Consider the following 142667-nt stretch of genomic DNA (forward strand, 5'->3'; position numbering starts at 1 on the left):
CCCAGCAATGCAGGAATCTTTCACACAATGTGGGGTTCGAACCCATAACCCCCCCTGTGAACCTGTTGAGGAAAATCGTTATTCGGCATAAGCTGGGCAGTCATGTTTTTTAAGGTGCAGCTGTAAGTGCTTTTGCTCTGTTTGCAACCGGGAATCTTGAGGTTGCAACCTGGCTACCCTAATTTATTTATTGTATGCAAGAGATGGCATGAGCATTATTTTATTTTTTTACTGTGCTGCTGTTAATAACAGGCAAAAGACAAGATCTGCCAGGTTTAAATTACAACTCTTGTGATCAAGAATGAATAATAAATCTGATTTAAAAAGAAGTACAAATTGTCTGGGGAAATTGTGGTTTTAGGAAAAATCTAGAGCTGTGTGTGTCTGGGAGGCATGATTTTCAAAGACAGGCCTACCAGAATAGAAAGCAAAATTAATGTTTTGTTCTGCAAGTGTTCAAATACATTGGGACTGTGAGTTGAGTCTTCTTGGAAATGTTTACACTTCTAGAGTTATACTTAAAATGAGTACTCTTTAAATGCACATTTATGCACACACACAGGGTGGCTGGAGGTCTGGCTTCTTTTCATCCTTCTAGTGCATTATTGTGCTTAAGAAGGACATTTTAAGAAGAATGGAGCTTAATAACTGTCTCCTATGGATTTATGTAACATTCAAGTTGTCTTAATAAACTGCTGTTGTGAAATGGCAGATTGTAGATCACCTGCCCTCACACAGGCTTCTCTGGAGCAATTAAACTTTCTAAAGAGCTCTAGGAGCCTGTTCTAGAATGATAACCAAATGAACCAATCAAGAAAATCTGTGTTTCTGACCATGCATAGGGGAAGGATGTTTATAGAGAAAGGTGCAAAAAGTCACAGGCCATCCACATAATGGCAATAAGCATTATGTACAACCCCCTCCAAAAAAGAAAAAAACATGTTCATGGAACCACGGTCCATGTGTTGGCCTTTTAATGTTGAACAGAGAACAAGCAGTCACTTAATGTGGGACATTGCACACCTACTCCTTTGTTGAATGCCTTGCAGTAAACCTTTGCTTGCGATCATTTAAAAAGAGAAGTCTGCTGAATGGTTCTGTCAGTTCCAGGAAGAATGACGTGTATACATCATGGGTAAGCAAACTAAGGCCTGGGGGGCCGGATCCCGCCCAATCACCTTCTAAATCCGGCCCGTGGACAGTCCAGGAATCAGCGTGTTTTTACATGAGTAGAATGTCTCCTTTTATTTAAAATGCATCTCTGGGTTATTTGTGGGGCATAGGAATTCGTTCATTTTTCTTTCTTTCAAAATATAGTCTGCTCTGCACAAGGTCTAAGGGACAGTGGACCGCCCCCCTGCTGAAAAAGTTTGCTGACCCCTGGTGTACATACTTCTGTATCAAGAAACAATTTTCTGCAGGACTGGGTAAGGGTGCCTGCACCTATTGAATTGAGCTCATTTATGGTTGAAACAATTCAACCCCCATCCCCAAATAGTTTGGCTTAAAGATTATTTTATCAACCAGAATTTAAATAATCCAGCATTTCCCTACTACAGCACATAAATACAAGTCATTGTTAATGCAATGGACGCCTTTTTGTAGCAAACATTTGGTTTATTAAATGGAGTGAGCAGCAATAGAGCTCTTATACATTGGTGAAAACTGACCATGGGCTCATCCATAGTAGGATTCCAAGTCTACTGCTCTGTTAGCACAATGAATTGGAACACCACTGCTAATGACATCACTTTAGCCAATGCATTGTGTAAGCACAATGCATTGTGTATGCAGACCATGAGTATTGCTTACTCATTAACGATGTGTAGAAGAAGTGTGAGGTTTGTTGTCTTCACATCAGATTCACAGCTCAATCACTCAGTTCAAATGTCATATTAAACACAATCATAATTTAGTGCAATGAAAATCAGGTACACATTTTTTTTGCATGCATGTTCAAAAATACCAATTAATATCTATGTTTTCATCCAACAGAAATAAAAGTTCTTTCATAAGGGCAAAAGGGGGGTAGGCTAAAGGCAACTTAGGTCACACCTAAGTGTGTGCTTTTTAACTGAATTGCTTTTAAGGCAGCTACCTGAAACTATTTCCTTGACTAAGCACTGACATAACTTAGGGCCATGTTCACACTCATTTAACTGTGTACTTATAGTTTCCAGTGCTGGGCTTCTAATGTGTTCACATGTTACCCAAAATATGTATCCTGTACTTCTTTATAAAATGCTTATAAAAAACTACTGTTTGATGCATCGTCTCTGAAATCAGCTTCACACCCATCAGTGTACTTCAGCTGTTGCTAATTCATTTCTTGCCAAAGTGTGAACATCACTGCACAGAGTAAAATACCTGAGAGAAGGAGGATTAGTTCATTGCCTCTGATCCAGCGGCCTGTGACACTACACATCTAGTTCTGGCTATTGAATCCAATTGCTTTTTCTACCCCTTTCTTTGAATGCGATTGAATCACTAACTTGCATTTTATATGGGGGAAATGTATAGTTAGTTGTAGGGAGGGTGGGTGTTTCCTTCAGCTTCTGAAGCAGTAATTATTCCTAATATTGTGCAATTACACTTTCAGTTAGGATCTCCTTTAGTACAGTGGTACCTCGCAAGACGAATGCCTCGCAAGACGAAAAACGCGCAAGACGAAAGAGTTTTCCATTTTTTGAGTCGTTCCGCAAGACGAATTTCCCTATGGGCTTGCTTCACAAGACGAAACGTCTTGCGAGTTCTTGCGAGTTTTTTTCCTTTTTCTTAAAGCCGCTAAGTCGTTAATAGCCGCTAAGCCATTAATAGCTGCTAAGCCGCTAATAGCCGCTAAGCCGCTAATAGCCGTGCTTCGCAAGACGAAAAAACCGCAAGACGAAGAGACTCGTGGAACGGATTAATTTCGTCTTGCGAGGCACCACTGTATTTTTTGTGGTGTTTGTTTTTTTTGCTCAGTGCAAGGAAAGCAAGACCTAAAAATCCAGTACTTTGTTCTTCAGTATTTTTTTAAAAAAAATTGGTTGGGCAAGAAGATAGGATGCACTGTCTGCCATTGATGCTGCTGCATTAACCCAGTCTTCGTTCTCGTTTAAGAGTGGCAGCCACTTTCCAGGCAGCGATACACTGGGAGAGCGGGATCTCTTCTGGAAACGTAGCCTGTAGTTCTTCTAATATGTTGCTCCCTTTCATTTCGAGGTATGAAATAAGTGTTTCCTTAAGGCTGGGAAATAGAGAGTGAAAAAGAGGGAGTGAGCACATGTATAATCAGCTATTCTGCAGTACATCGCACTGTTCACGAGCACAAAAAGAGCTACATTCAGGTGATGAAGAAAATATGCAAAGATTGGGCTTGACAGGCTCTTACCTCCACTTGGGATCGAACACCTCCTGAGCTTTGGGATGTTTGAGCTTCAGGATGATCATTTCGTGCAACTCTTGGAGGAAGGACCCCAGCCCAGCCTGCATAAGGAAGGCATTGAAGAGTTCTGTGTTCTCTGCAGTGAGCAACTCTTTATAGGCTGCACCAACCTCTGCGAAGGGATCCTGAAAGGTAGATGGTAAGGAAGAGAGACACAACAGCACTGTTAGGAGCAGAGGGGGAAACAGAGAAATGAATCATCAAGTTATCACACACTTTACCCCACTTTGTCCTTCCTACCCTTTTCAGATGCAGCAGCCGTTCGGATTTATTGCACGAAAGGAGCTGCCACAGTGCAATGGTGTGCTCGAGGTGACACTGGCTCAGTGCCTGAAAGAAACACACAAACATCTGCTTTTTGAAAGAGAGTTACAAGTCAGAACTAGTTTTACAAAAGCTATGAAAGACAAATTTAGAACTGGCATGGGGAAGCTTAAAAGAACCCATATATAAGAACTTGAGCAAAAACAAGTTTTGTGGCACCTGATTTACAAATTCAGTACATTAGGCTGTCATAGGGCACTTGATTTTATGCATTTTTCCACTGTAGCAGGCTAACACAACTAACCCGTCGTAACTATAAGCAGGGAGACTGGCAAGAACCAGGTAACTGAAGCAATCTTGATGAGGAAAAAAAATCAACTAAATAACAAGAACAATTCAATAAAATAAGTCCCATCACTTGCAGTGCGCTCTCTTGCATCACTGAAAGTTAACCATTGCTCATCACCATCCCCACCACACATCCTTCTAAGAATGGCAAAAAGGGCTGGGCATATTCCCAACTCTTGCCATACTATAAGCCTCTTTTAATTAAATGTGTCTGCATTAAGCTGTTCTAGGGGACTGCAAAGGGCTACCTAAGAACATGTGCCTGCAGTCACGCCTACCTGAGGAGCAAAGATAAATTATGAAGAATATGGGACAGGGAGAAAGGTAGCTGCCTTCCTTGAACTGGGGGCAAGTGATGTATTTATTATTTTAGTCTAGCCTGGTTTACCCTCACCCCATAGAGACAAGTTAAGGCCCTGATCCCCTGCACTCACCTTCAGCACGTGTTCATTTGTCTGACTCCTCATTTGCAGGATATCTTCAACATATTCAGTCAAAGTCATCTTTGAGTCTCCTCCAGCCTTAGCCAGGAATCCTAAGGTTATTTCGGTGACAGACAGCGCTTCACAGATGTCACTGTAGGATAGCAACTTTCCACTGATCATGCCAGTTGTGGAATTTGGAAGAGAAATCTGTAATTCAAGGGAACAAAAATCCACCATAATACTGGAATGAAGTTATGTGGTTTTAGCAGAAATGTTATAAAGGACTAAGTAAAAATGGATTGTTAATTAGCGAAAGAAGAGAATGTAAAATTATAGAATAAGATAAATTATTAGGATAAAAACAAAGATGGAAAGGATTTGCTGAAATATCTAATTGAACTAGAATACAAAAAAGGGAGGTGTGAGGAGGTCAAGGAAATAAGCAAAGGAAAGAAAGTAAAGGTTTGATTTGTTTTTTAATTGTCTGTATTTTTTGTGGGTTTTTTGTTTTTTTCTTTTGTTTTTTAATGTTGTTTGTTTTTATGCACTTTTTTATTTATTTAATTCGGTGTTTCTTCTATTTTTCGTTCTGTAACCTTTAAAACCTTAATAAAAATCTATTTAAAAAAACCCACCATAATACATTCATCACTGCTTCCTTTTGCTCTAAAGAAAAGATGAGCAGGCAATCCTACAGGATATGAAACAATTATAAAACATTGCCAAATGCAGCATAGGCCATCATAACTTCATGTTCAGTCTCCAGAGAGCAAATATAGTATAGTATAGTGTTGGACTAGGATCAGGAAGACTCAGGTTCAAATCCAGAGTCTCTCTTATCTCTTTACCATGAAGCTCTTCTCAGAAGCTTACCTGGCTCAGCTTACTGTTGATATCATTGAAGAGATGCTCATAATTTTGCTCATGTCTGTACACCAGGGTTGGTATGCCCTGTTAGGGAAGAAAGCAGAAAATATGCCAGTGAGCAGAGCTTTGCAATAAATAACGTTCTCTGGGATGAGAGATGGATCTTACAGGCACCAAGAAAGCTAAGTGGCAGCATCACGATCCTTTTATACATACTTTCAATGTGATTAAGGGCTTCCCCTGTAGGAATCTACTAGCAAGTTGCTGCTCAATTTTTTCCAGACCAAATTCCTGGAGGGCCTCCCCTCCTTTCTTCATGCTATATTGGCAGTTGGACAGGATCAATGGGATCAAGTCCCTCTCCACATTGTAAGCGATCACATGTAGATCTGTCACTTCAGCAGGGCTGACAGAGTATCTGTTTAGAAGGGGAGGGAGAGCACAAGAATGAGAAATCTTGCTCTGCTGCTGATTTAGCAACAGATAAGGGTATCTGTCACATTGCAAGAAGAAGTGTGGATTCTAGCAGATGCATACACAGGCATACCTCATGGCATCTGTTGTATCTCCTTCTACGGCATAGACAAAGTCATTGTGTAGGCCAATCAGATAACGAGCCAAGGCAGTGGAACAAAGGCCTAGGCCATGTCGGCGAGGCAAAAGGATCTCAAACTCACTCTCCAGGGTTAAGTCAGTATCACAATAACCTTTGGGAAGTTTAATTTCACCTGCAATGGAGGAAGGAAACATCAGTGAGCAACAAGCTCAGACCACTGGTGGGTGCTCCCCTTTTCTTTTTGATCATTTCTGGCTTTTTAAAAAAATCATCATTTGTTGACTCCAATACTTTCTGAAAGCCAGAAGCAAGTCTTGGGCATTCTGGATGAACAAATGGATCATGTTACATCCTACCAATTAATCTCTCTATGTTAAAGGGAAACGAGTATTGCAAAGTGAGAGAATACTAGAAGGAATAGCTTATTTAGACCTCAACAGATAAGGCTAGAGAGTTTCTTTCAAAGTTAAAAAATAAAAGGGAAAGTTTGGCCTGCCATGAATAAATAAGACCAGATCTTCATTTGGGTGATAGGGGTGGATGAAAGTTCAGTGTGCCCTGTTTCTATTTACATTTTTGAAGTTTTATAAGCAAAAGTCTGCATAAAAATTATGCACATTTTCCTAAGATATTTCCCAGTCTAACAGAATGCATTTAGTACATTAAATTTAACAATGTAAACTGGCAATTTACCTTGGGTTTCCAAGGATAATCTCAGCTTGTTCCATACATCCAAAAATGTATTCACTCTGTTTTTCATAAGATTCTTGAATTCTGCAGAAAGCATAAGGAAACAAACTGCAAGTCAAGACTGTGACGTTCTGTAGCTCTTTCTAAGAGTGCCTCAAGTGCACTTAGATGTGTTACAAAGAATTAGAATCTGCAAGCAGCCCTGCTGGAGGGGGTCATCTAGTTCAGCATCCTTAAATGTACTTCTATTGTGTCCTTTACGCCTATATCATGTACTTTGACTGTACACAATATGTCCAAAATCAGAAAAGTGATGGTTTCCCCCAGGAATCCATCTGACTTTCTCCTTTAGGCATGCAATGGGTATAGAGTGATAGATATACTGTACACAAGTTAACAAACTCTCCTGTCATTGGGGCTGTTTTGTAAGTTTAAAACTTGGTGTGAATCACTTGCCTTAATGCTATTTATGCTTTGTTAACTTGATCTATGGCATGGCAGTCTCACCTGGTGAAGTCTTGTTGAGGAAATCTCTAATTGTTTGGTATTCCAGCTCAGAAATGTTCTGGAACCTCTTCACCAAGTCTTTCTGCAGGGCCAGAATTTCTGGCAAAAACTTCACCAGCTTCAATTCAGCTTCCTAGAAATGAAGCAAAGTAAGGCAAGTCAGACGGAAAAGGTTGAAGATACCTGAATTAAACCTCCTCTGCACTTATTGAATTACCTTTTCTACTTTCTGCTAGTTTTTAAATAGGATTACATTTCCACTTGATAAGTATGAAGTTTGCTGAATTTGAAAAGGCATTTCCAAGATATGTTATGCAACAGGCCATACATTTTCTTGATGTAATAAGTATTGAAGAACATATATAGAACATTTTACACAAACTTTAGTTAGTAGTAGTATTAAGTGAAATAGAAGCTTTTATACTGAGCAAAAAGAATGCTCAAGGGTTGTCAAATTAATCAATTTCCCCATTGTGATTTATATTTTAATGGTGAAATTGGGATTGATCAAAATCACATTAATTTTTGAAAGGAGACATTTTTATCTGAGGGCTGTGTATTAAAATTTGGCAACCTTTCTCCCCCTCATATTATTTTTTTCTACTCATTAGTTGTAAATAATGAGAAGTTTTGATTAGGTAATAGTGCAGTACCATACAAGTCCTTTCCTAACTCCCCAGAATCCTATTTTTATGTATCATTTAGCTAGTTAAACCTTTGGAGAATGTGCTCATTAAGGAGCCTCCAGACTAAGAATGATGATTAATCTTCAAGTGAACAGGTAAAAATAGTATTTGAGTGAGAATAATAGTACAGATTGGTCTATGACTTTAAAAAGGTCGAACCACCTGCATTGTTTGAAGTTTATCAGCTTTTGACAAGTAGTTGACAGGAGAGCATCTGTTCTTAAGATCAAAGTGAAAGGAAGATGCAATACTGTGTATTGTATTATTCCCTTTATTTATGAAGATTAGCTCATCATATTCATTATGAAAAGCAGCCTGCACTTCAGTGCTTGCACTATGGTTTCTGACTCATATATCCCATGCCAGGGCCACTGATAAAGAACTGGACATGCTCACCTTTTGCAAAAACTTCCACAAGATGGGCACCGTTTCTTTGCCATCTTTCTGCTGGACAACATGCTCCAGGTGCTCAACTGAAATCCGCTTCCTGCAGCTCCACATCCTGGAACAGTGTACAGTGCTGTTGCTGGGTAATTCAGACAGGAAGGTTGCAGGGTCACCATATATAATTTTTGCTATTGAGTTGGAAGCCATTGTCTTATCTTCACTGATCTGTTGATTCACATCCACAAGTGTTTTATCCAGAAACTACATGGGTGTAAAAGAAAGCGAGTCAATATAAGAAGTGGCCTCTTTCTTAAAAAGAAAACAAAAGCCTCCCACCATGTCAGGCATTCTGATAAATAGGGCATTGTGTTTTACAAATATTCTTAAGTAAAAAAAAAATGGTAGTTCACTGATTTTTTTGTTCAATAAGCAAGTAGTAAAATGAAACATTGTTAATGTGCCCCCTGCCAGGGATACCAGGAAAAAGAACAGAATAGCACAAGTAAAATTTGGTGTTACAATAATAATAGTCTTCTTTATGTGATAGTGGAATTTCTGAAGGACAAAGAGCTTCCAGCTTATGGGTGTCCACTTGGAAGAACATTAACTATGAATATATTCCAAAATCAACAGTTAAGCAATACCTTTCTTGGGACCCATCAAAATGTCACAGTTTTCCAGAACTCTTCATCATTTTTGTGAAGAACACAAAAGCTTGCCACACTTTTGTGACATTTTGGTTGGTTCCAACAAAGTTATCGCTCAATTGTTAAAAATGCCTGATTTCTCCAAGGAGATAACACTGGAGATTTTGTTTCACTTTATTTAGAAATATACAAGCAGAACCTAATTGAACCAATCGGGCAGGTGCCTTCCTAAGATGAAGTGGTATCACCTCTGATTCTACTGGAGCAATTAAAAGTTCTGACCTTCTTTTCCTTATTTTTGGAAGGATTTGAGAAACCCTTTCCATGTCAGTCTCCAACAATACTCTCCAACTCTCTAAATACTCTCCAACTCTCTAAAAGTCACCAAAAATATGTTTGCCAGTAAACAGAATACTGGCTAGGTTGGAGCAGATTTAGCATCAATGCCTCAGTTCCATAACCTGCAATTATGTTTGGCAACTGTGTTAGCATTCACTAATCTAGCTTCCATTTGAAAGGCATTTAAGAAGGCAAGGAAGAATGCAGAGAGATTTTATTGGAAGTGTAGCTGAAGTCCTTATGCATGTTCTCATGTTAAAGTAATTTATTGCACTAAGTGAAGAGAGCTCCAGTGATGGCAGAGCCAATGGATGAGTGCCATGAAAGAGGTATCAAAATCACCTTGAAAGTAGATTATGTTCTCCAACACATAGCTTGGTCTCCGAGGGCAGAAGAGCCCTGAAAATCAAAACCACAACTGGGGCATCTATCTTGGGAGATGTATATATGACAATATTTGGAGAAATATTTCTCCCTAAAAGTACACATATGTGGAACAGATTTTAAAAGGGGGAGAAAATTATTGTTAGTGGCTGCTCATTATTAGATCTTTTTTGGGGGGGTTCTTTACAGCTCCTTGATCCCTGTTTTGAAATTTAAGGGGAACATGGCAGGAGAGGTTTTACATGCCAAGGACAATATTGCCATGGATTTTTACATGTGCAACTAATAGTAGGGGCATACTGTTTCACTTACATTTGTCCTGCATATTTTCATTAAATCAGATTTTTAAAAAATGAGGTTCTCATGTTGCTAACATGCATGGTAATTTCTTCCGAAAGATTATGCCTATTTGCACTTCATTGGCTGAATGTTATTGTCTCCCTTGAGATGTAGGTCCAAATCATATCACACTCAGCACTCACAATATTTCTTGTCTACATATTCAGATATGCTTCTGCATAAACAGGTAAAATACATGTTCAGTGTTTCACTGTAGTCATAGGCATACATCATTGTACTGTATACCTGTTACATGGCTTAGCAATGGAATACATATGATCCATTGATCAATAATTAATGATGCACTTAATTTTATTTACCTTTAGTTCTGGAAGAACAACATTTTGAGCAACAACTACTTCCCAATCATTTCTGTACTGCTTTGTAGAGAGTAGACTGTCAGATCTCCCTGCAAAAGAACATTTATTGTGTGTCATTCCCCTCTCTCTCCTAGCATGAAGTTACAGTACAATCGTAAAGGTAAAGGTAAAGGGACTCCTGACCATTAGAACCAGTCGTGCCCGACTCTGGGGTTGCGCCGCTCATCTCGCTTTATTGGCCGAGGGAGCCGGCGTACAGCTTCCGGGTCATGTGGCCAGCATGACTAAGCCGCTTCTGGCGAAACCAGAGCAGCACATGGAAACACCATTTACCTTCCCGCCAGAGAAGGTATCTATCTACTTGCACTTGAAGTGCTTTCAAACTGCTAGGTTGGCAGGAGCAGGGACCAAGCAACGGAAGCTCACCCCGTCGCGGTGATTCGAACCGCCAACCTTCTGATCGGCAAGCCCTAGGCTCTGTGGTTTAACCCACAGCGCCACCCGCATCCCTTACAGTACAATCGTACCTTCATGCAAAACTTGTGTGATTTCAACCTTGTGCAGCTGAAAGCCAGCCAGCTGAATTTGTGCAAATTAAGTGCACACAAGGCGGAGAACTTAAAAGCTCCTTTTGCGCTTGGTTTTCCTGGACCTGAAAGAGCCTTTAAGCTCTCTGCCTTGCTGACCAGGCTCTGGGATGCTCTTGTGCAAGCTTTTAAGATGCTCTCATGACATCTGACAGGAAGTTGGATGGCCTCTGAGATCTCATGAGGGGAGGGAAGTAGAGCCTTCAATGTGGAGTTCCTCAGGGTTCAATTTTGTCCTTTTTGGTGTTTAACATCTACATGAAACCACTGAGTGGGGTTATTCAGAGGTTTGGGGTATATTGTCAGCAAGATGCTGATGCCACACAGCTCTACTCCTTTATATGTGCAAGTGTGGCAGTGGATGAGCTGGACCATTGAGATGCCTTGGTAACAGACTGAATGAGAGCCAACAAACTGAAGCTCAATCCAGATTAAGACTGAGGCACTGTTAGTGGGCTGTTCCCTAGACCAGATGGATGGGAAGTTGCCTGCTCTTGTTGGGGTTACACTCCCTCTGAAGGTGTGGGTATGTAGCTTGGGGGTACTTCTGGATCCTTTGCTGTCGCTTGAGGCTCAGGTGGCCTCAGTGGTATGGAGTGCCTCCCTTCAACTTTGGCTGGTGGCCCAGCTGTGCCCCTATCTGGACAGGGACAGCTTAAATTCTGTACTCTATGCTCTGGCAACCTCAAGGTTGATTACTGCAACATATTATACGTAGGGCTGCCTCTGAAGATGGTTTGGAAACTTCAGCTGCTGCAGAATTCGGCAGCCAGGTTGCTCACCAGGGCAAGACAGTTTGAGCATTTTACACTGATCCTGGTCCAACTGCACTGGCTGTCAGTTAGTTTCCGGGTTCAATTCAAAGTGCTGGTTTTGACCTATAAAGCCTTAAAGGACTGCAATACCTCAGTGACTGCCTCTCGCGATACAAACTGACCTGTACCCTGCTATCATTATCTGAGGCCCTTCTTCATGTGCCTCCTCCACAAGAGGTCTGGATGGCAGCAACATAATGATGATGATGATGATGATGATGATGATGATAATCCCAGAGCCCAGAGAGCAAGACGGAGAGCTTAAAAGGGGTAAGGTCCATTCAACATGCTTGCTCCAGAAGGTAAGGATGGTCACATGGGGGTGGTTCAAGTACACACTTTTTGCATATACACACCATCCCCAGAACGTAACCCCTGCACAAGATGTGATCATACTGAATTTAGGATGGGGCAACTATGTAAAGTGGGCAGTCATTTAAGATTATTTGCAGCACTTCCTACAATATAGTCTTAAAAACAAGGTGCTTTTAAAAGCAATGTATCTATATGACCATTCATTACTACTACATCCTATAATTATTTGCTTTATCATAATCAATATTGCAGTTCAACCCTACATAGCTCTGAAAGGGACTTTTGCAGCAAAATACAGAACAATAAATAACGCAAACTGGGCCATTTTAGAAAGCTGTGTGCTGTTGCCACTACCACCTTTGAAATACAATGCCGATGTCTATGCTGTGGGTTTTATCACTGATTTATGTAAGCAGCCCGATGATGCAAGCTGCTCTCCTTACATTGGCCTGTCTGTTGGTGAGGCTCCTTGAGAAGGCTACAAAGAATGAGATGGACAACGTTGGTGGTTTCATCAGCACTCTTCCCAAGAGTTTTCTTCAGTTGCTCCAAGTCCTTAAGAATATGCTGCATGAGAAAGTTCACTGGATCTTCAACTGGTGGTTTTATGATCTGTAGCAGGGACTTCAACAACAGAATGCAATATTCAGAGCAATCAATGTGCAGTGCTATTGCAAGGCATGCAGAGTAACAGTCATTTATTTATTTCATAAAATTTATATGCTGCTTGACTAGTGAAAAATCTCAAAGTGCTTACAAAAAGAATAAAACAGAAAGATTATTAGTAAAAACAATCAAAACATTTCTAAAAATTAAAAACCAGCAATACGTTTTGGGGTTTTTTAAACTCATCATTCTAAATACCTGAGAAGGCTTGTCTAAACAAAAATGTTTTTAGGAGGTGCTGGAAAGCGTATAGTGAAGGCATCTGTGTGGTGTCAATGCCACCTGATGCCAAATTGTTGGACAACTGTGATAAATGATTTCATCCCTGAGGAAGCCAGAGGTCTATTGTAATGAACTGTCTACCACAAGTCTCCACTATAGTATGAGAAACCGAGTATAGTGGTACCTCGGTTTAAGAACAGCCCTGTTTACGAACTATTTGATTTACGAACTCCGCAAAACCGGAAGTAGTGTCCTGGTTTGCAAACTTTACCTTGGTCTAAGAATGGAAGCCGAATGGTGGAAAGGTACCGGCGGCAGGAGGCCTTATTAGGGAAAGTGTGCCTCGGTTTAAGAACAGTTTCGGTTTAAGAATGGACTTCTGGAATGGATTAAGTTTGTACACCGATGTACTACTGTACCTTTTCAGCTTCTAGGAAGCATTTATCCATATATGAAGCTTGTTAACAGTCTTACTTTCCCTCCATGTATTACTGAAATGTAACAAATGCATTTCTGCATGAATCATTAACAACCACATTAAAAAAAAATACTTAAAAAAAAAACCCAGTGAGGCACTTTGCCTCAAGTGGAAACACATCCCAGGCCAGTCCTGCTGGCATCCGATCATCTCCTTCACATGATACTGAGAGTAAACCTTTTTAAAAAAATTGAGCTCCATTTCAGATATGCTTTCTTTAGTTTCCACGCAGCAATGCTTTTCAGACAGAACTGTGTGGTTCCTAGTTTTATTTGAAAATACCTGGTGATCTTTTGTGGCTCCCAAAAGCAGCGACAAATGAGTGAGCAAGCGAATCAGAATCAGGACAGCTGGAGACATCTCCCTCTCAGATGCAACCTCAGCCTCTCTTTTTTCAGGTGGTCCAAGCACATGGCCCGTTTGCGACCTGTCTTGAATATTCCTGTACAGAATAATATATACAGTGTGTGAACACTTGCTACAAAACAGAACTTTCCGCGCTTAAAAATTCTATGATTCCCAGACAACCAGACAATAATTATCATCACACTAAAACAATAGATACAAACATATTACATACGTAGTATATAAAACATTAAAATACCATTATTTGCTGTTATATATGTTTCCACTTAAAACACCCCCTTGACTTGTATACACTGCTTTATTTATTTGTTTTTAATGCCATTGTTGTATTTTTAGTGAACTGTTTATCCAGTAAATTGCCTTGACATGCCTTATATAAAGAGATGTAGAAATACTTCTAATAAATAAATAAATAAAAACGAGGGGTGGTGGCTCAAAGCTAATAAATTAGGAAAGCCATAGTACAATCCTGGCTTCTTTCTTGTTTGTTAATGCCTGTTCTATACATGCCTACTCAGAAGTAAGTCCAACTGAGAATTACTCTCAGATAATTGTGAGCAGCGGAAGCCACAGTTCTCCACTTTGGACATAAAATAGGGAGTGCTAGCTCAATACAAGCCCGGGTCTTTGGGTCAAAAGTGGAACATGATAGGAAGAGGGGAAAGGATGGGGGAGGGGACAGCCACAACTTCCTAAATAGAAGGTTTTGAAGCCTTGGTTGTTCTTCTGAACATGGCCATTGAAATAGGTGAACTGGAAATCACTGCAGTATTCTAGGAAGGTAAATTAGTTTTTTCTACCTCTAAAGTTGTTATACCTTGATGGGGCAGAGCCCTGTTCTAGAATAGATTCACCTTAAATAGCTGCAAATATCCCACCTCCCAATCTTTAGGGAACACTCTAAAAAAATGCCACTCCACATTCCAAAAAGCTAACATAAAAACATACCGTGCTTCTTTAAAGTCTTTCACTGGTATGTGGTTGTCGCCTCCTATTACCTCACCACACTCATTACACAAACCACGCTGCATGGGACGGCCACACTGAAAGGAGAGAGGGAGGGAATATTAGAAGCAGAAAACTGAAGTAATTTTGCTTGGTAAAGCTTAGGCTAAGGCTCAACTATTTTCCAAAACGTTATGCAATTGCAAAACTAAACTAAACTAAACAAACAAACAAGCAAAAGCCACACACACAACAAAGTTCTGATTTAGTTCGCTTTACAAAGCAGCCCTTGAAAACATGACAGAATGTTGAAGGAGAATGAAGTGCTACACAAACTGTAGCACAGACTGCTTTTAAAGAAATAAACCAGAATATACATACAATCTGTGAAAGTTCTTACCTCTCCAACAGCGCAGGGATGGCCATTTGGACATACTGATTTGGAAAAAAAAGAAAGGGTTTATTTACTTATTCATTCATTTGTCCTTTACCTGCAGGTCACAGGGAAGTTCACAATATAAACTCACAATATAAAATCACAAAATACATATCAAAATAAAAACAAAAACAACCCAATAACCCCCCCCCCCCATTTTTAAAGGGCATCGGATGTCAACCAACCAAAGGCCTGTTTAAAGTGGAAAGTTTTTGGCAGGTGCCTAAAGGTGTATAATGATGGTGCCAGGCAAACCTCGCTGGGGAGAGAATTCTACAATCGGGGAGCCACGGCAAAAAAGGCCCATGCTTGTGTTGCCACCCTCTGGACCTCTTATGGAGGCGGCACATGAAGCAGGGCCTCAGTACAATGGTACTATCAATGGAACACAGGAAATTCTAACCTATCGAGAACTCATCCCCTGCCCTATACCTGATGGAGTTAAATATAAAATAACCAAACATATAGAACAGGGATGTCCAACAGGTCGACAGCGATCGACAGGTTGACCCTTGGTTGTTAGAAGTTGATCGCGGGTTCATTTTCGTCCGTGGGTGAAAAGGATCATTCGATCATTCGGCCCCTCCCCCTCCCTCTTTCCTCTATCTGCAAATGATTTTAAGAGCAGAAGACGGGAGTTTCCGCTGGCGGGATGACTTATCGCTTATCTATTTATGTCACCGCCCTCCTTAAAAAAAAGCTCAACAACTTTGAGATCACTGCCAGTTTTAGATCACAGTTTCTTGGGAGTTGGATGTCCCTGGTATAGAAGAACAAGCCAGCATGGAATCAAGAGTCAGCATGGCTTCTGCAAGAGCAAGTCCTATGTCACAAACCTATTAATGCTATTTGAGAGTGTGAACAAGCATATAGAGATTTTATGGTTGACACGGGGGACCTGGACTTTCAAAAAGCTTTTGACAAGGTACCTCACAAAAGACTCCTGAGTAAGCTTAGCACTCAAGGAATTAGAGGAAAGCTCCTCTTGTGGATCAGGAATTGGCTACGTAGCCAGAAGTAGAGTAGGAATAAATGGACAGTTCTCTGAATGAAGATAAGTAGGAGAGTCCTTCAAATATTGGTACTGGAACCTGTGCTTGTTTGTAAGTTAACTAGTTACGGCTGAGCAGTGAGGTTGCTACTTTTGCTACTAAATTGTTCAGGGTTGTTAAAAAGAGATTGCAGAGAGTTCAAAAAGAAAGAAGTGTGCATGCACATGAAACTCATACCAATAACAAACTTAGTAGGTCTCTAAGGTGCTACTGGAAGGAATTTTTTTATTCTCTTCAAGCTAAGTTACTGGGCAGTAAAATGGCAAATGCAATAAAATGTAAACTAGTGCAAAGTGATGTATTATTGGGCAAATATGAACAAATTTCTGCTAATTCTGACAACAGAATCTGATCTCAAAAGACCTCTGGATGCTTTCAGAAACAAATAGGATATTTCTATGTATCTGCTACTTGTTCCCATGGTACACATCAAAATATCTTGGAATGTTTCAGGTCTGCTTATTTCACTTGCACAAAGTACATTTAAAGGTTTTTTTTTATTACTACTTCACATTTCTGAGAAGTTAACACTACTATCAAGATTCTTTTTAAAAAGTCCACACTGGGTGGTATTCAACAAGCTCATTCTGTCAGCACAATGACTGTGGGCTGTTCTGGGGTTCCCTCAGCCTCCTGAAGCTGTTCTGAAGAGATCACAGGGGTGCATGGGGAGGAAAGACGGGGGGGGGGGGGGAATCTGCTGCGGAAGTGGAAATCCTTGCACTAAAAGAATGAGTGAATTGGGTACCACCCACTGACACTTAACCATATGTCTTTGTGCCTAAATGGATAGATACAACACAGTAATTTGACAGGAGAGTAATATATGGAAGCAATCCCCATCATTCCCTGGATTATTTCCACTGTTTTGGGGGGACAAGACACCACTGAGAAAAAATAGCTCTCTAGACTGCTCCCAAGCTTGAGCATGGTACTTACGATAAAATTTAAGTCCTGCTGCTCCTTGCCAACTCACAGCCTGAGCCAGTAAGTCTTCTGGCATTGTTGGCAGAAAAGCACCCTGGAAGGGGAGAAGGAGAATATCAAAGTGGAACTAGAATAATATGCAGTGTCCTCCTACTCATGCATTAAGATCTTCAATTGAAATCTTTTGCCAAGTGCTAAAGTGTGTTATGCTTGCATGCAGGAGAGGACTGTTTCTGTGTGATGGCAGACAAGTAAAACAGTAATGAGTGCAGGAACTACTTTACCTGCATGGTATGAGGTGAGAATGCCAGATTCCTTAGAGGTTCAAGGATTCGATTCTGGCCAGACAGCAAGACAGCAGCAGTGTGAATTGCCATTTCAATCACTACCCTCTTGTGGCTGGAATCTTGGGGGCTCAGTGCCAGTGAGGGGGGATGGTTATCCATCAGAGATTCTGCAAATCTCTCCAGCTCTGGAGAAGGAAGAACGTTGGAGCTCTGGATGAACTCCTTGATAACATCACGTTGCTGAAATAAGAAGGAAATTATTTTACAAAAAGGTGAGATTTGTCAACTAGACTCACTTCAATGGATTTTCAAATGAAAGTTGGGGAAAACGACAGCCTTTGCTTAGTTCTAGAATTGATATCCTAAATCTTCCTCTCTCCTAAGGAAGCAGCACATGTGCACAAGGCAATATGCAAACTGGCACCAAGGCAAAGACATTTACCTTCTGCTTTGGATGAAGACTTGGCTCCTTGCATCCATACAGAGATGTGAACTCTCTGAAGACAGCCAAGAGAAAATGAACAGCCTGGACAGACTTGGAGACATTGCATGCCTGAAATCAGAATGTGGAGAGGAGAAGAGGGCAAGAAAGAGAGATTGCCAAGAGTAAAACTTACATCTTTAGCTAGCAGCAGTCATGGATATTACTGCTGGGCATTGCATAAAACAAAAAAGTACCAGATCACAAATATTTTTAAAAGTGCATTGGTCCAAATATATCTATAGAATATATATGTGTGGCCAAAAAGGAAACAAAAGGCACACCTTTTGTAAAAGGTTTCCTGAAACTTCCAATTTGGTAGTCAATAAGGTCCTATCAGCTATAGCAAACATATTTCAGTTTGCCAAATTTCTCCCTATAGGTAGCCCCACTCCAATATGGAACACAATATATAAAAGCACACTATGAAATGGCAGTGTGAAGAAAATCAGCCACTAATGATTTTATAGTAGAGTCAATGTTTCTAATATGACATGCAGTACACTGAAGCTCAGATCCTATTTGCTAGCCTTAACATTCCAGTCAATGCAATAAAGGTTTGCAATCTGATAAACCCTGGGAGAGAGTATGAGAATACAGCTTGGGACAATTTAAAGATAAGTACGAAAACCACTTTAATACAGCCCAGATCTAGAAGGAAGGAAGGAATGGAAAATCACCAGAAGCACATGAAATCCTAAATGCTACAAAATCAGAGACAGTCCTCGTTAGGTCAATATGGAAGAGCTGTTTTGGCCAGAATTAAATAGCTGTACCTTCAAGGCTGCTGCAATGCCATCCGCCTGGCATTTTATCACTGCTTTTCCCAAAGCATCACGCACCACTTTATAGTTCTTGCCATGTACCAGGAACTGATCAATCTGACTGGAGTGAGATTTCTGAGGCACAGAGCACAAAAAGTCAGTTGTTTAAAGCCTAAACACTGTATAGCATGTGATACAACTGAATATCAGACATGAAAACACTGTTGCTTAAAAAAAATAAAAGAGGGCATGAGGTTGGGGGGTGGAAGAAAGCATCTCTGAAAGATGCCCTTGTCATACCTTGATTCCATTTAATCACTACCCTCTCTGGGCAAGTCATCACATTCTCAGTGTAAGGGAACTGCCATCGGAGGAACAGGTGGTGGAAAGGCTCCAGGAGAATAGGAGAGATTCTGCAGCAGAAGAAGGAACCAGTAGGGGGAGAGCAGGAGCTCCGGCGGAGGGGGAGTCGGAGGGGAGGCTCTGGGATACTTCCAGTGAGAATAGTGAAGAGGTAACAGGACCCCCCTTGGGAACTCCCACCCTTCGCCGGAAGCTGTCACACAGAGAGTCCCGGAGGCGCATGTCCGTCAAACAGCTTTTATGCTGGAATAAGTTCCGTAGACGCCCACTGTCAGATTCTACCAGCGACTGACGGAGTCATGCTTTGGGGGCTCCGTTAGTGACTCGGTTTGGTTGTCCAGCCAAATCCCAGAGGGATCAAGCTTTTATGCACAAGCAGCTCATTATCCCATCACAGCAATCTGACAGTCTTTGAAAGCAGCTTGTGCAAGCAGAGGGCATCATGAGCAAACCAGCCGGAACCGGAGGAGCAGGAGCTGGAGCTGGAGCAGGTCCAAGCCTGGAAGAAAGGTACAGGGCGTTGGAGGTCCAGCTCGCGCTGCAAACGGCGAGGCTCGAAGAGAGGAGGGCTCAGGATGCGGATAAGGGGAAAACCACCCCACTTGCCAGAAAGGTGCCTGGATTGGTGCAGAAATTTGGGGGGGATCCCAGGAACTATCAAGCCTTTAACAGAGATGCAATATGCTCTCAATCTACTGTTTGATGACTTCCCCGATGAGAACTCTAGAGTGGCGTACGTGATTAGCCATCTAGAGGGAGGGGCAAAGGACTGGGTTAGACCCCTGATGGGAGCCAATAATGAAATCTTAAAGGACACAATGAAGTTTTTTCGCGCCATGGACTTGATGTTTTCCAGCGAGATTGAGCAGGGGGTGGTGCGCAGGCAGTTAATGGCGTGTAAACAGGGGAGCCGATCTGTACGTGAGTACTGGACTGAGTTCACCATGCTGATTCATAGACTGGGGTGGGACCTTGCGAGTGAACCAATTCAAATGCTGTTTGAAGAAGGGCTCTCTCCGGCAGTGAAAGATGAACTTTCCCGGGCGCCTAGGGCGGAGTCTATGGATCAGCTGACTAAATCTGCGCTGTCCATAGGGGCGCGCCAGGAGGCAAGAGCTTTGGAAAAGCGGGAAGGAAAGGGGGAACGTTGGAAGGACTTCCGCATTCCAGAGATTCCGGAGCAGCCTTTCCCGCCAGCAGAGCCGATGGAACTTGGAACAGCGCGCGCGCGCGCAGTTTCAAACACCAGTGAAGGGCGGAAGAAGGAGGGAAAGAGCGCCAAGAGATGTTATCTCTGCCAACAGCCAGGTCACTTTGCCAGAGTCTGTCCGCAAAGGAAGGAATGGCAAGGGATGGCGGGAACTGTTGGGGGGAAGGAGGAAGGAGAAATCAAGGAGCAAGTAAAAGCCAGCGCCTGGCTGCCAACATCAGGGCACAGCAGCCAGGCCAAGGAGTAGTGAATGTGCCCACGCCGGAACCTCCAAGACCAGCGCTGGTGATAGAGGTGTTGCTGGAACTGGCAAACGGACACCCACTAAAGATAAAAGCGCTATTGGATTCAGGCAGCTCCTGTAATTTCATGAGTAAGGAGTTTGCAGCTGAACACCAGATACAGACTATCCCATTAAGTAAGCCTTTGCAGGTTACCACGATTGATGGGAGGGAACTGTTGGGAGGAGAAGTGAGCCAACAGACTGTACCAATGATAATGAGGGTGGCAAGACACACAGAACTGATAGTGTTTAACGTAGCCACCTTGGGAGGAGCTCCTATTATTTTGGGAATGAGCTGGCTGGCACTACACGATCCGCTAGTAGGCTGGCATCAGAGAGTGGTTTCCTTTGGATCAGCACATTGCCTAGAACACTGCAAGGAGGGAGCGGCTCAGGCAGGGGCCAGGGCCACTCTAGCAGGGATGGAAGTGATGGACAAGGGGGAGGTGCCACCACAATACGCTGACTTGATGGATGTCTTTAGCGAAAAGGAAGCAGATAAACTGCCCCCGCACAGACCCTTTGACTGTCAAATTACCTTACTCCCAGGAGCACAATTGCCAGTGGGCAAGCTGTATGCAATGTCAGACAGTGAGATGCAGGAATTAAGGGAGTTTATTGACAAGAACCTCAAGCGAGGTTTCATCAGAGAGTCACGAGCGGTGGGGGGCAGCCCAGTGTTCTTTGTGGACAAAAAAAACACAGGTAAACCCAGGCTTGTATGTGATTTCAGGGCCCTAAATGCAGTGTCAGAACCAGTGACTTTCCCTATGCCTAGAATTGATGACATTCTGACACGGGTGAGAAAAGGGAAAATTTTTACCAAGCTGGACCTTAGAGGGGCATATAACTTGATACGTGTGAGAAAGGGGGATGAGTGGAAGACCACTATGTTCACCCCTTGGGGGCCTTTGAGTACCTCGTTATGCCCTTCGGATTACAGAGGGGCTCGGCCTGTTTTCAATCATTCATGAATCACGTCCTGGGGCCATTGCTCTACAAGAACTGCGTAGCATTCTTAGATGACGTCCTGGTGTACTCAGAGAATGAGGAGCAGCATGTGCGAGATGTAAGAGAAGTACTTAGCAAACTGCGAGAAAATCGGCTGTGGGCGAAACTGGAGAAGTGTCAGTTTCATACCAGGGAGGTGGAATTCCTGGGGTACCGGTTGTCTGACAAGGGATTGGCCATGGATCCCAGCAAGGTTCAAGCGGTACTGGAATGGAAAACACCAAAGACCAAGAAGGACGTGCAAAGATTCTTGGGCTTCGGAAACTTCTATAGGAAGTTCATCAAAAACTTTGCCCATTTAACAGCGCCCATCACGGATTGTCTTAGCAGCAAGAAAAAATTTGTTTGGACGGAAGAAGCGCAGCGGGCGTTCGAACACTTAAAGCAGGCGTTTGCGTCGGAAGAGCAACTTTTGCACGTAGATCTACAACAACCAATGAGAGTGGAGACTGACGCGTCAGACAGAGCGGTGGGGGCCGTGCTTCTCCAGCCGGGAAAAGATACGTCTGAATGGAGACCGTGTGCATTCTTCTCGCGGAAGTTGAACAAATCCGAGAGGAACTACACAGTATACGACCGAGAACTGCTCGCCATTCATGAAGCATTCCGGAGATGGCGGCACTTGCTGATTGGGGCGCAGCACAAGGTTCAAGTCCGAACTGACCACAAAAATCTGGAATACTGGAGAACAGCCCGAGTGCTGAACCAGAGACAAGTGAGATGGGCCCAGGAGTTCTCCAAATTCCACTTTGAGATTAGTTACGTGCCAGGCTCCGAGAACGTGAGGGCGGACGCTCTTTCCAGGAAACCTGAGTACTTAGAGGGGGAGGGAGCGCCTGAGGCAAGGCATGTAATCCCTGAAGACCGCTGGGTGTGTGGGGCGGCATTGGTGGGACAGAGGGAACTGATAGAGGGTACTGAGAACGATGAATACGCCCAAGAGAAACTCAGAGAACTCAGGAGGACAGAGGAGAACACAGGGGGGTTTGAAGAAAAGAACGGGGCGTTGTATTACAAAGGGGCACTGTACATACCCGATGGGGAACTGAGGGGCAGAGTACTCAAGCAGTTGCATGACAGCCCCACAGCGGGGCATTTTGGACAGCACAAAACCATGTGGTTGGTTACCAGGGAGTTTTGGTGGCCCAAGGTGAGGGAGGATGTACGGGAATATGTCAGGGGTTGCGACAGGTGCCAGCGAGCGAAAGGGGAGAGGGTGGCGCCAGCGGGGCTATTACAACCCTTACCCACACCAGAAAGGCCATGGGAGGCAGTATCCATAGATTTTATGACGGACCTGCCAAAATCCAAGGGCAAAACAGCTGTCATGGTGGTGGTAGATCAATTAACCAAGATGTGTCATTTTATAGCCTGTTCACATGCGGTCACAGCGGAGGAAACCGCCAAGTTGTTTGTAGAGCATATTTTCAGGTTGCATGGCGCCCCCTTGAGGGTGGTCAGCGACAGAGGGAAACAGTTTACTTCCAGGTTCTGGAGGAAACTTATGAGCTTACTGCACGTGGAACTCAATTTTTCAACTGCCCGGCACCCAGAAACAAATGGGCAAGCGGAAAGGGCAAACGGGATTTTACAACAATACCTGAGGTGTTATGTAGAAGACAGAGAAAATGATTGGGTAGATAAGTTACCTCTGGCAGAATTTGCCTACAACAATGCGGAGAACGTGTCCACAGGGATGAGTCCCTTTCTGGCAAATTATGGGTGTCATCCCCGGGCATTTCCAGGAGAAGGAGGGGAGAGGTGGAGCGTGCCGGCGGCGGAACATTTTGTTGAAGAGATGGAAGCGATCCACCGTCAGCTTCAACTTAACTTAGAGAAAGCCAAGGAAGAATATAAGAAGCAAGCAGACAGAAATAGGAGGGAAGGTGAAACTATAAGGGTGGGAAACCGGGTGTGGCTATCCACCCAAGGACTACCGTTCAAGGGAGGGAGTAAAAAATTGAGACCCAAAAGATTGGGACCCTTTGAGGTCATACAGCAGGTCAACCCAGTAGCATTCAAACTCAGACTGCCCAGTCACATGAAATTGCACCCAGTATTTCACAAGTCATTACTGTCGCCGTACCGAGAGGGACGTGAGTGGGGGGAGCGTGAGAGAGAGGTCACCCAAACGCCCGTGATCGAAGAGAGAGAAAGCGACATGAGCGTGGCAGGAATCATTGATTCCAGGTGGAAGGGGAATCAGGTGGAATATCTGGTAGAATGGGAGGGGGAAGTAGAGTCGGAAAACACTTGGGTACCAGCAGAGGTAGTCAACGACGAGGTTTTAATAGAAACATTTCATCAGCGTTTCCCAAAAAAACCGCAACCCGTGGCACGATTTAGAAGGGAACACTTGGGGACCACCGATGAGGAAGGGGAGTTTGAAGGGTTCCCAGAGTCAGGGGTGGGTGAGGAAGCCGACTCCGACGAAGAAGAGGAAGACGGGGAGAGAGACGGTACGCCGTGGCTAGAAGTGTTTGAATCCTCGGACGATGAGGAGAGTTCCTTCAGGGGCTTTCCGCCCTCACCGCCAGTGGGAGAGGAGGCGGGGGGGTGAAGGGGGCCCTGGGGGGGAGGTGGATGTCAGGGAACTGCCATCGGAGGAACAGGTGGTGGAAAGGCTCCAGGAGAATAGGAGAGATTCTGCAGCAGAAGAAGGAACCAGTAGGGGGAGAGCAGGAGCTCCGGCGGAGGGGGAGTCGGAGGGGAGGCTCTGGGATACTTCCAGTGAGAATAGTGAAGAGGTAACAGGACCCCCCTTGGGAACTCCCACCCTTCGCCGGAAGCTGTCACGCAGAGAGTCCCGGAGGCGCATGTCCGTCAAACAGCTTTTATGCTGGAATAAGTTCCGTAGACGCCCACTGTCAGATTCTACCAGCGACTGACGGAGTCATGCTTTGGGGGCTCCGTTAGTGACTTGGTTTGGTTGTCCAGCCAAATCCCAGAGGGATCAAGCTTTTATGCACAAGCAGCTCATTATCCCATCACACTCAGCCTAAGCAAAACACATTCGTTTAAAAAAAATAAATCCCCCTTAACATACACACCATTTCTACTTCATCCAAACTACTGTCTAAGAATTAATAAGATGGTGTGTGCTCAAGATAGAGCTGTACTACCTGCTGAATTATTTCTGCTGGAAATATCCAGTTAAACTCGGATTCATTAGAAAGTCTCTGTGTGAACTCCATCCCATGTTGTTTAGTAAGTGTGCGGATAAGGTAAACTCGGTACCAGTCATTTTGAATCTGACTGCAGAACTGCTTCACTTTTTGCAGGTAGTGTTGCTTCTCTGTTTCTTGACTACAAGCTGGAGAGAGAAAGGAAAAAGGAAAATGCTTCCAAATTATGTTTCTGTGTGCTCTGGCTTCCATCATGGTGCTCTGTTGCGCCAGAAGCGGTTTAGTCATGCTGGCTACATGACCCGGAAAGCTGTCTGCAGCCAAACGGTGGCTCCCTTGGCCTGAAAGCGAAGAATGCCGCACCCCATAGTCGTCTTTAACTGGACTCAACCGTCCAGGGGTCCTTTACCTTGACCCAACACTTTCAGAAGCACTGAGAATAACAAATATCATACAAAGCTTTGCATTCAAAAGAGAGCACAAATCTACTGGTAGGAAAAAGACAACTACAGAAGCACAGAACCAGTATCCCCCCCCCCCCCGTTAAATATGGACACAAAGGATAAACCCATCCTGTAATTCATCTAGTGGCAGGAACTCTTTCATACACCAGTTATTTGGTACATATTTTATTCCGGTTTAACAGAATCCCACTTGCCTGAAGTTCCATAAAGTTCAAAGAGCAGCTGTGCAGCCCTATCCATACACAGACGGGTGTGGGCCACTCCCTGCAAGTACTCAATGGTGACTTCTTGAGAGGTTTCATGGCTGCTCCTGCTTTGCTTTATGTAGTTTGTTAGGAAGCGTCCATCTTCTCTCAGGCAGTTTGCCTTGCTTTTCTCTGAGGAGGCTCCCAATTTCTCATACATAGAATCCTGAAAAATGAAACATAATGTTTTCCAGTTATTGCTCACCATACCAATCTTTGTTAAATCTATTGAACAAAGCATTTCTTATTACTGTGTGCATTGACACTGCTAGAAAATAAAGTGCTCAGGGCTTTTCCACATTTCCTCTTGTCCCATGCCTAGAAAGTACAGGTCCAAACAGTTTTCTGTTTGTCCCATGCTTTGTAGGCACAAATCCAAGAGGTTCTGCCTTTGCCTTGCCATGGAAAACCAGCTCTTTAGCGCTAAATCTGAACAAACTGCAATCTGCAGAAAACTCAGTTGCTGTTGGTTCTGATTCAACGCTAAACTGTGGGTTTTCCCAGGGGAAAGTGACAAATGGAGGTGTGGATAAGCCCTTAGTATTGTAGGGAGAATCTTAAGAGACCCTAGTCATCCACTTCAGAAGGCAGAATTTGCAGAGGCATTTGAAACCTTGGCTGGGTGGACATAATTGTGATTCGAGGACCCGATCCCCGCTTGGGGAATAAAGACATGTGGACACAGAATGTAAGGTTAATGGGTAAGGTAAAGGCCACAACTTTATTGATTACAGCATGTGAGAAGGTATTGGCTTAGGCATTGGACCACGGAACATTAGACTCCACCCACTCGTAGAGGGGTGAGCCTGAGGAGGGGTTAACCACCAGTAGAGGAATCCTGTTGATGCTAATCCAACTATAGGCTCTCTTCCTGATGTCACCGATGGTTGTGCCATGGCCCCCCGCCACACGGGCATCGGACAGGGTCCACGACCGCCGGATTCCTTTAGCGGAATACCCAAAATTGTCAAGGAAGGCGATGGCCACACCTTGCCCCTCGAAACACCAACAACACATTCCAGTGCCTAACCGCCAAATACCATGAAAGTTGTGATGGTTGCTACGAGGTAGGCGAAAAAAACCAAGAGGCTGGGCCAATTTAGCCAATTGGAAAAAACTCCTACCAGGCCGCCTGGTTAAACAGGGTGACCAACCAGAGGTCCATAGCAAAGTCTCAGGAACAGCTAATCTAAAGGGAGTGGAGGGTGGGTAACTCAAAGAAAATGTGTGTGCAATGGTGGGGATGGCTGGCGCGGCTGCGTTTGAGCATCATGCCACGCCCCCGCCGAGCTTCCCTATTGGGTGCCCAACCGGGGAGGGGCGTGGAACGCCAGCCCTGGAGTTGAAGCAGGGGGCGGAGCGCCCCCTGCATGACGCAGGAATCGTCTCCCGATCACAACCCTTTCCCTTCCTGAGAGGAGGAAAGGCTTTATTTGACTTTGTCATGCCTATATTGAAGGCTCTAAGGAATGGCTTCACTTTCAGAGGCTTTGCATTTACCCTTCTTTAACCAGTTTGGTTAATTAGGAAGGGAAGGTTTTCCTAATTGTTCTTTATTCAAGTTTCACTTAAGTGGGGGAAAGGGCCACATGAGCCTTAAGTACTAAGAAGCATGCCACATTTTTCCAAATACTCCTCAAGCAGAACTCACTTAGTCACAATGAGGCACAGCAGCCTGTTCATTCATTTTTCTTCCTGTAGCTGCTTCTCATTTTTCCACAGAAGACAATGGACCACTGCAATTTATTAGACCAGATAGCCAAAAAAATCTAGTCTAATCAGTTAAAGGTAAAAGGTAAAGGTACCCCTGCCCGTACGGGCCAGTCTTGACAGACTCTGGGGTTGTGCGCCCATCTCACTTAAGAGGCCAGGGGCCAGCGCTGTCCGGAGACACTTCCGGGTCACGTGGCCAGCGTGACATCGCTGCTCTGGCGAGCCAGAGCCGCACACGGAAACGCCGTTTACCTTCCCGCTGGTAAGCGGTCCCTATTTATCTACTTGCACCCGGAGGTGCTTTCGAACTGCTAGGTTGGCAGGCGCTGGGACCGAGCAGCGGGAGCGCACCCCGCCACAGGGATTCGAACCGCCGACCTTTCGATCGGCAAGTCCTAGGCGCTGAGGCTTTAACCCACAGCGCCACCTGCGTCCCCCAGTCTAATCAGTTGCTCTCCTGTAAATGTATACAGGCAGAGCTGGCCTTACAGATACTGCATCTCTGTTTCTGAAAAGCCACACAACCTGAGACTTTGGCAAAGCAAAAAGAAACTGAAAGTATACAGGGAGCACAGCACAGGTCTGGAAGTTCAAAACATCTAGAGGTACCTTGAAAAGTTATGGGGCAAATATACTTACCTCAAGGCAGCTGGCAAACAGCATGTACAGTACTGTCTTGTCTTCTTTGTCTTGGTTGCATATTGATTCTGCTTCTGATAAATATTTTTGAACATGGACTTTCACATCATTGAAACTATAGAAAAAGAGAAACCTCCCCTTATTAATGAACAAGGCACATGCTTCTCTATTCTAAAAATGAAAGGAGACCTCCACTGTCAGAAGTATGCATTCAGATGATGTTGTACAACAGGGCTAAGGGAGAGAGCCTTCAGAGTTTCAGAAAAGCAATAGCTGAACTCATATGAGAACCACTAAGACATCAAGGAAATCAGAGCAGGTATCAGAGGGGTGAACACTGAAGGAGAAGCAGGGTATATTGCCCCCAAATTGCATGTCCCAGATAAATGTTCCTTACCTATATTTTAGAAGCAACTTTAGCACCACAGAACGGATTACAGGAGTTTTATCCACCACATCGTTAAAGGGGGATAGAGTTTTTGTGTACACACTGTCGTTATTTGAACCTAAAGAAATAATGAAACATGGTACAGAGACATGAAGAAGTCAGTATGTTCAGGGAAGGGCAAATTGCTGGGAGTGCATGAACATACCTTTCAAAAGCGGCTTGTGAACAAAGAGGAGGTTCAGCAGCTCTTGGATCACAGCTTCTTCTGGGGGCTCATTGTCTTTGAAGCACATAGTAGAAACCAGCTCTATGAAAAAACGATTGCAACACTTGCGGAACCGGGTCATTTTTTCAATGGCAACACTGTGGTGGTGGAAGAGAATTGGGGAGAATTACTTATCTAATTGACTGCAGAACTTGCATCACATAGTTTGTGAGCAATGCTAAAAAATGCATGGCCAACAGTGTTATAAGCAGGACCTACAAATAAGGTCAAGTTTAGGGGTCAATCCAACTAGCCATGCCTTCTTGCAGGATACACCATTTCATTACACATTGCTATGTTTTGAAGGGTTGCTTCTTAAGGCATTTTTCTAAAGGTTTTATGTACTTTTGCAAAACTTGGGGTACCCCTGAACCTGTAAATTTCACCTTGTTGTGTGTGAATTATGCCATTTTAGCTTCCCAAAGATCGTCCCCTCTCCATCAAACATTGATAATAGAGGGAATGATTAAATCCTCAGAAATTAAGGGCCAGAAGCTGAAATTATCACCAGAACTACCAACTGCTGTGGGATATAAATGCAATCAATCCAATCAATCAATCAATCAATCAATCAATAAGGCATTACCGGATCTCCTCAGATACTTTGGGAGAAAAGTCATCTGGTAGTTCAACTTTGCAAAATGGACAGCACATCTCTCCTGGTACCAGCCGTTGTTTTATGCAATGACGACAATAAACATGATCACAAGGAAGGTGGACTGGCTCCCTAGGATCTTCCAAACAAATTGGACATGGCCTCAAACCGTAACTGTGAATATAACACAAACATGTATGTGGGTTTAATGTATATTTAATTATAGCTCACTGCCCAGGTCAGCAACAAGGAAACAGGCTTAGGAGCTACATGAAATTCTTTGACTGTTCCATTGCTGTTCTTGAGTCATCATAAGTGCCTATATATTTTGCAGTTACTAGCGTCCTACCCAAGATGCCTGCACACCAAGTGCTCCTTTGACTATGAGTTGGCAGGTCTCAAGGCACACAAGAGAGATGGGTGCTGCTGCTGACATGTCTGAGGCAGTTACAGCAGGGTGGGAAGGAAGGAATTGAGGAATGGGAGGTCTGCAGGAATGCTACTAGGCAGATGTTAGTAGCCAAGGGGAAGAAAGAGCCAAAAGGGTGGGTTGGTCCATGCAGTCTATACAACATGTTCCAAAACATACAAACAATCATGGGGTTGTACTCTTAAATATAAAATGTATGGTGTTCCATCTGTCTAAAGCTCCTCCCAGCAGCAGAGCTTCAAGCTCTGACAGGGGGTGGGGTGGAGAGAAGGCGGGGGCATGGCTGGCACGCATCCCAGGGGGGTGGCGTGTGTCCCGGGGGCGTGATGCACCGCCTGTGGGGGAGTGGCACCCAGTGCAGGGGGGAGGAGCAGCCGCGATGGCACACCACCGGGATCGTGCCGCTGGGGGCAGTGCGCTCCGCCCGCACCCCTGATCCTCCGCCAGTGGCTCCTCCTGCAGTCCCTGCCCTTTTGGCATCCATGTGTGGGCACTGAAGCTGGGGGTGGGAGCAAAAGGCAAATGCCTCACAACATACCCAACACCTGTCTGTTGCTGTGGCTGAGCGATTAAGAAACTACTCCTGCTCTTTTACCTCTGTCATGACTGGTTTTTTTGCTAAGCATGCAAAAGGTGCGTGGGGCCATATTACCCCTTCTCCCATGTACTCTGCCCTGTTTGGTGAGCCACTCCCTCACAGCAGGTCTGTAAGCCTGAGGGAACTATGTGAGTACTGTGTTAAGAGGACTCTCATTTCTTCCCTTTGTGCACTATGTTCCAAGAATGACGTGAGCATGAAGGGACTTGAACCACTGCTTGCAGGGATGCCTGAGAATTTGCACTAGTGAGGTCATTTGGGCTTGGTAGTGGCATTTCTCTCCCCTTCCTAATCATAATGAGTGCAGGATTACATAGCTGCCACCAATTCCAGGATCCAAGGGGAACCAAAAAGGCACTCTCATAAAATGGAATAAGCTCATCCCAAAGGCATTACCTGCAAAACACTGAACTGGCATCCTCCTTGCACAGACATAGGATATTCATGACTTTACAGAATGTGTTATGGGTTTTAATGTCTGAATCCCCTTGAAAACACTAAAAAGAACAAAAGCAATAGTATCACATTCCAAAAGTGAAGTTTAAAAGTATAGGAACATACAGATAAAACTATCCTGTTCCACTTGGTTCTAAACACTTATCACCACAGTAACTACAATAACACTGTTCTGTTATGGTCTTATGCTTTTAATACTGGTTTCGATAGAACAATTCTCATGTTTTATGTTATTTGCCTTCTTGAATTTTCGATGATGTTGATGCTCTGTGTTAAAAAAATAAAATAAAAAGGATGTTGCTTACTTCCTTAGTACAATAAATAGATGCTTTGCACCAAGTGAGAATAGAATTCTTACTTCTCCAAGGCGTGAGGTGAACTTTTTTACCAGGTTCTTCACCTCTGGAATTTCTACTCCAAGGAGCACATGTTCCACAAAGAGGGACAGTGAGAAAATCCTATTCCATTGGTTCCTGTGTTGAGGAGGAAATCCAGAATTAGACAACCTGCCCAGCTCTTCAAAAGAATGTTTGCGCAAAAACAGCAACTTGAGAAAACGTGTGACCATTTTTGAGGAAGATGGAGCCTGGATAGAAATTAAATAGTCCCGAGATGGTATGTGTGATGTTGTTGGGGCCAGTAATGGTGTTGTCCGGGTGTATGTGGCAGCAAAGTTGGCATCTGGGTTTATTGCAGGCTCTGGTGCCAGTGTCCGTGTTAAGTCTGGTTATAGTATTATTGTGGGTTAGGAGTTGTTTAAGATTGGGTGACTCTCCCAAGGGAGGAAGACCTTTCATTGCCTACAGACAGCCACCCAATCTTAAACAACTCCTAATAAACCCAGATGCCAACTTTGCTGCCACATACACCCGGACAACACCATTACTGGCCCCAACAACATCACACATACCATCTCGGGACTATTTAATTGCTCATCATCTAACATTGTGTATGCCATCAAATGCCAACAGTGTCCTTCAGCTCTCTATATTGGACAAACAGGCCAAACCTTACGCCAAAGAATAAACGGACATAAATCCAACATCAGGAACCACAAGACAGAGAAACCAGTAGGAGAACACTTCAATCTCCCAGGACATTCTATACAAGATCTCAAAGTAGCTGTTCTATTACAAAGGAATTTCAGAAATAGACTGGAAAGAGAAGCTGCTGAATTGCAGCTTATCACCAAACTTAAAACCATGGAGAGACCTGATCTGAACAGAGACATTGGATTCTTATCTCATTATACATGACAAAGCCATTTTTCACCTTCTCACCCCTTGCTTTTTCCTGTAAGACCTATTGCAGTCGTTAAGAGTCGTCAACAGGCTCATCACAGCTATCTGCCAATCACCCATTCCCACCACCCTTCTGAGTAATACCCCTCCCCACCTTCTCACTATATAGAAAGGTCTGGTGACTTCTGTTTCAGTGTATCTGAAGAAGTGTGCATGCACACGAAAGCTCATACCTAGAACAACTTAGTTGGTCTTTAAGGTGCTACTGGAAGGAATTTTTTTATTTTCCTTAAATAAGATCTTGTATCAAGAGTTTATAAGGAAAGAAAGCAAAAGGCTTTGGCCAGTAATCTCCCAAATTGTTGGTTTAATACTGGGAATTAATGGTCTATACAGTGGTACCTTGGTTTTCGAACAGCTTAGTTCTTGAACTACTTGGAACCTGAATACTTCAAACCCAGAAATGAATTTTCCAGTTTTCAAACTTTTTTTTTAAGCCAAACATGATCCGTTCTGAGTATAACTTCCATTTTGAGTGCCACACTCAAGTGGCACTGCAAGTGAGTAGGCAGCTGCCACCATAACAACCACCCACTCCTCCAGCAGTCCCAGCGCTGAGTGAGGGAAGGCTGGGCCGGGTGGCAAGTGAGCAGGTAAGGGATGTCGCCGCCGCCACCACCACCCAGCCTGCTCTTGCTTGCAGCAAGTAGGAGCAGGAGCAGGGCTGCTCTGATAGGCAGCGCGAAGCCTATCTTCCCAGCTGAGAGATCCCATCCCGCTCTTGCTTGCACACAAGAGTGGGATCGGGCAGCTCAGCTGGGGAGCACCTGGCTGCCTTCAGGTGGTGCAGGGGCTCTCAGATGCAGCTTCCAGGCTGTCTCCACTTTCTCTGACCCCAGCAACTATTCAGCCCCGCTGCCTTCAGGTGGTGCAGGGGCTCTGATACTGAGGTGGGGGCTCCTTTAAACTTCTCCCTTGAGGGGAATAAAGCCATGAACCCCTCAATGGAAAGTGTGATGGAGCCTGCACCGATCCAGCTGAGCAGCCCCGATCCAGCTCCTGCTCTTGTGCAAGTAGCAACAGGTTGGGGGGCCCTGCACCACTCGAAGGCAGCCAGGCTGAATAGTTGCTGGGGTTGGGGAAGGTGGAGGCAGCACGGAAGCTGCATTTGAGAGCCCCTGCACCACCTGAAGGCAGCCAGGCGTTCCCCAGCAAACCAACCAGAAATGAATCAAAATCACAAGAAAACATAAAACAACACTGACCCTGACCCTAATTCTAATCCTTACCCTAACCCAGAAATGGTATTGTTAGATAGTAAAATTCACGTTAAATTGCTGTTTTAGGGGTTTTTTTAAAAAGTCTGGAACGGATTAATCCATTTTGCATTACTTTCCATGGGAAAGTGCGCCTTGGTTTTGGAACGCTTTGGTTTTGGAACAGACTTCCAGAACAGATCAAGTTTGAGAACCAAGGTACCACTGTACTTGGCTTAAAAGAAAACAAAGATCTCTTTCCAGTCGCCTGTAACATATCTAGCATCTCATATTTAGCCAAGAAAACCAGAGTAGAAAGATGACACAGAATGTTGAATTTCCTATAAGGAAATTCTAGCTTCAGCAATTGTAAATTAATGAAATGAAAACTAAGGTACAAGAAGTTAGAGGTGAAACAACGAAATAACTTTATTGTGTTCAAGATAAAACATATAAGATTTGGGTTATATCATCTTTGAAACTAGGTAACATGATAAAATGAAAGATACAATAAGATTTGAAACAAGTTTAACAAATTGCTGATGTTTTTGTATCACAGAGAACGCAGGGTTTGGAGGTTGTGGGGAAGTCCATTAGATTTGTTGGAAAAAAGAATACGGAAATATGTAACTTTTTTGCTTTATATCTGTCTTTTATTTTTCTTTTCTGTATTTCATAAACTTAATAAAAATATTATAAAAAAAACCAGAATGTTGAATAAAATATTTCTCTGCATGTCCTGTCCTCTAACATTCCCAAACATCTTCCTGGCTCAGAAATCCATGTTGACTTAATTTAAGGTCCTCTAGTAAAATCCAAATAAACTCCTTGTTTTGCGGGGAGTTTATTTATTATTATTTATTTATTAACTTTTTATGCCGCCCTTCATCTGAAGATCTCAGGGTGGTTCACAGCATAAAAATACAGGATAAAAACATGAAATACATAGTAAAAACAAGAACATTCACATGTTGCTCATTCCAAGCAAGAAGATTGTGTTTGCAAGTACAGTCATACCTCGGGTTAAATATGCTTTAGGTTGAACGCTTTCGGGTTGCACTCTGTGGCGACCCAGAAGTAACAGAATGCGTTACTTCCAGGTTTCGCCGCTTGTGTATGCACAGACGGTCAAAATGACGTCACGTGCATGTGCCAAATTGCAACCCGCGCAGGTGCGGGTTACGTTCACTTCAGGATGCAAACGGGGATCCAGAACGGATCCCATTCATATCCAGAGGTAGCACTGTATACACAACTACAGGGGATGGGATGGCTGAGTCTGTTTGCCTCAACACAGATGGCAGCCTGTCTTTGGTGATGGCACCTGAGTCCAACTCTCTAGTGCTTCTTCTACCTCCAGTTTGGTCCATGTGACCTACCTGAGTTCCTGGAGCAGCTGGTCACATCGGCTCCCATTGCTTTGAATGTAGTTTGCTGTACACACAAGTTCAATTGGCATTTGAAGCTTCTTCACCTGATGCAGCCACGTTTGAGGTCTGCAGTTCAACAGTTTTTCTTCCAACATCTCAGTGCAAGCAATTGCAGCAAGCACATCCAGAACCTAAGCAATCAGGCATGAACAGGGCTTTAATACAGACATGGACAATAAATAATAGTAACATTTATTTCATTTTTAAAAAATGGGTGTGAGAAATCAAGTTATGACTCTTCTCCTTTCATTAAGCAGAATAAATAATTCAACTGCCAATCTGGAAAATGTGAGAACCTGCTCTCAAGCCAAACTATGACTATCCACATTCCTAACTCAATAAGCAGATCATGACTCTTCTGTATTAGCCACAATGTTCATAGCTGACTTCCCTTCTGATTATATCAATAGAAAAGGTGAAAAACATTTCCACTTTGTTTTCTGTTATGGGGTGTGTGTTTTTTGGTTTTTGGCAAAATGGAACAGACACATTCCTTTAGTCTTTCTTTTTAAGATGTGCATTTTATTCCTCACTTGCTAAATTTACATAAAAACTTTTACACCTTGTTTAGTAAGGAATTTTCATTGGAATCCTACTTCATTTGTAAGCTTTCCTTATCATAGATCAATCTAATTCCTGCACTTGTAAGGAGACTGTGGTTTGTGCTGATTGTATATATTTACCCAAGAGACTAATTATCAGAGCATCAAAGAACAAATAAGACACATAAATGTTAAAGCCTTGTGTGACTTTTAGCAATCGCCTTTAAAAGATATTATCCTTTTCCCTAACATTTTAAAAACACACTTTTTCTAGTAGGACTAAAATATTACCACCCACCCAATATGATTCCTACCATTTGGCGATGTAAGAAGCTGTCTCCTTTCTCAACATGTTCAGTGAGAGCATTGGACACATCAGGGTACACGGTGAGAATCCTGGAAAGGTTTTGCAGACGACTCGAAAAATGACGGTAACAAAGATGGATAAAGGGGAGGGGCAGAACCCTCTCTTCTGCATTGGAAGAGGCTGCCTTCATTTCCTCCATACATGATAAGAGAGCTGTCTGCAGCAACTAGAAATTGAAAAACAATGTCACTGGAAGCAAATCTTGTGCGGTAATATCTACAGATTCTTATGTGGGTGAGACTTTTATCTTTAAAATTATAACACATTTAGGAAAACTGTTCCAATCACAAATGCTGTATTACTGGGGTAAAATGTATCTCACTCCACAGGTACCTGCAGGACTTTTTCTCACTTTTGTTTACAGCAGTTGGGCGTGTACACTTTGGAGCTAGTTTACCTGAAAACACATTTCAAAGTTTAATTTTTGGTGAACTCATCTGAACACAGAAGACAGACATTAAACCTGTTTAGATGCAAATGCCTTGCTTAGGCTGCTGTCATTCCAAGAACCACCTGACTGGGGAAACAACTTGTCAGAAACTTCTACCATAGGGAATTTTCCAGTAGATTGAAGGTAGAGTCAAAATAAAGTAGGAGGGGATATTTTGTGCAGTGATCTACTTGCCATGCTACTGTATAATGAAAGTGAAGGAGAAGAAACCCCTCTAGTGTTGTAATGATTTCAACCCAAAGAAACACCCCCAAGGGTTGGAAGTCGAAATCACGTTTTTAAGTCATCCTAAGGGATAAATCCAGGACAGGAGGTTATATGTGCAGGCGTATTTAAGTAGCTACACCTCAAGATCCCCGAGCTAATGCAGTGAGAGAATACTGAACATGAAACAGCTAGGACAGGGAAGTGGGATCAAAATCCTACTTGTTGAGATCTAATAACATGAGCTTTCAAGCAGTCTGGAATTTTCTTCATTCAGATAAAACGATGTGTGCAATCACCATCACATTCCATATCTGTGTGATATTCATCTACTTTCGTGATAATCAAATGCCAGCCATATGCTGCTGAAGTATGTGTTTCAGTCAAACACTACAGCACACAACTCCTGGGCATTACAACTGGCACACACACTGTTCTAAGCATCTTGATGTCTCATGTTGCGGGACTTACCTTTAGCTCCTTATGAGAAGAAACGCCCATTGTCAGGAGGATGAAGTCTCTGACGTAACAGTGAAAAAGGTGCTCCCTCTCTTCCTCAGGGAGATCAGCAATATATTGCCCCAGTGATTTCTTCTGAAAGACGCTTACAAATCTGTCTGTAGGACAACAGTAGAATGGGAATATTTAAGTTATATGAGAATTTTAATTACTATAGCATCTCACCAGTGCTACTTTATTAAAGCATGTTGCTGTATAATTTTCTTATCAATATCCCATAATACTGGAGACTGCTTTGTTGTTTACAGTGGCTGGTCAAGATTCCCTACTAAATCTCTCAGAATTTTTAAACATTCTATTTTAATATAAAACCTGGCATGCCAAGTTTGGACAAAGATTTGAGCAGGAGGCAGAACTGTGTCTCATTTTAGCAATGTTTTTAGTAGTCATCAGTAACCCAAATTATTTTTAGCAAGACCCCTCAAGCCATAACAAGCTGCTTCTGGCTATTTCCATATGGGAGGGGACAAATAACCCCTCAAGGAATGAAAGTGTTGAGGGGGTCCACAGAGCTGTAGAGGCTAGCCTCACATACTGCCATTCTCTCATACCATCCCCATACTCCCCTCACAAATGTTTGTCAGAGAGAGTTTTCCCAGGTTATAGATGGATGTGTAGAAAGCTCATCTACACATGAGAGACACAAGCCAATCCAGGATCCCTCCTACTGGTAATTCTCTGTGTGTTCCCTCTGGATTCTCACCTTCATTACCAGGGATGTATTGAGCTTGAACCCAAAGATCTTCCAAATAATCTTTTATCTTCCAGCTGAAGGGCATTTCGTTGCCAGCCCCTGTTGATTTCTTAAAGTAGTTCTGCACCAGAATAGACTCAGTTTGGGAACTGGGCAAGACACAGGTAAATTAAGTTAGCAAGCTAGAGATATCCCATTACTAAGCAGGAAGCTCAATGTTTTGTTTCAGCACTTAGAAAGAAGCAGGGAAAGAGTTATGTTTACCAATCCTTGAGTTTTGAGCGCTCAAAAAAGTATTTGATAACCACAACATTATTCCTTTAAGGAGAGGAAAACAGCAGCTAGATCTGGCTTGTAAGTCATGGCCACTGAGAAATGTGCTGCCAAAACATCATGGCATACAACTGACACGTGGGGTTTTGTTTTTGGCTAACTGAATAAACAGCTTTCAAGATAAGTCCCTCACACGGAATCAAAATCACATTCACCATTCACATTTTTGCAAGCCATCAATTCATTGGCAACCATTCAGGCTTTCTTTATGCCACTTACTTGTTCTGGCCCATAATGTAAGGGATGTCCAGCAGCTTGAGATCGTTGAAGATGAATAGCCACAGAGCTTTCACACACTTTTCTGTTGTTGGTCTAATCAATAGGTCCAGGTTGCAGTCACTGTCTAATACAGACACAATATAGGCCATAAATGGAGTCACCACACTCTGGACCCGCTTCCACAGGGTGTCTCTGCAAGTGTCAAGAGAGGTAAAGGAAACAAAAAGGCAATATACCCAATATTAAGAAAGGCATGCACTCCTTCAGGAACATTCTGATTGAACATTTCAAGGGAGAATGTTATGGAGAAAAGTGCTTGTGGAATGCTCTCCCTAGGGACGTTCATCTGGCATTTTCATTATATGTTTTCAGGCACCTAGCAAAAATGTTTCTCTTCAATCAGGTCTTTGGCTGATTAACATTCTACAGCCTTTCAAATGTGTTTGGTTGGGGGAGGTATTTTTGTTGTTGTTTATGTTTATTTGTGCTTTTATCTTGTATTTTTATCTTGTGAACTGCCTTGAGATCTGTTGATGAAGGGCAGCATATAAAATAAATTATATATATAATTCTGCATTTCAACTATTCCTAGAACCTGCCAAATTGTGTCTTTAAAGCAAAGTAAATACATATTTTACTTCCAGGATTAATGGTACCAGCAAAAATGGAATCAAATTTTTTGAAAGACAGCCAAATATTAACATAATTTCCAGTGAACGCTTTTGATTTCAGTATTGTACCCAGTTACACTCACTGCAATGTACTGAACAGCTGAGATCTAAAGAAGAACACAGCTTTTTAGGCTCCTGCAAACACACTCAGAGATCAGGGGACCCCCCTGAAGCAGCACTTGCAAGTAAGTAAAATCAGCACCCCCTAAACAACACCCCCATATCCTAAACATGTATGTACAAAGAGCTTCCTCGATAATGACTTATCTTTTTTAGAGCTGTAAAAAGTGTAGTGATTTAACTTCTGTGTATACCTGAACGTTCCTGCTTCTTGGAGGGCATTGAGGTTTGATGCCTCTCGGCGTACCCACTCTTTCATGGTGTAAACATTTTCTTCTTGCTTCCCCAAAAGGCTCAACAGGCGAGTCTTTGTTATCTTCAGGAAGGAGGCTGAGGGGAAAGACAGCATAAAATTTGCCAACTGGCACTACTTATGGTTAAATTTCAAGTTTAACCATAAGTTAAACAGCAACAGCTCTGCACAGTGCAAATTAATTCTAGCTTCCCCCTTCTTCTGTTATAAATGTTCCCTATGAAATTATAATTTATAGAGCTGCAGGAACGGCTGTATAGTTAAGCAGTTACATTTATCAATATTCTATTATAAAATATGAAAAATCTATTTAGGACATAAATATATTTATTTATTGCATTTATATCCCATCATTCTGTGAAGGCACACAAGGTAATTTACAGTTTTAAAATACTTTTTAAAAAACCCACAAATGAACAAATATTACAAAATATACAGACAATTCCCTATTTACATGGGGGTTATGTTCCAGGCCTCTGTGCATGTAACTGAAATCACATATATTGGGAACACCCTGGAGAGTAGGCCTGGGCGATATATCGATATATCTCCAGCCAGAGATTATTATACAGCTGGAAATTATTATACTCACAGAAGCCAAAGGTGGAGAAGGAGACTTCTTTAAACTACTCCGCAATGAGGGTCAGGTGGTTGCACGAAGCCCACCCCCATCTTGCGTGAACCTGAGAGGCACCAGAGCTTACTCAGTTGGGGGGCAGGAGGCTTCCCTCTCCCCCCCAGCTGAGTGGTTCAACGAAGCCCTACTGGAGAGTCCTCCTGGCTCACAAGGAGACCCTCCCCCGAGCCCGAAGAAGATATCCTCTTTGGGCTCTGGTGTCTCCTCACAAGCCTGAGGCGCAGAGGGGCTTTGCTGAGGCCTCCTGTCTAACAGCTGGTGTGTGGGCTAGAGCAGCAGCTAAAGTCGCTTCCCCACACTTCAGCTCTGCAAGTCCCTCCAGTGGGACAGGGAGATCCAAAATTACAAATTGTGATCCGGATCTGTGGAACAGATCAATCTGGCCCAAACTGGGACCCAACCCAAATCGGACTGAGGAGGGGGCCTGCACATTCCTATAAAATACCTTCCACTTCCAAGTGCTTCTAGTCCTTCCTACCTTTTACGTCATCTTCCTGAGACAGAAGGCTAAGGAGGATTTCAATTCTCTTAGTACTGCGGCTGCCATCCTCGTTTTGATCCCTTAGCATGCCCACAGCTCTTTGCACACAGCTCCGTAGAAGAATGGTGGTGTCCAAGACTTGGGTCACCCCATCTAACCCCAAAGAAACAAGGGATAGAATTAAACACATTGGATCTAAACTTACGGTCAGTTTTTGGGTTTCAGATGTTGCTGACCTCTCCACCCCCATCTCATCTTCCTTTCCTTCCATTCCCTCCATTATCACAGCTGCAACAACAAAGAAGGTGTCATACAGGGATGAAAGTTGCCTGCTGATAAACTTAGGGCAAGAATAGTCAATATAACACTGTCCAGTTATTGCTGGACTACAACTCCACCATCCCTGATCATTGGTAGGGTTGGTGGGGGCTGATGTAGTCCTTCGTTCAACAGTGAAAGCTCAAATTATTCTGTCAAAATTTGATGCTGCATACATATATAAAACAGAAGACATAAAGACGTGCCTAGATGTTTTCTCACTTGTGTACTGTCTCTCAACATGCATTTATTCACATTCTTACTTTCAGAAGGCTCTGCAGAAAAGAGCTGGCTGATAGTGACATTTCTCAGGGCAGTTACATCAGAGATAATATCCTTGGATTTCCTCAGGTCATCAATATGCACAGACTGCCACAACCCTAGCAACAGAAAACAAGAGCATTTCTTGGTTGTCGGACCTCTTTACATTGTCAAGCTGCAGTAACTGAAACTGATCCCACAAATCTCAATCTGATGTTTCTCTGTGCACCTCTACAGGACCTGCCCTATCTGTGGTACCTTTTATTCACAACGTGCTTTGTAAATCCATTACAGCACTCCTAAGAGTGGTTAGCTGTTCATCATCTGCTGGGTGGTTTAACAAGGCAATGGTGGCAAAGAAGTAAGGTTTGTTTGCAGTTGCCACCGCCACATGGCAAGTGTGATTATGCACTCTCAGCAGAGCTCAGTCACTTTTGGACTGAGACTTACACCACCTGACTAGCAGTCATCCAGCCTGTTCCAAAGCCCTGAGCTCCTTGGGAAATTAAGGCTAGATGTCCATCAAAACTCAGCACAAGTCCACTGTTAGCATATTATATGATGGTGATTAATAATAATAAATGCACTCCAGTAATTATTCTAAATCTCTGAACACAGATAGTTCTACCTCCTTGAAATCCTACGTAGGAACTTCCTTCTTCACCTCGTGACAGTTTAGTGATGAAGAACACAAACACAGAGGTTTCACCCTGATCTGTTTTGTTGATTTCATTAACAACTGAGTATCTGCAAGGGGAAGGAAATAGCTTCCATCAGTTTCACGCAGCAGGATTAAATACCCATCATAAAGCACCCACCAATCAATTGACATCTCCCATCATGATTTCAGTATTCATAAACCTTACATTTTCACTCCATCCAACATAAAGTATTAGGATGCCTACTAAGTATTACATACACCATAAGAACACAAGAAGAGCCTACTGGATCAGGACTATGGCTATCTAGTACAACATCCTTTTCTTGCTGTAGCCCAGCAAATGCCTATAGGTAACATGCCTCGGAATGGCTTCCAAGGAGTGTTTCTCATTTTTTTCCCAATTAGATTTGCCAGCTGCCCTTTGATCCTCAGTTTTCGAAAGTTTCGGAAGTCGAACAGACTTCCGGAACAGATTACGTTAAAAAATCGAGGTTCCACTGTATTGCTTTTCGATCAACAGGGCCAGAACTGTGCACAGTATTCCAAATATAGTTGCACCTTAGATTTGTATAATGACATTATAATATTGGCAGTTTTACTTTCAGTTCCTTTCCTAATGATCCCTAGCATGGAATTGGCCTTTTTCATAGCTGCCACACATTGGGTTGACAACTACATATGGCCCATGGTTAGTCACGTCTGCCCAATCTTCACTCCCCTATATTTCTTAGAGCTTATGCTAGACCTTGGGGGGGGGGGGACCCAACCCTTTATTTACACTATATGTCATCTATGACTATTAGCCCTGTGCTCAATATTGCTCTAATTAAAACACTGAAAAATGCATCATGCATGCCACTTAACATGCAACATACCTGGCTGAAGCAACGAGCTGGGCACTGAGAGATCCATTTTCAAAGTGTGTCTGAATAATCAGGATTTTACTTCCAGGTGTAGCATCTAGAAAATTGCTGGAAGAAAAACTCAAAGATTGCACAAAACTGGTTGGATGTTGTTTAAAAACTTTTTATTTAGCAAGAAAGCAGAAAAAATAATTCAAGTAAAATCCAGTGCCATTAAATACACATAAAAGAAGTCATCTTGTAATCATAGTCCAATGTAATGAAGACAGGTTAACAATAAAACTGAATAAACATCTGCGTGACAAAATCATTCATATTGTTTGTTCCTAATTGACTGGGCATACTTGCCTCAATTGCTAGTGTTTATGGAAGAGAATATTCTTAGTGTGGCCCTTTGTGTAAGCCAATGGAAAGGCTACTGGCTGCAGATGTCCCCTGGCACTGCAGGCAATTTAAGGTTGTAGCCTACCAAGTTCTACTCTGAAGTTAATGAAACCACTGAAGTTAATGAATATAAATTAGTCATGTCTGTTAACTTGAATGTGTCTATTTTGAGTAGGATTAGGATTGGATGCAACTCATCATGTAGAATTCAACTAAGTTTTTCTCAGGGTATACCAACTGAAATTAATAAACAGGACTAAGTTAAGTCCATTAGATTCAGGTATACTCTGAATAAAAGTCAGCTGAACACCATGCTATGTCTATAAGGGCATTGGACACTTACCGAATCTCTTTCAAAAATGAGTATTCTGTGTCAAACTGTTGCAAGAACAGAACTTTGAGGCTGCCCAACTCGCCTTGTATTTCTGCCTTCAAAGTCTCTGTATCTGCTGCTGTCAGGAGCCTGGAGAAAGTAGAAATCTAACAGGAAAGAAGAAACTGAGTTTCAGGGGTTGGGGAAGAATATGGTTCAGAACACATTTAAAGGTGGACTTACATGATTTGCAATTTCCAAGACAGTATATGAACTGAAACACTTGTGTGAAAGTCACATTTGTCTGAATTTTGCAATGCAGTTCTCAAGCAAAGAAATGTGTACACAAATGCATATTTCAGGGTTAAGTGTGCATTTAAGTACATATATTAGTGAAAATAATACACAAAAATCAATTATATTATGGAAAATGCTTGCAAAACTCTGTATATTTTTGTCAAAACTCCATGCAAAAATGTCTTCATTAGGAGAAATTACATTAAAATGCTGATGAATTTTCATAAATTCATTCAAGAATGGAAAAATGAGCAACTAAGTAACTAAAGAGGACGGAATGTGGTTTGCTGTGCAAATATTTAGTTCCTGATCTAGGTACTTTATTATTGTTGTTGTTGTTGTTGTTACTACTACTACTGCTAATAATAATAATAATATAGCACTGTGTGTACTTTGCAAAGTACAAAAAGGTAAGTGCCTGTCATGAGAGCCATGCAATTAATGAAAGGAAATAAAAAGGATAGATGGGGAAAACGTGTTCCATTCAAACACACACATTTAGACTTAGCAGGTTCTGCATTTAGTATAAAGGAAAACATGGCATTGATGAAGAGATTTGATGTGGGAAATATTTCCATATGCCAAAATTCTCATGCATTTCTCAAAATGCAGCCTCATGGCATCCTCAAGGAGTACAGATTCTTAATGTGCTTTAAAAAAAAATACAAAGAAATATTATTGAACAACTCACCTCAGTAAAGGTTGTGTGACCCCTAGACTTTGTCCCAAGGCAAGCACGAAGGAACTCTGCAAGCGAAGTGTGATGTTGCTGCTGAAAGTATACCCTGGCCAAGTCATCTGCCAGAAAGGAACCCAGCCGTGAATCACCAAGGCGGACTACAGAATCAGGCGTTGCACAGTTTAACAGGACCAACTTGGCTTCTTCTTGTACTTTTCGCATCAGTTCCTGAGGGGAAGCATCCATTTTCAGCTTCTCCGTCACCTGCAAGACAACTGAGGCACAGGTGTCAGGATGGTAGCCAACAAAGACATCAGAAGGGGTATATTTCTGCTGGCCCAAAAAGTATTTTTCTGTTTCAACTGTTGTGAAGCTGTCCACCCATTTCTTCAATTCTTCCACAGTGTCTCTTTGCCTCTTGCCCAACACAGTATTGATGTCTAGGTAGTGCTTTTCAAGCCTGTTGATCAACGGGATGGGGAAATGTTTGTAGACCACCTCTTTCTCCTCAATGACAATCAAACGGAACTTAGGGTGCACTCTGCATTTCACTCGATGGGTCCCCAAGCCCAAGTCAACATACTTTTGACCAGCAAGTTGAACGTAATACTGGTTGAGGGCATCGTAGAGGCTTTCATACAGATTCTGCAGGTTGAGAAGAATGACCATCTGCCCTGTCTCCATACAGATCTTCACTCGGTTGATGTTTCTGCAGATCTGGGTGTATTCCTGGTCTTTGGGAAAACTGGAACCAAAAATAATTTCTGGCTGCTGTGTACCTTTGAAAAAAGCCTGCTGCAGGATCTGGAGGGCTGCATAATTTTCCGTCAACACCAGCAGGTAACGGCATTCACCATCCTCATAGTCACTGTAAATATTCTGCTGAACTAGATCAATTGTACCAATGTCCTCACGGATGACATCTCCTTTTTCTGAGAACCTAGACATAAAAATGTTCAAGGCCTCAACACCTTCTTTGCCACTGAAATTACGGAGAACTATCTCTGCTAGTTCACGGGGAGCTGGCTCTCTTTTCAGTTTTTTGGTTAAAGCAAACACCATTTTTATGAGACTGTAATAATCACGCAACCCAAAGAACTCCTTGCCTTGGGTCTTGCAAATTTCCTCATAAGCACTTGCAAAGATGGGAAAGAAACAGTCAACTTTGTGCAGGACGGCACGTTCTGAAGAGCAGATACCCTTTGCGCTTTCTATGAGTTCCTTCTTGTTTGGTTCTCCACGGGATACAAAGATGCCTCGATTCATCTTAGCTGGATCCAGCGCCCAGTTAGAGATCCCAATGAAGCCAACTTTTTTATGAGGGAGTGGATTATCATCAACACAGCCATCTTCCAAGAGCGGGTGAAGGGTCTTCAGAGGCATTTTGGGGGAGTCTTCAGCCAAGCCAATTTCATCTAACACCACCACAGAGACATACCCCTTTAGGTTCTTTCCTTCTTGGAAGCGAGCACAATGCTTGAAAGTGTTGATGATTCCCTCAGGGGTAGAGTGTGGGCTGCACTGAAAGGACACCAAATGGATTTGCTTCAGTTCTTTATAAAGCTCAGTATATGCAGCTTGGCCTTGCATGGCATCAGCCACAATCGTTTTGGCAAGAGATTTGGAACTGCCAGGCTTGCCGATGAGAAACAAGGGGATTTTAAGTTCAATGCAGATAACCATCATAAAAACATTTTCCTTCAGTGCTAAGTTCTTGGCAATCGTTTCCCTCAGAGGTAGGTCACTCAAGAAGAGATCCTGAACTAAGCCAATTTCTTCAAGGATTCCCTTTTCATCATCATATGGCTCTGGAAGGATGGTGCTGATGACTTTACGATACTCCTTTTTCCTTTCCAGGGAAGCATGGTAGCAAACACCCACTGAAAGAACCAAGGACCAAAGGACTGGGTCTCGCTGGACAAAACCTTTAGCTGCCTTCCTCTCTGCAACTTGCTTCTCCAGATGTTTCATTAGTAGTTCACTGTGGCTGTGGAACCACTTGAAGACTTCCACGCAGCGTTCCACATCTCTGAGGCTGATAAAGCTGCATTCATCATTCCTTTGCCTCATATATGTCTGAGACTCAAAAAGCACATCTGTTATTAACTGGAGCTCAACGTCAGACATTGGTATTGACCTAGTAAGTCTTTGCACAATCTGCTGCATATAGAGTTTTTCAGTAATGTTGTTCAACTGTCCAAAATCCCACACTAGAGGGATCATGCTAGGAGGGAGCGCATGGACACGGTATACCAGCTGCCTAAGAGGAATGGAGCCAAGCTTTTCCTTGGTCTCCTCTGCTTTGACACGGTAGCCTAAGCCAGCCGATTCCAAGCGCTGAATCATTTCCTCTGTATGCTTGCGATAAGGATTGCATGCAGCTATGATTTGCAAACCTGAGTTGTGGACCAAAGGCTGTCCTTCAACGGTGTGATCACACAAGACTTCCTTGATGCTGCTGACAGCTTCAGTGGTGTTGGCTTCATCAAAAAACAGGATGGTGTCAAACTGGTATTGTTGTTTATTGTTAATAGCAATGTTTTCTGCTTCCCTGACTTTGGCATAGATCACATCTGCTGTGGTGCCTCCATGGACTTTGACAAGCTTCATGTTATCGGCATTGGCACCGCTCCTACGTAGTTCACACAGGAATTTTATTAGCCTGGTTTTTCCACAGCCAGTTTCTCCCATGAGGACAATAGGTATACCACACCTGAATCGCATTTCAATGGCAAGGATCTTTAGCATATTGTCTGTTGTGAGCTCATACGTATCATCAGGATCAATTGGCCACTGTATTCCTAAAACCATGCAAAGTTTCTCAATTTTGTCATGTCTGGGCAGTGCATCAAAATTAATGTTGAATGGAACTTTCTGAAGGCACAATCCCTGGTATAGCTGAGCTGTCATTACATTTCTCTTGATGACGCTCCCATTCAAAGGATTGATGGCATCAATACCACCATTAGCACTGGGTTTGAGATGAAAGCCAATGAATGTCATAGATACAGAATCTGCATTGAAAAATATATATGGGTGGGGTTCTGACTCCCACTTCTTCCGAATATGAAATGGAGCAAGATCTTCTTCTGTGACTCCTTCCATGTCAAAAGACTGATTCCCAGGGCTTTCATCAGAAATGTTTAGAGATGGTGTAGCAAAATCCTTTGCCATTAAAATCATAAATGTGACCACGAAATTTTTGAAGCCGTGTAAAGCGTCGTTGACAAAAGCAGCATTACAGAACACTGATGTTTCACAATTTCTCAGTTGAAGGTTCAAAAACCAAGCAAAGTTTCTCAGTTCTGACCAGGAAGGATCTATCACTCCACAATGAATCAGGAGCATCTGCAGGCACTCTGCTGGTGTCCCTTCAACAGAGCCTTTTTCATACTGGAATGTGTCAAGGCAATCTCCTCTGCTAGATCTTCTCAAGTACTGGTAGGGTCTCTGAAAGGCTTCGCTACAGAACACTTCCTGATCTATACCTGGGTCTGAGCAATCATAGGACAGATTCCTCTGCATGTCCATTTCTAGGACTTCCTTGGGAGATCTGCAGGTTACTTTGGGGAACACATCCATGAAGTTGTACTTCAATCCTGGAAAAGTCTAAAAGAAGAGGGGAAAGCAGTGAATAGGAAGGTATCATAAAATGAAAGACTCTTGAATGTTATGACTGGACATTTATTTTTCCCTTATAAAATATTGTTACTCCTCACCATATTTCTATCCTCAAAACTCTTTACTTCCTGCTAGCTATCTGTTCTAACATTTGCATGGGAAGGACTAATTAAAATTGCATGTATATTGGCTAAATCGGCCCCACAAGTCTGACAGGTAGAAATGGAGATCAAGTTCCAGCCCTTCACCCAATTCTGGAGCTCTCTGCAAAAAGGAGAAGCTGGTTTAAAGCTGTGAAGGTGAACAAACCAACATAATTAAATTCAATTTCATTTCAATTTTAAGTTATATTTAGTTAAATGGTTCAGGATCATGGTTGATAATGGAGTATGACAGGGTGGGTTCTTAAATCCCAATGTATAACAGGTTTTAGGGCTAAATGTAGAGTGAGCTGTGCATTTGTCCCCAGAGCCTACGATAAAGCATAGTGTTGGGAGAAGATTGAGCATGCTGGAACCTTAGGCTGAACATTGCTCTCAACTTGTATATATAGATACAGTTGTGCCCCGCAAGACGAACGCCTCGCAAGACGGAAAACCCGCTAGACGAAAGGGTTTTCCGTTTTGGAGGCGCTTCGCAAGACGAATTTCCCTATGGGCTTGCTTCGCAAGACGACAGCCCATAGGGAAATCTCCGGGACAGCGGGGAAGCGCAGCTCGTCTTCCCCACTGTCCTCGGACCTCCTCCGAAGCCTGGCGGCGGGGCGGGGACACCTCCTCCCGCCGCCGGGCTTCGGAAGGATGCCCCGATGCCGGGCGGCGAGGCGGGAACGCCTCCCCCCGCCGCCCGGCATCGGAACGATGTCCCGAAGCCGAGCGGCGGGGCGGAAAAGTCTCCCCCCGCCGCCCGGCATCGGAACGATGTCCCGAAGCCGGGCGGCGGGGCGGGAAAGTCTCCCCCCGCCGCCCGGCATCGGAACGATGTCCCGAAGCCGGGCGGCGGGGCGGGAAAGTCTCCCCCCGCCGCCCGGCATCGGAACGATGTCCCGAAGCCGGGCGGCGGGGCGGGAAAGTCTCCCCCCGCCGCCCGGCATCGGAACGATGTCCCGAAGCCGGGCGGCGGGGCGGGAAAGTCTCCCCCCGCCGCCCGGCATCGGAACGATGCCCCGATGCCGGGCGGCGAGGCGGGAACGCCTCCCCCGCCGCCCGGCATCGGAACGATGTCCCGAAGCCGAGCGGCGGGGCGGGAAAGTCTCCCCCCGCCGCCCGGCATCGGAACGATGTCCCGAAGCCGAGCGGCGGGGCGGGAAAGTCTCCCCCCGCCGCCCGGCATCGGAACGATGTCCCGAAGCCGAGCGGCGGGGCGGGAAAGTCTCCCCCCGCCGCCCGGCATCGGAACGATATCCCGAAGCCGAGCGGCGGGGCGGGAACGCCTCCCCCCGCCGCCCGGCTTCGGGGCGGGAAAGCCTCCCCCCGCAGCCCGGCTTCGGGGCATCGTCCCGATGCCGGGCGGCGGGGCGAGAAAGCCTCCCCCCGCCGCCTGGCATCGGAACGATGTCCCGAAGCTGGGCGGCGGGGCGGGAAAGTCTCCCCCCGCCGCCCGGCATCGGAACGATGCCCCGATGCCGGGCAGCGGGGCGAGAAAGCCTCCCACCGCCGCCTGGCATCGGAACGATGTCCCGAAGCCGGGCGGCGGGCCGCGAAGCCTGGGCGCGCTGGCAACTCTCCGCAAGGAGCGCCCAGGCTTCGTCCCCCCTGCTTGCCTTCCCAGGGGCTTTTAAATCGCCCGGACAGCGGAGAAGTCCTCCGCTGTCCCGGGCGATTTTAAAATGCCGCCAGAAGAGGTCGGGGGAAGGCGGTTTCCATAGGAACGCATTAATTGATTTTCAATGCATTCCTATGGAAAACCGTGCATCGCAAGACGAAAAACTCGCAAGACGAAGAGACTTGCGGAACGAATTAATTTCGTCTTGCGAGGCACCACTGTATATAGATGCTGCTCTCTGATGTTGCAGATAGCTACAGCTTAATATTGTTTGTTTCAAATGCCCTTGCCGTGCTTTTTAGAGCTTTTTAGAGCTAGTAGTTTTATTCCTTTTTAGAGCTTTTTAGAGATAGTAGTTTTAGAGCTAGTAGTTTTATTGCCTGTTAAGCTTTAGCTAACACTGACTTCGACTCCAGCCTGAGTGATTTATTACCTCCTTATCTTATTGGCATTTGGCTGTTGGAGGTTTGCCTACCACAACGAAACAACTTTCCAAGTGCAACTATAATAGAGGAGAGAGGAAGAGAGAGGAAGGGAGGAAGAGAGAGTACTGAGCTTTACTTACACTTCGGAATTCCACGCAGCTGGCGGGGCACAGCGGGGGCAGTAAATTAATGTTAACATCACTGGAGGGCTTTCAACGCCGTCGGGAAGTATCACTACACAGTCTCTTCGGCAAGTAAGATGGCGGTTCAAGCCAGATAGGATTTCATCGCCTTCCTCCCCTCAATGTTTCATCTGCCACGGTCGTTGTAAGTAATGCCGCTGTAAAAATTTATTTCATCTATACCCCTCTATCTCTGACCGCTAGATCGTGAACTGTTGGAAAGTCTGGCACGCAGTGGACCACAGCCACTTCTAATTAATTAACTAGACGTGGAGCTTCTGGGGGAGAGCGTTATTTAACGAGAGGAGTGCTAATTCCAGCTTGTCTAACTGGGACTAAGCGGTGCTATTTTCATATCCACATTTCCCACATAGCTCCATATACTCTACGGAGATGGTGCTCACCAGACAGAAATGTAAAGTTTTGGGGATCTCCCCAACGCAGAGGGTTGAATCACCACCAGTAACCTCGCAGACGAAAATTTGGCATTATTTTAAGCCTAAAACAAAAATGCCCATATGCTCCGAGTCCCCACTTCTCCACGATTGGTCTATTGACCGAACATGGTATGGGAAGGAACCTGATATTGGTGAGGAGAGAGAGGGACAATGGAGATGGCTCAGATAGTCTCCCAATCTAGTGCCACCGACACTCTCGTAGAACATGAGCAAGAACGAATTTTGAAACGTCTGGAAGTCACACTAGATGGATCAGTCAATGCAGCCAGCCCCAGCAAAAAGGCTAGGATGGAACCCTCAAGTGCGTCGAGAACAGAGGAAAATCCAAGTCAGCTAAAAGGAGTCTGCTGGGACACAGATAGCAATATCTGTATCCTGATTGGGCTTTTCAATGAAATGATGAAAGAATGCCAAATGCACATAAGTAAAGAATTAGGACCAATTAAGAACTTTCTTACAGAATGTGTGGGTCTGCTAGTAAGCCTGACTGAGTTCATCAGGAAGGGAGCAATCTCACACACACCCCACTCCAGCGGCTGAAATTCCAACAGAGCCCAGCAGCTCAGAGAAGGTCCCAAAGAGAGCCACTCCCATGTCTACCAACAGTCGAGTCACACACCCCTCACCTAAAAAGAAGCATCGCCACCAAAGAATACACCCACTTCACAAGAAGAAGTCTAAAAACATAAAAGGCAGACTAAGAGTCATACACGAATTAAGAAATTGAATTTTTCCAAGCTATTCAAGCTCTTGGAGAATCCCACAATAAAGGAATCAAATACAAAGAATACTAAACCCGTGACCCCAAAACTGAGCATTATCCAGCAACCTAAAGTGACAAGCGCATCACAAACCCCTAACCCTCAATCAAAGAAAGATCGGAATGAACAACTAGATAAAGACCGGCAAACCTCCTCTGCTACCGTGGAGACTATCACCCCCATTCGCAATAAGATAACTCAGAACAATCAAACGCTGATCCCCAACAGAAGCAGATTGGTTATTTGCCCTATGTACAACCGTACAGAATTACATTCACTGGACCAACAAAGAACGTATATATTTAAAAAAATTGACTTAGTACTCAGAGGCCTTCTACTACAAGGTAATGTTATCAGTGTAGATTTTCTCCCAAATGACAATAAGTATAATCGAGTGATGCTGACATTTAAAGATGACTCGACCACAAAACAAATATTAATTAATAAGGAGAAACTGCAAAGGGTGGGCCTGACAGTGACTCGCCTATTCGAAGTGACCGCCCCCCCCCCTCGCAACTCATCAAATTAAATAAGAAAGACATCTATTCAAAGGTGGTGGAAAACAATAAACCTGAATATCAGAATAACCACCAGTCGCCTCACGAACTGGACACCTCCACACACAACTTCTCCTTTGAAGAAAATACCTTAATTAGTCAATTCTGGACATTCCCACCTTTAATACAAGCTGAAATCCTAGAAAGATTAGAAACGCTAAGAAATAAGCTGGCCGGGAGAGACTTATATAAGGAAAGTAAGGTGGATGTCCAAAGAAAGAGCAAGAGCCCTCCCAAAACGATCATCTTACAAGAACCCGATTCAGTGGCTTGCCGACCACGTAACCTTCAGATAAAGGCAGAGATTAATCTACCTGCAATTAAGAAAGTACAACTCACAATGGAGAACAATGCATCGCTCCCTATAAGGAAAAACATGCCTAAGGAAACCTCACCAGGCTCTGGTCCAAAATGAGATATTTAGATGAAGCGGAATTAGGCTACAACCAGGTAGAGTACCCTCAGGAGGAGGCCTTGTATAGCAAAGGCCCAGTGTCTACCAATGTGAGCACTCTATATTTACCATCTGACACCATAGAATACCTGGGCAGCTCTCCATGTAAGGATGATAGTCGGCTGCCACGTGGAATGGTAAACTCCAACAGTACCTTGGAAGATAATTGACAAGGAGTGGATCTTGGTAAAGCCAACTTTAGCTTTTTATCATGGAATATCGCAGGATGGCAAAAAAAAGGCAGCTGATCCATCCTTTGCTAAATTTATCCAAGGCTACGACATAGTATTTTTACAGGAGACATGGCTCACAGGGGACCTAGAAGTTAATGGCTTTTCCTCAATGTCCCTCACAGGATCTCCAAGCACTAAAGGGGGGGAGAGTCAAGGGTGGCCTAGGCATTTTAATATCTACAAGGTTGAGGGTGTCCATAGTAAAGTTAGAGACACTGAAACATCTGGCTATGGCCGTACTAGTGAAAAGCAGATTCTTCACCCTGCTATTGATTAATGTATATCTCCCCCCCCCCCCAAAGAGGCAAGCAGCTGATTAAAAACACCTGGCATGGGCTGGAAACATACATTGATGGTTTGATGACTCAAACCCCTGCAGCTTCAGTGCTAGTGGCTGGTGATCTTAATCCCATAATTGGCCAGTCTGACGAAGCACTATATGCACACTTCCACGACTCGCTACCCATCATGGAAGAAAACCATCTTATACCCACCAGACTCTCAAAAGACAAGGGATGTAATTATGCAGGTCTGTGCCTATTGCGTCTTTCTAACAAGCTGGACCTGGTCATACTAAATGGGCGCAAGAATGGGGAGACTTGTGGGGAATTTACTTTTATATCAAATGCAGGAGCTTCCACTATCGATTATGTTATGGTATCATTTAATCTCTTAAATAGAGCCCTTGAGTGCAAAGTGGAGGAGAGGGTTGATAGTGATCACTTACCGCTCTGCCTCCTCCTGGATGCAAGAAAAGATTTATTTTGTAACGATAAACTTGAAGCCCCCAGGTCCTCCAACATGGAGTTGAGATACTCACGTATTAGATGGTCCGAAAAGCTGAATGCCGAAACATCTGAAAGGCTATACTCGGACATATTCCTCATGAGAAGAGATAATCTCTTAAACTCACCATGTTCTGAATCTAGAATAATCTTGTTCCAGGATCTGATCTCACTTTTGCAACCCCATCTGATCCAAAAAAAGACATCGCGCCAACCTTTATTCCCCAACAAATCCAAACCCTGGTTTGATCAGGAATGTATTGCTACGAAGCATTCTTTGCTGGATAAGTACAGGAATTACAAATCAGCGAAACTACCCTTGCTTCCTGCGGAATGGTTCGAAGCCGAACATAAATATAAAGATCTGATTAAAAAGAAAAAGCTTCAGGCCCAAAGGGGGGAGTGGCAACGTTTATTAGAGGCCTCTCGAAGGAAAGACTCAGCCACTTTTTGGAAAATAGTCGCGAAAAGTTGGCAAGACTCCCCGATTGAAATTGATTATACTATACCAGTTGGGATTTGGGAGGCTTACTTTCTATCCTTATATACATCAAATCAACATCTGCAGGCCATGCCCTCAGCTCCTAGTGATATTGGCGCTGAATGGCCCCCAGTAGCAACAGAAGAGATCTATAGGCTCATCCAATCCCTTAAACCTGGAAAAGCACCCGGCGTAGACAACATTACACCGGAACTCCTTAAGGCTAATGTTGAATGGTGGGCCCCTGTGCTAGCTGCCCTATTTACCAGCATAGATCAATCGGCCACTTTCCCTGAGGACTGGGGACTAGCAATCATCATCCCTTTATTCAAGAAAGGGAGCCGATCAGATCTGGCTAATTACAGGCCAATCAGCCTACTAAGTATCATTAGCAAATTGTACGCTGCCCACCTATGCGACAAATTAGTGGACTGGTTGGAACAAGACCACATTCTTTCAGAAGCACAGGCTGGTTTTAGGGCAAATCGGTCAACTTTAGACCAGGGCCTTGTTCTCCAACATCTTGTGGAGAAATATACATCAAGAAAAGGAGGTTCTCTATACGTGGCCTTTATAGATTTCAAATCTGCTTTTGATTTAATACCGAGGGACAGGCTTTGGGGAAAGCTAAGCGCCGCAAATATAAACAAACGCCTACTGTATCTCATCCACAGTCTATATGAAAATACACGGATCCGGGTAAGGTGTGACCGACAGGGCCACCTATCCAAGGAAATCCAAATCTACCAGGGGGTCAGGCAAGGGTGTGTCCTTGCACCTACTCTATTTAACTTCTATATCAACTCGCTAGTAGGAAACATGGAGAAAGAAAATGCCCATCCCCCCAAATTGGCTGGTACGCCCCTCCCGGTCCTTTTATATGCGGATGACACAGTCTTAATTTCTTTTTCTTGTGTTGGATTAAGAAAACTTTTGAGATCTCTTACCAAATACTGCAGCATCGAACAACTAACAATTAACTACAACAAATCCAAAGTTATGGTGTTCTCTAAAAAAAGGAGGAGGCACAAATGGAGAATAGACAATCGCTCAATAGAACAGGTAGCAAGCTTTAAATACCTGGGTGCAACCTTCCAGGAAAGGGGCTCCTGGCACTTTCAGATTAATAATACTATTGCAAATGCAGAAAGATCTACCAAAGCGTTAATAAGATTCTTCTATGGGAAAGGGCAGCCTCCCAGGTCTTTGCTGCCAAAATACTATCACAATTGTTATATGGATCCCAGATCTGCAGCTTTAAAAACCTTACTCTCTTAGAGGCATTCCAAACTAAGTTTTTCCGCTGCCTGCTGGGGATCCCCTCTTGCGTATCCAACATAGCGGTCCATTTGGAGGTTGGGCAAATTCCTATCAGTACTCGGATATGGATATTGAAGATCCATTATTGGCTAAAGCTTATTTTCTTCCCGGTTGGGCTGGCACCTTTAACCTTATTAGATACCTACCGATTCAAATGGAAAGCTACACTGCTGGAAAAGCTTAAAGGCTTGGGGATCCCACAACAGACCCTGATAGGCTTCGAGAAAGCTAGGACTACAATTCGCCAGCATATCTGGGACGTAGAATTACAAGGCCACATGAGCGAAATGATTAAACATCCAGCAATAAGGGACCATGGGAGAGGTTTCTCTCCAGCTAACTATCTGTCAGGTCTTCAGGTACCCAAATACAGACGGTCTTTTACCCTCGCCAGATTCAACATTCTCCCTTCTGCCTTACTTCAGGGCAGATTTGAGGGTAAACCATACACAGCACGGGTCTGCCCTTGTGGCTTGTTGGAAGTTGAAACTGCTTCACATGTACTATTACGCTGTCGTCTTTATGAGGATATACGTTTGACTTTTATTAGTCCAGGAAAGAATCGGAACACCATAGTTTAAAACTACTGCTAGAGGACATGAATCCCAAGACTACATTAAATGTAGCTAAATTCTGTGCGTCTGCAATCAATCGCAGGAAGCAAGTGGTATCCCATAGTGACTAAACCCCTAAATGTTAATTACAGGGGGCACACTAATAATTAATTTTAATTTTTATATTTAAATCCTTGTTATATTCATACTGTCCTTTGTATTTCTGATATTTTTTATGATGTGTGATATTGTGTGTGTTGACGCTGGTCTGTGACCGTATTAATAAATTTATTCATTCATTCATTCAATATTAATTAAAGATTACTTTTCCTGCTAACAATGAGTGGTAGGTTTTGCTTATTAAATTGTAAATTAGACTTCTTTCAATATTTCCAAAGAGCCTCTATATTGAAAATTTGGGAACAAATAGTTTTATTTAAATATAATTGCTGATTAATATACAAATACTAATAATCCACTGTCTAGAAATAATGTCAAATGCAAGCAATATACTAGTAAAAAGCTGCTAAGACCATTATTTCTAGGCATCTGACAACCTCCTTTTTGATCACAGAAAACTACAAAGAAAAATTAAACTTCAGAATTTCCCTAAGTAATAAACACTACAATAATCTTGACATGCTGCACGATTGTGGTGTATATGAAACAGTACAGTGGTTGTACTGTATTATCTATCTTGAAAAATACTATCTCAAAACACAATTCAATGTAACTATATGATTACAGGTGGGTAAATATTTATATAGTCGTTACATATCTACATGTACTTACTGATCTCGTGTTTTTCTTTAATTGTGGTGATGGTTCAAGAATTTCTACAACATACAAATGACACTGTTTCCGCAGCCAGAGTTTCCCATCTATATTTATCAGGTGCTGTAAAACTAACAGCTTGAACAGAAATTCTGGAATTCCAGTCTGGACCTAGGAGAATACAGAAACTCAAGTAGACAAATTAGCGAGTAGAGATCATTTAATCAATATTTATTTAAACTGATTAGCCTACTGATATGATCCCAATTGCATTAAGAGATGTCTTCCTTTCCACTCCCAGATCCTGCACAAGCTTCCCTTTCTTAGCCTATGGTCCTACAGATGATGCTGAACTTCAGTTCCCATCAGCTTCAAGCAACATGGCCAATATTCAAGGATGATGAAAGCTGTAGTCACTCCTGTTCAAAATCCTGCATGGCCTCCTTTTCTCTTATCTCTCCACTTAATATGCTCCTTCCTGAGACCTTTTTTAAAAAGCTAGTTATAAAAATGTTCCACAACATTTGATAACAACTTCTGCCAAAATAGCAATATACTCACTGAAGAGGTGATATCAAAATGAAATATCATGGGCTGTTTCTGGTACTGATTTTCTAGGAATGGGAGGAGAGTTCTCAGCACTTTGCCTTCATTCACATCAGGATCGATCAGCCTAATTGTTTTTAAGATTACTCCATGGCCTTGCAACTTTGCTTCCATTTTCTCTTGCAGCCTCTTTATATACAGAGATTTTCCTGTTATTAGTAACAACAACACATTTTATCAATTCTTTTAACAGAGAGATAAGAACCCAGTAAACTGACTGGAAACTGAGGACATCCAGTGTTTGGACTTTTCCATCCACAACAAGCAAAAAGAAATCTAATTTAGATAAAAACATAAGAAAAGCACCGTTGGGTCAAATCAAGGGTGTACCTAGTCCAAAGTGGCAGTCAAGATACTTACAGAAAAACCACAATAAGGCCTGAAGACAGCAACCCTAACCCAGTGTCTGCCCTGATAATTCAACAACTGGTATTCAGAAACAGCAAACCTCATGTGAAAAGCACATCCTTTTTCTTGTCTTGAATTCACTGCTAACCAGTTTCATTGCATACCCCCAAACTCTAGCATGAAAGAGGCAGAAAAATATATCTAACATCAATCCACTTTCTCTGTACCATGCATGGTTTTCCAAGCCTCTATCCTGCCCCCCCCCCACCCTTAGTTATTGATTCTCCCAAAGAATGGAGAAACAAATGCTTTGTGTTGTCTGTTGAACCTCAGCTATGGGAACATCTGATAATGACCTATACAGATATCATTACAAATCAATTTGAAACCAGGGGAAAGTAGATCTGGGAGTCTAGATGTACTAAAAGGAACAATGCATACATATTGTGCATGTATACAACACATACTGTTAATCCCTTTCTTAATCTCCTGTTTTAAAAAAAACTGCTGCTGCATATTGAATTGACATTTTTATTCAGAAATCTAAACAAGACCCCAAGATGTCTTTATTTTCTGGGTATCCACCACCCATTCAAACTACATTAGAATGCACTGTGGCAGTAGACTTTTTGCCCCAGTGGAAATTACTCATTTGCTATTTTGTTGTCCATTCATTCAATTTAGTGGTGGTGGGGGGGAACTCTTCAAAGCCATCATTAATAGTTTGGTGTCACCCACAAACTAGACCCTCTCATTGTTTTTTACTCCGGAGTATATATACTCTATGGAATGAAATGAAAGCTTTTGAAATGAAAGACCAACATGTTATATCCCAGAGTGGGTATCATCTAACAGGCTAGAAATTAGATCTACAGATCACAGACACAATGTTTTTATACTCTCAACCCTCAAGTTATAGTCTACGCATTTTGAAACGTAGATAGAAAAGTATATGTACTTAGTTCACTGACCTGCTCCAGCTCTTTCAGAAGCTACAATCCCAACACACATCTGGTCCTTGAAGACAGAAGCTGATGAACTTTGTGTTGCTTTGTAATGATTCCCAAGGTAGCCCTGAATGTCCTTCAGGGGCTGCTGAGGGATCATGTGAACTTTGAACTGGCTGAAGACAGAAGGGACATAGCAGTGCTCTCTCTCACAGTTGCAGAGAATCACTAGCCGATAATCATCATGGTGATTAAAGTGAAGACTCTGGAAAAGTTTCTCAGACCTGTAGCCAACATCATAGCTCAACTCATCTGCAAACAGCAAGGTGTAAATCTTTTCCCCCTTATAGCCTGAAGTGAGGCACCGCCTCAAAAACAGCGCCACTTGTTCATAGCTGGTTTGTGGTGTGCAGAGCAGGACTTCATCGTAAGAGGGTAGCATCTCCCCTGGACTGTTCATGTAGATGGCCAGTGCCGAAGCCAACACCTCAGAGCGAGGACAGAGAATGAGGTTAGGCCTGCCAGCATGAAGACCTTGTGGCAATTTTCGCATAACACTCCTCTTCTCCAGATCTGCCAGGGTGGCCAAGTAAATGCCAAGGGTTTCAATGTCCAGGCAGTCTGGAAGGAATGAGCCCATACTTCTCATGTAGGACTCCCACATATATTCCAGTTGTACAGTCAACTCTCTCCCTCTTGCCACCGGCCCAAGCAGATCAGCAAAATTCCTCTTTGGCTTTTTAGATACTACTTGGTTGGAGACCTCCTGGACATCTTGCTTGCTGCAGTTGTGCTTTATAAATGACAGCATCGTTAAGGCAGCCTCGCTGGGGCACTCTGAGCCAAGCTCCTTGCACAAATATACAAACTGTTCTGCCATATAGTAATTCAAATAATAGTACTGGGATTGCTTCTCCAACATAAACTGGTTCCACTTTTCCAGGAAACTCTCCATCTTTTGGCAAACAGTTGGCAGAACTTCTGTGACATCTCCATTTCCAATAAGGGCACAACCAGAATTTAAATTGAAGTCCATGCTAAGGCAGAATTCATGGTTGGGTGAGCAATATACACGAGCGACCCAAGAGCGGAAAAGCATGCTTCCAGCAGAATAAAGGTCGATGAAAGACAGTGCAAGCCTCTGGACACTAGAAAATACCTGGGTGCAGATTAAGCAAACACAATGGGGAATATGATGCAAGTGTTTTGAGTAAGAAGATGCTACCAAGATTGTCAGTGAAAAGGATATCATGATAATAAAACTATACCACTATCAATCAGAAAACAAAGCACTACGATAGCTTCAAATTACATTTTGGGAACTCTTGAACACATTATTTCCTATTAATTTCTCAATATGAAGTCTAGAAATGTGGTGTGGCTAGAAGCAAAATACTATCATTCTGTCCTTCCCACCACACCCCTATCAAGATACACATAGGAAATTGTGATGGAAAACTGACCTCAGAAAACTTATCCACTTCTGTACTTTGTTCTATCTTTCCTGACATCAGCATCAGCTTATTCATCAGTTCTTGGAGCTCTTCCAGGGAGTATTGCCGTATCTCTTCTTGGCCACCGTGGGTTTCTGAGATGGTCAGGAACAGGACGGTGTCCAGAGAAACCTTCCAACACATGATAATGACTCCAAATAAATTTGATCTTTGATTTACTTCCTTATACAAGGAAAGCCCCTCTGGCTATACCTAACTAGGGCAACTGAATGGTATCAGTAAACAGAAGCATCAGCTACACCCAGAAACTATTACAGTGGGAAGCTCCAAGTTCCTTGGAAACAATGATAAAGCAACTGGCAGCATTAGAAAGCAGTCATTATTTGCTGTTACATGTAAATACTGGTAGGAGGCTGCAGTGGTTAGCTTATTGCTGGCACCCCCCTAATTACATGGCCGATCTGTTCTTGGCCACTGTGCACATAAGTGAAATCACATAAAGTGGGGAGCACCCTCTAAACACCCTTTAAATGCCCTCTCTGTCGGTCTCTCTTCAATCCACACCAAAATTATCCAAAAATATCCACAACTAGAATTGAAAATCTGGGGCCGGCAGGAGTTTAAACACCTCATGGTCCCCCAATTGGCTAGAGCGGATGAGATAACTCCCAGAACAGCATGCTGGAAGAAGGGGGGGGAGAAGAGAGAGGAGGAGGTTTCATCTGGCAAGCTGAATTGCTTGAGCTGACAGAACGGTTCCCATTGCACTATACTGAACACCCGACAGATATCAAAGAGTTAAACAGCTACAGTGGGACCTCGGGTTAAGAACTTAATTCGTTCTGGAGGTCTGTTCTTAACCTGAAACTGTTCTTAAACTGAGGTACTACTTTAGCTAATGGGGCCGCGTGATTTCTGTTCTCACCCTGAAGCAAAGTTCTTAACCCGAGGTACTACTTCTGCATTAGTGGAGTCTGTAACCTGAAGCGTCTGTAACCTGAAGCATCTGTAACCCAAGGTACAACTGTATATAATTTTTTGTAGAATCTGAGGGCAGTCCTGTTTCAAGAAGCTTTTAATGTTTGGTGTCCTCCCACCTTTATTTGTATTTTTGTTGGAAGCCACCCAAGGTGGCAGGGGCAACCCAGTCAAGTGGGTTGGGTAAAATAAATAAATAAAGTTATTGGATGTACAGTGGTGCCTCACAAGACGAAATTAATTCGTTCTGCAAGTTTCTTTGTCTTGTGGATTTATCGTCTTGCGAAGCACGGCTATTAACGGTACTTAGCGGCTTTAAGAAAAAGGAAACAAACTCGCAAGACGTTTTCGTCTTGCAAAGCAAGCCCATAGGGAACTTCGTCTTGCGAAGCGACTCAAAAAACGGAAAACTCTTTCGTCTTACGAGTTTTTCGTCTTGCGAGGCATTCGTCTTGCGAGGTACCACTGTACATAAAACCAGCACTGCTACTTGATTAGTCCTGTTCCCCCTTCCTGCTCAAACAGAAAGGAACGTGTCAGTATTAATATTGTTTGGAATACTGGCACTCACTTTTTTATATGAATACTATCCTTTGCTAGCTCTTTCAATTTACAGCTGGTTGTTTGTTTGATATTAAGGAGATAGCTAGAAAAATATGAGCAGAAGGGCTACAAAAACTGAAACAGCATGCAACGTACCCTTTCAAGCAATGTCTCACCTTCTGGCCTTCCTCTGGTGCCCTAATTTGGTAGATTCCGTTGCTATTGATTGTTGTTGCCAGTGATAAAGATGACTGCTCCACAGAGCCATGAGTCTCTTTTATGTCTTTCAACCACTTCAGGTATCTTGCAGAATCACACTGTGTATGTAAGGAGAATAAATACACTAGATTTGTCTCACTGCCCCCACACTGTTATTCCAGTTCAACACAGAGAGTGAAACTAGGCAATATGACAAAACTGGAGAAAAATATTTATTATTAATTATATTTCTAGTTGCTTTTTTCCCACAGAAATGGCTCAGTGCTACTTACAAAACATATAATGCATTGCAGTAATCTAAGTGAATGTTAGCATAAAATAAATATCAGAAGACAGGCTAACCCTGTCTGAATGGGGCATTGTTGGGCCCCCATCCAAAGCTGGTGGGAGGTACATTGCACCACAAAGGGCACTTCAGCCTCATGATAATAAGGGATCCAGAAGTACTGTAAAGTTACACACCTGTTCCTTCAAAGGGAGTGTAACCTCATATAGAGGCGGACAAACCCCATACTTCCATTCTAGGCAATCACTAACTAACAGCACCTTATCAGGATTAAGTGTCAGTTTATTGGCTCTCATTCAGTCCATTACCAAGGCATGACTTCAGTCTAGCACATCTGCTGCTACTCTTGCAAAGGTAAATGAGATAACAGAGCTGCATATCATCAGCATATTGCTGGCAACACACTTCAAAACTCTAGGTGAACCCTCTCAGCAGTTTCATGTAAAGTTAAACAGCACAGGGATAAAATCAAATACTGCACACTGAAGGCTTTATGGGGATGGAGCCACCACAAAGCAGTGCAGCTAACCCCCAACTCAAGACAGCTGCTCCAGAAGACCATGGTTGATGGTACTGAAATAGGAAGTCCCATTCTCTGAGTAAAATACAGCTTGCCTTATACAAAATATTTCATTAAATCAGGCATGTCTAAAGTCTCGGGGGCCTAATCCGGCCTGCCAGTCAGTTTAATCTGGCCCCTGTGGCAGTTTATTTCTTGGGGTAAAATCCTAAAAAAACCTCAACAACTTCAATCCTTAAAAAAGGTCAATAACTTTGGTTGGCCCTTCACTTCATCAAATCTGGCCCTCTTTGAAAAAAGTTTGGACACCACTGCATTAAATACATGTAACATGCTGTTGCTTCTATAAATTGTGTATGAGTTACACTGGGTAGCCTTTAAACATAAGTAGTTAAAAGGCAGATATGCCCAGTAGCTGCAACTTTAATCTCTCTTCACTTGAGCCAATAATTTTATGCAGCATAGTAGTACATCAGCAGAGAATCACATCAGGCATGAAGCAAAGTTAACCTCTCTATCAGATATACAGCTACCTAAGAGCAGGTACAAGCTAAGGTAGTGCTAAAGAAATTACCAGTTTTTCAGGGAGTTTAGGATCACTTTCCAGGGCTTTCCACAGTTTTTCCAAACACACCAGAAATTCCTCAAACCCTGACTCCTGTTTCAATTCAAACAGCAGAGAAGAATAGCCAAGCACAGCATCGTGGAAACAGGCCACACGATCCACATCCATGTCATTTTCTCCCGCAGAGATTGAGGCCAGGTCCACAAATACCTTTAGCTCATTTATATCTAGGGGAAACAAACAACACACTTTCAGGGCTGAACTAGATGCACAGTTAAAAGAGATAGATGATAGATAGATATCACTCCCAGGTTTTTTTAGGGCCTTCAGCAAAAAAAAAAAAAAAAGAACAGATATGTATCTGTTTTACCTTTTAGAACCTTTTTGACCCAGCTGACAAACTCCCTCCTCCATGCAAGCTCTTCAAGGCACCTACGACGCGGTTCAGTGATGTCTTGCAGCACTTTTATAGCATGTATCAATGAAGCGCTTATGGAGGACAGCTTTTTTCTCTTGAAGGACTGGAGTTCATCTTCCTGAAAAGCAAATTATATGAATGAACAATGACATAATTACACATATGTCATTCTGCAATTTTTTATGCCATGTAGCCACCATGTCCACAATCTGTGGCAGATAACTGACAGGATGTGTGTGCATCTGTGCATGCAATGGAGTTCCTAACCTTTTCCTACTGTGCCATTTTTCTGTGGAAAATAGCCCTCCCAACTGTTTTCACCCCATAGGAAAAATATATCGGTACTTTTTTGTGGGGAAAATGGCATGTGGGGAAAGGATTATGTGCTTCTTTACACATCAAACTGCAGTCTCAGCAGCTGCATTGCTAACCAAACAAACCTGAACTACCCATAAGTAAGTCCTGCGCCCGATAAAAATTGTATGCTAACATTTATTGATATTCCTTCTTCTACTGTGCTGGGAAAACTGGATACTTACCCCCCCCCCCCACACACACTCTCTCACTCTATCTCTGTCTGTATGCTTTAAATGTGCTGTGAATTTGCTTTAAATGTATGGTGTGAACCCGCCCTGAGTGTAGGATAGTTTGTTTCACTGACCATATGAATTTACAAATGGCCATCATAAACAAACATTTTGACATTTGCATTTGTCCACTTATGTCTTGCTTTCACAGCCTATAACATCTGTCATGCCTCTGACACATTAGCATACATCTGACACACAGATCTGAGGGAATAGGAGGTTTGCATTATGATCCCTGCCTAATCCATCAGGCATTCTCCTATGTTTACATGTTCACACAGTAAGACTGGCTAGTGAATTATGGGCATATTTACTTTCATGCAATTGAAAACTGTTGGTGAATCACACAGAGCTATATGCTTGGAAAACAATTTCAAGAGTCTAGGTCTATTGTACAGCTGACAGCTTCTATGGTGAATAATAAATTCCAAAATAATTACATCTGTATTATATTCAGATTTGCATGGTAGCAACCATATCTAGTCCAAAGAATAATGATCAAAGAACTCAAAACCTCTGAAGTGCTTAACAAACCTATACCTTACCATACAAACTGAGCCTGTGATAATAATGCCTTTCCATCACAAAACAGCAGTGCCCCTACCTCTGACAAAACACAAGAAAACACACTATGAACATCATACCCATTCCACCTTCTTCAAGAGTACATTCAGTTTACCCACTCAACCCATTGGATGGGAAAGACCATTGAAGGTTTGGCCCAGCTCTACTAAGAAGTGCACCACTGCAATTTTAGAAGCCCTTTAGAGACACAGGTGAATTCTGAATGCACTGTAGAATAGCCAGATGTAAGAGAGAACTGATTTTCTTTGTCTCATGCCAGTGGTTTGCAAGGCCACCAAAGGAATAAAATGGGTAGAACAAAGGATGGGGTTGTTGTTTTTTCCCCTATTGTAGGTTTAAACACACACAAACCTCCCTCCAGACAAGTGAGACATAATCACAGTTCAAGACACATTCCAGCCAAAGCACTTGGGAAGGATGCAGAGTAGGGTCTGGGAAAGAGGTTGGCCATGTCTTGAGGCTCCCCGTTCCATTTTTCATAGTTGTGTAAAAGAAGGAATTTCAAAAGGGATAGCTTTTCATGCTGAAATTACCTTTTCTGCTCAACAATTTAAGGTGCAGAAGCCATATTCTTTTTTGCACCTGAACACCCAGGCTTCATGGCAGCCTTTTGGGTGGTGGGGTTTAAAGAGATATACTTACAAATTTCAGTAATAGTTGCAGGTCGTTGAAGTCACCAGAGATGTTTAAACCTTCCCTGACCTTGTCAATAACTTTAACACAGCCCAAAGCCAAATGTAATTTATGATACTGCTGGATCTGCTCAACTCGTTGCTCTACCCATTTCCCACTGTCTTGAGGCTGAAGATGGCATATAATCAGAAAATCCTTTTTCAGTCCATCATAATGGTTCGTAAAATTCTTAAAGAGAAGGTCCACTTCAGCAAATGTGAGCTCTTCAGATTTCAGGCATTCGTAGAGTCTGGAGAATTCATTGTAACAAGATTCAAATAAAGATTCAGGGTTCAAAATGGCAGTGCTCTCCTCTTTGCTCAAATCCTCAGTATTGCTTGCCAGCTTTTTGGCTGCCCACTCCCAGCAGTACTGGAAGATGTTGCTTTCTTTAAAGTTATTCATAGTTTCAGTCATCTTCTTTTGGGCTGGACTCAGATGGTAATGTGTCTCTATTTTATCATCACTCTGCGAAACTGAATGCCTCACATTCACAACATCATGCAATGCTTTTGAGGCCAGGTTTTCACTGTGCTTCTGTTCCATTTCAGCAATATCCACTGAAAAGTAAAGAGAAACTCTGAAGAAACACTCCAAGTTTAACATCTTTCCTTTGCTGGGCAATGAACTATATTAGCATCAAACACATTTATTGGTAGTTTGCTAAAAGACAAGTAAACATTTTCCACTGCCTTTCCATCTAGTTTACTTTGAAACCTGAGAATGCTCCCTAGCAGGTAACAAATTAAATAGCAAATGAGGCATTAGCACAGTAGAAACTATTTTGAATCCATTTGCCCTATATTTAGTTTCACTAGCCAACTATTAATTTAAACTGGAGGAATGCTTCACTAGAGGAACTCAAAGATTATTTCCTTTTCCTTTCCTTAATTAAAGCCACAAATATTACTCAAGCAAGTTTCACATTTTCTGTGATGTTACTAGGGTGTCCTGGTGTAAAAGAGGACAAGGTTTCTGCATCTTTAATACTTGCACATAAGACAAATCCTCATTCAGTTGCAAAAATCCATAACTGACCTTGGGCCGGCTACTAACTTCTCAGCCTTACCTACTTTTCAGTGTTTGGTGGTTGTAAGGATAAAATGAAGGATAAAGTGGATATGAGAAGGAGAGCCTTTTGTGTTGATCTGAACTGCTTGAGGGAAGTGTGGGATGACAACACAAAAAATTAAATATAAATAAAAAGAAGCCACTGAAGGAGATTTGGAGAGGGTGTTTGGGCAGGAAATTACAAATTAAAAAAACCCTCTAGCTTTTCTGCAGATGTTGAGTATATACTTCCACCTACAATCAGATAAACAAACCAGGGACTGAGCTAAGGAAGGAGCTGTGTTGTATCCATGAGGAAATTCGGTGCAGGGAGTAATAACCAACACCCTTGCTTATCAGGCGATTGAAGAAAAAGATGGGGGAAGTAAAACTAATCTTATATATACTTAAGCATTATATATATCTAGGCATCATTGGCCTAGAAACTCCACTCAGTGATTATATCCTAGACAAAACACAGCCATTGGGTCCAGCTTTTATGTTAACAGTGTAGAACTCATATGCAACTTGCAACAAAAGGCAACACTTTATCATGTGAGTTTCACTGCAACTACCTGTTACACAGCTCAATTTGGGAGCAAATCTGTATGCATGGTGAAAGTTATCACCTTAGAAACTGTAAAATGGAATGGAAGCAAACTTAAGTCAAGAAAACTCTGGCTCACGGCTAAACAGACCTGTACGCCTACTTTATTTATTTTTTATTTTTTATTTGTACAGTTTAATACAATCATCATATACATAAAATAAAATAGAAAAATCTCAATCTCCCCCCACCCCTTGACTTCCCTCAACTTCCCCTTCTGATTCTTTAAATATTTGTTACTTCTGCTTAATTTGGTTTTCCTTATTTTGTAGTCTTTTAGATAAATGCTCTTATGTTCTTAACATAGCTATACCATGTTATCTTTCATGTCTTACACTTAATTAATTTCTATATTGTTATTTCTTAATTTTTACTCTTGTTTTCTTAATTGTAAGTGTTTACTCAAACCCTGCTAGTGAGTCCATTTCTTGACAATATTTTTGTAAGTACAACATAAACGTTTATGCTGTATGTCTACTTTAAAGACAGAGAAGTGCTTGGCAAAGCTTAAGTTGAATTAAGATAATGTTGAAGAAGATACATGACTCATTGCTCTGAGGAACTTTTCATGAGACAAGAATACAGTATATTACTCCCCAGAAACAATTAATTTAAAATAAAACACCTGTTGTCCTGTCACAATACAGAACCGAATTTTAATAATAAAGGGTGGGGCAAGATAAAAGAGTGAATCAGATGACAGGAAATTTGGAGGTATACAAGGATCAGAAAGAGATTGCACTCAAATGCTATAGTTCAATCAGTGACTAGAATTCATTTCTTTTTAATTTAATTTATTTTTGCTTAGCTCCCAAGTTTTTCTAATAAAGCTTTATTTGTTCTGGGGCTTTTGGAGTCCAATTTGACTTTTTGTCTTATCTTTGAGTGGAGATAGGATTTCTTACTTTCAGCATGTTCCATGTATTGAAGTTGCTATTTGCTCTGACTCAGGCTTTTGTGGTCTGGATATTTAAAGCCCGTGAACAGTTTTGAACAAATCTAGTTTTTACAGGTTTTCCTTTTCCCTGAAATGATTTTTATTTTTGTTTATCTTCTTTATTCCCTTGTGAAGCTCGCACTTCATGATACCATTTTCCCAATATTTATTCCCTAAACATTTTCCCTGTATTTTTTACCTGAACATCTCATTTGGACCATTCTGGATACTATACATGGTTCTTGGATTAATCTTTCTCAGCTTTCACCCTGAGTCTACAGAAGCCAGATTCTTGGATACTTACTTGATTCAAAGCTATAGCATACTCTTTTTACGCCAGTAAACTTTTAATTAGTTTGAAGGTTGAAGTTTCAGAAGGATGTAATTCAGAACTTAGTAACAGAAATGCTTTATGGATAGCTGTTTGATTAACTACCTTTATTTTAGAATTTACTATGGTTTTCCATTTATAAATTGCTCTCTTGTATTTCATTCATACATTATTTTTATTCTTATATTTCAGATATTCCTGGGTTTGTCATTTCTATGCTTTGATTTAAATATATATTTCCAATTTATGTTGTTTTTGGTCTGGCTCTGATTTCTTTCTGATTACTACCACTAGCTCACTGAAACATGCTCAAGTGAATGTAATTTAAAAATCTGTTTTCACTATCCTATACCTTTTCAGGCAATGAGAAGGACAACATAATTAGCTAGGGAAATGACTGTACTCTTCAACCCTCTCCTCCTCCCTGGAGAAATTTGAAAGTGATACAGTAAGGCAATAGATAACACAAAACCTCTGGTTGTTCCATTATCTGCTCACACAAAATTCTTTAATTGCATTTTATGTTTTTTTTTCATTATTTGGTGGGAGTAGAGTCCCAAAACCCATAATGGAGGATTGGAGAAGCCTTCCCTGGTTGCATGTATTATGTCCTTTATATATGTTTGAGATGTTATCTTATATATGTGTATGTTTGTGACACACACACTTTCAAAGTATTTCAAGATTTTAAGATGTACTGGCTAAGTATGTAAAAGAAATGAATGGCCTCGGCATTTGATGTAACAATTTTGCTCACTTATTGGAAACTTCTGCTGCCTTTTTATTCCTTAGTCTTGCCTTCCCAACATTAGGAGCAAATATGAGCAAAAGAAAATCACGCTTATCTTAGAAACCATTACCTTTTACAATGTCTTCCACCTTCCGAAACATGCTCAAAAAGAATCCCAACTGTTTTTGCTCCTCTTTGACAGATGTTAGTTCTTGCAGCCTCAACTGAAGTACTACTTCTAGTTTCGGTATTTGCTTTGGTTTCTCTATGGATGAGAGAGATTTCTTCACTGAAATCAGAATTATTATTTACAATAAGCACTGCAAAATCCTGCCCTCCTAATGGTACAGAAGCAAATCCCTGCTTGACCCAAAAAAGGAATTCCCACCCCTCGCCTTGAGCACTGAAACTTCTCATGAGAGGATGTCCAGTGGAGAGTCTGAAGGCATCTGATGCTGTTTATAATGACTAGCTTCCTGGTAGGGCAGCATAAGCCAGAACAATGGGTGTGGTGCCTGACGATGAACAGAACATTCAATCTCTCCTCAATCAGGGCACTCTATTTCTGTGCTGGTTGTGCTGGAGGGAAGCACAACAACAACAACTGTATAGTGAGCATAGAAACACTGGATGTTGGCAGAAGATGGGAGCATGTCAGCACAACCCATCACGAGGCTAGATACCAAGGAAGAGCGTATTTCTGCACTATGACATACATAATGGGTAATACTAGTTGAGGAAAGATGAAGTGATCTGCCTCTCTTTGTCAAGCACATCCCACACCCAAAGCTTCTGTGTAAAACTTCTGTGGTTGGGGCAGGAAGGCTAAAAAGGTTTGGCTGTTTGGAAGGTGCCAGTGTGCCTGGTTGACAACAGGTCAGATCAGTGTCTTAGAAGGCTTCCCTTCTCTTGGTTAGCATAAAGTGGAGGATGCTTCTCCTTTACGCCAAACAACAGAAGAAAAGCTACACTACTAAGCAAGGGATGCTAGCAATAATAACTGTGGGGTGTTTTCATTGTTACTATGTTATGTATTGTAAACTGCCCTGTGACCCTCAGGTGAAGGGCAGTATGAAAATTTAATAACTTATTTATTTAATAATAATAATAAAATAATAGTAGAGGCAGCATGACTGCTTTTCTCTTTTTCTGCTCTTCAGAATGGAAAAGAGGCACTTTCATGCTCAACAGCAGAAGAAGAAGAGTTTGGATTTGATATCCCGCCTTTCACTCCCCTTCAGGAGTCTCAAAGCGGCTCACATTCTCCTTTCCCTTCCTCCCCCACAACAAACACTCTGTGAGGTGAGTGGGGCTGAGAGACTTCAGAGAAGTGTGACTGGCCCAAGGTCACCCAGCAGCTGCATGTGGAGGAGCGGAGACGCGAACCCGGTTACCCAGATTACGAGACTACCACTCTTAACCACTACACCACACTGGAAGTAAACCCTTCCAGTGTGCAGGTCCAGCTAGCTGTAAGCCAGGTGGATCTGAACTTCCTGCCTCGGAAGAGAGAGGTGAAAGTAAATGTGAGTCCAATTGAAGCTAAGGGGTGTTCTGCCTACCTTAATTAGCTAACACTTTTAACTAATTGAGCACCCCTGGCTAAATGCTCATGACATCCTTTCTCATTTTCTGCCTTTGTCTCTCACTTGGATTCACTATTTCTGATACTCTGCTGCGAGCCATTAAGACAGCATAAAAAAAAATATGCGATATCTTTAAAAAGCCTATTGATTTATTTATATTTTACACATGAAGGGAGAAAAAACTCACTTACTTAATTCCCAAATGGATACAAAGTGTTCCTTGCACTTTATAATTAATTCCAAATGTCTAATTAAGATCTGGCCAGTCATGAGATTTTCATAAATTTCTTTATGTACGGACTCAGTGATCTTCATTAATGCCTTGGCATCAGCAGTAAGTTGGCTCAGGAAGTCCCCACTTCCACCTGTGAGATTGGTCAGATATTAAAAACAAGCAAATAAACAATTTTCATTCTTGTGCTATAAACCAGTACATACGGTACTTAGTAACTACATTGAAGGTCCCTTTTAAGTTTTGAAACATTTTACTTAAATATAATGGTGATACCTAGTTTTTTTAAAACACACACACACACACACACACACACAAAAGAATTGTAACAATCTGGAAGAAATCAATACCTTCCTCTACTTACAAAAACTGTCAGTGAAAACAAACCAAATCATAAAAAAACACACAAACCCCTCCACAAGTGGCCTGGAGGCTGGCAACATGAGAACAGACCTTTTCTATGGTGGCTCCCCATTTTTCAAATGCTCTCCTCAGGGAGGCTCACCTGGCACCTTCGTTACATATCTTTAGGTGCTGGGCAGATGCTTTCCTCTATAACCAGGCCCTTGGCCTTTCACTATCTGTGGCCTTTTCAATGTGGGCGGGATATTTTAATGTATTTCTCTTTCTTCTTGGTTTTAATGTATCTATGTGGGGTTTACTGTCTATTTGTTTGGTTGTTAAGTCACTTTGGATTGTGCTGGGGAAGATAAAGAGAGTAAGAAATATAATAAATAAAATAAAACATATAACCTATACAGAGCAATAAACCAATTTTTTAAAGTGATACTCCTTTTCCACAATGTCAAGTTCAATTCCATTTTATTCACAGGAGTTTTTAATCTCACTTGCCATGGTATCCCTGGGGACTGCTTAGCCATTCCTCAGTGAGCCTGAGGATTTCCTCTCAAACATGGTATATATATATAATGTTTGAGATATATATAAAATACTCTGTTTGCCAGGTGAAACAGAGCCAAACAAAACCTACCTCCCCACCCCTGCTTCAGCTCCAAGCTGAAGAGGGACAGTGGAGACACACAGGCTGGTGGGCGAAGACATAAGCAGACACACTTCTGCCTCCCCTCACAGGTTCTCCCCATGTCCAGAATGCAGGAGGGAGGCAGGTGCGTGTGTGCAGCTCAGAATGCCACAGAGGCAGAGCAAGCAGACATGGCTCTGGCTCCTTTCACCAGCTCTAAGCTGGAAATGGGAAGTGGAGGCACATTGGCTTTCCTCTGCTCCCAAAAGTGACCAGATTGCCTGATTTGCCTGTCTTTGGCTCTAAGCTAGAAGAAGGAAAAGGTGCAGGGCAACTGTAAGGTTATTTGACTCTGTTTTGATAATGTACTTTTGATAATGTTTGTTTTGATAATGTCCATTGGGTACTACTAAAATATTTTTCCTGCTGTCCATAAAACATCCTTCCCAATTAAGTGCTACATGTGAATACCTCTGAAGGTGAAAAGATGCTTGGTGTCCGGCCAAACAAGGAGATGATGCAAAACACCTTCCAGGTCACTCAGAGGTTTTCCTTCTTTATCAGTTGGCCATGATTTGGTGATGACAGCAGATGCAAGCCTGCCCAGCTTGCTCAAGTTGTAAGAGGCCATCAGGTCAAGGAGATCACTCTTTTAAGACATAAAAATATGTAAAGAATTGAATGGCAATGAGTTCATCATAATGCAAGCTCTCAAATGTGCCACATCATCTAAGCTAATAGAGGGTAAGTGTTTATTTCATTATGCAGCTCCATTTTGTCCAACCTCACTGATTTCAGTGAAACTAATGCCCAAATATGTCACGTTAAATCAATAGTTTCATGAGGCATGCTTAAAAAACAACAATTTAGCAACCTGAGCGTTTAGGTTCACAGCCATAGCAATGGAATGAATTTTTAATCCCTCTTTTGCTGCAGGTCTGACAAAAGTTGCCCCCACCAAAAACCTGTTATTATTAGTTGTTTAGCAATGAAAACTCGCCAATGGTTTCTTTGACAAATGCAAATGAAACTTTTGGAAAAGCGATTTTAATCTCACCCCACATTGCTTCCCTGTCACAATCCACAGGTTGGTGGGTGACTGCATCCAGCAGGGAGCCTACACCATATGTTTAGTTGTCCCCTTGCAATGATTTCCCAGAGTTCTGCATTGTGTGGGAAGACTACGTAAATAGAAACAACTCCCTGCTCCTACTGGACACCCTCCAACTCGTGGGGAACAGAGGCTTTTCAAAGCTAGCGTGCTCATTCCCATTTCCCTCTCATGAGCTGATTGAGCACAGCAGACAAATGCTTGAGCAGGGCTACTCTTTGTCAGGAGAGCTGTGTTCTGTAACCTCTATTTCAAGTGGCTGCTGCACCATAGAAATGAGAGTACCGGGTAGATCTAAGCCACGGTTAGCCTTAAAGGTAAAGGTAAATGGACCCCTGACTGTTAGGTCCAGTTGCAGTTGACTCTGGGGTTGTGGCGCTCATCTCACTTTACTGGCCAAGGGGGCCGGCGTTTGTCCACAGACACATGGCGAACCAGAGCAGTGCACGGAAACACCGTTTACCTTCCTGCCAGAGTGGTACCTATTTATCTACTTGCACTTTGACATGCTTTCGAACTGCTAGGTTGGCCTTAGGGAGAAATATATATATCATGGTTTGTATTTTAGACTGTGAAAGTACTAATCATGGTTTGGTGCAGTGACCAAACTGAACCTACCTTGTATTCTAAGTTAACAGCTTCTATGGCACAACTTTCAAAAGATTTGCCAATCAGAGGCTCATATTTTTCAAAATCTGAAAGGAAGCAGCAGTAGGCTTTAATCTGCTGAAGTGGCGGTACCTGTCAGGGAAGAATATAGAAAATAGTATCACTGATTCCAGATATTTGCATTGATCAGAAAGAGAAAAAAATGAATGGGAAGAAATAAAAGAAAATCCATGTTATTCTTCTAGCATTTAAAATTATTTCTATATACAAATACAAGCATACTTCTGCCCCTTTATGTTACAAACCATGTATGGAATATATTGGATTCTATCCAACACTGCATAAAATTCAAGCAAGAGGGCTTCCTCTTCCTCTCTTCTCCCCATGCACCTCCCAAAATCTGCTCCAGAGGGTCTCCCACCCTTCTGGAGTAGATTTTGAGAATTCATGGGGGACTGCAGGAGAGTTCCATTGTGCAAGCAGACGTCTGCTCCAATAAAAGAACAGCAGTTTTGGATACAGTCCATTGTCTCTTGTGTTTAAAGACAAACTAGGGAGTAAATCTGAGAGACATGTATACCCTAACTTATCTATCTATCCATTCATTAACTAAATTTCTTACCTGTGCTTTTTCATATGGCCCCAAGACAAGTTACCATAATACAATATACAGCAATGAATTCAGTGTAGTGCTACGGCAATTGTTTTTCTACTTGCCAGATGGAAGAATTCCCTTTCCCCTCCCCCTGAGCACTGTTCTGGGGGAGATAGTTTCAGGTGGGGCAGGAAGAAAAGGAGAGAGAAATCCCATTGTGCTAGTGGAAGCCCTTGTCCTGGCTTCTGTTAACAGGATTTGTTAGTTGAATCCCACCCACAGTTATAAAAGCAGATGAAACAATTAACTATCATAAAGAGGAGTAAAACTATACTAATCAGAACTTCAGACACGAATATAAGAGAGTGGCATACCTGCTCTGTCTAAAAGGAAAGACAAATATTCATTTTCTGTCTTTAAAATGTATGCATATGACCTGCAGAGAGCTTTGAAGCTCTGACATGAATAAGCAATAAGCAATGAAAATTAGACCAAGTATTACTTTGATATAGTGGTGGCAAAATGGAAAAGGAAAAGTGTCACAAAAATGCTATATAAGAGAGTTTCCAAATATGATAATGGAAGATAACAGGGGCAGCATAACAAATACATTAAAATTAAATGTTCAATTATAGTCGATAGTTTCACATGAAAAGCTGAGCCTAAATACTATCTTTGTGTATCTTGGTACCTGCTTGATTCTGCTTTGCATGTCTTTAATTAAAGTTCCCTTCCAGTCCTCTGTGAGGTTTGCATCACGAAAATTAATTTTCAAAAATCGATTCCATGCCTAAAAAAGAAAATGCAATTTAATATAAAAGCAAATCACTAAGGATACAAGAGGATTTGGAAAGTTTATTCAACTTATATGCCAAGAGTTTCCCGCCTTCAGCATCACAATCTACTAAGAGACAGGATATAGTCTAAAGCATAGGTGGCAAAACTTTTTTGACCCAAGGGCCACATTGCCTTGAGACAAACTACAGTGGTCCCTCTGGTTACGTACTTAATTCATTCCGGAGGTCCGTTCTTAACCTGAAACTGTTCTTAACCTGAAGCACCACTTTAGCTAATGGGGCTCCCTGCTGCCGTTGCGCCGCTGTCGTGCGATTTCTGTTCTCATCCTGAAGCAGAGTTCTTAACCCAAGGTACTATTTCTGGGTTAGTTGAGTCCGTAACTTGAAGCGTATGTAACCCGAGGTACCACCATATAGGCTCTGTACAAAATGTAGATGGGACCAATAGCAAATACCGTAATGGGGGCAGCCATTCTCTCTCATACATACATACATACATACATACAACACACACACATATATAGACAGGCACACATTGTTCCCCACTTTTCAGTGAACACATACAGCCCAGAAAAGGAGAAGGATGGTGGCAGGATTTTCCTTTCCATCAGTGCTGGGAGAGGCAGAGAAGTTTAAATCTTTTTAAACAGAGGCCTAGTGCAGCTCCACAGGGCACAAAAGCAGTAACGGGACTAGAAGGAATAGGTTTTTTTCCTCTTCCTCCTGCCTAGAATTCTCCAGAAGTGCATGAGCAGGTTTTGGTCACTGTTGAAGATCCCAGAACAGCTTCATTATAGCTGTGCAAAGTGAAGACTGGAATGAACAGAAGCACTCCAGAAACCCAAGCAATACTGGAATGCTCTAGGGACAGTGGGCTTTGATGGTTGGGTTTCTTTTGTTTAGTTCTGCTGATATCACCATCATGGAACAGGAGATGTGGCTGTCAGTCCACTTTAAAAAGCTTTAGGGACCAGTTCCAGCCAATGGGGCAGAGTTTATCCTTTTCTCCCCTAAACATGCAGGTAACAGAGAAGCACAAGTTTCCAATTCTAGCCTTATGCAGGCTTATTCCCATTGCCTTCAACATCTGCAGGGCATTATGGAGGTCAACTTGTGAAGGGAAGAGCCTTCTGCACCCATGGAAATTCTCCATAAGTTGGGGTAGGCAAAATCATGTGGTATCTCCTTGGTATGGTCTACCACTGTAGCTTTCCCTCCCAAGGTCCCCTTATGATCATGTGGACATGAAAAGAATAAATCCCCTGTCTTTCCCCAGCCTCTACAAATCTTTGACTGCAACATGTGATGGGTAATCTTCAACCCAAAAGGAATACATGCAAGCCATGAATATCGTGCCATTTCATCTCCCCCAGCCAACTGGTAATGATGTTGAGTATCAGTACTCCAAAGACTAAAAATTCAAAACTGGATGTCAGGGAACTGCCATCGGAGAGACAGGTGGTGGACAGGCTCCAGGAGAATAGGAGAGAATCTGCAGCAGAAGAGGGAACCAGCAGGGGGAGTGCAGGAGTCACAGCGGAGGGGAGGCTCTGGGATGCTTCCAGTGAGAGTAGTGGAGAGGTAACGGGACCCCCGTTGGGAACTCCCACCCTTCGCCGGAAACTGTCACGCAGAGAGTCACGAAGGCGCATGTCCGTCAAACAGCTTTTATGTTGGCGTAAATTCCGTAGACGCCCACTGTCAGATTCTACCAGCGACTGACGGAGTCATGCTTTGGGGGCTCCGTTAGTGCATCGGTTTGGATGACCAGCCAAACCCCAGAGGGATCAAGCTTTTACGCACAAGCAGCTCATTATCCCATCACAGCAATCTGACAGTCTTCGAAAGCAGCTTGTGCAAGCAGAAGGCATCATGAGCGAACCAGCCGGAACCGGAGGAGCAGGAGCTGGAGCTGGAGCAGGTCCAAGCCTGGAAGAAAGGTACAGGGCGTTGGAGGTCCAGCTGGCGCTGCAAACGGCGAGGCTCGAGGAGAGGAGGGCTCAAGATGCGGATAAGGGGAAGACCACCCCACTTGCCAGACGGGTGCCTGGATTGGTGCAGAAATTTGGGGGGGATCCCCGGAACTATCAAGCCTTTAGGACAGAGATGCAATATGCTCTCAATCTACTGTTTGATGACTTCCCCGACGAGAACTCTAGAGTGGCGTACGTGATTGGCCATCTAGAGGGAGGGGCGAAGGACTGGGTTCGGCCCCTGATGGCAGCCAATAATGAAATCTTAAAGGACACAATGAAGTTTTTTCGCGCCATGGACTTGATGTTTTCCAGCGAGATCGAGCAGGGAGTGGTGCGCAGGCAGTTAATGGCGTGTAAACAGGGGAGCCGATCTGTACGTGAGTACTGGACTGAGTTCACCATGCTGATTCATAGACTTGGGTGGGACCTTGCTAGTGAACCTATTCAAATGCTGTTTGAAGAAGGTCTCTCTCCGGCAGTGAAAGATGAACTTTCCCGGGCGCCTAGGGCGGAGTCTATGGATCAGCTGACTAAATCAGCGCTGTCCATAGGAGCACGCCAGGAGGCTAGAGCTATGGAAAAGCGGAAAGGAAAGGGGGAACGTTGGAAGGACTTCCGCATTCCAGAGATTCCGGAGCAGCCTTTCCCGCCAGCAGAGCCGATGGAACTTGGAACAGCGCGCGCGCGCGCGCAGTTTCAAACACCAGTGAAGGGCGGAAGAAGGAGGGAAAGAGCGGCAAGAGATGTTATCTCTGCCAACAGCCAGGTCACTTTGCCAGAGTCTGTCCGCAAAAGGAAGGAATGGCAAGGGATGGCGGGAACTGTTGGGGGGAAGGAGGAAGAAGAAATCACGGAGCAAGTAAAAGCCAACGCCTGGTTGCCAACATCAGGGCACAGCAGCCAGGCCAGGGAGTAATGAATGTGCCCACGCCGGAACCTCCAAGACCAGCGCTTGTGATAGAGGTGTTGCTGGAACTGGCAAACGGACACCCACTGAAGATAAAAGCGCTATTGGATTCAGGTAGCTCATGTAATTTCATGAGCAAGGAGTTTGCAGCTGAACACCAGATACAGATTATCCCATTGAGTACGCCTTTGCAGGTTACCACGATTGATGGGAGGGAGCTGTTGGGAGGAGAAGTGAGCCAACAGACTGTACCAATGATAATGAGGGTGGCACGACACACCGAACTGATAGCGTTTAACGTAGCCACCTTGGGAGGAGCTCCTATTATCTTGGGTATGAGCTGGCTGGCGCTACACGATCCGCTAGTAGGCTGGCATCAGAGAGTGGTTTCCTTTGGATCAGCACATTGCCTAGAACACTGCAAGGAGGGAGAGGCTCAGGCAGGCGCCAGGGCCACTCTAGCAGGGATGGAAGTGATGGACAAGGGGAGGGTGCCACCACAATACGCTGACTTGATTGACGTATTCAGCGAAAAAGAAGCAGATAAACTGCCCCCGCACAGACCCTTTGATTGTCAAATTACCTTACTCCCAGGAGCACAATTGCCAGTGGGCAAGCTGTATGCAATGTCAGACAGTGAGATGCAGGAGTTAAGGGAGTTCATTGACAAGAATCTCAAGCGAGGTTTCATCAGAGAGTCACGAGCGGTGGGGGGCAGCCCAGTGTTCTTTGTGGACAAAAAAACCACGGGCAAGCCCAGGCTTGTATGTGATTTCAGGGCCCTAAATGCAGTGTCAGAACCAGTGACTTTCCCTATGCCTAGAATTGATGACATTCTAACACGGGTGAGAAAAGGGAAATTTTTTACCAAGCTGGACCTTAGGGGGGCCACTGCTCTACAAGAACTGCGTAGCGTTCTTAGATGACGTCCTGGTGTACTCAGACAATGAGGAGCAGCATGTGCGAGATGTAAGAGAGGTACTGAGCAAGCTGCGAGAAAACCGGCTGTGGGTGAAACTGGAGAAGTGTCAGTTTCATACCAAGGAGGTGGAATTCCTGGGGTACCGGTTGTCTGACAAGGGATTGGCCATGGATCCCAGCAAGGTTCAAGCGGTACTGGAATGGAAAACACCAAAGACCAAGAAGGACGTGCAAAGGTTCCTGGGCTTCGGAAACTTCTATAGGAAGTTCATCAAAAACTTTGCCCATTTAACAGCGCCCATCACGGATTGTCTTGGTAGTAAAAAGAAATTTTGGACGGGAGAAGCGCAGCGAGCGTTCGAACGCTTAAAGCAGGCGTTTGCGTCGGAAGAGCAACTTTTGCACGTGGATCTACAACAACCAATGAGAGTGGAGACTGACGCGTCAGACCGAGCGGTGGGGGCTGTTCTTCTCCAGCCGGGAAAAGATACGTCTGAATGGAGACCGTGTGCATTCTTCTCGCGGAAGTTGAACAAATCCGAGAGGAACTACACAGTATACGACCGAGAACTGCTCGCCATTCATGAAGCATTCCGGAAATGGCGGCACTTGCTGATTGGGGCGCAGCACAAGGTTCAAGTCCGAACTGACCACAAAAATCTGGAATACTGGAGAACAGCCCGAGTGCTGAACCAGAGACAAGTGCAATGGGCCCAGGAGTTCTCCAAATTCCACTTTGAGATTCGTTACGTGCCCGGCTCCGAGAACGTGAGGGCGGACGCTCTTTCCAGGAAACCTGAGTACTTAGAGGGGGAGGAAGCGCCTGAGGCAAGGCATGTAATCCCTGAAGACCGCTGGGTGTGTGGGGCGGCATTGGTGGGGCAGAGGGAACTGATAGAGGGTACTGAGAACGATGAATACGCCCAAGAGAAACTCAGAGAGCTCCGGAGGACAGAGGAGAACACAGGGGGGTTTGAAGAAAAGAACGGGGCGTTGTATTACAAAGGGGCACTGTACATACCCGACGGGGAACTGAGGGGCAGAGTACTCAAGCAGTTGCATGACAGCCCCACAGCGGGACATTTTGGACAGCACAAAACCATGTGGTTGGTTACCAGGGAGTTTTGGTGGCCCAAGGTGAGGGAGGACGTACGGGAATATGTCAGGGGTTGCGACAGGTGCCAGCGAGCGAAAGGAGAGAGGGTGGCGCCAGCGGGGCTATTACAACCCTTACCCACGCCCGAAAGGCCATGGGAGGCAGTATCCATAGATTTTATGACGGACCTGCCAAAATCCAAAGGCAAAACAGCTGTCATGGTGGTGGTAGATCAATTAACCAAGATGTGTCATTTTATAGGTTGTTCACATGCAGTCACAGCGGAGGAAACCGCCAAGTTGTTTGTAGAACATATTTTTAAGTTGCATGGCGCCCCCTTGAGGGTTTTGAGCGACAGAGGGAAACAATTTACTTCCAGGTTCTGGAGGAAACTTATGAGCTTACTGCACGTGGAACTCAATTTCTCAACTGCCCGGCACCCAGAAACCAATGGGCAAGCGGAAAGGGCAAATGGGATTTTACAACAATACCTGAGGTGTTATGTAAAAGACAGAGAAAATGATTGGGTGGATAAGTTACCTCTAGCAGAATTTGCCTACAACAACGCGGAGAACGTGTCCACAGGGATGAGTCCCTTTCTGGCAAATTATGGGTGTCACCCCCGGGCATTCCCAGGAGAGGGAGGGGAAAGGTGGAGTGTGCCGGCGGCGGAATATTTTTTTGAAGAGATGGAGGCGATCCACCGTCAGCTTCAACTTAACTTAGAGAAAGCCAAGGAAGAATATAAGAAGCAAGCAGACAGAAATAGGAGGGAAGGTGAAACTATAAGGGTGGGGGACCGGGTGTGGTTGTCCACCCAAGGGCTACCGTTCAAGGGCGGGAGTAAGAAATTGAGGCCCAAAAGATTGGGACCCTTTGAGGTCATACAGCAGGTCAACCCAGTGGCATTCAAACTCAGGCTGCCCAGTCACATGAAATTACACCCAGTATTTCACAGGTCATTACTGTCGCCGTACCGAGAGGGACGTGAGTGGGGGGAGCGTGAGAGAGAGGCCACCCAAACGCCCGTGATAGAAGAGAGAGAGCGCGACATGAACGTGGCAGGAATCATTGATTCCAGGTGGAAGGGGAATCAGGTGGAATATCTGGTAGAATGGGAGGGGGAAGTAGAGTCGGAAAACACTTGGGTACCAGCAGAGGTAGTCAATGACGAGGTTTTAATAGAAACATTTCATCAGCGTTTCCCAAGAAAACCGCAACCCGTGGCACGATTTAGAAGGGAACACTTGGGGACCACCGATGAGGAAGGAGAGTTTGAAGGGTTCCCAGAGTCAGGGGTGGGTGAAGAAGCCGACTCCGACGAAGAAGAGGAAGACGGGGAGAGAGACGGTACGCCGTGGCTAGAAGTGTTAGAATCCTCGGACGACGAGGAGAGTTCCTTCAGGGGCTTTCCGCCCTCACCGCCAGTGGGAGAGGAGGCGGGAGGGGGTGAAGGGGGCCCTGGGGGGGAGGTGGATGTCAGGGAACTGCCATCGGAGAGACAGGTGGTGGACAGGCTCCAGGAGAATAGGAGAGAATCTGCAGCAGAAGAGGGAACCAGCAGGGGGAGTGCAGGAGTCACAGCGGAGGGGAGGCTCTGGGATGCTTCCAGTGAGAGTAGTGGAGAGGTAACGGGACCCCCGTTGGGAACTCCCACCCTTCGCCGGAAACTGTCACGCAGAGAGTCACGAAGGCGCATGTCCGTCAAACAGCTTTTATGTTGGCGTAAATTCCGTAGACGCCCACTGTCAGATTCTACCAGCGACTGACGGAGTCATGCTTTGGGGGCTCCGTTAGTGCATCGGTTTGGATGACCAGCCAAACCCCAGAGGGATCAAGCTTTTACGCACAAGCAGCTCATTATCCCATCACACTGGACATTCCAAATATGAAGTTCTCTTTGTGACATAAAAGCCAGCTAGAGGAAAGGAAACATTTGTTGTATTGCGTTATATTTTTTATATTCATTTTTTAAGAACAGCTATGGTGTATTATAAATAAAGAAGAACAAAGAGAATAGTAATGACAATAGTATGTAAAAACGTAATGTCACTTTAGCAACTCCAAAGGAGGGAGGGATTTCCAAAAAAAAAGAAAGAAAGACAAGGTGCATCAAAGGAGAGGCAAGTAAGCCCTTACATCTTGCCTGAGGCATTTGTCACCAAAAGGTTAGTCAATAGGAGAGGAAGAAGAATTACATGCTCCAAGCTCTCTAAGTTTCCATGGGCTGAATTGCAAAAACATAGATTCTCCTATGCAAGACTTCAGAGCCACCAAGGAGATGGAAGAGACCCAGAGAGAAACACTCCCTCAAGAGTAACACCTTGGAAAACAAACTGCTTTGCAGCAGTGGCCTGTTCCTTGCTATGTGCAGGTAAGGCACAGCAGGCACCACCAGGGCAGACAAGAGTATTTGGGCAACCATGACTCTACAGGCTACAGAACAGGCTTATAGCCTCCCCTCCAACAGCCTTCGTGTATCATTTATATGTGAAATCAGCCTTGTAATCACACCAATTGATGGCTACAGTCAAGCCTCATTGCAGTGCAGCCATTTTTTATGAAGGGGTGGAATACAGCTAGGGATGGAAGGCAAAAAACTGCCAAGACACAGACACCAAATATGCCTCCCATGCTGGACTTATGCTTGAAAATGGGACCTTTTTGAAGTCATGCATATCCTTGTTGACAACCCTCTGGGGCCAATGTGTCAGTGATGGGCTGAGCCAAGGTTGGCATGGGTAGGGTCTCTCTCTCTCTCTCTCTCTCACACACACTCACACACACACACACACACACATGCAAACAGGCACCACACACATTCACATTCTCTCCCCACCTCCCCTGTGATTAGGCTTGAAAAGGTATTTTAACTCCAGCTCCCCAGCTACAGTGTCCACAAAGATTGACCATCCCACACACAGCAATTATGCTGGAAAACAGCCTTCTAGCAACATGAATAGAAGGCTATTCCTCCTCTAGAGTGATAAGCTTTGGAGAGATTAGCCTTGCATCTTCTGCAAAGCTACCCCAAAATAAAGCACAATCTTAATATCTTAATCCAAACAATATTCTCTGTGAGGTTGGCTAACACATCAGAAGCAGCAACTGGTATCTCTCCACAAAAGCCAAAAAGACTACTGGGGGAGGGGAACATCTACAAGAAAATAGTGTGGAGTTCCAGATTACAAACCTCAAGCTCCACTGAAAAAGTAAGCTCTACAATTAAATGTGAACCAGGTTTCAGCATATGTGCTGGTAGAACAACACGAAACCACTCCCTGGTAGTATTACGAAGTCCTTGGTATACTGTCTTTGGAGTATTCTGCATAGGCTTGTCTCTTGGAGCCTATTGTGAAGAAAATAAAGAATTACAAACTGTTGAACCAAAGAATAACTTTCTGCCAAGCTAGCCACGTGAAGAGAGGCAATACCCAACCACCACCTCAAATAACAAACAGCATACAGAGAGATGCTCACCTCCGAAGGTGCAAATTCAAAAATCCTTGAAAAAATGCAGACAGAAATAGCTGGTATCTTGTAATAGTGTAGCAGCAGGAATTTTCTGCACATTTTCTCATGAAGTCTTTGGCAGACAGTCACATATGAGTTCCAAGTGTCCTGCTGTAACATTCTAAATTGTGGGAAATGCTTGTTATTTTTGCTAGATGGATTGGATTATGTCTAAAAATATGAGCACAACAAACAAAACCTGACAATCACTGTAGTGTGTCTAATACAGCTTTCATTTGTGCAATCCTAGAGAGTGCAAGGCTTTCCTTTGCACCCTATTCAGCTCACTTTTGGTGAGAGATAGCCTCAGAATGCAGCCAATCCGCGTTCAGATCTTTTTCACCCCACCTTGGAATCTGTGCTGGGTCACTTTCTTATGGTTTTAGAAGGAAGAAAAATATCACTGGGTGTGTGCATATAATTTTGCTAAATATCTGCTTTTGGGTGGGTGACGGAGTGAGTGAGTGAGTGAGTGAGTGAGTGAGTGAGTGAGACAGAGAGATCTTGCAAAATAGCTTCCTGTGTATGAGAAAAAAGATCTTGCACACATGGGCAGATATTTTGCGATATCCCTCTCCCACACACACATGGCAGATGTTTTTTAAAACAGTCTGTTGTAAACAGAATAATGCATTTCAGTAGAGTTTCCTGTGGTTGCAACACTATAATGAAGGTATACACGTATCTTTTACTTACTCATTTTGTTTGTTATTGAGGGCATCCAACACCTTCATCAGGAGTTTTTCTACCTCCTAAGAAATAGTGGCAAAAATTAATGTCGGAGAACTAGAACACTGCATTATCATCTAGTCTAAAGGCCAAACTATACATTACATTACATCAGGGATCACCAACCTCTGTGTGTGTGCGTGAGTGAGAGAGAGGGGGGTGATTATATGGGGGCTGGAAATACTGAGCTTTTCTGAATGTATATATGGGGGTGCTCTAGTATGTTCTGTGTGTGATCAAGAGCAATGCACTTGGGCAGAGAGAGAGATGCATGTGTGGCAGTGTGTATGTGAAGTGTATGGACTGAAATGCATGTGTGTGCATGTGCTGTGCATCTTGTACATAGCAGGAGGAAATTCCAAAGATTAGGTGCTTCCATGCTAAAGGTCTGATTCCTACATTCTACAGAATGGAGCTCATAATGAGACAGGATCTGCAGGAGGTCCTTTCCTGCAGAGAGTAATGATCAGATGGGCAAGACAATTGTTTAGGTTTCCTGGTTCCTACACAGGGCTTTGTTCACCACTTCCAAATAGCCTGGTGGCTATTTGGAAGCCCGTGCAATTCTTTCAGCAGTGGCTATATTCTGCACTAGCTATAGCTTCTAGGCTAATCACAGAGGCAACACTGAACGCAAAATTGTAGTTCCCTCTGGAAGTTACCAGTGCAAGAGCAACAGCAGTCAGGCTATTACATTTCAGAAATGGCAATAGCTGTATTATCAGCCAATGCTGAGGTCACCTGGGTTTTTAATGACAGTGATTAGTCTAGGAGCACCACCACACTATGACCCTGTCTAATACCAGAGAGAGCAGGGAGGGCTTTTTCAGGAGTCATATCACCACCTCCTTTTTCAAGATGCAATAATGACTTCAATAAGGACTACCAGGATTATGTTGGGTAGAACTTTTTTATTTTAAATTGTCTCATTTACTGACTTAACAGGCATATCATAAGCTGTGTTACATTTTAGGTCAGGGATGGGGGACCTGTGGCTCTCCAGATGTTGCTAAACTACAGCTCCCATCATCCCTGTTCATGCTGGTAGGGGCTGATGGGAGTTGGAGTCCAACAGCATCTAGAGGTCCACAGACTTCCCACCCATTTTAGATGGATATTACTTTCTTTAAAAAAATAAAAATCAAAGCATACCTCATAGGTATGATGAGTGGCTTGCAAATTCTCCAGTCTATGAAAAATTCCTAGAAGATAGTCCAATGGTTCAGCAGGAAAGTCAGAGATAAATTCAGCCAAGTCTCTTTGAGGAAGCAAGGAAAACCATGATCTGAACAGTGCTCTGTTTTCTTTCACTAAATATTTCTTTTCTTTCATTTGTGGTAGTAAGAATCTGCAAAACCAAATAATAATAACTTAAATATACATAATGTCTTCATATAATATACAAAAAAGAATGCCATGTTCTCGGGAAACTGAACATCAGGAACAGTGGAATAATATTTGTAAATGGAAAATTCAATCCTAAGTAGGGTTCAGGATGAGCAGATCAGCAAATCTACCACAACATCCCAAGCTTTGCTGGTTCGTACGGGCTAAGATGGAAAGGAGAAATGCAATGTGTTTCTAACTTCTGCATTATGCCTGTGTCATGTTGGTTCAGCTGAGTAGTTCAAGGATTGGGGCCTTCAGGTCATCTGTGGTGTTTTGAATCCAGTGAATCCAAAGTTACTGTTGCCCCTACCACATCTTCAGGGCTTTCTGCCAGCACAGCCTTCCAGCAGAGAGCTAACAGTGCACCATCTTAACCTCCTCCAGCAATAAACCTCAGGACTGCATTCAAAGACTACAATCCTAATCAAGCTTTTCTACACAGTGGGATTGATTTCTGAGTTAACAAGCATAGTAATGCACTGTCAAATCTCTTCTAGTGTAGCATATTGATAATGTATGTATCTATTTATCAAACAGGAACTCTAGACAGCTTAATCCACAGATCATAATATTTTTAAGAGAAAGGCAATACGACTAACATATTCCAACTCACTTCTCAGAACCCTTTTTTTCTTCATCAATCCTATATTTAACAAAGGGAAGACCTTTCAACCTTGCCCATGCGTCTTCAGATTCAAGTTGAGCATTCTCTTGGACGTATTCAAAATCAGTAAAGAGATGAAGAACTGGGATTGTCCACAGCCACTGATGAACTTGCTGTACAATACAAGAATTGCAGAACGATATCAAATACAACCCCAACCTGAAAGCGAAAAAGAAAAGCCAATCAGATGGTTGAAGAGGAACATTGGGACCCTTCTCTGACAAAGTCTCACATGCAGAAATTCAGGAGGTGTACCTCTTATTAGGGAATTCAAGAGATGTAAATCTTATTGATGGGGCAGCTGTGGCCTTCCAGATGTTGGTGGACTGCCAGATCCCATCAGCCACGGCCAGCATGGCCACTGATTAGGCACTATGGGAGGTGAAGTCCAGCAACATCTGGAAGGCCACAGGTTCCCAATCCCTGCGTTATGTATGGGGATGGTTGAATCCATTTAATTTTTGTCCAACACACAGTTGCTAAAGTCACACCTCTGTTTGGACAAAGGTAGCAACACAATCATAATGCAATACTTTTTATTCAATACCAATCCCTCTACTTTTGAGCCCCAAATTATTATTTTATTTACAAAATTATTCATATTCCAAGGCAATTCACAGTATCATAAAAACAATCTAAAAATAAGCAAAACAGCTGACAAACGTAGTAACAGTTATTGAAAAGGTCAATTACAACTGGTTAATTAATAACTGATAATAGATATTTAATATGAAAACTAACAAAACTATATTCTGTAAGATGGCTCTCAAGCAAAAAAACAAAAAAGCAAACATGTAAGAAAAGATTGTTCAAAATAGGTGGGTTTTAAAAACTTGTTTAAAAATGTAGAGTGTGGATGTCATGCGCACCTTTCATGGAATGGTCTCTGAAAGCCTGGGGGACACCACGAAATCTTTGAAAACACTTCTTTGACTTTATTCATTGCCTTTGCTGGTGATTGCTCCTTCAGGCAAAGAAGGCTGCAAAATCTGACACACTCTTGTTTTGACTTTGGAATAACACAGAAATCTCCAGATAATAGAAAGATGGTCAATGTCAGGACTAGTTTATTATATTCTGATGTATTCCAAGCTGAACTCTTTCGGTAATTTTCCAAGTAATCTTCAATCACCTTTTGAAGCTAAATAAAAGAAAATAATAAATTCAGCTCCAAAAATAACCTATTTTTCTCTAGAAGCCATTGTGTTTTGTGTCACATTTGGAACCAGTGGTAATGGCTGAGTCTCTCCACCTTCTCCCTTCCTAGAGCAAGTCAGGATGGGGAAAATACCTTAGCCAGCACTGCCAGTGCTAAAGCAACCAAAAATGAAAAATGTAAGCAGTGTGTTTTGTTTCGTTTTAATCATTTTTATTAGGTTTTTTTTAAAAAAAACACCAATCATTACATTACATTCAAATTTCAATTTCCCCTTTCCCTGCTGACTTTCCTCAACTTCCATCCCTGGTTTATTACATCTCATATTACATTCTGCTGTTTATATAGACTTCTATATTGTCATACTATTAGGTTTCCTATTTTTTATAAATAAAATTGCAAATGTTTACTTAAATCCTGCCAATGACTCTATTTTTTGTTGTTGCTTCTGCAAATATAATGTAATGCAGTGTGTTTATATAAAGAGCGTGAATAGAGTGTGTACAGAGAGTAGCTGCTGCCACTGTAGTAGCAGCAAAAACCTGAACAATAACAAGAAGTAATGGGGGGGGGAGGTATTGCCATCATCACCATGTAGAGGAGGAGAGGAACTTAAAGTGCATTACAGTTTTTTGGCAAGTGTGGCTCACTGATTGGTGCTGATAGCAAGCCCCTTTGGTGTTGATTGTTCGTAGGCAAAAATACATTTTTCCTCTGCGGACTGATTTTGCAGATCACTTTGCTGGTCCAGAGAGAAAGAAAATCTGTTTGCAAGTCAAGTGTGAATCCAACCTGTGCCTGCAAACAGTAAAGGCAGGTCTCACAGTCAATGCCAGTCAGCTGTCAGCTGAAGATGTGATTGTCAAATCTATCTGTCAAAAAAACCCATGAGGAGGGGGGGGGGGTCAGGATCCAACCCATCAGCCAGTTAGTTAAGAGATGGAGCTTTTTCAGGAGCAGCACCCACCAGATTAGGGGATGCCTTGCTTCATGAGGTTTGCTTGGCCCACTTGCTTGTTGCGTTTTGCTAGCAGGTGAAATAGTTTTAATAATTCAGTGAGCATTTGCTTTGTTGAGTAGAAGTTTTTATGTTGCTATTATGTTTGGTTTTGTATTGTTGCTTTTATTATGGATTATTTGTAGTGACTGTAAGCCAATCGAGTAAGCCAATCAAGCAAAAGCATGAGAATATGCATTTACACAGCCCCAGAATATCTATTTTATCCCATGTCAGTTGGTAGGAAAAGCAGTTATAGCTGAAAATCTCAATCAATCACAACTGACCTAGTTTAGACCTTTTCATTCAATAAAATTAGCAAGCAACTTAACACAGTCACAGAGGACATCAAAAGATGCTGGTGATATAGTAATATGAACACTGACTCCTCAAGACAAGTTCCTGATAACTTGCTTTTACAATACCTGCTTTTCATCAAACTGTAAATCTGTCCATTCCTTTGGCTCTCCCTCATGTACCATTAGCTTCTTATTCACCAAGTAAAACTGATGAAATTGCTGGAAGAAGTTCTCGATACTGCAAGAAGTCAAGGTATTCAATATAGAGAACAGACTATCCAGCATTATTTGTAAAGCCTTTTTCTTCCTTTCCACAATATTGGCATTTTTATTGCTTAAAATATTCCAGATGCTTGAAGAGGATTCTTTACATATTATATCATCAAACTGATGCCACTCTGTTAATAAAACAAAAACAAAAAAGTTTCTCCCCATTTTTTGAACAACAACAAGGAATTTTCATGATACAAGATAATCCTGCCATCCTCCTATCTATATGGGTAATATACCAGTAATTTCATTATTCAATATTCTACAAGCCATTATCCCCATCCCTCAAAAAAAGATATTGATGACCTCAATTTTAGAAACTTGGTTGCTTAATATAATATACTTTCAGGTCTCAAAGATATAAGCATACATTCATGTGAACAAAAAATTATTTCCCCTGTAGGTTTTTCTGCTGTCCACCCTTCCCATGTATATAGATTGTGCCTTTAGAAAATGGGAATTCCTGTTTTCCATCATGGCAGCAAGCCCATATACACAGAAACATGATGCAGGGATCAGGTACGCTGCTAAATCAGAATGCTAGTCAGTGCTATGGTGGGAGTCAATGTGGCATAGTGATTAGAGGTGCTAAGGAAATGCCTAGTTCTTTAAATGAATTCAAATCTCTAGGGTCTGATGCACCTAGCATTGCTTTCCTTTTGGGTGAAGACAGAAGCAAAGCAGGGGGCAGACACCATGTGCTCGTCCATTTCTGAACAAAGATGATTCAGGGCCTGGAAACCAAATCTTATTACGAACAGTTGAGCAAGCTTGTTTTCTCCTGCTCTGGAGAGTAGGACTCAAACCAACGGCTTCAAGTTACAAGAACGGAGGTTCCGACTAAACATCAGGAAGAATTCTCTGACAGCAGGAGCTGTTTGACAGTGGAACAGACTCCCACAGGAGGTGATGGACTCTCCTTCATTGCAAGATTTAAAGGAGAGGTTGGATGGCCATCTGTCATGGATGTTTTAGTTGAGATTCCTCCATGAAGTTTGGACCAGTCACCTTGGGCCAGTCACAGCCTCTTGCCCTAACCTTCCTCACAGGGTTGTTGTGAAGATAAAATATAGAAGGGAGAACCATCTCTGCCACTTGAGCTCCTTGAAGGAAATATGGGTTATAAACCTAGTATATGCATACATACATTCATGCAAGCACGCACACACCCACACCCTGGAAACAGTTCCTTACCTGTACCACTTAAATACTTTAACTGTATAAACAAACAGCGATTCACACAGAATCCCTCTGGAGACTCTTTGGGAATAACTTCATACTCTCCTTCCTCACCACATACCACATAATATTTATAGGGAATTTGTTTATCCATGTTGTCCTTTGAAATGGTGACACAACCTTTGAATAGGTGTCCATGTTTATCAATATCCCTGTTTTTAAAACAATCCATGTTTGTGATTATATTAAAAGCAAAGTATATCCATGGTTGAGCAATAAAACTTAAGCTAAAAAAAAAGCTCTCTCAACAAAAACAAACAGAAAAGTAATGGTCTAAATGTAAAGTATCAGTTGCTGCATCAAAGCATAATCTCCTGGAGTAAATAGTGCTTCCAGATCACATGTTTACCATCTTTAGGAATTGAAAGGAAAACACACACAATTCATTGGTTTGTCATAGTTTTAACACTAGGTGGGTAGAGGGAGGGCAGAAAGAAGGTAGGGTCTATTCTTGGGATCTGTGAAAAATGGAATGCATCCTAGGTATAAAGGAAGTATATTAGGGCCCCCCAGAAGGCACAAAATTCTGACACATGCCTAGCTAAACCACTGGCTACTAGAGACACCACTTTCTGAAAGAGTAGTCTAAGAGAGATGGATCTCATGGTTGAGCTCACAGCAGCCATAAGCCCTTGAGTAATGTGTGGAACATCTATGTATATTGTCAAATAGCTCATGAGAAATGCTTGTATCGGGAACCTTTTTATCATCCAGAATAATTTCCATGTTTTGCCTCCTCCTCATTCACTCCTCTCTTCTGTTCATTTATGAACAAGTTAGAAGTAAAATACAGCTACTTAAGGGACCCCCTTATCATTGTGAGAGCTGTCCATTTAGTCCTACTTTCTCCTCCTCTTCTTTTACCAGTTACCAATCCATAAGAGGACCTTTCCACTTATTCCATGACTCCTAAGTTTGTTTGGAAACTTTTGGTGAGGAACTTGGTAATTTGATATGTAATAATGTTTGCCACCATTTTACCCAGAACAGAAGTTAAACTAACTGGCATATAATTTCCTGGATCCATTTTTTAAAATTGCTGTTACCTTGGCTATCCTTAGGTATGGATGCCAATCTTAGGGCCAAGTAATATATTTTGAATTAATGTTTGAATTCTTTAAGAACTGTCAAGTAAATATAATCCAGACCTGATGATCTGTTAATTTTTGATCAGCACTCTCATTTATTCAAACTCCCTTGCTAAAAAAGTAAATTCAGGCGTAGATTTCTGCCCTACATCTTAGGCAGTGAAGACAAGACAGCTGATTGCTAAAATAACGTGCATCTATATGTCAGTTACATAAAAGAAATTATTCAAAACATTCACTCTAAGACAGGGGTCAGCAACCTTTTTCAGCTGTGAGCCGGTCCACCATCCCTCAGACCATGTCGTGGGCTGGACTATATTTTGGAGGGAAAAAATGAACGAATTCCTATGCCCCACAAATAACCCAGAGATGCATTTTAAATAAAAGGACACATTTTACTCATGTAAAGACACACTGGTTCCTGGACCGTCCACAAACTGGATTGAGAAGGTGATTGGGCCGCATCTGGCCCACGGGCCTTAGGTTGCCTACCCCTGCTCTAAGATTACACCCAACTGTTCTACTGTTAAACAATATTTTCCCAATCTTCAGACCCAAATATTTCAAATTCATTCATTTTCCTTTTCAAATTTCCATTTTCAAAATTCCAAAAGGGGTTCTCGAATTATTGTTATTAATAAATGTCAGCAATGGTTTCTCTCAAATCAAACATATCAACTTGTCTCCAATATCTTCAACAACCATTTCTCCATATTAAACCAGAATAAATCTTTCTGTCTTTGTCCATGTAAGAGTCTCTCCTGTGACACGGGAAGCGCTATCGTCTAAACCACTGAGCCTCTTGGGCTTGCCGTTGGCAGTTCAAATCCGCGCAATGGGGTGAGTTCCCACTGCTCTGTCCTAGCTTCTGCCAACCTAGCAGTTTGAAAGCCTACCAGTGTAAGTAGATAAATAGGTACCACTGCAGCAGGAAGGTAAACTGTGTTTCCGTGTGCTCTGGCTTCCATTGCACCAGAAGCGATCTAGTCTTGCTGGCCACATGATTCGGAAAGCTGTCTGTGGACAAATGCCAGCTCCCTCGGCCTGAAAAGCGAGATGAGCGTTGCACCACATAGTCACCTTTGAATGGACTTAACCGTCTGGGAGTCCTTTGCATTTTACCCTTTTTACCTCCTCTGTGATCATATACAGTCATACCTCGGGTTGCTGTAGCTTCGGGATAAATATTTTTGGGTTCCGCGCTACGGAACTCTGAGTGAGAGGCAGGGATGGGAAGACTTCTCAGGGTGAAAGATTGGGAGAAGAAAGAAAAGCTCCCATGTGAGAGCTGGGAGAGTGCTCCACTTTCTGGGTGAGACAAGTTACCTTTGAGAGAGAACTCTGTCTTTTCTATTCTCTTTCTTTTGCTGTTTTTGAATTTATTTAGATTAGTTTCTTTTATCTTATCACATTATGAAAAAAGCTTTAATACAACCTTATTTTTTAAGGAAATAAATATACCTCACCTTCCAAAAAATTATAAAAAGCAAGTATTAATACATAATAAATATTATATGTATCTGCATGCGCTCTTAGTAACCTTAATTTTGAGAATGTAGACAGGAAGTTAAAATGCTAGTCTACAGAGGCACAGAATAAAAATATTGAGAGTTTCAGTAGAAACAAACAAACAAAAAAATCCCCAATTTTTAAAAACATGGTATGTGGATGCTGTCTTTTCTGGCCACTACAGAACTGTACTTACTTTGTGCAAGCCAGCTCACAGATACTGTCTTCCCAATCATTATATCCAGAAATGCCTTCTGCCCTAATGAAGACTCTAGGCTCCTCGGACTCTCCTTTGAAGTCCTTGGACAGTATGGCATGGAAAAATACTGTAACACCATCTTCATAACTGACTTGGCTGCAACAGTAAGAAAAAGGTCAGAATAGCTTGTTTTGACAGATGCAAATACATTCTGATACTTAGGGATAGAATTCAGGCTGTTGCCCCATCAGCATAAACATTTCTGCTTGCCTAATGAAAATTTTTCCCCTCTTCTCCCCCATGCTCTTTTCTAGATTTTCAGGGCGTGTGAGGGGGCGCATGGAAAGAAGCTCTGTTGCACTAGCGGGATTTGTTGCACAGGCTTCTGCTAGGGAAACTGGATAGTTGAATCCAGTCCTTAAACTGTAATCCTATGTTCACTCACTTAAAAGCAAACCTCACTGAACTAAGTAGGACTAAGTTCTGAACCGGACATGTACAGGATTGCACTGCTAACCACTGCAAAATTTGGAAGGAAATGTTAGGGTTTGTGGTTTTTTTATATATTGGTGGCATTTGAATGCTTTAAGAACACCACAAAATCACACATTTTACATGACCATTCTTGATAGTTTTACATTTGGTCAAATGTGGATTCCCTTCCCTTTCAGACCAGAATGAAAATGAAATCACTACGCATCAGTTCTTATTACACTTAATACCACTTCAATATATTTACATGAGTAATACCTTTGCTTAACATCCCAGTTTCTCTGTTTCTTTGTTTGTTTATGCTTTCTTTTTTCCACATTCTGATTTGCAGGCAGCTTTCCCTTCTCAGGTCCTTCTAAAGGAGTTTCTGTTTTTTCTTCCTTTTTAAAGATTTGGGCCACTTTTGCTTTCTGTAACACAGCAATGCATCCTCCTATGAACCAATGTTTAAGAAGTTTCCCTGCCCAGCTGATGTAAGGAAATTCTTGCTTGCTACAGGAAAAGGCTGGAATAAGATACCACATGATCCCAGAAAACACTGCTTTCATACAAATAAATTTCCTCTTCTACTATATCATGCACAGTACACTGTACATAAAAGTAAATTATTAATTTAGGCACCCTTGTAGTTTGTCACTTGTCTGTGTAGAAACTGATTGCAGTCAAGAAGTTGTTGTCCTTTGTGGAATCCTACCTTACACTGCTTCCCCTGATCTCTGCTGTCACCTCTCCTTACGTATTTCTCAGCAGTTATCTGGTCTATGGCACACTTTTCCTGCATTTGAGTAATGTGTGTGTGTGTGTGTTTCAACATTGTTCTGTTAATATGTTCGTCCAAGACCACCTCTGTGCACCTTTTCCCTAAGGGAAGTAGTCTGTAGTGCCTTCCTTCCACTGGAATGCCTTTCCTGTGTGCATTTTTTCTTATTTGTATATTATTTGCCTTTCTTTGGTCTCATCATGTAATGGACTGGGGTTGAGGAGGACTAAGCCACTTCTACTTCCTGCAACTTTGTGTGCATTCCCTGCCTTCAGACAACAGGTAGTGCCATAAACCATGTGATGGACCTTCATCCCAGATATATGACCTTCAGCTAAGGATGTTTCTATCCCATTGGGTGATGGAATGAAACTGCAAATTATTTACAGAAATAATATGCCTTTAAACTTTACTAAGGTGGAATCTACACACCTTAACCACTGTGGAAATGCTTTTTTTTTTTAAAAAAAGAAGAAGTTTTGAAAAATATATATTGAATTTGCCATAGCTCACCATCTCCACCTAGTGTCACATTTGTATCTTGCACTTTACAACACAGTTAAAACATTTTATTTTTATTTATACACAAAAGTGTGATTGCTGCAGGCTCATCCCTTTGTTTCTTACTCTTCAGATATAAACCTTTTCCAGAAATCTTGTTCAGCATTAATCATCACATGTGATAAGAATTCATACTTTTAGGTAGTGTGGCCCACAGATCAACAGCCTATATCAGTCTTTCCCTTCAGGCTTGCCTGTAATTAGTAACAACTTGTTTATAACAAACAAACATTCACCATTAAATATTGTAAAACAGCATAGCACTGTACAACAGCAAACAATAAAACTGCAGCAAGTAAGGTGCGGGGGGGGGGGAGATGAAGAATTATAGAACAAAAGAAAAAGAAATCAGGTACTGGTTTATACTGTACAGCTTGGATCCAGATGTCCAGTCAGTGGAACTAATTAATTGGATGCTCCTACTGAAGGAAGTGATGGAGGTGTTGTTTTTGTCATGATGGAGTGATGGAGGTGTTGTTTTTGCCCCTGCAAGCCCCTGTGTCACTTGCACCAGGAGAGCCTCTGGAAGAACATGGGATGTGCCATGCGATGTGCAAGGGGAAAGGAAGAAGTGGCAAAGGTCACCACCCCCACTTCTTCCAGCAAGAACCTCTCATAGATTGCAGACCATTTCACAAACAAGAAAAGTCCTTCTGTTCACGGAAGGGCAACTCCAAATTCAATCTACGGTAATCACTCCTGTGGTCCACTGAAAACAGGTTTTGCAACAGAGGCCTCAGTGTGCCTCATACTGGGAACAGCTGCACTGCTGACCTGTTCTGAAAAAGCAGATGACTCCAATCTGATCATACAATCAAGCCAAGTTACAAATGGCAGAGGAGGCCAACAGGAAAAAGGAAAAGTGGTTTGTAAAACTCATTCACTGGATAACCCATTCTATATTTTATCAAATCCTAATTTAATTGTCTATACTGAGAATTCAACCCACCCATATTTTTAAAACTGGTAAAATATGCTCCCTCCACAGCAACTTGTCAGAGAAGAAAAACCAGTATATACCATCACTCAGAAGCAGAGATTCCACAGAAAGGGTTCCATAGCACTATCACATTTAGTTCAATGGGGCCTACTCCCAAGTAAGTGTACAAAGGACTGAAACAATAGTCATGTTAATACACAATATTCTGGAAGGAAAAACTTAGGATAGGAAGGCACACAGAGGACCTAATACTCACCACTTTGTCAGTCAAACTTTGATCCTTTCCTGGGCTCTTCTTTGGCACATTGCTTTCAGCTGCAGAATCAAAGGCAGCAGGGTTTCCTTCTGAGCTTTCTCCAGCATTACTACCCTCTTCATCGTTTATTCCAGAGGTAGCACTTTGGTCCTAGAAATTAAATACAAGATTTTTACACAAATATTTGTATTTTGGCAATTTGTTTCATCATGCATTGAGGGGAGAAATTCAAATTTATCATGACAAAAAACAGGGAACTGGGTAACTATGGTTTGAAAGCAATCCCTTTAAACCAAGATTGCAAACCACAGTTTGATCCTGCTTGACAATTGCATCTAGGATGGATTGCTTGAACCAGTATGCTGGTTCTGATCAAATATAACAATGAAATGTGGCTTCTGCAATTCTGAAAGCAGGGCTGGCCTGCCCATTACCCTCACAGAAGCCTCAGGCAACAGACTGGGGAAAGCTGGAAATGGCAGCAGATCCAGGCCCCAAGGATAGTGCAGCTTGCCACCTCCTCCACTCTCATTATGGAAGGAAAGCCAAATATCACAAGACTTTCATTCTCATTGTCTCTCTAAGGAAATGAGGAAGATTGGGATAAAAATCAAAGCATAGTACCACAGTGGAGGTGGAGCTACTGTTCAATAGTCATTGTACAGCTGAACTGTAGCTGCTGTTCAACAGTTTTAATCCTTTATTTATTTATTTATTTATTTATTTATTTATTTATTTATTTACTTATGTACATTTCTGAGCACTATTCAAAGTGTTGGTGCTGACCTGTAAAGCCCTAAAGGCCTCAGCCATGTATACTTGAAGGAATGCCTCCACCCCCATTTTTCAGCTCGGACAATGAAATCCATAGTGATATCCATACATAGTTGTAATTCACATTACAAAATGTAATGTGTACCCAAGCTGTGTCTCATTATTAATTAATTAATTAATTAATTAATTAATTCCCTGCCCATCTGACTGTGTTGCCCTAGCCACACTGGATGGCTCCCAACACATACAGTATAAAAACATAATAAAACATCAAACATTAAAAACTTCCTGATACAGTGCTGCCTTCAGATGTATTCTAAAAATTGTGTAGTCCTTTATCTCCTTGATATCTGATGGGAGGGCATTTCACAGGGAGGGTGCCACTACCGGGAAGGCCCTATGCCTGGTTCCCTGTCTTCTTGCAGTGATGGAACCTCCAGAAATCCCTTGGAGGTGTATTTCAGTGACCAGGATGGATGATGGGGGTAGAGACGCTCCTTCAGGGATACTGAGCCGAGGCTATTTAGGGCTTTAAAGGTCAGCACCTTTGAATTGTGCTCGGAAATGTACTGGGAAGCAATGTAGATTTTTTAGGCCTCCTTGAGGAATACCCACCCATCAGATGTCAAGGAGATAAAGAACTACACAACTTTTAAAAGATATCCGATTCTGAAGGGAAGTATTGGAAAGTTTTTAATGTTTGACATTTTATTGTATTTTTATACTGTATATGTTGGGAGTCACCCAGATGGGTGGGGTATAAATAATAAAATGATGATGATGATGATGATGATGATGACACACCATTTCCCTATATTGTTCACACAGCGCATTTATTACTGTGGCTGATACTTCTTGCACTCGATTATATCTAACACTCAGGCCCAGATAAGACACTAATTAATATTTAATGTTTGATGTTTTATCTCTTTTTATTATTATTACTATTCTGTTGGGAGTCGCCCAGAGTGGCTGGGGAAACCTAGCCAGATGGACATGGTATAAATAATAAATTATTATTAAATTATTATTATTTATGGGTTGGTTTTTTAGTGACAGTGTGAATCATGAGAGCTATATACAGTGGGAGGGGTGTTTTTCTCTCTGAAACATGGAGTACACTCTGAGCATTTTCTATTTGTTCATGTTTGGTGCTGTTAAATCGAATAAGGGGGGGTTAAGGTTTTATGATCATATTTGCAGGGGTTGGACTAGATGACCTTTGTTGGTACCTTCCAACTCTACAATTCTATGGTTCTATGGTACAATTCTATGGTTCTATGGTACAATTCTATATGAAGCCGCTGGGAGATCATCAGGGGGGTTTGGACTGGGTGTCCATCAATATGCAGATGATACCCAGCTCTACCTCTCTTTCAAATCAGAACCAGTGAAGGCGGTGAAGGTCCTGTGTGAGTGCCTGGAGGCGGTTGGAGGATGGATGGCAGCTGATGGATTGAAGTTGAATCCTGACAAGACAGAAGTACTGTTTTGGGGGGACAGGGGACGGGCTGGTGTGGAGGATTCCCTGGTCCTGAATAGGGTAACTGTGCCCCTGAAGGACCAGGTGCGCAGCCTGGGAGTCATTTTGGACTCACAACTGTCCATGGAGGCGCAGGTCAATTCTGTATCAAGGGCAGCTGTCTACCAACTCTACCTGGTACGCAGGCTGAGACCCTACCTGCCCGCGGACTGTCTCACCAGAGTGGTGCATGCTCTAGTTATCTCCCACTTGGACTACTGCAATGCGCTCTACGTGGGGCTACCTTTGAAGGTGACTCGGAAACTACAACTAATCCAGAATGCGGCAGCTAGACTGGTGACTGGGGGCGGCCGCCGAGACCACATAACACCGGTCTTGAAAGACCTACATTGGCTCCCAGTACGTTTCCGAGCACAATTCAAAGTGCTGGTGTTGACCTTTAAAGCCCTAAACGGCCTCGGCCCAGTAAACCTGAAGGAGCATCTCCACCCGCATCGTTCTGCCCGGACGCTGAGGTCCAGCGCTGAGGGCCTTCTGGTGGTTCCCTCATTGCGAGAAGCAAAGCTACAGGGAACCAGGCAGAGGGCCTTCTTGGTAGTGGCGCCCGCCCTGTGGAACGCCCTCCCATCAGATGTCAAAGCGATAAATAACTACCTGACATTCAGAAGACATCTTAAGGCAGCCCTGTTCAGGGAAGTTTTTAATGTGTGATATTTTAGTGTATTTTTGGTTTCTATGGAAGCCGCCCAGAGTGGCTGGGGAAACCCAGCCAGATGGGCGGGGTACAAATAAATTATTAGTATTATTAATAGTAGTAGTAGTAGATTTGGGGGGTTAATCCTGGTGTTTATTTTGCTCTAGGAGGCTTCGTTTGGTAAGAATGCCAGAGTTAATGCAAAATACATTACTTTTTGTTAAATGAGCCACCATAGGTGCCATGAAAATTTGTGTCCCGGGCTTTTTAGACTCATCTGCCTATGTACTATCTGGAACCAAATTAGCGCATTGGTTGCCAGATGTGAAATATTTTGGCATTATTTTCAGCTCTCCCACCCCACTGCCAGCTCCAAGGTTCCCTCACTCTCAGAAGTGAAAGTACAGGGAACCAGGCACCTTCTTGGTATTGACACCCACCCTGTGGAATGCCCTCCCATCAGATAGCAAGGAAATAAACAACTTTTTTACTTTCAGCAGACATCTGAAAGCAGCCCTGTATAAGGAAAGTTGTTTTTTTTAATTATTTATGCTTTATTGTGTTTTGTTGGGAGCTGCCCAGAATGGCTGGGGCAACCCAGTCAGATGGGAGGCATATAAATAATATGGTTATGATTAATTATTATTATCATTTACAGTGTTTGTACCCAGCTCTTTAAAAAGGATCCCAGAGTGGCTTACATAAAATCAAAACCAGACACTTCCTACCCACAGGCTTACATTCTAATAAACAAACAAACAAAAATACAACACACAAGGGTGAAAGGAAAATAAAACTGAAAAACTCAGGCCCTAATGTCTAGACAGCTGTTCTATCTCTCCCACTGAGGCAGCCTGAGGAAATGGCTGCCCCCAGATGACAGTTGAGAGAGAGGAGCCCTGATGGAGCTAGCCTGTCGCTGCAGAGCCAGTGAAACCACTGAGGAAGACAGGCAGTGATTTAAACACACACATACCAGAATATTTATTACTACCAACCTTTTTCAAAAATCAGGCAGATTATTGATCACAACCGAACACTGACTTAAGCTGCAATCCTATAGCCACTCACCTAGGAGCAAGCAAGCCTCACTGAACTCAGTTGGACTTGTTTCTGAATAGACCTGCATAGGATTGCACTGTTACTGCAGGAATTGGAAGGCGATGTCAGAGTTTACATGGTTTATATTTCAGTGGCACCTGAAAGCCTTCCAAACCCCACACAGTCAGTCAAATTAATATGACTTTTCTAGACAGTATTACATTCAGTCGAATTTGGCTTGCCTTCCGCTTCAGAACTGCCTCACACCTTAAGACATGGATTGGAGGTTTAATTAATTAATTAATTAATGGGACTTCTGTGACGGCGCAACAGCACTTTTCCCCCTGGCGCCGTTTGGCCTGCTCTCACTTAAATGTAGTGCACCCACCTCACAGAACACCACTTCCTCAAATTCCCACAAACTACCTCAGATTATCTTGTGGGGGGCATGTGTGAGGGAAAACTTAATACTTTGGAGTCTCAGGCAGGATTAGATTAAACAAACAATAAAGATTTTATTTAACAAAGGAAGTTTATGACACGAGTGGGTAAAACATAGGATACTTCAGATTATAATGTTATTTCACTTCGCTGCTTTCTCAGATGTTGCACAGCTGTTGCCACTTAATACTTCGATTCTTAAACAAGGTGGTACTTCCTGTCAGTTACACACCCCTTAGACAACCCTACTCCTGAGGTACTCCAAGTAACAGACCCAAGGGATCACTGGTCTGGGAGTCTTCTCTTTCTAGAAGAATCTCTCCCCTCCTGACTGGAATGAGACCTAAGTAGTCTCTCTACAATTTCTACTTCTCCTGGCTCAGCCTCAGCCTCCCAGTTATTTCCTGGCCTAATTACTCTTACAGGACACCAAACACTGCGCTTCACACTAAACTCAGAGACTCCTTTCTCTAGCTTGTGATATATTCCTCAGAGTGGATGTTTCTACCCAGAACCAACTCTCTCTCCTCTCTCTCCTAACCGCAATCCTAACCTACTCAAACTGTCTCTCCAAATCCTCTCCTTTTCAACTCCCCGTCCTGGAACCCCAGCCAATCATAGGCTGCCATTTGTTAACCATTTGCTGGCAGGGAAAAAGAAAAAGAAAGCACTTGGTGAACCAACCTGCCCAGCAAAAACAAATTTTTCTGTCACAACTGCCAGCACCCCAAAATCCAACAACATTTGGAGGACCACAGGTTCTCCACTCCTGATTACTTTGGATTAATTTGGTTCACTAAGACAATAACCAAAGGAAGGTTAGAAGGCAAAATAATGAATACAGTCATACCTCATGTTACGTTTGCTTCAGGTTGTGCGTTTTCAGGTTGCGTCCCGCGGCGACCCGGAAGTAATGGAACGGGTTACTTCCGGGTTTTGCCGCTTGCACATGCGCAGATCCAGATCCACAAAATGACACCACGCGCATGCACAGAAGCGGTGAATCGCGACCCACACACGTGCAGACGTGGATTGCATTCTTTACAGTTGTGAACGGGCCTCCGGAACGGATCCCATTCGCAACCAGAGGTACCACTGTATAATCACACATAGGCTACAGTCCCTTTTAGGACCAACTCTGTAGCAGTGATGCCACTATTGCATCTCTTCAATGCTGTCTAGAGGAGTTTGTTCTGAGTGGTGAAGGTCTGTCCTATGACTTTGGGTGGGTTATATATGGATGCAAGGATGTGATTGCACTAATTTACCTGAAGCTCTCTCACAGTGTGTTCAAAAACAGTTACCAGGATATCAGTTGGAACTGCTCTGCAGGGGTGAAGCAAGTGGGCATAAGGTTTATATGGACCTAGTTGTTCCTCAAAAGCAGGGCACAAAAGTGATGTTCAAAGACTCTTGCTGCACCCCATAGTCACTAGCCTATGACAGTGGTTTTCAACCAGTGTGCTGCGGCACCCTGGGGTGCCTTGAATGATATTTGACATGCCATGGGAAACACTAGCCTCTGTTCATCTTTCCTTCTTCCCTCCCTGACGCCCTCGTGTCTCTGCTTCCCAAAGGCTTGCACAGCTGCTTGCTGTAGCAGCCCTGGCTACAAGCTTCCCAGACTTGTGCCTCTGGAGCTGGCCAGGGGGTGCTGGTTGCCAGGAACTCAGAGACCAGGGGTGGCTGCCGCGGCTGCCTGGAGGACTCCCAAGGGGAAGGGAGAGGAGAGGAGGCTTAGGGAACACTCCACAAAGGTGTTTGAAAAAGGGCAAGAGTCTGCCAGCCTGGCAGGCAAGGGGTGACATAACTGGGCTCCTGAGCCCTACAGGGGTGCCGCAGAAAGAATGTAGTTGATCAACGGAGCAATGGACTCAAAAAGGTTGAAAACCTCTGGCCTATGAGGTGCCATCTTGTCCCTCATGATTTTTAACGTCTACATGAAACTACAGCATAAGATTGTTGTGACGTGGGGTTTGTGATTTCAACTCTCTTGACATAATATGCTGGAGACAGTTCTCTAGTAACACTTCTTTATTATAGCAACAAGACTGGGGCCTGATGGAGGGGAGAGCTACATTTATAGGGACAGGGAACCAGCTAGAAAGGATACAATTTTGGAGGGAACAATATTAGGCAATCACAGTCCTGCCTTTTGGAGGAAACCAATAAGACAGAGGATCCAAATACAGCAGCTTAAATGAACCAATAGTAGCTGTACCCTCTGGAACCAAAAGGCAGTTACTTTACCCTAATGCAAATACAGACAATAATAATACAGATATAAAATCCTTTGACTCAATACACAACAAAGATTATCCAGAGTTTCAGCTGAAATATCAGCACAATGCTCATATGCTAATTTTCATCAGATTGTAAAGAGGAAGTGAAAACCCTGAATCGAGGTCTGGGAGATGAGAAATCAAGGAAAATAATCAAGTAGAATCAGCATCACTGAATTCAATGGAGCTTACTCACAGGTAAACTATGCATGAGATTGCTGTTATGTCACTTAACTGATCAGGGATATGAACCCAGGCCTCCCTGGTCAAATTCCAACATGCTGACTACTAAACCACCCTTTAACAGTTCAGTAATCTGTGACTGTCCACCATTCCAGTATGTGTAGGATCAACACATGTGTCTGCATTTGAGACTTGGCTTGAGGATATAGTTACGGTATGTGAGCTGCCATGGTGAGCTCTCCCTCTTCAAAGTGTACCACGACAGCACTGGTTTCTCCTGTCTCCTCTTTCTGGAAGGAAGGTTATTGCCCTCACTCAACTCATTCCAGTCAACATTGTTCACAGCTTCTACTGTTGAAAAATAAGCCTGCTTTCAGAGAATTTGGCATCCTGAAGCAAAAGGTAATTGCTTGCTTACTAAGGCAGAAGCTATAAACCAGTCCATTATTGCATCCACTGTGTATGTTAACAGTGTTACAACCCAGCAAAATATGTTTAACAGCCCCAAGATATCAGTCATCAGTAAGAGTCTATCATTGTCAATTTTTAGAGCTAGAAGCAGTGCTTTTTTCTTTTAAAAATGTTTAGGGGTACTCTCAAGAAAATCACCATTTTATAGTTCAAATTGGGAAAAGTAAATACAGTATATGGACGAAAGTACAAAGATTCACAAAATGTTTAGGGGTATGCATACCCCTGCTTCCCCCCTGAAAAAAACACTGGATAGAAGGGACCTTAGAAGTCATTCAGTCCAACCACTTGTTCTTTACAGGACTCTCAACTACAGCATCTCTGGCAACGCAACCTCTGTTTACATTCCTTCAGCAAAAAGGAGCGATTCTCTTGCATCAGGGAATAAGAAACATTGCAAAAAAAACCAAAAACCCCTCTACACAGTATACAACCTGTATTGAAATATACTCACTTTCTCCTTGAGGTGTAAGACCTCAGTCTTAAGGTGATCTACCAGAGGGGCTTCTAGCTCCCCCTGTTCTTCCTCAGTGGGTGGCTGCTCATCAATAGAGGATTCCATGGGAGTGGGGCTTTTTACCCTTTGCTCAACCCCAGGGTCCATCTACAGCACGGAAGTCAATTTTGCATCTCAATTTTCTGCAAATAAAACAAGCATTCCCTGTAATATTATCTAATGGAAATCCATAGTTGATTCAGAGGAAGGATTATGGTGGGTAATGATGAGCAAAAGCTCCCAGTTAATGGAGGAATCCTTTGGAGGTCAATCAGCCAAAGGCCAGTTGAAAAAGAACGTTTTCACCTGGCGCCCAAATATGTATAATGAAGGCATTAGCCAAACCTCCCTGGGAAGAGAGTTCCACAAACAAAGAGCCACTGAAGAAAAGGCCCGTTCTCATGTTGCCACCCTCTGGACCTCACCTCTGTGGAGGAAGCACACAAATGATGATCACAGGGTCCGGGTAGGTTCATAAGGAGAGGGGTGGTCCTTGAGGCATTGCAGTCCTGAGCTGTTTAAGGCTTTATAGGTCAAACCCAGCAGTTTGGGGTTTTTTTGGTTTTTTAAATAATTTTTATTGAATGATTTTATGTTTCAAAAAACAATACAGCCATACTACCACTAAATATAATTAGTAATAAAAATTACATACATCACTATTTAGTTTGTTATTTGTTATTTACCATCTTATTTCCTCCCAGACACTCCCGCCCTTGGTGCGCTACCCACCTCTGGAAAAAGTGGGTGCCCTTCACAGCTCGGCAGGACGACCTCTTCCCCCAAGCCCGCTCTGCTTCAACTGAAACGCCTCAGGCAGAAGCAGAATATAAGGCGTGCCATGCTCGTGTGCAGGACTCGGTTTCGCTTTCGTTGCCTCGAGGCACCTGCTTTTTCCTGTCAGGCCATCAAGATATAGCCTGTGGGAAGAAACTCGAATTTCCCTGTCCTTTGACGAACTTTCTCTTTCCATCGCTTCCTTTGCAAAGCGTTTGCGAAAGACCATTTAAAACTAAAGGTCATGGGGAGCAGCTGCTCACTCAGTGGTCTTTACAGGAACCAAATGACCAAACGTAAATAAATGCTTAGCTTTCATATGGCGGTCTTCCTAAGGTGTTCACATTTCTGTGGCATTTGTGACCTTGCATGGTAGGCCATTTCTGTTTCCCCAGTGGAGGAAGGCAGGCCTGTGTGAGAAAGACATAGAGTGAGAAACCCCTGCAGTCAAACTCCACTGTGTCCTCACCACTCTCACGTTTCCAGCTGCTCCACTACAGTACCTGGATAGAGAATGTGTTTGTTTAAATTATCTTGGGAACTGCCAATGCTGAAATAAATGCAGAAATTTTTGAACTCAGAAGAAACATCAGTAGCTGACAAGAGCGTGCAGGAGAAATTCTAAATTAGGGGATGAAACCTCAGAATGAAAAGGTGTGCAAGGACACAAAGTTTATGTAAGGGCTTAATCCTGTTAATCTGTATAGGGAAGACTTGAGAAGAATGCCTCATGTATCAAAATAGGCACAGGTGGTAATTCTGACAACTATCACAGGCAGGTTAATAGATAAAAAATTATTAAGAAGGCAACCAAGTACAGGCTGTAGCCAAACAGTAGTGTATTATTACAGGCCACCCCAATCCCTGCTGAGCTGTGCACAGGATTCCAGAGGTCATGGCCCTCAACCAGGATCTGTGCTCCTTTGGAGAACTGAAGATGTGGTGGAGACTGTCGTGCCTTTAGAAATATGGTTTCATTACACGTATTTACACTGTTAGTCTACATAGAGCAGGCATGGCCAAACTTGGCTCTCCAACTGTTTTTGGGACTACAATTCCCATCATCCCTGACCACTGGTCCTGTTAGCTGGGGATGATGGGAGTTGTAGTCCCAAAACATCTGGAGGGCCGAGGTTGGGGGTGCCTGAATTAGGGTAATTTCTAACAAACCTACTTAAGTTTAGAGTGAAACTAGGCTTTATTTCACCTGGGTCAAAAACCCACACCCGCATGCATATTTGTGTACACACACAGAGGCTGGCAACCTCAATGGTGCCCCTCTGGAGGCTTCACGCAGGGCAAAAAACCCAGCTAGCTCCCCTTGTCTCTCTCCCCCCCCCCCGTCCCGTCCCCTGTAGCTACGGCACTGCCTATGCACAGCTCTTGAGAACATGAGAATACCTATCTTAATCAGGGACAGACCAATTCAATCATACTAAATAAAGATCTCTTTTTAAAGCCTGATCTCATGTGCAAAGTCCTCACAATTCTGCCATGAGTAGAGAGGCAGCCACTCCACCCAGTAAGGAAGCATGTCAGCAGATGGCACATTCCCAGCACAATGTCAGGTAATGCTTCACCTGATGAATTTGGGCTGCGAAACCAATTCCCTCCAGCGACGAATCTCCTGCCCTTGACACGCTACCCACTTCAGGAAAAAGTGGGTGCCCTTCACAGCTCGGCAGGACAATCGCTTCCCCCAAGCCTGCTCTGCTTTGACTGAAACGCCTCAGGCAGAAGCAAAAAATAAGGCGTGCCATGCTCGTGTGCAGGACTTGGTTTCGCTTTTGTTGCCTCGAGGCACCTGCTCTTTCCTGTCAGGTCATCAAGATACAGCCTGCGGGAAGAGACTCGAATTTCCCTGTCCTTTGACGAACTTTCTCTTTCCATCGCTTCCTTTGCAAAGCGTTTGCAAAAGACCATTTAAAACTAAAGGTCATGGGGAGCAGCTGCTCACTCAGTGGTCTTTACAGGAACCAAATGACCAAACGTAAATAAATGCTTAGCTTTCATATGGCGGTCTTCCTAAGGTGTTCACATTTCTGTGGCATTTGTGACCTTGCATGGTAGGCCATTTCTGTTTCCCCAGTGGAGGAAGGCAGGCCTGTGTGAGAGAGACATAGAGTGAGAAACCCCTGCAGTCAAACTCCACTGTGTCCTCACCACTCTCACGTTTCCAGCTGCTCCACTACAGTACCTGGATAGAGAATGTGTTTGTTTAAATTATCTTCAGCTAATGCTGAAAAACACAGAAATTTTTGAACACAGAAGAAATATCAGTAGCTGACAGGAGCGTGCAGGAGAAATTCTAAATTAGGGGATGAAGCCTCAGATCACCTCAAAATGAAAAGGTGTGCAAGGACACTAAGTTTTTGTAAAGGTTTAATCCTATTAGTTCATATAGGGAAGACTTGAGAAGAATGCCTCATGTGTCAAAACAGGCACAGGTGGTAATTCTGACTATCTATCTAACTATCACAGGCAGGTTAATAGATAAAAAAAATATTAAGACGGCAACCAAATACAGGCTGTAGCCAAACAGTAGTGTATTGTTACAGGCTGTGCTGTTTTGGGACTACAATTCCCATCATCCCTAATCACTGGTCCTTTTAGCTAGGGATAATGGGAGTTGTTGGACGTGGGTGGTGCTGTGGGTAAAACCACAGTGCCTAGGACTTGCCAATCGTATGGTCGGCGGTTCGAATCCCCGCAGCGGGGTGAGCTCCCGTCTTTCGGTCCCAGCTCCTGCCCACCTAGCAGTTCGAAAGCACCCTTAAAAGTGCAAGTAGATAAATAGGTACCGCTTTATAGCGGGAAGGTAAACGGCGTTCCGTATGCTGCGCTGGTGCAGGCTCGCCAGAGCAGCGATGTCACACTGGCCACGTGACCCGGAAGTGTCTGCGGATGGCGCCGGCTCCCGGCCTCTAGAGTGAGATGAGCGCACAACCCTAGAGTCTGACAAGACTGGCCCGTACAGGCAGGGGTACCTTTACCTTTTTAATGGGAGTTGTAGTCTCAAAACAGCTGGAGGGCCAAGTTTGGCCATGCCTGACATAGAGGGTGTACAGATCTTACAGCATGGTCATCTCAAGAGGGGCTTGTTCTCCATATTAGTGGAGTCAAAGGAATCTCTCGCCGCCTGCCTTCAGCCAGCCAGCCAAGATCACTCTGCCTTTTTCAGCTATCTGAAATCTTGTGCCAAAGACCCCCAAAACGTCTTGCAACATCACACTGTTACCTTGGCAGCCTTCCAAATCCCATCTCTGTTCATACCTCAGGGCAGAGAGAAGGAGTTTTCTTGCATTGCCAGTGGCCCTGTATTGTTTCTTAGCTTGGCCAGGTCATGCTGCATAGGCTAGCCCAGGAATTCCCCTGTGGCTTGTATTCTCCCTTTTTATCCCAAATAATCAAAATCCTACCATTTGTTAATTTCCAGGGGCACCATGCACATTAAGGTACATTAAGATCCTCTTCCGACTGCTCTTGGGAAGGGTTTAATTACAATGGTTTTTTTCCCAAGGACTCCTAGTCACTGTTCTTTGCATTGCTGCTGCCACCAGAAAAAGCCAAAATGAAGACCACAGAACACTGAGCTAGCCCAAGTGAAATCTGTGTGTCCCTCTTATGTTGCAGTTCTCAGCCCATAAAGATCAGAGTGATGCTCAGACCAACATTACCACCAAGAAGACCAGTTCACATGGGTGCAATCCACAACAATACTGAGCAGTGGAGATGCTGAAGGCAAACTGTGTACTCAATTAAGTTGTAGCTATTTTTGCCAATAGAATTCTGGTTAGGACCAACTGGTCAGATTTCAAGCCCTGACCCAAGAGATCAAACTTCTGAAAACCCATGAGCTAAACTGCCTTCTCTCAGCTTGGAGTCTCTCCTGCAACACATTGGTGAGCTTCAGTGGGCCATTCGGAAACCAGAGTGGTGGGAAGAAGCAATCACTCTTAAAACTTGCACTCTTCTTTCCCCAGTAAAAGATTAGAGCTACACTCTGGTTCCTCATTCCACTTGCAATGCTGCCAATGGAAGCACCAATCATAGTGTGTTATGTCAGCTTAGTGGCCAATAAAACCCATGGGGAGGTTATAGCTATGTGGGAGGGGATAATCCTTAAATCTTTATGGATCACACACAACTAAAACACTCCTAGTTTACAATGTACACCACAGAGAGGGGTCTCATTCACCCTGGCATATTTCCATTTTTAAAAAAGTGCTTTATTTTCTTAATTCCCTTTCCTTATTAGTGTTCCCTTAAGTATGCCACTCAAATCCTATGTACATTAGAAATTATCAAAGGTAACCACCCTTCAATCTAGAAGCCCCAAAATCCCACGGTTATTTCAATTCTGCTGCCCCAGAGTTCTGAAACAATGGATGACCTTTGTGCTTTTTTCTTTTTTCAGATTCAGGATTTTATACACCTGAAGGAGGTAAAGAGGTTACTATTCTTCACACTGAACAGTCCCGGAGTGTGAGCAACTTCTGAATTCAAGTTGTGTGATGTCTGAAAATGCATGAATAAGGGTACAGAACATCTGCCCCCTAGTGTTCATGCTCCAAAATGTTCATGGCCCGAAAGCTTCACTATCAAGCCTGGGTCACTTCTATTGTTTGGTCACAGGCACCTATTACTTCTGTATCCTCACTGGATGATCCCAGATGTTGGCAGTATGCTGTCACTGCCATCCAACAAGGCTTCACCGGCATGGCTCAGTTCCTCTTCAAGGCTCTTCTCTGCAGAAGAGACAAAAGCAGGGAAAGGTGCATTTTGTTAAGACCGTGATTCATTTTACGTTTTCACAAGTCAAATCCCACCTGTGATTTTAAAAAAAGAGAAATGGGAGATGAGGTTCCATGAAGACCAACAAGACATTCCTTCAAAAGGCTTAATGCTTGAGGGAAAGTGCAGAAGCCAGAGGTTACAGCCTTCCCTCATGGGATGAAAGCCATGATAAATGAAATGTGAGACTAGCCATATTCATCAGAGATTAAAGAGATGCAGGGATCCCCATTCCACCTACCACCAGAAGGAACTCTGCCCCAAATGCCCATTGTCTTGGTGCTGCAGAAGGAAGCAGGTGGTCATTCTGACCTTTGCCGCTGGCCACAGGACTAAGAGGCACCAGGTAGTTCCAGGACTCCAACCACCATTACAAGGACCCTGGCACAAGATGGCCATCATGGCTCCAGCTGGATAGAAATGCCTAACACTGCTCACCTGCATCCTTCAGGTTGGGGAAATGATGGAATCCTTCCAGACCAGCAGCCAGGAAGACTTGGAGAACCTGTGTCTGTGGAAAGGAATGATAAGGAAGAATTGGTCAGTCATATTCCAACTTGTCCCAAAGCATTCAGGGGAGCCCCTGAAGATCTCAAAGATCAGAAGGACCCTGGATGGATGGAGATGGTCCACTGCTCAAAGGTAGAGTTACATCCAAGCTTTTATATGTCCTGACCCTTGCATCTCTGGTTAAAAGGATCCTCCGGCTGATATTTAGGGAACACATTGGACAGTACTGGCACAATGGACAGTACTGGCAACCCCCTTTTTAAAAAAACAAACGTGTGGGCTGTATTTAGAGGAAGATGTTGGGTATTGCATGCTTTTAGAAACTTACTGTAGAATCAGGTAACTGGTTAATTTAACCTAGTGCTGTCTACTCTGAATGGCAGCAACTCTCCAAGGTCTCAAGCTAAGCTCCCAATATCCTTTAAAGAGACAGAGACAGACAGACAGACAGACAGATGCCAGGGATTGAACCTGGTACTTGCTACATGCAAAGCAACAAACTCTATCGCTAAACAGTGCCCATCCCCTAAATGATGAGTGCTGGGTCTTAAGCCTGCTCAGCTTGTTTCACAAAATCCAGCCACAGTGTGTGATTACTCCTCTGAGGTTGCAGTTCTCACCCACCTACCTGCAAGCCAATAAACACCAGAGAGAGTCTCCTATGCTGCAATTCCTGGAGCAGCTCAGACAGGCCCAGTACTGCTGTGTAATCAATGCTGCTGACGTGGGTGCAGTCCAGAATGATGTTGCACAGTCGAGACTCTGAAGGTAATCGAGAAACAGCGTGCTCAAGAAAGGGCGAACGGAGACAGGGCAGCTACTCATACCAAGAGAGTTCTGGCCAATGGTCAGTTTCAAGCCATGACCCCACTAACTACAAGCTTCTTTGACCCTTGGGCTGCACTAGTCCTCCCCACAGCTGGTGTGTTAGGAGAAAACAGGATATCCTGAGACTTCAACCATTCCTCTTTATCTGGCAGCAGGTGGGAACTAAGGCTTGGCCAGGAATATAGTACTATTAACAACTTCCCGCTTCCGCCTTCACTACTGTCAAAATGCAGCATGGCAGGTTAGTGGCCCCATGAACTCCCAGAACAGCTGGAATCCTAAAGTGCTGGTAGCCCCATGTTGCCTGCTTTATCAGTTTGGGTCGAAGAGAGGCAAGTCAGAATTCTCCCACATTTGGAACTGCACCATGCCAAATGCCATAATCAAATGCCAAATTACAAGAGGATGGAGTTTGTTTCCTTACTGGAATTCATGGGTGGGGTGAGGGGCTCAAGCATAGACCTCACTTCTTTTTCCCCCAGAGGCACCCATAGGGCCAGGAATACTAGTTCCTCTTGAACAGATCATCATCTCCTCAGAACAACACTTGTGTCCCTAAGGCACAATTCTATCGCCCCAAGTGGTTTGGTCCTTTTGTTCAGATGACAAGAGGCCTTTACTTCTGGGGCCAGTTCAATTCCTCACAGCCAGCACCACACCAGGAGCTTTCCATTCTTCATTTTACCTGACTGAGTCCGTTTGCGCACTGTATCCCTCAGGAACTCAATGGCTGGGAAATACAGGCCACCGGCAGGCTGTATAAACAGTGTCTCCTGCTCATGCTCCAGGACCTGCCAGAAAGTGCCGTGAGGAAAACAGGATGAGGCTTTGTTACTGTTCAGCAATTTCCCCCCTTCCTTTCTTGAAAGCTGAAGGAAACATGCCCCAGAGGCTCTCATAGCAAAGGGATGTGCAACACCTATTGTGCCTATATTAGATATTTCTACCATATGGGAAAAAATGATTGGGAGATGAGGAGTGGGATATAAATGTATATTAAAAAATGTTGCCTTCTTCACTGTGCATTGCACAAGGCAACCACTCTCCAGTTTCAAACTCCAAGAGGGTCACGAGCAAGTTGTAGCAATTGGATACAAATAAATGATTTATTTATTTTCTATTACAGTATCACAAATATTAGAGCTGTACTGCAGTAAACCTGTTCTGTGTTTTATGGGTTTCCCTCCTAAGCTCTTGCATTCTTACTCAATGGGATCATAACAAACCTTTATCCGTGGCCTGGCAATGGGGTATAGCAGGAGAATACCTGAGACCATCACGCCTGCTATGATTCCATACTGCACCTCCCAGAAGCAGAAGAAGAAGGTTACACACAGCGGCACCAGGTCCAGCCCTGAGGGAGAAGGGGGAGGGGAATGACTATGTAGGACTCAGACTTTTCCAGTCCTGCAGCAAGATGGCTGCCGCAGAGCACAGTAAAGGAGAGAAACAAACAGCAAAATAACAACAACAACAATTTATACCCTGCCCATCCAGCTGGGTTTTCCCAGCCTCTCTGTGCAACTCCCAACAGAATATTAAAAACTTCCCTAAACAGGGTTGCCTTCAGATATCTTCTAAAAGTCAGATAGTTGTTTATTTCCTTGACATCTGATGGGAGGGCGTTCCACAGGGCAGGTGCCACTACCGAGAAGGCCCTCTGCCTGGTTTCCTGTAACCTCACTTTTTGCAGTGAGGGAACTGCCAGAAGACCCTTGGAGCTGGACCTCAGTGTCCGGGCTGAACATTGGGGGTGGAGATGCTTCTTACCAACAAAGATGTCACCAAGAGATTTTACCTCATTAGTGAAGGGACTGAGGCAACTAGGAGGTCATATAATGCAATGTTCTATTTAGACTTGTACCCTCTTCACCCCGCAATATCTCTAGACTCAGAGATATACCATTAACCAAATCAGAGCCCATGCTGTAGCATAAACCAATAAGCTCAGGGTGAGCTGGGTGTGTCTGTAAGGGAGACCTTTCCCCTACCACATTACTGCTGTATATAATTAACTAAACCAGAACCCATCCCATATCATAAAAATGGGCTAGACAGCTTTATTTCCTACCAGGAACCACATTCCCCTCAGGGCTAGTCTGTGAAGGGCTGCATGCTGGCAGTGGGTGGAGCCAGAACCAGTGATTGGCAGAGCCAGGGGTAAATAGTCTTCTGGGTGAACTAATTCAAAATAAAGTACACCCCAATTCCATTTTCAGTATGGTATACCTCAGACTGCAAGGGTTTGATGGGGTTAGTTTCAGCTAGTATACAGAGAATTTCATTTTCTTTTTTAACCTGTGCTTCATCAAATAAGTGGTCTCTTTAAATTCTTTTTGTCACGTTTCTGGACAAAGAGAAAAACATCAACAGGAAGTTTTGTGGTGATGAAAAGCTGGACATTGGTTCTGAAAGGAAAGTATAGCTATTTATTTCTGCTTTTGGAAACACACTAAACTTTGGTAGATACTCCATTTGTCCAGCAGATGCCAGCATCCTTTAAGTTGGTAACTTTCCATAACCAAGAAGATTATATTTTTTTTTTAAATATGAAAGGGACATCACAGAGAGATTTTTCAAATTCAAGGGGTGCTACCATGGAAGATCATGGAGTGAGGAATATATGATTTCCCAGAAGTATCTATGAAACAGGATTCTCAGAGCCAGAAAAGTTACAAGAATGAGGAAAACATTCTCTGTTTTATATATTTACAATAACCTAGTGACCGCCTAGTTGCTCTGCTTCAGCGTTACTACTTGAAAAAGACCTATCCAAAAACTTTAAAACCACATTCAAAAATGCTCTAAGCATTTGAAAAGTTATGAATATCAGCTCAAAACTCCTTAGATCTGCAGAGCTCTAAATCTGCTGCTAATCTTGAAAAAAGAAAAATAAGGTGTGACTATTGGTGCAAATTATTAAAAATTAGTAATTAAAAATAGAATTTATGAATGATACTTTTGTTAAAGTCGTATGAATTGCACAACACATTTTTAAGAATTCTAACCAGGTTCACTATTGTTAGGGAAACATTACAGGATCCCAGACTTTTCAGCTCTGGGAAGAAGAGGACACATTCATGCTCATACTTTTAACCTGCCATAACGTGTAGAAGATCCTGGCATCAAACATAGGAGCCACAGCACAGATGATGACAGCTGCCAGTGCCGCCTTGGGAATGTAGAAGAAGACCGAGGTAAGGAAGGCTAGAGACAGTAGCACGAGGACCCCTATGGAGCAAACAAGGAAAAGTGAGTAAACAAGGGTGGCATTAAAATAGCACAGTGAGCCCCTCAGAGTTCTGTATCCCCACTCAGATACGAGTCATTAATAACTCAGCAGGCACAAAGACACCCTTCTAGCTCCTACCTGTGATTAGACCTCCGGCAGGCGTACAAACACCTGTCTGTGCATTCACTGCTGTCCTGAAACATAAACAAGCTTTGTGGTTACAAGAACAGAAAACAGCCCCCTCACCTTCCTAGACCCATTTAAGGGACTGTAGTCAGTCTAGAGACAACAAGAGCTAATGATTACTGTATTGGCCTGAATATAAGCCACACTCCCCCCCCCAAAAAAAATTCTGACCGTGGGAAGTTAAAAGTGCGGCTTAAATTTGCGACCTTACAAAAATTGCTGCGGTCAAACCACAGCAGCCCGTGAGGTAGAGGGTGGTGGGGAAGAATCTAAGAAGTGGGGCCACAAGTGAGCGGAGCAAGGCAGGTGTTGTACGTGAGGGGAGAGAGATAAAAATCCCCTCACGAGCGGCCCAAGTTTGCTCTTCCCCTCCCTCCGTCCATCTCTCCAGCGGTGCCTGGATGCCTTGAGTGCGTGAGAAAGTGCCTCAGACAGACAGACACGCTTATATTCGGGTATTGTCTTTTTTTCTTTTTCCCCCTTGAATTTTAAAGGTGTGGCTTATTTGCAGGTATGGCTTATATTCGGGACAATACAGTACTTCACACACTGCCCCACACAAACAAATACTTATTTATCAGTATGGATTATCAGCCCAGCTCTTTCGCAACAAGGGCATCTTTCTAGAGACCACCAAAAGGGATGACCTGCTAGTAAACCTCGGATTCGGTCTCAAGCATTACCTGCAGCCTGCACTTATCATTATTTATGTGAAGATGTTATATACCCCACTTAAACTAACCCTAGTGGTCTCTTGAAATGGACTGCAATATACGTCAATAAAAAAACAAAATAAAACCCATACAGTAAAAACACAAAGGGAGCCCAAATTGCATATCTGTTGTGCAAGTGGGGAAAATGAGTCCATAGCAAATGATTTTGCACATGCCCTTGCACTACCATTTCTGCGCATGTAACTTGCACTACTATTTAAGCTGAGCCACTGGGCAGCTAAGTATCATCCATAACAGGAGCCACTCACCGGCCAAAGCTGCCTGTGACAGGAAAGGATGAGATGAAGGATCCTAGGAAGTTGGTGAAACCTGGAGACCACAGAGGGAGAGAGGTTAAGGAACATAGGCAGAAAAGATGTGGAGTCCTGCTTCTTTGGCTTAGGGACGAACCAGGAACGCTTCAAACAATATATGGAAATAAAGCCATTTTCCTGTATGGGGATTTCAGTTCATCCTTCCCAGTCTCATCCCCAACTCCAAAGTGGAAGGGCTCAATCCCACCCAGCCCACAGCATCCAATCCGTTCGTGCAAAAATCTTACCCATGGCCAACAGCTCCTGGTTGGGGTCAATTTGGTAGTTATTTTGAGAGGCTAGAATGAGAAGGGAAATCGAGAACACACGTTAACACCGAGAAACCTAGAAATTCTGGTGTTCTTAATGGGTAAAAGCTCCACAAGTCGCTGCAAATGTGTAACAAGAAATACAGGGATGGAGAGGGGCCTGGATCCACCTAGCAGAAGCCCAATTGTGGTTTTCTGCTCCCTGCAGTCTTTTTTCTACTGAGAGTTCTACTACCTGAACAAAGTTATTCTTTTTGCCTTTCTAGGTAAAGGAATCTTGGGGAATACTTTTAGGTTAAGGAATTTCCCTAATTTTAATCCATGGATAGGAAACCTGTGGTCCTCCAAACACTGTTGGATTTGAACTCCCGTAAACTCTGGGCAGCATGTCCAATGGTCAGGGATAGTGGGATTTGTAGTGCAGTAACACCAAGACAGTCACAGGGTCTCCATCCCTGCTTTAATCCATGGTTCGGAAAGAGACAGAGAGATTGAAGAATACCTAGGTGGAGATGGGATGCCATCTCACGGTGCCCACTGGATGCGAACCATGCAATCAGTTCTACTGGGGCAGTCAACCACAGCACTCCTCTCTGTGGGATTACCGTATATACTCAAGTATAAGCCGGCCCTAATATAAGCCGAGGCACCTAATTTTACCACAAAAAACTTATTGACTCGAGTATAAGCCAGTTCACCACACCACAAACCTCCTGGTGGGCCGGAGTGCATTTGCGCACATGCAGCAGGGGGGGCTTCTTTCTCCTCCCAGCCCTTCCCAACCCCCTGCCTACCTAGGGTGCTGCCAAGAGGCAGAGGCTGGTGGCGGCAGTGGTGGAGGAAAGCAAAGGCAGGGGAGGAGTAAGGAGCAGGCCGAAAGAACAATCACTCGAGTATAAGCTGAGGGAGGCTTTTTCAGCATAAAAAATGTGCTGGAAAAAGTCGGCTTATACTCGAGTATATATGGTATGTCAAATGGAAACAGGTAATTTCCACACTGGGTGTTAAGGGGTCATTATTGGCTAGGTAACAAGTAGGATATAAAATATGCCTGAAAGATAAATGTTGCAGCTAAATTTATCATCACTCCCTCCTCCCTACGAGCATACTGTACTGTCCTTAGAAGCGACAGGTTTTCCCAAACCCAAATCCCATTAGCTGCCATGGGAATTTCCCCCTTGACTCAATGCCTAGAGAAGCTGAAAGATTTGAGGCCCCATACCAAAAGCTTTGGCAATAGCAACCGTCTCCAGAAGTCCCATCAGAGGCACCACAGCCAGACCAGCTCCCATTTTCTGTAACGGGGGAGAAAAGAGAGAGGATGGATTAATTCTACTACAAAGGTCACTTGTGTCCAACAAATGAAGGTTGCAGCAAACATAAGATGGCATCTCAGTAGTCTTACCATGGCATCTGATCAACAAACACTGGACAACACAGGAGTCTACCCGTAGTTCAGGCTATTCACTCAAAAACTACCAGTTTTAGACAGCTGTGTGCTTACCGTCAATTATGGTTTCCAAGGAAGGCACCGCCTCAGCACAAGAGAATGGGAAATAGTTTAATTCACATAAACTTTAGCTAATAATTTTCTATTATTGTATATGAAATTTATAGGACACCTTTAAAACTCCTTCGATGTTGCCTCAACAACTCTGCGAGGCAGCTTATGCAAAGCAACGCAATAATCTTGTGGTTTATTTGCTTATTTATAAAGCTATTTATATAACACCATGTCATAAAAATATATCAAAGTGTTATACAACAATAACAATACCATACAATAAAAGCATAACAATTTAAAAACAAAGATCAGCTGATTCAGTCTGAATCATGTAACAAACCATAGTATGGTAGGTCCAGGAAAGAATAAATTAGTTGCTTCCTTTCCATCATTTCCAGCGACCAGAATTAGAAGATTGAGCACCTTCAAAGATCGCAAGAACTGAGCAGAGGAGTACAGTGCTAGCTTCCACCAGCACAGAGATGCACAAATGCAAAGGACTGCAGGCTTCATGTGCTGCTAAATTTAGTACAGGGACAGAAAGGATTACTTTCTCTGTGCACATGAAAATACCCAAAGAAAGAAAAGAAGAGCTGTAGAGCAATTCTATGTAGATTCCAAGCAACAACTCAAAAGGATTTTTTCTGGCTTTATAGGAGAGAGAGGATTGATTTGAATTTGAAGTAGATATTCAGATTAAATTCTTATATTTTGTTGTTGCTAGGAAGGGTTTTTAAAACCTATATTTATCTAAATACCTCTTCTTACCACATTCAGAGGATTGTGTTAAAATGTTGCTGTCAATTATTTCTTTTTAGCTGTATTCATAACTAAATTGGCGGTAGTTTTAATTGTAATTATTGTTGTGAACTGCCTTGGGGTTTTTTGGGGGGTGTTAACTACAAAACAGGGTGTTATATCAGCATATAAACCTATGGCATCAACTGAAATACCCACCTGCACCATCCCTCCAAAGGAGACGGTTCCATTGGGTGTGACCTCGGAGAACGGTGGCAGCTGGAAGGATGGGAGTCCCTGGGGCGTAACCCCTGTGAGGGTGAAGGGCTGGGAGCCTGTTACCTGGAAGGAGTAGGCCACGAGACCAGCAAACAGGACCACAAGAGCATTACGGACTGCAAGGAAGAGAGTGAGACTCTTATAGCAAAGCTGTCATCCACTACCCAACGGTGAGCATAAATGGTAGACATAGAGGATAGTTAAGGCCATTAGCAACAAGGGCAAATCTCTTATTAGGCCATGAATACACTCCTGCCTAACCATCTGGTGTAGAGACACAATACACGGAGAGTGGGGGTTCCCCATGCTTAGATTACCACCAAGTTTTAATTTCTGCGAGGTGGAGAGAGACCCCAAAGCGTATAGGCAGCTTCTGGTGACAGCTCCCATGTTTTTAAAAACTATGGAGAGAATTTGCAATATAAATTCAAAGGTAAATAAATTTTGTTTCCACTGTCTGAAAATGCAATTAGGAAAAACCTCAACTTTCTCATGAGGTTTAGAAGACCTCCTTGTATCCTCTATCTATCTTCTCCCCACCAATTCTCCAAACATTCTTTCTTAGTAATGCTCTTTCTCTCTGCATTGCCTACCTTTCCTGCAGCCTCTTTGATCCTGGGCTTTCACTCACTTTATCCCCAGAACCACTTCTCAGCAGGGGCAGAGGAAGGGGGGTGTAGTGGGTGCAGGCCACCCTGGGTGTTACCACTGAGAGGGGTGACAAAATGCTGGGCGGCACTCACCGCGGGGCCTGCAGCACGCCTGAGCCACGTGTCTCTCCTAGGAGGCTTGGGCGCATGCAGGCTCCACACTGCCCAAACGGTCTGTCCGCTGCCTCCCCACCCCAACTGTAGGGTGGCTAAGTGGGAGGAGGAAGGCAGACTCCAGAGGCCCCGCGGTGTGCCCCGCCCCTATGGGCAGCTCGTGCCGCCCCAGGTGCCTGAATAGCGTCCTCCACCACTGCTTCTCAGTATTCAGCCATCCTTCATGTAAGATTTTTAAATCCAGCCAAACTGACAATACTCCCTTCCCTCACAGGACTGCAACCAATTTTTTATTTCCTAAGCAACTAAACCTCTCTTAGCCATCGCACCACTTTACACAATTGGGTAAAGTCAAGACACTTTACCAATGAAAAAATAAGACAGATAATTCAACATACGTTACAGCACACCAAGCTGTGAAAGCAGAGTGCTAAAGAAACTTAGTTAATAGGGCGGGATAGACAAACCTGTAGCTGTTGTCCAGACAACAAGATGGCTGATCCTGACAGACAACGGTTCCATCCGGTTGGCCTTAGGGATGCTCTCTTTCATTTGTTGTAGCCCCGTAAGTGCTGTCAAGCAGAACAGCCCAAGAACAGCATCCGCAACCCTGCATATAAGTTATAACAATCGTAGCTGAATTGAAAGGGGCCGCACTAAAACAAGGGGAGAAACCAAAAAAGTGGCCTCCATCACATCTGCTTCCTGAAAATGGTCCCTTCCTACTGTGCCAATGGATCTGTGCATGAGGGACATAACAGCCAGCTTAGCACTCACCACATAAATGTATGAGCCTCTCCTTAGCCCAAATTAAAACTTCCCTGACAGATTCTTAATTGGCTGTGGGAAAGATGCAAGATTTGAAGACCTGAAAAGTTACATCCAGATCCACTTTCATTCATTCCTTCAAGAGGTACATGCACATTTAGCATTGTTGCTCATAGACTACAGGCATAATATGGCAGATTCAGCTTTGTGCAAGAACTGCAAGCCCAACTCTGCGCACCTTGGAGACATTCAATGCAATACATGCAACAAGTGCACCCAATTAAAACATACAGCTCAGGAAGGCATTATGCCAAGGATCCTCCCAGTTGCTATAATTTTAGGACTACTCACCTCAGCCTTCATTACAAAAAATAAAAGAAAGCCTTTAGCTCTCAGGGATGAGGCAAAAGACTTTGCTCACCCCTGCCCCCCTCAGCTCTCTAGTAAGAGCACCAAACTTTTCAGCTCCATCACAGAATCCCATACCGCACACCACCCCCAATGATGTGAAGTTGCATGACTACAAATCTCATGGAAATTCAAGAAAATAAACTGCTTGTGCAGTCGAAGGGCATCTATTATTCCCAGAGGGATCCTACGTACCAATTCTCTATTTATCATTCTTGCTACTTTTGCAGACTAAAGATCTTGTAGAGAGAAATAAACAAGGGACAGACTTACCTTGTCTCTCCAATTCTGCAGAAGGTGTAGTACACCTGAAGGATAAACTGGCGTGGGATGTTCTGAAGGCCCAGGAGCGTCTATGTAAACACATTTTAAAGCCACAAGTCAGAATGATGAAACAAATTAGTGTATCTGCACGCGTTCTCTCTCTCTCTCTCTCTCTCTCTCTCTCTCTCTCACACACACACACACACACTATAATGCAGCTGCATAAAGTGCATACTTGTGTCTCTGTAAGTGTTGTTGTTGTTGTTTCTATACTGCCCTTCATTTGAGGATGACAGGGTGGCTCACAATATAAAAACACAAAAATACATACCACAGTAACAAACAATAACCCCACCACATTCTATTTGGACCCATTGGCCTATTGTGTTTCCTTTTAGGAAAGACATTAAATGCCTCACAATAATTTCTGAGGTGCTCCATGTTACCTGCAACAAAGGGACTTAGCTGTCCTGGAAACTTTATCCTAAAAATAAAGAACTCTGTTCTTTTCTGCCAACACTGAATAAAATGTGATGGTATCTCTGTGGGTAAGCATGTAAGACAAGGTATGTGAACGATAAAATCATATTTCTGTGCTCAGAAGTTTTACACAAACTTCCAAGTTAAGTCTCTGCCATCCACAAAAATAAAAATCAAGAGATGTCCAGACAACCTCTGCTAAATTATTTGCCCATACTACAACAAAAGATGGTCTTTCACCTGAGGAGGCTTGCTAGCTCTTGCCTACCATAACTGCTTTAAAAGCCTTCTGTGGAACAAGGAGCAGAGGCTTCTCTTTCAAAGGTACTTCTTGAAACGGGCTGTTGTTGCAAACACAAGGAGTTCAGCCAGTGATTGCTATCTGCTGCTGCTGCTTCCTGCCCCTCACCCCTGTGAATAGCTGACTGTGGCCAACCACAAAGGAAGCATCGATGCCACATCAGACTGAACAGCGTTTTAAAGGTACTAGCTGGAACATGGTAGGCGGTTCAAGCATTCACACATCCCCCCCCCCCAAAAAAGCCCCAAATCTATGGCAGCAGAAGGTGGGGTTAATCTGTCCAGATAACTGTCCATTTCAGTACTCTGGGCAGTCCATGGCCCCTTTGCTTCTTAAATCAACACCATGATTAGCTGAGATCATAAAAAAAAACTGGTTAGGCCCTAGTTACTTGTCTCTTTTTCAGTTATTTCTTGCCTGGCAGTGGCATGGATCTCTTAACACTTGCTGCAGGGCTGTGAAGGCAAATCAGTGGGGTTGTCAGTGGCCAAAACAGGGGATCCCAGCTAGCTAAACAGATCTGCCAGCTGCCATTTAGTGTTTACAGAATCCTTAGGTTCCATAAATTTAAAACAGAAGGTGGGAAAGAGGAAACCCTGTAACCCAGAGGAGGTAGAAAGGGACTTAATCCCATGGATTGTTGCATAAAAGGTAGGAAAAGAGAAGGCAGAGTGTATAGCATGTGAAATATTTACAATTCCAGGTTCTCACAATTGCCAGAGTTTTATCAACAATTCCTAAGTTTTATCAACAACATAAGCATTTTTGAGCCAGCCTTCTTCACCCTTTAGCAGAGATCTAATTACTTGAACAGGCAAGCCTGGCCTCCATCCTATTCTTACAGAATGGGCAGGTGAGTTTTACAAGCAAGAAATGTCACTGCTGAACCTGGATTGCTGGATAAAGGCCAAGTGAGGGAAGGAAACCCCTTACCTTGACTTGATTGAAGCCAATGGTGACTGCAGCAGCTGAAGTAAACCCTTTAATGACAGGATAGGAGATAAAGTCCAGGAGGAAACCTGCCAGGAATGAAGAATCCCTATTAAGCCTTACTTCACTGCACATTATACTCCATTCAGTCCATTCAGAACTACCAAGCTCCTCAGTCAAAAGCTATCCATTCATCAAGGATGCCAACACACACACACAACGAGACAGAGGCAGTTGCAGTATCCCACTCCCCAGTATCCTTCATTTGGCTTTGGTTTGGCCAACAAGGGTCTATGGGCTGCTGCTCTTTGAGCCACCTATGCTCCACACCAGAACTGAGCCTACTGGATTCCTTTCTGCATTGCTCTGGCAGTCACTGGAAACTTTTGTCTGTCATTTGGTTGTCTCTTGCCTTCCTAGAGCCACAGGTCCTTCATTTCCTGCCAATCCCAAGCACTAATAGCAGGGGCAGCTGGACCAAGCTGGGAAGAGGCAGGCTGTTCTCATCTAGTGCTGCCTCAATGCACAAGGCAGAAACCCAAGTTTAACTAGTGCCCTTGCAGCTACAGAACTAAGCAAGGAAAAGAGAGATGAGCTGAATGTATGATACTTTTTAATTTTCTAAGTATTTTATTCTACGGCGTTTTATTTTAAGTACTGCTGGTCCCCAAGTTTGGAAAAAAATGAAGGTTAAAAACAAATCTGTACAAAATGGGCACATTACTCTCTTGCAATAAACACATACATGTGCACACATTGAAAAACAAAAACCTTGGATAGTAACAGATCTATAGGAAACAAGGTGGGATTACAAATCACTATAATTCAATGAGCTGTGAGACTTAAGACTGAAATCATATACCCTCTTATTTGGGAGTAAAGCCGCACCAAACTCAATGGGACTGGTTGAGTAGATATCTAAAGTCATAGTATTGTAATTAACAGAGGGCTGCGGTCACAGCATTATGTTCAGCTCCAACTATCAGAATATTGTGGTAGACAGCCAGTGATAATCTGCCTTGTCATCTCTCCAGTTCTGCCTCCCTGTTTGGCTATTACTAGCAGTAAACAGGCATGAGGAACTACTGATTTGACCAAATATAGCACCAGCCATGTCTTACCAAGATGTAGCAACCCCATAGCTAACTGGATGCAGCCCGAGAGGAAGGTGAGCAGGATGGCATAGGAAGGGTCATGGAATGCGTAGGACGAAACCAGTAACGACATGATAGCTGTCGGGCCCAGTGTCACATCTTTCGATGTCCCCAGGAGGCAGTAGACAAAGCAGCCCATGAAGGAGGAATAGAGGCCATACTATAAGGGAGGAAGGCAGAGCAGAATCAGGGAGAAAAAGGCTGTGAATGGCTAAGAAAAGTGTAATCCTTATCATACATAAAAGTCTTACATATGTGCTATGTACATTTTAACTTGTAGCGTGTGTCAACACTTGTATCAAATGAAAAAATTAGAGAAAGAAACAAAAAGGTGTCTGTTTGATAACTCGGCAAAACACTTTTAAAGGAGGATGTCTGAGAATTTATTATCTTGGAACAACAGGAAGAAGCAGAATCAAACAACAGTAAAAAGTATTTCAGAGAACTGGTAATTCCCGCTCATTGACCTTTGATTTACTCCAGGCAACCACAGTCTGCTAGAGACTCTTGGAGCTCATTAACTCTAAAGCTGCTCTCCTCTGGAATTGGATCTATATTTTTCAATCCAAAACAGAAAATGAAATATTCAATAGATGCTACACTAAGGCAACAAAAGCTTCTGGGTAAATGGCCTCACCTGCACTGGGAGGCCAGCCAACGCAGCGTAGGCAAGAGCTTGTGGCACAACAGTCAATCCCACCGTCAGTCCAGCAACGAGATCAAGCTGCAGCCATTGCAGAGAATATTTGGGAAGCCACTTTAGCACCGGCAGCCTCTTCTGGATTATTCCGTAGCATCGTTCCCGACACTCATGGCTTCTCTCTGCCATGGCTGGAATCACAGTAGTTCAGACCAATTCACTTGGGGCCCATCACACCAGTCATGATCAAAACCTCTTGCAGGCATATCAAATTCAAGAGAGCAGACAAAGGAGAAGGTCACTGCTGAGGCACATCAGAAAGACTCCCAAACAGGCAATAGGAAGCTTATAATAATACCTGGGGGAGACAGGGAGAAAAAGGACACCCACCGTTCTAGTTATTCAATCAGTTCTTCATTTCAAATATTAATGGGGCATTGAAACCTAAAGACAAGTATTGCTATGGAATCTTCTCATTCATGTTTGTGAAAACAAACCCAAGAAATGATGGGCATGTTTTAAGATGAAAATTACAAACAAGAATACAAAATGAAACCAATTAACACACCCTAAGATAACTGAAGTGCCAAATATTAGTACAATACAGGAAAATATGATAATGGGAAAGCAAAGAATGACCACTGGGCTTGACAAACTATGGACAGCCTTCGTTGGGAAGCAGGTAAATCTTTGCTTCTGAAGAACAGACAACTCTCCCTTCCATTCTTAAGGAAATCTCCATTTTGCCTCAAGAAGCTAAGAGGGCAAAGCCAGCTCTAAACAGCTTATTGACCCACGCTAAGGGTGCACACCATAATATCTTGGAAGCCGAGTGCACAGCAATCAGACTGCATGCTTCAGTTTGTGTGGTCTGCCATGACCTAGCAAAAGAGGAGGGACTGTGTGGTTGTTACTTCATGTAAACAGTGTCATCAGGGGACAGCTCAGTTCTAGTCAGCGGGTTTATTTGAAGGGAACTTTTTAGTATGTCCGCTCAAGCTGTTTTTATGACTCGGGAGGTGATCCTAGGTGCGCTGGCTTGCAAGTAAACCCTTTTGAATGCAGAGGGGCTTATTTCTGAGTGAACGCACACACACTAGGGCTGTAGATGTTGCATGCCGCTTTAGGTATTATTTCAACCGGAAACTCATCCAGGAGTAAATGCCCTTTCCTCCTGGATTAAAGCAGCTGCTCTAACACACATATATAGTTGGTAACATCAAATAAAAGCATATAGTTCAAGCGCAGCCTCGCAAGCCCCGCCTTTCTGACCAAGAAGCCTCATTTCCCTAACCACAGATATGGAGCCTGTGGCTATTCAGCGACAAGGAAAACACACTCTGTGCATACCCAGAGTTTACACTCTCACGTTCTAGAGCCAGCACCGAAAACGGGGCCTGGGGCTAAGCTACTCCTCAGCTTAAGCCACAGCAATGCTGCAAAGCAGTTAGTAGGTACGAGACCAGAAATTACTTAGGACTCTTCAGGGCGGGGGGGGGGGGGCACCATCAGCAGACTCGGCAGGGAGAGAGAGGGCTTGTCTGGTTTTTAAAACGAAAGCAGGGGGGAAAAGGAGAGGAGTCTATTTGCTCCTGCTGCGTAAACAAAGGAGCTCCAGGGCCTCAGCTTCCTCCTGGTAGTCGAAGGGCCCCTTCTGCATTTTCCCCCAACTCCCAGGCTGGACTCACCCACAGCAGCGCCGGCAGAAGGCACCGAGGAGCACGGAAAACCCAGATCCGGTCAGAGGCGTCTCATGTGATCCGGAGGTGGAGCCGGGCGGCGGCTGGCCCTTTTCCCAGCGGCGTTTAGTCTGGGAAGGGGAGAGGCGCGCGCTCTGCCCGGCGAGGAAGGGGCCTGGGCGGGTGTCTCGCCATGCCGCTGCCTGCGCGGAGATGGGGGGCGCCGCCGCTGCTGTTTCTGCTTCTGGGTCTCTGCTGCGCTCGGAGGGATCCGGGCAGACCTCGCAACGTGCTGCTGATCGTCGGTGAGCGAGCAGATTCGGGGGCCCAGCCGGGGTGCTGCTCTCTGGAGATGAAACCCACGCCTCCCCCTGTTCCCCACTCAGTTCGCCCTCGCGGGAAATAGCCCTGAAAGCTCCGAGGAGGGAAGTGGGAAACTTCGGGGAGGGGCCGGACTTGCGCCCCCCGCCCCGCAAACCCAGTATGGACTACTAGGCGTTAAGATATGTCCCACAACCACCATTCCCTTCTCATGCCCCTCTTGGTTGGGGCACTTGGTGCACCAGTCAGACCGTGTCGTTGCCAACTTCTTTTCAGCTAGGGCTACTGTGCTGTTAACAGAATTCAACAGGCACAGCTGTTCCCAGACTGGAGATGATAGGCCTGTGTTCTGCTGGGGGGCCGGGGAGTCCTTGTGGTGGACACTGAAGAGCTAGACGGGTATTAAGAGATATTGGGGTTTAGCCCATAGCTGTCATCTTTCAGATTTGAAAATATGGGATCAGCAGCCTCACCTGTCCCAGGGACAGTCTACGGGATATCTAACAATCCGGGATAGCAGCGGGAAATGGTGCTGAAATAAGGGAATTTCCCACAAAAAAATGGAAGGTTGAGAGCTATGGTGGTAATAATAATAATAATAATAATAACAAGAACAATAATTTATTTATACCCCGCTCATCTGTCTGGGTTTCCCCAGCCACTCTGGGCGGCTTCCAACAGAATATTAAAATACAGTAGTCTATTAAACATTAAAAGCTTCCCTATAGAGGCTTGGACCTATGCCTGCCTGCTTTAAAGCATACCCTCTCACATTTCTCCAATGAAAATAGGGATGTCCTAAGAAAAAGGATCAACTTCTGTAAATCCTGGACTTTCTCTGGAAAATAGGGATACTTTGAGGGTCTGTCTACAGGATTTGGTAATACCGGCCCAGCATTAACCAGGATTTTGTGAGATTTGTGGTATTCGTTTCCCCTTTTTCTCCTGCTGCAGTTCCTCCTTTGTCCCACAAACTGATTCATATGGACCTGTTGGGTGGCTCAGATTCCAGGGTTGACGTTTCCACTGTGACTGCATGACTCATTTGCTCAAGCATCTGGGGGTAATGTTGCTTATGGGTACTTCCACACAACAATTTATTCAGGACTCAATTTTTTGGTTTTTGCAGAGGCCACACGACATCATCCTCATCAAAATGCTGTTCTATAATATCTTCTCATTAAATCTGGATTTACCATTTTAGCAAAAAAAATAAAAATCCATTAAGTAAAGAAAAAAAGAAACGGTAAATCCAGATTAAGGGCAGGGATGGGGTTTTGATGAGTATAGTGTCGTGTTATTGCATGCATCCACAATAAAGGGTGCTGTGTGGAAGCATGCTGTAAATTGCTTGAGTTTGGGGTGCAGCAAAATATTTCAATTTTGTTAGGAAATTGGGCACTGTTTGAGCTGCAGAACCTGGCCCCAAACCCCCAGCTACCTGGTTCATAGCTACCATTGTTCATAGGCAACAGTGGTGTTGCAATGGGACACTGATCTCACAGCTTGACCTCTGACCCTTCCATGGCAGCTGACGACGGTGGCTTTGAGAGCGGCGTGTACAACAACACGGCCATCAACACCCCAAACCTGGATGCCTTGGCCCAGCGCAGCTTGATCTTCCGGAATGCCTTCACCTCCGTCAGCAGCTGCTCCCCAAGCCGGGCCAGTATCCTCACAGGCCTGCCTCAGGTAACACTTGCCGGATGGCAATAAGGGAACTGCTTGCTCAGTCCTTTTCTATCACCTTGAAACTCCCTTTCCTGCCTGCCCTGCTCATATTGTGAATGGTTCTCTCTTATCTACAGCACCAGAATGGGATGTATGGGCTGCACCAGGATGTGCATCACTTCAACTCCTTTGATGGTGTTCGGAGCCTCCCCCTGCTTCTTAGGCAGGCAGGGATTCGGACAGGTAAGCTGGTGGGAGCAGGAGAATTCCTCACTGCAAATTCACCTGCAGCTCAAGATACCACTCGTCTTCTTCTATAGGGAATCTGGGAAGGGAGCCTCCATACCACACAAATAATTTTAGTTCTTTTTGCTTTGCAATCAGCTAAGAAAATGAAACTTACAAAAAGCAATAAAACATTTTTTTAAAAATGCAGACAGTGCTTCTCTAATCCCTAGTTTATAATGTGCACTGATGAGTTTTAGCCCCAGTTCTGTGGTTGTACATAGATGGAGAAAGGATTCTATCTATTTTATTTTTAAAAAAAGTTTTTCTTGTTTTGCAAAACTACATGCCTTGTCTCTTTTCAGGTTGTACATTCTTTCTTACACGTCAGTTACATTTGATGTGAGACATTAGTGTTGAGTACAGTATAAGGTTGGGGAAGGAGAGAAGGGGAGGCTTGTATTCTTTTGTATAGTGTGCGTGTGGGGTTTTGCATCAGCATCAACTGGGTAGGTCCTCTTTCTGTTTGTATATTGCATTTCCTTGGTAGTGAGAGGTATTGTGGTGCAAGGCGTGCTTGGTTGTCTGTGGCCGGCTGCAGTGGGGTTTATTTTATTTACCACAAAGCTTTCACCAATATTTTTCTGCCAAGGACTGCCCTCCCATCATGGGAAGAGGAGGAGCTTCCATCATCCATGTTTTGGAGCATGCTCAGCCCACAACAGAAAAGCAGGTTGCATATACGTGCATACATGTCTTCCCTGAGTACCCCTTCACTCAGAACCTGGCTCACCTTGGCACAGATGAGAAGATGTGAGCCCTCTCATGTCATGCTTGGTACTGGGATACATACAACCCCCAAGTACAAAATCCCAACAGGGCAAGCATTGTATGTGGAAGGTGCTGCATGCTATATAAATAGTTCCTCTCTAAAATACATGGAAAGTGTTCTTCTTTGTCACCACCTTCATGTATTCTAAAGGAGAAACCAGCAATTGTTGCACAGTAACACAATTCTTCCACATATACAAATATGGCTATTTACATGTACTTATGCCAAGTACAAAATGTATTCCATGTCAAATATACCATATATGAAAGAGACTGGTTTTAAAATAAAGGTTAATCTGAACCAAGTTTCTCCAGAGCTTAGTCCCCAATCTTGTTTTCCATAGCAGAAGCTAAGCCTTGGCACATGGGAATGCATTCTGTACATGCTTAGTCTCCCACCACCCAGTAACCACATTCAGGCCATACACCTGCATTCCTCTCCAGCTGAAACGAGGCCTACATTTATGCAACCGTATTTGCTTGCATCTCTCCCATTTGGGATTGAGATAGCCTGAGCCTTGGCAGGAAGTGCTGTTTTAGGAAATCACAGTTCTTGGGAGGCAGCCAGTAGCTCTTAGACAGCAGAGACCTTGTGTTGGATTCATCCAGGGCAGGCTTCCTCAACCTCAGCCCTCCAGATGTTTTGAGACTACAATTCCCATCTTCCCTGACGACTGGTCCTGCTAACTAGGGATCATGGGAGTTGTAGGCCAAAAACATCTGGAGGGCTATGGTTGAGGAAGCCTGATCCAGGGTAACCACTAGCTTCCAAGTGCATCAGAGTGCTGGCGGATTTTTATGTGATCTATTAGCTTTTCCTTGCTATTGCATCTGACTGCTGGCGTTTGTCTGCTTCAGGGATCATTGGGAAGAAACATGTTGGGCCAGAGGCTGTGTATCCCTTTGACTTTGCCTACACTGAGGAGAACGGCTCTGTCCTGCAGGTGGGACGGAACATCACCCGAATCAAGCTGCTGGTTCGGAAATTCCTCCGCAGCCAGGAGGAGGAGAGGTAAGAACCCATCATATGGTGCTTGTATTGCATTGCAGGCTCACTACCTGTGTAGACCAGGGCACTCTGGCACACACAAATGGAATTTAAGGATGCACAGCCATCAGTCGCAGTCTACATGTTTGTTGCAGGGAAATTTACGCAAACCTGAGAGGCAACATAGAGAGCTTGGGGGGAAATGGTGGGGTTTATTTCATGGAGGATAAAAAATCAGCACAGAGGTTCAGCAGCAAAACTGAAGGGAGCAGAGGCTGAGGGCTGCAGTTAGCAGAAAGAGGAACTTCAGCAAAGCTGGAGGACGCCCAGAGTACTTTTGCTAAAAGTGGTGGAGGTGATGTTGTCTCAGCCGTTTGAGTGCATTCACACCTCCTGCTTTTTCAACTGGCAGGCCTTTTTTCTTGTATGTTGCTTTCCACGATCCACACCGCTGCGGCCACTCCCAGCCTCAGTACGGAGCCTTCTGCGAGAAATTTGGCAATGGAGAGCCTGGAATGGGCTGGATCCCAGACTGGAAACCCCAGCACTACAGCCCAGATCAAGTGCAGGTGAGACATGGAATGTGAGATACAATAGGAAGGGCGGGATATAGATTTAATAGGTCATTAAGTAAAAACACGTGGGCCGGATTCAGCTACCCCATTCCACTAGCAGAAGCCGCCATGTGGACTCCTCTCTCTATGTGCACCTCCCCATAACAGCGCACAGGGGAGGGGAGGGAGATTGTTCAGCCTGGCAAGTAGAAATGCATGTGCTGATGGATCGATCTCCATAGGCGCTGCATTGAATTCCACCCTTTTCTTCTCTGCCATGAAACGCCCGGAACATGTGCAGCATCAGCCTTCCCCATTGCCAAACCAGGAGTTGTGCAGCAGATCATTTGCGCCCAATGGAGGGAGGTTAGCCATGGCCATTGCAATTTCTAGGTAGCTTTGTGGGCCTTTATTCCCTTGGTTTCCCTTCCAGATGTAACTTCTAGTAACAATTGCTTCCCCCCCCCCTTTCTGCCCTCAGGTCCCTTATTTTGTACAGGACACACCAGCTGCTCGTGCGGATCTGGCAGCTCAATACACAACCACCGGGCGCATGGATCAAGGTAGGGTGGTTATTGAATCAGAGCAATCCTGCCTGCAGGAGTGGAGAGCAAGGCTTTAGATGCAGCGCTCTTGAAGCAAGAGTGAGAGCTTAGGTGTGTTTCAGGTAGAGTCTGGTGCATTTTTGCACATTTGATATACCGTGTGGCATCTCTTGTGCTTAAGGACCTAAGGGGGTCCTTCTGGAGGAAGGGGTGGCAATCAAGTTCTCTTCAGCACAGGGATGCATGTGGCCTCCAGGTACACATGTGTGCTTGAGTTGCTCTTTAAAATCCTGGAAATCCCAGTGAGGTGTGGAAAGAAAGCACCAAGCGACTCCATACATTATATCTATGAATTTCATTATCTTCAGTATTTGTGGTTAGCAATATCCAGACTTGGCTGCCCCAACTGAGTGAAAATATTTCATGCTGAGCAGCTGGATGAGCTGCTTTTGGCTGCTGGAAAGGCTGGGGAAGCAAGTTCCATTCCAGTACAGTGGTACCTCGGGTTACAGACGCTTCAGGTTACAGACGCTTCAGGTTACAGACTCCGCTAACCCCGAAATAGTACCTCGGGTTAAGAGCTTTGCTTCAGGATGAGAACAGAAATCGCACGGCGGCAGCGGGAGGCCCCACTAGCTAAAGTGGTACCTCAGGTTAAGAACAGACCTCCAGAACGAATTAAGTTCTTAACCCGAGGTACCACTGTAATGACGATGAAGCTCCCATCTGATCAGAGTGGTTGATGGTGCAGACAGGAGTTGTTGGTGAAGGCTACAGGCCTTTGGCACAGCACCCTCAGGTCACTTTCTGTGGCACATGTAGGCATTGGTCTTGTCCTAGAGGAGCTGAACAACGCCGGCTTCCACAACACTACCCTTGTGATCTACACTTCCGACAACGGTATCCCCTTCCCAAGCGGCAGAACTAACCTGTACTGGTCAGGTACGGCTGAACCCCTCCTCGTCTCCTCGCCTGAGCATCCCTCGCGCTGGGGACAGGTCAGCAGTGCCTATGCCAGCTTGCTAGGTGAGAGCCACTGAGTTATCGACTTCTGTATTGACATCGGGGAAGTGTGAGGCAGGGGAGGGTTTTGAATGTGGGGAAGAGACTTTGGGGGTGACTTTGGCTTCCATTTGCACTCATCTGTTCTGTGTGTTTATTTTTAATTTTCATTTATTTTTGATGCTTATCCAAAGCTATACAAAAGTATATTTTTCTAATACACCATAACAAAACAAACTCTTTAAAAATCTAATCTAAAAAGCAACAAAAACAAAAAAGAAGAAAGAAAATAAAATAAGATTTTAAAAGACTTCCAGTTCTATGTCCTTCAGTTACATATAGTATTCACCTATTAAACTCCCAACTATTCTATTTTCTGTAAGCCAATATTTTTTCCAATCTTCATTTTTTTAAAAAATAATTTTTATTTCATTTTCCCATTTTTAACATCTAAATATTCCAATATTTTTTCCCAATCTTCAAATCCAGATATTTCAAGTTCATTATCTTTCGAGCAAGAAGTCCATAAAAAGTTTCCAATCTTTGATAAATGTGTTTTATTTACTATGCATACTGCTGGATTGCAAATAAAATCTCTAAAGTAGTTTAACAATAACAAAAAGCCGTTTACACCGGGTTGAATTGTGCATTTTAAATTGTTGATTTTTATTGTGTTGTTCATAGTCACTTTAGATTGTACGCCCTCTGGGGAGGAAATTCTTCTTTTAATTGCGGGGTTGAGCCACCTACATTGGCAGGGCCATTTAAATAAATGTTGCTATTATTATTATTATTATTATTATTATTATTATTATTATTATTAATGGATGCTTGATGTTTCCCCTTCCTCTCTGTAGACATGACCCCCACCATTCTGGACTGGTTCTCTGTGCCGTACCCCAGTTACAGCCTCTTTGGGAAGCGGATAGTGCAGCTGACTGGGAAGTCCCTGCTGCCAGCGCTGTCTCTGGAGCCGGCGTGGGCCACAGTGTTTGCAAGCCAGAGCCTCCACGAAGTGACCATGCACTATCCCATGCGGGCCGTGCAGCGGGGGCCCCTGCGCTTCATCCACAACCTGCAGAACCGCACGCCTTTCCCCATCGATCAGGACTTCTACGTGTCGCCCACATTCCAGGACCTGCTGAACAGGACCCAGGCAGGGCAGCCCACGCACTGGAACAAGACGCTGCATGGCTACTACTACCGGGAACGCTGGGAGCTGTACGACCACAACCTCGACCCCACGGAGAGCCGTAACTTGGCTTCTGACCCCCGCTATGCCCAGGTCCTGGAGGAGCTCAGGGGGCTGTTGGTGAAATGGCAGTGGGAAACGGACGACCCCTGGGTGTGTGTGCCTGACGGCGTCCTGGAGGATAAACCCAGCCCCCAGTGTCGACCGCTGCATAATGAACTGTGATTTCCCCCCTCTTCCCTTTTGGGGTGGCTGCTAGTTCCTCATTTATATGAGCAGCGCTAAGGAAAGCTCTGACTTGCAAAGGCTTGCAGTTTGCAGAGCTAAGCACTGCAGCTGTGGAAAGAGCTGGAGTCAACAAGACGAGGGTGGTTTCTTAATTGCTGCAGACATATCAACCGTCTTAGCCAGCCCCCCCATTGCTGCCAAAGGGAATGATGTCGCAAGTGCCTAATGGAACAGCCAGCAAATGCTGCTCTACAGAATTGGGCTGGTCCCATCCAGGCTGTGATTTGCACATTCAGAAACAGTGCCTTTTGCAGGAACGTGTGCAGGAATGCATTAGGCCTAGATCCGGTTGAAAAATTTAGGAGAATACACCGTACAGTCTTCTCAAGAGGATTGCAAATGGTGGAGTCACTTAAAAGCACCCAACTCCAAAATCTGCCAGTAGGTGGAAAGCTAACATGCAGTTCCTCTCCATGAATTTCAGACTGCTACAGACCTATGAGACAATTCTAAACAGTAAGTTTGAAAGAGCTTTTTATGTGGCTCCTACTGAATATTCAACCAACAAATAAAGCAGTAGATTACTTCATTGAGCTGATATCCCTTCCCTTGTTACTACAGCAATGACAATCACTAGAATGTCTTATAGTTTCTCCCACACTTGCTGTTTGTCTCTTCAAGTTGAGAATCTGGAAAATCCCACAGAGATTTGGGTTGGGGTCACCATAGCAGTGGTAGGCAATAAACATATATAAGAGTGTCCAACAAGGATTTTAGTTTAATGCAAGCAGCAGAGCTACCTAGCACTGTGCTGTTTTACAAAATGAAATAAAATCAGGATATTTGCTTTACCTGTTGAAGTAATTAAAAACAGAAAGTAGAAGGTAAACCAGGTAAGAGACAGCTTGAATGAATATGCAATTGTTTACAAGTATTGTATCTACAGTCTCTGGATTAAACACCTGCAGTGTATTAATGTTGCAAGATGCTTGAGAAGCAGGTGCTGACAGAAGGCCAGAGAGATCTGGGATACCCAGTACATTAAAAGAGAGGCCACAAGGGTCCCGTATATTCTGGGGGAGGGAAATGTAGGGCATGAGCATAGCAAATCGTACAACATCCCACTGTTCTTCATTTGTACATGTGTTAATAGTGTATAGTGAGTGGCATATTTATTGAGATCTGAAGAGTCAAATCCTTTGCCTACTTGCCCCATTGAAATCAAGGAGTCTCTCTCGCTTTCAAATTGGCCCTAAAACACCTTCTTTTCAACATTTTAAGCAAAATATAGAGAATAATGGGAACAAGCCCATTGGGGACAAGCCACAGAATGAAACATGTCTGAATTTTTTTTTAACTCAGCTGAACAATGTCTTGATTTTCAGTGGAACAGAAGCATCGTCTTTCCTAGTCAACATAAGACTCTGCATAGCGGGGTATGCAGTCATGGTTGGGAGGCAAAAGGTCAATAAGCTTGGAAGTTTGTGTGTTTTGTGTGTGCGTGCGTATAGAAGAGTGTTCAGAAAGTTTGAACAAACATGCCCCGAGTCCCACTTGAGCTTAGTTCAGAGTATATTGCACCACTGTCAAGTCCTTCCAAGGCCCTGAGACAAAGGACTGCCACACGCTTGCCCATTTCCAAAAGGTTCAGTGAGGCATTTGTTCCACCCAGACCACTTTCTTCTGCTCCTCAGCAATGGCCACGCGGACACAGCTGACAAGAGTGTCGTGGTCACTCCAGGCATCCGGGGCGATGGTGCCATAGAGGCAGGGCACCATCTCCAGCTGGGCTTCCTCTTTCCGGGCAGTCTCCAAAAGCTGCTCCTCAGTTGCTCCAAGGCGCTGGAGGGCTTTCCTGAAATGCAGATCGTTTGTTGGGCTGGAGGTCAGCAACTTAAGACCTGGCGGCCTAACTCTCATGGGATGTTATCCTCCAAACCATGTCTGCTCAGAAGTAATCCCCGCTAGCTTCAAGAGGGCTTGCTCTCAGGTAAGTGGGGTGAGGCTTGCAGTCTCGGTCCCATTTTGTGTAATATAGACTAGGAAAGGAGGCTGCAAGGGGCACTGGAGGAGAAGGAGCACATTTTCCCCAGGCTAAGTGCAAAAAGGGATGAAGAATGGTGGCAACAGTAGGAAGGATGGCAAAGACGGAAGCCCAGGACAAGTGAGAGACATGAGTAAATGGCAGAAGAAATTATCTACCCTGCCTGTTTCAGTGATTGGCATAGTTGTTATCCAGTACTTTTGCAGGGGGTGCAATTATGTAATTATTGTTTACTTAAATTATTTCTAGGCTGTCCTATAGCACAACATCCCCTCTGGGCAGCTTGCTTCTTTTTAAAAACTCAATTCAAAAGCACCACTTTTCACAGACAAGCCACAACGTGTGCCGCACCCATAAATGCCGCTCCAAATACATTATAGTCATACCTCACGTTGCGTCCGCTTTGGGTTGCGTGTTTTCATCTTGCGTCCCGTGGCAACCCAGAAATACCGGAATGGGTTACTTCCGGGTTTCGCCACTCAGGCATGAGCAGAAGCGCCAAATCGCGCCTGCACAGATATAGCGCTTCAAGTTTCAGGTGTTTCGTGTTATGGACGGGCCTCCAGAATGGATCCCATCCGTAACACGAGGTACCACTGTAAAGGCTGCATCATTAACTTTATGCAATTCAAATCCAGGCTTGAAAGGAAGAAGGTTGTTGTGGCTTTAGGATTACACTAAGGAAGCCTTGGCCCTTCGGGTTTTGCAAAGCAGACAATGGCCTTTCAGTGCAGAGCAGCGGCTCTTACCTGAATTTCTTTCCATTCTTTTCACTGATGGTGACCAAGATGATGATGGGGTAGATTTCCATAGCCAGGAGTTCCTGCACACTTTCCAGGCCCAGGTCCAGCCAGCCATGCACATTCTAGAGGGGAGCAGGTTCAGGGTACAATTAAGTTCCAAGTCTGTGCATGCGTGTTTCTTAAGAGCTGGGGGGTGGGGGTTGACAAATCCTAGTCTCTCCTAAGAGATACTTGCATCTGTACCCCTGGGCCACATTCCCAGACCCCCTGCACCCCTGTTACCTTTTGCATCAGCCACTCCAGAGCCTGATGGGGAACACAACAGTTGCTACTCATTTCACTTTTTTCAGGGAGCGCATCTCTACTCTGTGTTTCGCCTTGGGGCTCTGCAGAGGGGAGAAACAGGTCAAGAAGACAACACGGCTTGGTGTCGTTCTGAAGAAGCTTCCGAACTGGACCTTGCCTCTCAGGAATTATTGGTGACACTGCTGAGTGCAGGAGGTGGGGCAGAGTAGAAAATGAGCAAATGTACCACAAGGTACATTTGCCAAGATGTCAAGGTGTGTGTCTTGGGGTGAGGCAGTAGACAACCTCTACTACCCTCAATTCCGTTGCTTCAATGGAAGACACTTGTGGTGTAGTGGTTAAAAGCCCTGGACCCGTGATCTGGTGAACCAGATTCGCTTCCCCGCTCCTCCACATGCAGCTGCTGGGTGACCTTGGGGTAGTCACACTTTTCTTTGAAGTCTCTCAGCCTCAACTCACAGAGTGTTTGTTGTGGGGGAGGAAGGGAAAGAAGAAAGATTGCCGCTTTGAGACTCCTTAGGGTAGTGATAAAGTGGGATATCAAATCTTCTTCATTTACTTGCCCCCTCTGTTGAGTGAAGCCAAGCAAAAGTCCCTCGGGTCTCTGCTCCCTTGGCCCGTGGCTTATCCAACCATTCCCCTGCACAGTTCCAGCAAAGGGAGCCAGCTAGTTTATGTAATGATGGAGTCGGCCCCATCCCAAGGACGTACCTGCTGGACATTTCTCAAAGGCCTTGGACAGGCACAACTTGTCAGCCAGGATCCTTCCCAACAGCGTTGGCACCAGGAGGACTGGGCGTGGGCAGCCAGGCCTGCAGGGCCTGACCAAAGTGTACGGCATCAAGCTGACACAGCTCCTGGTGTGGAGGCTGACTCGGCGGCTCACTAGAGGAAGAGGAAGAAAAGCCAAGGCTGGAGGAGGCCACTCATTCAAGGCCACATCCAGAGATCCCCATTAAAGAGAAATGAGCCATTGATGCTTTTCTGCAGAAGACCAACCTCAAGACAATTGTCTTCTGGAATGACACATTGCTAAAGGACAAAGGGTAATTATCTTTTTTTTTAGAAACAGAAACTAGCCGGAACTCACTATGTGGCTTGCTGGAGTCCGACAGGCTGCAGTCCATCGATGACCAGAGCGGATTGATCTTCTTGTTGTCTGTGCTCACGATGCGCACCAGTTTGGGCTGCAACCCAGAATTCTGCAAGGCAGGAAGGAATGTCAAGCCTTCATTCCAAATGACTGTCACCCAGTATGTCTTCCACATATCAGTGCTGTTAGGGTTATATGCTTCCTTCTCTCTGCCAACTTTCCCAGCTTACAAGGGAAATGGCACTGGCCCACGCTCATTGGTGGAGCTTCATGTTTCATCACCGGTGACTGCCGTTTACAATCTGAACAAATGCTTGCAGATTTAACTTCAGTGACGTCATCACTCCAAAGCAAGGGATGGAGGAAGAGGACACCGAGGTTTACAGAGATGCACCAGTAATAATGGCTGCACGGAATTGTCCACAAGCTACTGCACAAGACAATTCCAGTGAGCTGTGCCTGCAACCATATGGAAAATACATTAAGATTCTTTCCTCAAATTATTTCATAGGCTGCTCCCAATTACCTTGTGAGTGACGGTGCTCTTCTGGGCCATTTCCTGGATCAGGGTGATGAGTTGCTGCTGTGCCCTAGGGTGGGAAGAAGGGGACAGAGGAATTCATTAGGTAGAAAAGAGTAGATGTGTTCCCCTCTCCTTGGCCATCATGGCATGTGGAGAGGACTATCTTAGATGCGCTAAGGAGGCCTTTCAGGCCTTCTCAAATGATGAATCTCACCGGCAGTAGTTGGGGATAGTGCCAGCATCCATGTCTTTCATGGTGTAGGGGTTCACCTGGCAGGCACTCCACTGTGTTTGGCCCTGGCACACTGTGTCAGTGATGTGCAGGATGTCATGGCACCCTACTAGAAGTTCCCCAGGTGCCTGCCTCTCAAGGCAGAGGTTGGACCGAACGTAGAAGGAGTCCCCAGATGTCACCAGCTTGGAGTTCAGGTCACTCAGCAGCTTCTTGTAGCCTAATGGGTTAGAGAGTATTGGAAATGCTGTGCAGGAATAGCAGGAGCGCAGGATAAGAGTTGAGAAGCCCAAGGGGCATGGGGACAATGATGATGGCTTCCTGACTCTACCCATGGCTAGGGAGATGCCCAGGGTTGTCCCAAAACATTTTGATGCCCAAGGTGGAAAATCTAAACGAGCAGCTCCTCATTCACACTATTTAACATGGGGTGCAGTCCACCAGAAAGTTGTCTATCTAACACATTCCTCCTTGAAATGCTCTTGCACAGCTTACAATAGTTTCAACCGGGTTTGTGCAGGAGAACTTCCCAATGGATTCTACCCATGAAGCAGGTCTGCCTATCTCCTAGTATGCCACCCTTAGTGGTATCCACTGTTCACCTTACTTGATGGTGTGACCTCAAGCAATATCCATATCACTGATTGCTCATAGCGACTTCCCCTTTCCCATCAGGCAACCCTTACCCTCCATGTTGAGCCGCACGGACAGGCAGCAGAAGCCATTGACCCTTTCCAGGACCCAAAGAGCCTCCTCAAGTGTTGCATCCTCCAGGACAGCCTTGAAACCTGGTTCCATGACTCCATAATCCACCTACAAATTTGAAGAAGAATAGCTCAAAAATAAAATCAAGGGGAATGCTTTGAAGGAGGGTTTCAAGAGACAGACAAACATATGCTGGCAATCAGTTGCAGCCCGGTGAAGCCACAACACAGGAGAATCCTTCGCCATGCTCATGTTACAATGACACCTTTGGTAAAAAGTGCCTAAGTAGTCTGGCAAGGGAAAATGAGTGCTGAATCTCCAGTGAAGGCAGAAGAAGCTGAGCAATATAACTTGCATTAGAGTGGTTCACTGTTCTGGAGCAATTTCCTGCCAAATTTTGAGCTTGTTATTACTTAGCTTGAAGCAGTGTGTTCCCAAGTACTTGAGGGAGTTGAAGCCCTCTGAAAGTAGCCCAGCAGGAGACACCTGCATATGTCCTACTCTGAGCAGTTTTGCCATCTCTGCACCCAATGACTGTCTCCTTCAGGTGCTTAGGCTTAGATGCTGAGCCTTCCAGAAGCCATGCCTCTTGCTCAACCATCTCATGATTTCTTCATCATGATTCAGATATAGAGTATCCCACCCAGCAAGCACTTTTGCTACAAGGCAATACCAGCTTCCCAGCACTCGCACTGTTCAACATGAATTGCTGGGGAATAAAGATTCTATTGTTTAATTTCATTTCTATACCGCTTTCTGTTTTTAACAACAACAAACACATCAGAACAGTTTGCAACCTACGTTAAAACATCAAATAGAACATTCCAAAATAAAACATTACGGAAGAAGAGCAAATACAAAACATACATCCAAAGAAACATAATTAGCAAGAAACTAAAATACCTTAAAAGATTTCAAAATAAGACATTACAAAGGAAGGTGATATATAGAAACACATTTAAAACAGCATAATTAGGAAGAGAATAAAATATTGTGTTTTAGAACATTTTCTATTCTATCCACAGCAATTACAACTATCTGCGCATTAATGTTGTGAGCGCAGTGGTCATTACTGTAGTATGGAAAGAGCACTTGGAGTAGCTTTGGTGTTTTCCATTTTGTTTCCTTCCTCCAGCACCAAATCATTGTCAGGTGGCAATTCCCTGGGCTCTACATGGGGACAGGGATGCAGCTAGGAGGAGGAGTAAAGCGTCCAAAGGAAACAGGTTATCTCCATGGGAAAGAGAAAGATAGGCTCCTTAGGCATAACCAACGGAGTCTTAGAGGAGTGAGGAGATGTGCACGTCTTACCAGCACAATCTGATGGCCCGGCGACAAAGACATCTCATCAGCAGCAGAGCCAGGTGTGACTTGGTGAATGAAGATGCCCGTTTGGTTCCCCCCAATGATGCTGATCTGTTCCATCAAAGTGTTGGCTTGGAAGGCAATGGTTGTGATGCGGCTTGGGAAACGCTGTGCAAGCCGCCGGCGCATAGGCACACTGGGGAAGAGGAGAATGGAGCCATGAGGACAGAGTGGGCATGGGGGCTTCTGTCTCCTCCGGGATGTGCATATCTCCCCTTTCCTTCCCCTTGGCTCATCCCATCACAGGTTCAACTAAGCTTCATAGCATTACATGCAAAATGGGCCACTGTCAGAAATATCAGGTCTTGGGTAACAAACTCTTTTTTCCCTTGATGTCAGCACAGCCCTTTTGTCTTTTGCCCAGTACATGGGTGCCTCAATTGTTGAGAAAATCCTCATTGACTTAGGCCTTGAGTCTGTGGATGCTTACTACCCAAACTTTCTGCGGTTGGGAACTTGACATTTACCTCTCTGAGATGCAGGGGTCCAGGTGAAGCCACAAAGAGTTGCCATCTGGAATGAAAAAGAAATGTTTGAATAGGTGAGAGCTAAGTGACCACTAACCAGGCACCCATGTTAAGTTAGCAGAGCTGCACACCAACCAATCAGAATGGGGCAGTAAGTTCTGCAACAAGAGGCAGGATCTATTATTGCTGCACAAAATGCTTGGCTGGTAACCTTCACAGTTTACTCATTGTGTCTCCTTTGCTTTGCTGGATATGGGGTGCCTGCTAGATGAGGGGTGTGGCCTGGGAAAGTCTCATGGGCTCAATAAGAGATCCCTAAAGGGCCACATTTGGCCCTGCAGGTCTGAAGTTCTCCATCCCAAAAAACAGGTAATCAGAATTCACCAAGGAAGCAAATTCTTGAATTGTATGTCCCTGCTTTTTCTCTTTAGTACAGATCTGACTTTGGAGTCACAGTATTGTACTTAAAATTAACACTTTGATAACAAGTCTCCTACTATTATTGATATGATTAGCTTGCCCTGTCCCAACTGAAGGGCCCACTTAGATTGTGGACCCTTTGGAGAAAGGTAGTAAAGCTGCTACAATATGCCCAGAGCTAATGAGGTAATTATAAATACAACAACTCAATCGGAAGAGTCGTCTCCTCCCCTTAGCCAGGGACACACCAACCTAGGTTTGATCCCTTACCCTCTTTTTCCACCATCTCATACTCAAAAGGGGGGTCTTCTACTTTCTCTTCAGAGGCTGAAGGGAAATCGTCCTCCAGAAACTCCAGGGAACTGCTGCAAGAGGAGACATAAATAAGATGAAAATAACAGAGTGTGAACTGGAAAGTTAGATCAATCCAGGGGGTCATGGCGGTTGCGAGGTTATATTCAGGATGGTGGGTGTGGGTGTATGATAAACAGGATGAACAATCTTAAAATATTTCCTCCTTATATATTGTTTAGTTGAGCCTAGAACAGATTCACACATGTCCAGTGGAGCCTGTTAGCACATCATTTTAACTTGTTCCCCCTCCCCCCGCCCAACACTACATAATAAAATTGTCCTGCTGCAGTTTGCACGGCTGTCAAGAAGTGGCCGTGGTAACTGCTGCACAGAATCTGGTGGTATATGAAGATTTAAGGGTGCAAGTTTCTACCCTTCATGGCTGTGAAGAAAACATATGGAAAGTATAAGATCTAGGCTTATAAGCACTTCCAGTGGTGGTGGGAGATAATCGTCACATCTCCATATCCTACCTAATTGCTCTTAACCCCCTTTCAAAATTCTGCTAAAATCTGGATGACTGGAAAAAAAGCATCTGCGATAAATTAGAAAACCAAAATATTTCTGTAAATTGGTATTTATTTGTCCGCTTTGCAAAATGCACCTGTCTATCAAAATCATGATATTCTCTCTCTCTCTCTCTCTCTCTCTCTCTCTCTCTCTCTCTCTCTCTCTTTTTTTTTAATAAGCACACATGCCCACATAGGCCTAGCTGAGAACCATCAGTATACAGCAGAGCATGGTCTGTGCTCACCTTCTAGAAAAAGAACTTTCTTGCATGGCTCTCCTCTGTAGGGAATGCTTACATGGTGGGATTGGGCAGCATGAGCGGATGCTCCCAAGCAGCTCTTGATTTGACCTGTTGCTTAAATCTGACCAAGACTGCGAAAGAAAAGAAGTAGGTCAGGCCACTCAGACACAAGGGAACTCCAATTTCCCCATTCAGGTCTTTCCCCCAGGTGTTCTGTGCCCTAAAGAGCGGGGGCCTGCAAGACAAGTGAGACCCCACACCCTGAGGATAGTATCCTGTGGCGCCTCCCCCTAACCCCCCCCCCGCCTTGCAGTTGGAAAATGTATGGTGGGTTTGGGGAGGGGTGAGCTGTACACCTCAGACATGCTCAAGAAGCTGTCCTGGCTGTCACCCCGGGGGCAGACGGCGTTCATGCGCACAAGACGCTGCTTCCTCTTTGGACAAGGTTCCTTGGTCAGAGAGCTGGCAGGCCCATCCCACTGCACCTGCTTAGAGGAAACAGAGAGAAATGGCTCACAAAACACGCAGCAAAGAACTGCCTGCAGGGCAGAAAATACTGGCGGGAACAACGCCATATAGATGATAAGGAGCTGCCATTTTTCTCCTACCCCAGTCATTTCCATGCTGTGTGCTGGGGAATATGAGTATGTCGCCTGCTAACCAGTAATTTTAACGTGTATTCCCCCCATATAATAAAATTGTCGTTCTGTTGTCATGCTGCGGTTTGCATGGCTGTCAGTAGGTGGCTATGGTAACTCCAGTGTGACAGTAGGCAAGCAAGCAGTGGAGGTGGCAAGTGGCCCTAGTGAGCTATTTAAAAGCAGGATGGGAGGCGCTCCAGAGAGCAGTTTGGTAAGCCACTTTCTTAAATGCCTCCCATCCTCCTTTCAAAGGGGTTGGAGGTGATGGTGAGCTGGGAGGGGTGGGGGAGTGGGTGCTGGCAGGGTAGGTTTGGACGAGCTGGGAGGCGATAGGCGAGGAAGTGGGAGAGGTGTAATGGGAGGGGGCCCTCGGTTACCCTCATCCCAAAACTCACCGCGAGCACTGAGCCACTTAGGCCTGTCTGCTTCCTGAGTTCACAGATCTCATCCGTGAGCTCAAAGACTTTGCGGCGGAGTGAATCTTTCTCCAGGAGGCTCTGAGAAATTTCCACCTGAGCAGCATCCCTTGCACTGTAGGCCTGGGGAGGGGGACAGAAGCACGTCATTGGCAGGGGCTTTAGGAGACAGGCGGAAATAAGCTATCGGCAGCAACAGCTATAGGGACAAGTGCAGGAGATCAAAACTATTCTCACAATAGCTTAAAAGGTTCCAGTGAGCCATTTGCTCAGGGGTCTTGAGAATCAGTCCTAAATAGGGGCAGAACATACCACAAGGAGTACTCTGCAGTACCAACAAAAAAACCAAGGTGCTGCCTGAGTTGTCTTGGGCCTGCAAAATATAAAAGTAAGGCTGGACCTACCTATTTGGAAGGTTTCTGCTAATGCAGGGTGCATTGCATTCAGAATCTCTGCCTTAAGGTCCTGCATGCAATGTGGGGAAGTCCGGGGGAAGAGATTCCGCAAACAGAATTAGTAATG

The 142667-nt window shown here is 43.8% G+C and overlaps 5 protein-coding genes across 9 annotated transcripts in view; 1 reads left to right on the top strand and 4 right to left on the bottom strand.

Annotated features, from left to right (window-relative positions):
• Positions 1-3021: 3021 nt before the first annotated feature.
• LOC309335092 (E3 ubiquitin-protein ligase RNF213-like) lies at positions 3022-93025 on the bottom strand. Its single transcript, XM_081850036.1, has 62 exons — positions 92873-93025; positions 92120-92278; positions 89282-89478; positions 87944-88215; positions 86235-86506; positions 85315-85524; positions 84465-84660; positions 83280-83335; positions 82551-82704; positions 82264-82419; positions 74065-74163; positions 72788-72910; positions 71530-71707; positions 70036-70209; positions 68389-68547; positions 64574-65163; positions 62712-62877; positions 62351-62568; positions 60928-61068; positions 59240-59401; positions 57801-58935; positions 56437-56630; positions 55894-56046; positions 43519-47115; positions 42561-42697; positions 41846-41941; positions 40938-41056; positions 40312-40428; positions 39728-39883; positions 38554-38689; positions 37569-37760; positions 37026-37165; positions 36275-36420; positions 35096-35314; positions 34189-34370; positions 30671-30785; positions 30253-30353; positions 28820-29002; positions 28174-28331; positions 27978-28086; positions 27581-27695; positions 25174-25394; positions 24517-24700; positions 18540-18662; positions 17725-17835; positions 17280-17522; positions 17008-17089; positions 14981-15015; positions 14584-14678; positions 13552-13711; positions 12347-12527; positions 10187-10275; positions 8167-8418; positions 7085-7217; positions 6581-6661; positions 5879-6059; positions 5548-5749; positions 5338-5415; positions 4474-4671; positions 3668-3757; positions 3374-3552; positions 3022-3229 (listed from the first exon to the last, which is right to left on the bottom strand). The coding sequence occupies exons 3-62, from the start codon at positions 89418-89420 to the stop codon at positions 3076-3078; spliced, it is 14037 nt and encodes a 4678-aa protein (XP_081706162.1). The 5' UTR covers positions 89421-89478; positions 92120-92278; positions 92873-93025; the 3' UTR covers positions 3022-3075.
• A 954-nt stretch (positions 93026-93979) lies between these two features.
• LOC309335349 (uncharacterized protein) lies at positions 93980-104075 on the bottom strand. Of its 2 annotated transcripts, XM_081850304.1 has the most exons (4): positions 103729-104075; positions 102955-103139; positions 95132-95281; positions 93980-94129 (listed from the first exon to the last, which is right to left on the bottom strand). In XM_081850304.1, the coding sequence occupies exons 2-4, from the start codon at positions 103102-103104 to the stop codon at positions 94094-94096; spliced, it is 336 nt and encodes a 111-aa protein (XP_081706430.1). In that variant the 5' UTR covers positions 103105-103139; positions 103729-104075; the 3' UTR covers positions 93980-94093. The 2 variants fall into 2 exon arrangements, 1 of the variants encoding a protein (XP_081706430.1); XR_014153459.1 differs by lacking the exons at positions 102955-103139; positions 103729-104075 and adding an exon at positions 99154-100458.
• Positions 104076-107980: 3905 nt separating this feature from the next.
• Positions 107981-124635, bottom strand: SLC26A11 (solute carrier family 26 member 11). The gene is made up of 17 exons (XM_081849708.1): positions 124538-124635; positions 122847-123207; positions 122177-122369; positions 121059-121144; positions 119354-119433; positions 118372-118514; positions 117081-117256; positions 115842-115914; positions 114599-114649; positions 114306-114366; positions 113276-113331; positions 112996-113136; positions 111132-111259; positions 110591-110696; positions 109706-109839; positions 109006-109078; positions 107981-108521 (listed from the first exon to the last, which is right to left on the bottom strand). The coding sequence occupies exons 2-17, from the start codon at positions 123036-123038 to the stop codon at positions 108430-108432; spliced, it is 1785 nt and encodes a 594-aa protein (XP_081705834.1). The 5' UTR covers positions 123039-123207; positions 124538-124635; the 3' UTR covers positions 107981-108429.
• A 61-nt stretch (positions 124636-124696) lies between these two features.
• SGSH (N-sulfoglucosamine sulfohydrolase) lies at positions 124697-132678 on the top strand. Its single transcript, XM_081849772.1, has 8 exons — positions 124697-124833; positions 126381-126541; positions 126658-126763; positions 128435-128588; positions 128977-129133; positions 129600-129681; positions 130486-130689; positions 131523-132678. The coding sequence occupies exons 1-8, from the start codon at positions 124722-124724 to the stop codon at positions 132080-132082; spliced, it is 1536 nt and encodes a 511-aa protein (XP_081705898.1). The 5' UTR covers positions 124697-124721; the 3' UTR covers positions 132083-132678.
• Positions 132679-132845: 167 nt separating this feature from the next.
• The window catches only part of CARD14 (caspase recruitment domain family member 14), an 18920-nt gene continuing 9098 nt past the window's right edge, over positions 132846-142667 (bottom strand). For 2 of the 4 annotated variants that reach the window (XM_081849570.1, XM_081849573.1), the window contains exons 8-21: positions 142125-142268; positions 141445-141576; positions 141092-141219; positions 140254-140348; positions 139564-139609; positions 139043-139232; positions 137713-137839; positions 137009-137246; positions 136798-136861; positions 136269-136380; positions 135890-136063; positions 135155-135258; positions 134879-134994; positions 132846-133940 (exon numbers count right to left, since the gene is read on the bottom strand). In XM_081849570.1, the coding sequence (XP_081705696.1) occupies positions 133733-133940; positions 134879-134994; positions 135155-135258; positions 135890-136063; positions 136269-136380; positions 136798-136861; positions 137009-137246; positions 137713-137839; positions 139043-139232; positions 139564-139609; positions 140254-140348; positions 141092-141219; positions 141445-141576; positions 142125-142268 (1878 nt within the window). In that variant the 3' untranslated portion in view covers positions 132846-133732. The remainder of the gene's footprint in view (positions 133941-134878; positions 134995-135154; positions 135259-135889; positions 136064-136268; positions 136381-136797; positions 136862-137008; positions 137247-137712; positions 137840-139042; positions 139233-139563; positions 139610-140253; positions 140349-141091; positions 141220-141444; positions 141577-142124; positions 142269-142667) is intronic. The other 2 variants (XM_081849571.1, XM_081849572.1) reach the window with 2 other exon arrangements.

Source organism: Podarcis erhardii (assembly GCF_964252035.2).
Source record: "Podarcis erhardii genome assembly, chromosome: 2".
Classification (NCBI taxonomy): Eukaryota; Metazoa; Chordata; class Lepidosauria; order Squamata; family Lacertidae; genus Podarcis; species Podarcis erhardii.

Excerpts from the sequence above, each read along its gene's own strand:
- LOC309335092 (XM_081850036.1), bottom strand. The coding sequence starts at position 89,420 with ATGGATAAACAAATTCCCTATAAATATTATGTGGTATGTGGTGAGGAA. Across the intron at positions 17,523-17,724 it reads GTCTTCATCCAAAGCAGAAG|CAACGTGATGTTATCAAGGA; the intron begins GTAAATGTCTTT and ends TTCTTATTTCAG. Across the intron at positions 10,276-12,346 it reads TCACCAACAGACAGGCCAAT|GGAGATCTGACAGTCTACTC; the intron begins GTAAGGAGAGCA and ends GTTCTTTTGCAG.
- LOC309335349 (XM_081850304.1), bottom strand. The coding sequence starts at position 103,104 with ATGGACCCTGGGGTTGAGCAAAGGGTAAAAAGCCCCACTCCCATGGAA. Across the intron at positions 95,282-102,954 it reads TCTTACACCTCAAGGAGAAA|GACCAAAGTGCTACCTCTGG; the intron begins GTGAGTATATTT and ends TTTAATTTCTAG. Across the intron at positions 94,130-95,131 it reads AAAGTTTGACTGACAAAGTG|GCAAGCCTGAAGGGAAAGAC; the intron begins GTGAGTATTAGG and ends TACTAATTACAG.
- SLC26A11 (XM_081849708.1), bottom strand. The coding sequence starts at position 123,038 with ATGGCAGAGAGAAGCCATGAGTGTCGGGAACGATGCTACGGAATAATC. Across the intron at positions 111,260-112,995 it reads CACGTTATGGCAGGTTAAAA|GGCTGGACCTGGTGCCGCTG; the intron begins GTATGAGCATGA and ends CTTCTCCCTCAG. Across the intron at positions 109,840-110,590 it reads GCGCAAACGGACTCAGTCAG|AGTCTCGACTGTGCAACATC; the intron begins GTAAAATGAAGA and ends GATTACCTTCAG.
- SGSH (XM_081849772.1), top strand. The coding sequence starts at position 124,722 with ATGCCGCTGCCTGCGCGGAGATGGGGGGCGCCGCCGCTGCTGTTTCTG. Across the intron at positions 124,834-126,380 it reads CAACGTGCTGCTGATCGTCG|CTGACGACGGTGGCTTTGAG; the intron begins GTGAGCGAGCAG and ends CTTCCATGGCAG. Across the intron at positions 129,134-129,599 it reads ACAGCCCAGATCAAGTGCAG|GTCCCTTATTTTGTACAGGA; the intron begins GTGAGACATGGA and ends TTCTGCCCTCAG.